Source organism: Aulonocara stuartgranti (genome assembly GCF_965226115.1).
Source record: "Aulonocara stuartgranti genome assembly, chromosome: 11".
Lineage (NCBI taxonomy): Eukaryota > Metazoa > Chordata > Actinopteri > Cichliformes > Cichlidae > Aulonocara > Aulonocara stuartgranti.
In genome coordinates this window covers 8,901,536-9,044,863 of record NC_138947.1, presented here as the reverse complement: position 1 = coordinate 9,044,863, position 143,328 = coordinate 8,901,536, and the positions used below count along the sequence as shown (strand labels likewise).

The 143,328-nt window shown below is 39.0% G+C and overlaps 8 protein-coding genes and 3 long non-coding RNA genes across 19 annotated transcripts in view; 10 read left to right on the top strand and 1 right to left on the bottom strand.

The window, feature by feature from the left end:
* Nucleotides 1-4,754, top strand: part of LOC309717063 (C-type lectin domain family 12 member B-like) — a 5,051-nt gene extending 297 nt beyond the window's left edge. The window contains exons 2-9 of one of the 4 annotated variants that reach the window (XM_082551318.1): nt 82-156; nt 1,084-1,161; nt 1,417-1,515; nt 1,898-1,984; nt 2,061-2,267; nt 2,386-2,549; nt 2,678-2,790; nt 2,907-4,754. In XM_082551318.1, the coding sequence (XP_082407444.1) occupies nt 1,116-1,161; nt 1,417-1,515; nt 1,898-1,984; nt 2,061-2,267; nt 2,386-2,549; nt 2,678-2,790; nt 2,907-3,024 (834 nt within the window). In that variant the 5' untranslated portion in view covers nt 82-156; nt 1,084-1,115 and the 3' untranslated portion in view covers nt 3,025-4,754. The remainder of the gene's footprint in view (nt 1-81; nt 157-1,083; nt 1,162-1,416; nt 1,516-1,897; nt 1,985-2,060; nt 2,268-2,385; nt 2,550-2,677; nt 2,791-2,906) is intronic. The other 3 variants (XM_082551317.1, XM_082551316.1, XM_082551315.1) reach the window with 3 other exon arrangements.
* An 8,641-nt stretch (nt 4,755-13,395) lies between these two features.
* On the top strand, nt 13,396-23,926 carry LOC309717064 (C-type lectin domain family 12 member B-like). The gene is made up of 8 exons (XM_082551319.1): nt 13,396-13,481; nt 20,892-20,969; nt 21,232-21,330; nt 21,713-21,799; nt 21,876-22,040; nt 22,172-22,335; nt 22,487-22,599; nt 22,716-23,926. The coding sequence occupies exons 1-8, from the start codon at nt 13,415-13,417 to the stop codon at nt 22,831-22,833; spliced, it is 891 nt and encodes a 296-aa protein (XP_082407445.1). The 5' UTR covers nt 13,396-13,414; the 3' UTR covers nt 22,834-23,926.
* A 5,624-nt stretch (nt 23,927-29,550) lies between these two features.
* On the top strand, nt 29,551-38,877 carry LOC309717062 (CD209 antigen-like protein C). Of its 4 annotated transcripts, none has more exons than XM_082551312.1 (8): nt 29,551-29,848; nt 33,364-33,461; nt 34,041-34,130; nt 36,653-36,766; nt 37,324-37,593; nt 37,682-37,845; nt 37,973-38,085; nt 38,198-38,877. In XM_082551312.1, exons 2-8 carry the CDS (start codon nt 33,398-33,400, stop codon nt 38,322-38,324), a joined length of 942 nt encoding a protein of 313 aa, XP_082407438.1. In that variant the 5' UTR covers nt 29,551-29,848; nt 33,364-33,397; the 3' UTR covers nt 38,325-38,877. The 4 variants fall into 4 exon arrangements, with proteins under 4 accessions (XP_082407438.1, XP_082407437.1, XP_082407439.1 ...); XM_082551311.1 differs by having other exon boundaries at nt 33,346-33,461; XM_082551313.1 differs by having other exon boundaries at nt 33,346-33,461; nt 37,441-37,593; nt 38,198-38,876.
* Nucleotides 38,878-40,311: 1,434 nt separating this feature from the next.
* On the top strand, nt 40,312-44,636 carry LOC309717067 (CD209 antigen-like protein C). 2 transcript variants are annotated; one of them, XM_082551325.1, is made up of 8 exons: nt 40,312-40,423; nt 40,512-40,615; nt 41,033-41,110; nt 42,949-43,035; nt 43,206-43,400; nt 43,489-43,652; nt 43,780-43,892; nt 44,005-44,636. In XM_082551325.1, exons 3-8 carry the CDS (start codon nt 41,065-41,067, stop codon nt 44,129-44,131), a joined length of 732 nt encoding a protein of 243 aa, XP_082407451.1. In that variant the 5' UTR covers nt 40,312-40,423; nt 40,512-40,615; nt 41,033-41,064; the 3' UTR covers nt 44,132-44,636. The 2 variants fall into 2 exon arrangements, with proteins under 2 accessions (XP_082407451.1, XP_082407450.1); XM_082551324.1 differs by lacking the exon at nt 40,312-40,423 and having other exon boundaries at nt 40,430-40,615.
* A 1,482-nt stretch (nt 44,637-46,118) lies between these two features.
* On the top strand, nt 46,119-50,507 carry LOC309718168 (CD209 antigen-like protein C). Its single transcript, XM_082553197.1, has 8 exons — nt 46,119-46,230; nt 46,319-46,422; nt 46,840-46,917; nt 48,740-48,826; nt 48,997-49,191; nt 49,278-49,441; nt 49,569-49,681; nt 49,794-50,507. Exons 3-8 carry the CDS (start codon nt 46,872-46,874, stop codon nt 49,918-49,920), a joined length of 732 nt encoding a protein of 243 aa, XP_082409323.1. The 5' UTR covers nt 46,119-46,230; nt 46,319-46,422; nt 46,840-46,871; the 3' UTR covers nt 49,921-50,507.
* Nucleotides 50,508-63,809: 13,302 nt separating this feature from the next.
* LOC309717639 lies at nt 63,810-66,548 on the top strand. The gene is made up of 5 exons (XR_014279769.1): nt 63,810-64,413; nt 64,648-64,824; nt 64,913-64,985; nt 65,110-65,222; nt 65,335-66,548. It is a non-coding gene; the product is annotated as an uncharacterized lncRNA (long non-coding RNA).
* Nucleotides 66,549-69,769: 3,221 nt separating this feature from the next.
* LOC309717839 lies at nt 69,770-71,489 on the top strand. The gene is made up of 3 exons (XR_014279824.1): nt 69,770-69,854; nt 70,622-70,722; nt 71,119-71,489. It is a non-coding gene; the product is annotated as an uncharacterized lncRNA (long non-coding RNA).
* Nucleotides 71,490-72,939: 1,450 nt separating this feature from the next.
* On the top strand, nt 72,940-75,584 carry LOC309717352. Its single transcript, XR_014279666.1, has 5 exons — nt 72,940-73,542; nt 73,777-73,953; nt 74,042-74,114; nt 74,239-74,351; nt 74,464-75,584. It is a non-coding gene; the product is annotated as an uncharacterized lncRNA (long non-coding RNA).
* A 7,034-nt stretch (nt 75,585-82,618) lies between these two features.
* capn7 (calpain 7) lies at nt 82,619-98,645 on the top strand. Of its 2 annotated transcripts, XM_082551927.1 has the most exons (22): nt 82,619-83,022; nt 83,280-83,388; nt 84,492-84,649; nt 84,788-84,855; nt 85,020-85,253; nt 85,590-85,676; nt 86,113-86,239; nt 86,660-86,745; nt 86,878-86,971; nt 87,405-87,551; nt 87,941-88,047; nt 88,161-88,281; nt 89,058-89,202; nt 90,414-90,513; nt 90,690-90,825; nt 90,936-91,011; nt 91,390-91,535; nt 92,635-92,697; nt 92,897-93,027; nt 94,088-94,180; nt 95,075-95,244; nt 96,323-98,645. In XM_082551927.1, the coding sequence occupies exons 1-21, from the start codon at nt 82,921-82,923 to the stop codon at nt 95,217-95,219; spliced, it is 2,475 nt and encodes an 824-aa protein (XP_082408053.1). In that variant the 5' UTR covers nt 82,619-82,920; the 3' UTR covers nt 95,220-95,244; nt 96,323-98,645. The 2 variants fall into 2 exon arrangements, with proteins under 2 accessions (XP_082408053.1, XP_082408052.1); XM_082551926.1 differs by having other exon boundaries at nt 95,075-98,645.
* A 3,256-nt stretch (nt 98,646-101,901) lies between these two features.
* On the bottom strand, nt 101,902-131,902 carry sh3bp5b (SH3-domain binding protein 5b (BTK-associated)). The gene is made up of 9 exons (XM_082550617.1): nt 131,498-131,902; nt 130,387-130,449; nt 125,669-125,797; nt 110,044-110,208; nt 109,605-109,735; nt 106,541-106,583; nt 105,767-105,986; nt 103,599-103,958; nt 101,902-102,770 (listed from the first exon to the last, which is right to left on the bottom strand). The coding sequence occupies exons 1-9, from the start codon at nt 131,885-131,887 to the stop codon at nt 102,547-102,549; spliced, it is 1,725 nt and encodes a 574-aa protein (XP_082406743.1). The 5' UTR covers nt 131,888-131,902; the 3' UTR covers nt 101,902-102,546.
* A 7,304-nt stretch (nt 131,903-139,206) lies between these two features.
* On the top strand, nt 139,207-140,387 carry LOC309717988 (uncharacterized protein; the record flags this gene model as incomplete). The annotated part of the gene is made up of 3 exons (XM_082552928.1): nt 139,207-139,235; nt 139,337-139,898; nt 140,376-140,387. The coding sequence occupies 3 exons, from the start codon at nt 139,207-139,209 to the stop codon at nt 140,385-140,387; spliced, it is 603 nt and encodes a 200-aa protein (XP_082409054.1).
* Nucleotides 140,388-143,328: the final 2,941 nt, after the last annotated feature.

The window sequence follows — 143,328 nt, the reverse complement described above, 5'->3', positions numbered from 1 at the left end:
TAATAAATGTAAATAAAAACTACCTAAACCAAGACAAGTAAGAGGATGAGATACTAAAAGTGCTTCGGTATTTACACTCAGTAGCACAGGAACAGAGCAGGAGGGAAAAGCAAGAGAAAGAAAGAGAGCCAGGGACAACAACATCACATTAGAAAGGTATAGTAATCATCCACAACTATTTTCAGTTGCAGATGATAAAGGATTCAGAAAGATTATTCATGCAGGCCCATACGACAGAGAATATGCATCTTCTTTTTATTTTCATATTTTAATTTATATTTAATTGTGTTGTGGTTTGCAGTGTTTTGTGTTGTTTCACTTTAAATTTGTAAAAGGAAAAAGCTGAAAATTTAAATAGTTAAAAATTGAAATGTGAATAGTTGGTTTTTGTATTACCGGTATATGATTTATTTATTACATTTTATGTGGAGTGAATAAAAATAAGTATATTTACATTGGCCCCTACAGACAAAGCACGTACAAACTCCTAAACACGTAAAAACTCAGAAGCACATAAAAACTGGTGTGGAGGGTTGTAACAATGGTGTCTTCATTTGATCTCTTACCTCTGTTTGCGAACTGAAGTGGGTGAAGTGTGGTTTGCAAGCAGGACATACTGTGGCACCGGACCATGTTCTAAAACATGTTATTATAACAGGTCGTAGAGCAAGTTAATCGGTAGTCTTTGAGGCTGCTAATGTTGGTTTGTTTAGGCAGTGGGACGAATGTGGCTGACTTCAGGCATGGAGGGATGCAGGACTGGGACAGCGAAGTGTTAAAGATCTTCGTGAAGAACCCAGCCAGCTGATCTGTGCATTCTTTTAAAAAGAGCTTAAATATATTTAAGAAGCTTAATTCTGTCAACATATTTGCTGAATTCTGTTTTGTGCATTGAAAATAATCAAAAGATACTTTGGAAAACTGTGGTTACTTAGTTAGTTTGGCATTAATTAGTTACTAACTACCCTTTAACCAACACAACAAATCAGATTAACTAACCTTTCTTAACCAGGCATTTCTTTTTTACCTGCCATTTAAACAGTCTTTGTCTTCTGTTACAACATTGTCATTCAATTCTTTCAGTTAAAACAAAGGAAAACAGCGTGTTTGAAGAAATGAACATGAAAAATAAAGAAACTAAACAAACTTCTGACACAAATGGTGAGTTATACAAAGCAAATGCAAAACCACTACTTTTACTACAAGGCATCATGCAAAGTACTAACCAGCCTGTCTTACAAACTGGAAGGGTAGAAAATTTGGTGCCTCATAATCTGCAAATGACAGTGACCTCAACAGAAAAACAATAGCAGCAGTCACTTTAACTAACAAACTAGACTTGACATCCACCAAATTATTCACATTGACTACCTTTTTTTTCTTGCCATGAAATCATTCTTTGTCTTCTGCTACAAGGTTACCCTTTAAGTCTTTCAGTACGAAGGCAGGAAGAAAATTTATATGAAGAAATGAACGTGAAAAACAAAGGAACTAAACAACCATCTGACACAAATGGTGAGTTATACAAAGACAATACAAAACTGCTACTTTTACGACAGGAACTGATATGAAACTTGCTTAGAAACTGGAAGTGTGCTGTTGGCATTTTCCTTACAAGAGCTTAATGACAACATCCTCTCAAATCACATTTTGATATGTACAGGATTCACTGTTATTGAAGTTTGATCCATAATATGGGCTTCACCTTGGTTTTGCCTCTGAACTTTTTCAAACTGATTTTTCTGTTTTTCCCTAGACAATAACAAAAAAGTTCATTAATTAGAATGGTTTTATGATTATAAAAAGCCAATTGATGATTTTAAGTTGACACAAGCAATTTAGAATCTTAAAAGTAAGAATTAGTTTGATTGCTATAATAAGTATTTATTTCTCCTAGATAAGCAGTGTGCATGTATAAAATCTTGTACATCAGTAACCATTTGCTGGGGTATTCTGTTACTGATCATGGCCCTTCGCATCTATTGTGAGTATAACTTTTAAAATTAGTTTATCTGCAATGTGTGTGTAAAGCCAAAGAAGTGTTACGTTTTGTTTTTCAGTTACCACATTGTTAATTCATAAGAACAAAGACTTATTGAGGAGTCAACTCAACTGGACAAACACCTCCACTGCCTTTGAAACACAGATCAGAGACCTCATTGCAGAAAACCAGAACCTAACAGAACAAATAAAACTCATGAAGATGGAGCTCAGTCTTGGTCCAGGTCAGTGCAGTGTTGATGCCTACTGTCCCAAAGAAAATAACAGTAGGCTCCAAATCTATCAGCTACAAAAATAGGTCATGTCAAATAAATGTGCACTGATGATCTTTATTAATTGATTTTTACTTTTTTTTTTTTTTTTTTTTACTTTTTTTACTTGCAGAAAAGGTTTGCAACACTTGTCGGGAGGGCTGGCTCCACTTTGAGTCAAACTGCTATGCAATTAATGATGCTGAACCTCATGAGCAGAAAACCTGGGAAGAAGCTCGAGAAAACTGCAAAGAAAAGATTTCCAATTTGGTTGTTGTAATTAATGCAACAGAAAAGGTAATAAGAAATGTGGCTCATTAGCAAAAATGTATTTAACAAAAATACATTTTCTTTTGATCACACTCTGTGTTGCAGTGCCTTAAGCAAAGTAGTTGAGTATTTCTGATAACTTTCTCTTTCATCAGAAATATATCAGTGACAAAAGCTGGAAGAGTTCAGGAGAAAATGGATACTGGATTGGTCTGAGAGCTGAAGGTGGGAAATGGACATGGGTGGATGGAAGTTATCTGACTGATAAGTAAGAGAAACTTTGAGTCAATAACAATTTAATAATATTTTTCCAAATCTGGGATATATCAATTTTGTTTTATACCAATAATTATCAGCTTTAATCAAACTTGTTTTTTTCCTCAGCTCCTGGATTCAGCAGCCTCCTTCTGATGGTCTCTGTGTAATTTCTGTCCAAAACGAAGGATTTAAATCAGCGAACTGTGACCAGAAGAAACAATGGATTTGTAAAAAGAGACTCTAAGTATTTGAATTACCGCAGATAGACTTCAGAAGACTTTTGTAATCTGTAAATATAATTGCATATTTGCAAATAGCTCACTTGGCAATCCGGTGGAAAGTCGACTCCCTTCGTTATTCCCTTCTGGGCCGCCCTTTCACCCTCTATTCACTAGAGGTCCAATATCTATGAGCAAATGGCTCAAGGCTGTTTTGATAACATGACGAAAGCATGCTAAGAGGGCCTTGTGACTGATCAGCAGATATCATGAGCTGACAAGGGCAGGAAATATGTCTTTTAAACCAATACTTTACATTGACTGGCATACATGCATTACAGTGATACATGCATGGTTTTACTACTGACTTCAGTCATCATGATAATTCATATTTCAGTCTGCAAACAGATTCATCTTTAGAAAAATGCTTTTTGCCATTGTGGTTTACAAAAGATTTACAATTGTTTTAAAACATCAGTTGTTTCAGAGGCTGGATCAGAGGCTATTTTTTCCCACAGAGATCATAACAACTGCTCGGCAACCAGACCTCGTCCTTTGGTCTAACTCCCAAAAACATGCGTACGTCATTGAACTGACGGTACCACGGGAGGGAGCAATTCAGGAAGCATTTGAACGTAAGAAGCTGTGGTATGCCAACTTGGCAGCTGAGGCAGAGGACAGAGGCTGGAAGATCAAGGTGCGCCTGGTGGAAGTGGGGTGCAGGGCTTTGTTGCCAGTACAACAGCAAAACTGCTTAGAGAGATTGGGTTCAGAGGACAGGCACAACGGCAGGCTATAAGAGAATTAGCTAAAACTGCTGAGAGGACCAGTCACTGGCTATGGCAAAAAGGGCTGACATCACTTGGGCAGCTAAGGCAGTCAGCTAACCGCTCTTCTCCCCTCTGCTCTTCTTCCCTTTTTCTGGGAGGCAGTGGGGAGGTAGAGCGTACAGCCCGATCCAGCAGGGAGGTGTAGGCAGCCAGATCAGGCGCCCTCCTTCTGGCTCTCCTCTCTGCTCTTTCCTGTCTTGTCCCTTTTGTCTTACTTCTCTCTATCACCTTTTCTATCCATTTAAAGAAGTGAGGCTCTGTCAGGGTTATATTTTGTGATTGTCATTTGTACTTAGAAATATATAATCATTTATGCTTAGAGGTATAAAATCGCTTGCATATTGATAAAATGTCTCATCCTTAGTAGGTCTTTAAGACTCTGTGTACCATGAGATGAGAGTACGTTCACTCCTTTTCCAGAGTTTTCTGGCATAGCACACACATCCTAAGGTCACGACAGAGGTCGTATCTTCTCTTTCTCGTATATGGTATGGCAAACACAACTGTATCTGTTTACCTATAAGAGCCTTTTGTTTAGGTGAACTGCTGGACTCCCTGGTCCAGCTATCTGGGGAGTCATTCACAGGGTCACATTTTGACACACGCACACATACACACACACACACATACATATATACACACACACACACACACACACACACACACACATACATACACACACCCATGTACACACATACACCCACATACATACACATACACACGCATACCTACAAATACACACAGACTGGTACTATTTGTTTACACACATGCCTGTTTAAGCTGTCATATGTTAATGAAACTGCATATTCATGTAACCACAATAAATAGCGGTGCTACGGAGGTGCTGACCGAGAGTGACGGGGTTCAAGCGGCAGGAACAGCGCTCGGTCTCGGTCACCTCCCTCGTGCACGAGATCACACAAAGAGCTCTGGTGTCTTGTGTGTTGTTTTTGCCACTGCAGTAGATTGTCTCAGTTCTTCCAGCAATAGGTTTGTGCCTAGATAAACCTAACAGGCTCTATAAAGGCTAAAGAGAGATAAGTATTATTTCTCAGTTGCAGTGAATCAATAGAAGAAAATAAACAGTAGAAAACTAAACAGAAGAATGAAGAAGAGAATAACAATTTAACATAAACCATTGACACACACTGGGGCCTGATCAACCCTGGCAGGGCCTCCTTGGATGAGGGTGTCTAGTGATAATGGCTGAAACACCTGATGAATCCAAGGTCCACTACTGGCGATGTGTCCCAAATTTTAATATGATAATGTAGATCAGATCTCTAATCCCTAAACCTAACAGCGTTGCACAAATTATAAGTCACGCCTCTGCTAGTTTCGCTTTCTGATAGAAATAAAGATTATCGTTAAAGGTTCAGTGTGTGGCAGGTAGGAATTGGACTCAAAAATACAGGAAAAGGGAAAAAAGGAACAAACTGAAAAAGCAGTTTTATTGATGAACACAAACCAAGTACAAAATAATGAAGGTCAAACACAGATACCAAAAACTGTCACTCTATCAAGGACCCCATCAAAGTTGGAGGAATACAGAATGCACACAGCAAAAGGGAAACATGACAAGTTACGACTGAGATAATATTTACACCGAGATGATAATGAGGCAAAAGGCAAAGGGTAGGGGGACAGCTGACACTAATCACAGATAATGAGACAGGAAGTAGAACCAAAACCAAAGACATACGAACTTGACACAGTGACAGATGATAGCAAACACCGAGATAAAAGTGGATTGACAGGTAATTCACTTATCAACTATGCAATCAGGGAACTAAAGGCACAGATCACAAAACCAATCATAAGTCCCAGGAACCAAAACATAACACCCAAACCTGAAGTCTAAATAATAGAGAATATAGAACCAAACATACAAGATCCGGGTGGTTAGCACTGTTGCCTCACAGCAAGAAGGTCCTGAGTTCGAGACAAATTTCTTTAATATCAAAGAATGCTGTCAATGTGATTTTAAAGAAATTCAATGTGTTCTGTCATTGTGCTGTTTATTATTGCTGGCACCAGAAAACCGCCGCTGAATAAATCCTGGATTTTTATACACTTCAAATTCTGCAAATAAGTGTCCTCACCAGAAAAACTATAGCATCGGTTATTTAGTATCTTTAAACCACCATAATAGATTTGATTTATTAACTTTTCATTAACCAGGCTGTTTTGTTTCTTGGCCTGAAAAAACTATGTGTCTTCTGTTGGAAGGATGTAAACATGTTTTTTATATAGTTGCACATAAAAGAAATATGTTACATTTATTTAAATATAATAATTTAATGTCATGGTCTTGGGTCATTAGACCCAGCTTTTGTGTTTCATTTTGGTATAATTTTATGTTTTGTTTTACTTCTTATTTTGTATTACTTCTTATGGTTTGGGGCTTGTGTTTTATTATTTCTACCTGTGTGTCTCTCTCTTGTGCTCTGTTCGTGTCCCTGAGTTTGTGTTGCAAAACTGTCTGTGAGTTTCCGGTTTTAATTTGAAGGTTTGTGTCTTGTTGTGTCTAATTAGGTTCAGCTGTGTTCCCCTCTGGTGTGTCATTCCCTCGTTACCTTGTGTGTATTTATAGTGTGTGCCTGCCTGTGTTCCTTGTTGGTTCATCTGTGTTATTTGGTAATCTCTGCAGCTCTCTGCTCCTCTTTCTGCGTTCCATCCCCTGTGTAACCTCCTTATGTTTTCCCCTGCATGTGATTCTGTGAGTTATGGTTTCAGGTTTTGTTTGTTTGTCATTAGTTTTTCCCAGTTCAGGGGCCTGTTCTTCGTACCGCGCTAAGTGAGTTAGCTGGATGAGATTGTTGACGATTTCGCGTGATCCTGGATCGTTCGGTTCCCCGAAGCCCATCCGGGACTTGCTGTCATAGCAACAGAGCCGTAAGCGTAAACCTGCTGGGGAGCAGGTTTACTTTATGTAAACAGGATTAGATCGCGGCCACGCAGGTATGCCCGCGTCATTCATACGAAAGCAACAGCGATATTCCACCACTGTTTCACCATAAATAAATAACATCACTGTAACCAAAGATAATGCAGCACTTGATCCTTTTATTGATGTCACACAGATACATACAGGTCAGTCCCCAAAAAAAGGGAAATGTACCAGTAATCACGCCATGTCATGTAGGTGACCACGCCAGATGCAACACACATGCCAGAGTGGGAATAGCACATTACGTCGTGTAATCACGATGACAGCCCACGGCTATAAAAGCGAAGGTGGAAGTGGGAAGTCTGTCGCAGCCATGTCCTGTCCGTTTGTACGCGAGCCACCCATTGCGGAAGGTGCAAGAGTGATAAGGAGAGTGTTCAGAATCCAACGTATATTGTGGGATAGACAGGATCCTTTAGCACAGCGCGACAGTGTGCTCATAGAGAGATACCGATTTTCCCGTGAGGGTATCATCTACCTAACCACCCTGCTGGATCCCCATGTTAAGAGTACCACTCACCGTAGTCGGGCATTAACAACTGCACAGACTGTGTGCATTGCCTTGCGTTTCTTTGCGAGTGGCACGTTCCTGTACGCGTGTGGAGACGCAGAGAACGTTGGCAAAAGTGCCGTCTGCCGGGCCATTCGCAAAGTGTACCTGGCACTCAAGCATTACCTGGGTGTGTTTGTGGTTTTTCCAAGCCACGTAAGACCACAGGTCGTCAAACAGGGCTTTTTTGCCATTGCAGGTACAATAAATTGTATAGTGTATGTGATGCAATCATGACCTATGGCGGTAACTGTAGCTCGAGCGTCCGCAGGCTTCCCGAATGTGATTGGTGCCATAGACTGCACACACATTGCGATCCAGGCCCCCCCAGGCCCCAATGAAGGGGACTTTGTCAACCGAAAGGGGGGCCACAGTATAAATGTGCAGGTGAGTAATACTGAGATTCCAGATGGCAATATATAATGGGAGACGTGTGTTCACACATAATACAATCCCCCAGATGGTGTGTGACTCCATGTGCCACATCACAAATGTGGAAGCTAAATGGCCCGGATCAGTGCATGACGCACGGATCTTCAGAGAGTCAGGGTTATGCACATCATTTGAGCGTGGTAAGTAAGGGAGGCTTATATTGATACTACATACACCTTTCGGGCCTGACATAACAGCAGTTCCCCACTACACAGGGGCCTACGATGGGATCCTCCTCGGGGACAGAGGTTATGCATGCAGGCAGTACTTTATGACACCGTTCCCTGACCCCGACCCTGGGCCACGAACCCGCTACAATGCAGCTCTGGCCAGGACAAGGGCACACATTGAAATGACCTTTGGGCAACTGAAGGAACGGTTCCAGTGTCTGAGACGCCTGAGGGTTGCACCTGACAGGGCATGTGACATCATTGTTGCATGTGCCTTACTGCACAACATTGCCACCATCAGAGGGGAGAGGACCCCCGTGGTGGAGGTGCAGCCTGAAGATGACCTCCAGCCAGTGCACTTGGACCAACCTAGTGGCAGAGCTGCACGGGACAGGATTGTGCAACACAATTTCGCATAATAAAGAAATGACATGACATATTTTCCATTGACGTTTATTTGTGCACCGTTGTCTGTCCCATCACACACAGGCCGGTCATCAGAGTTGCCTGGAAAGACAGAGCATATATGCTGTGTCACGCAAGGTCAGCAATAGTGCACCGAGTGAACGTGTGTTCCTACTCACTCTGGAGTTCCCCTTGGAGCAACTCGATTTGCAGTTGCAGTTTTTGCCTCATTAGAGCTTGTAGTTCGATCTCACCTAGGAGCTTTTGTTTCTTCAGCTCAGTGTACTCTATTTTCTGCTGGAGACTTCTCTTGTAGAGCAGACGAATGCCACCCTGTGTCGAATGTAGTGACAACATTTAACGGGGGATGCATGTCACATGGGCAGTATAATCAGTCACAACACAGCCCACCTCTGTATCAGCAGGCCTCTCTGCCGGCCTCTTGGCCTGCGAATCATACTGCAGTCAGACACACATGGCAGTACACAGGTGGATGGCAATTCAGGCCAATGCATGCATGTACTCACAGGGTCTTCCTCCAGACCACCGCCATCTGACAGGGTTGCGTCACTGTCCTGTGCAATGGTAGCACAATGGTGTTACAAGGGGATGTGGTACAGCCTATTGGTCTGTACAATTGGGTGGGGACAGATATATGTATATCTCCCAACTTACTGTGCATGCTCCAGTCACCCCTTCCATGGGAACAGGTAAGAGTGATGGGGTGTCATGTAACACTACACACAGAGGAAACCCACAGTGCCAATGTATGTCACAGTTCGAATAGCATTTTCATTACGGCAACAACCACACATTTTACATTGTGCAAATGGCATCATGGGCCCACTCACCAGTTATGTAGGTGCTGCTGCTACTGCACCCCGGCTTCTGCTGGTCTACGGAAGAGCTGCCCCCAGGGATGCCCTCAACAATGGGTCTGGTGGCATTCAACCTTAGAGCCAGCTCCTCTGCTGGGGTGTGACGAGGGGGTGCAGGACCACCGCCTGTCTTTTGTTGCTCTGCCCTCTTCTTGGTTGCTGTTATACACACACACAGGGATTAAATGAATGAGAGGTAAAACTTGAGGGGGTAGGGACAAATAAGTAAATACTTCAGCCTACTCCTTTTCAAACAAATAATGGAATGATATTTTGTAATGATTGTGAAGGCACATGTTTGAAATGTTTGAAATAAAAATGAACTGAACTGAACTGAACTGTTTCAGGGTGTCTTTTCATGGGACTGACAGCAATATACGTGTTGGATATTACCATTCTGTAGTATGTTCTTGTATTTCACTTTTACTTGTTCCCATGTTCTGGTGGGTCCGGTTGTGGCTCTAATGTGTACAGGGATATCATGTGATATGGTTTGATATGTTACATTATGATATGGTATGGTGTCATGTGATATGTTGCATTACTTACGTGTTTAATTTGTCAGCAACTTTCTGCCAGCCCTCTCTCCTTGCCTTTGCAGCCTTCGCGGTGCTCCCTTGCGTTTTGATTTCACTCTGGTGCTCCTGAAATCCCTCTATCAAGAGTTCTTGCTCTGCCGCGGTGAAATACTGGGCGCGCTCCTTCGCCATTTTCGCCAACCAATCAGCGGGTTGCCGATCACTGTTTCTGCTATCATGCGTATCCCCTTTTACGGCACCCAGTGATCGCACATTACTTCATCCAGCTGTACTAATCGTCAACAGCAGGTGTGTTCGGGGAACCGGATTAGCGCGCTCACGGTTAGCGCGATGGTTTGGTCTTGGATGTTTCATTTGATCTTGGATGTAGTAAGCGACGTACGAAGCACAGGGCCCAGGTTTACGTATAGTTTTGCCCTTGTTTTTATTATTTATCGTTCACTGTAAATAAACTCACTTGCATCACCGCCACTGTCTGTCCTCATTCACTTCCCAGCACGACTGCTGCCCCAGTCGTGACATTTAATCATTGTGTTTCATACAAAACCCACAAAAATCTTAAGAGTATGAATACATTTAACTGCCATTTATGCTAGATAAGAAGACTAGATGTGTTAAATCGTGTCCATCAGTAGTAATGTGCCGGGGAATTCTTTTACTAATCATGGTCATTCTACTATTCTTTGAATATAGTTTAAAAATTACATTCATTTGCAATCTGTGTGTAAAGTAAAAGTAAAATGTGACTTTTTGTTTGTTTTAATGTTTTGTTTGGGGGGTTTTGTGTGTTTGCCTTTTGTTTGTATTTTTTAATATAAATGAACTTTTAATGAAAACTAATCTCAACTTAGCACAAGCTTATTAGAAAAGCTGACGAGAACTAACTGTAGAAAACCAGAATCTTAGGCATAAAAATAAGCAGCTGGAGACATAACTGAAGAAATGCGAAACAGGATGACATCATGGAATAAGTTCAGTGTTAGTCGAGCTCAGTGGAGCATTGATGCCTGCTGTCCCAAAGAAAACAACACTATTTTCCAAATCAATTGGCTAAAAGACATAATTTTGGGTAATGGTAATTGCATATTGTTCAGCTGGTGTGTGTCCGTGCATGTGAGCGCGTGTACGTGTGTGTTTATGAAAGTTTACAATTAATTCACAAAGTTCATAATTATAGAAGAAGTTTTACTGTACACAGAGTAGGTCTGCTGACGGCATTTAATACAACACAGAGTAAGATCTAAATTGGCACTCTGTGGTTTTTCCATTTGTGTCACTAAAGGTTTCTGCAGTGCAGTTTGTATACTGTATTGTATTGTATCTTTATTTGTTTCAGACATATAAAACAAAAAACAATATATACACACTACATATATTTTCATTTACAGATACGAATATATATGTAGATATACACACACACACGTATGTGTTCAGATAAACAAAAAATATATAATGAAATAAAGCAAAATCGTCTGACATAATGTAACAATGTTTGGTCTGAAAAGGAGTAGGAAGAAGTATGAACATACTTATTAATTCCTACCCCTGCTCAACATCTTATTGATCCCACATAATTCACCCAATTCCCATCATACTGAGTTTCTGTTCCCTGTATTGATGCTGTTTGGCCAACGGAGGGCGATGAGTTACTTCACAACAAGAAGGCTGTTGTCTGAAATATCTGTATTCTGGTATTTTTGTGTTTTTATATATCTGTATCTGACCGTATTCTTAGCTTAAGTGCATTATATTGAATCACGTTACTGTCACAATATTGTGGAATTTTGACAAAGGTTTCTAATCAAGCCAATAACAACACTGTTCAAGCTGCACATATTTAATTAAGATGGGGAAGAAGAGCTGTCCTCTATATCTGTACTCTTCATTCACTCATACTGTTCACATCAAGCACAGAGCTGCAAGGAAGCTTATTAGTACAGTCCCACGTTGTGCATATTACACATATTGTTGGTCAAATCAAGTTCACTGTTTTTTGGTTGTTTTTTGTTTTGGTGGTTGTTTTGTTTTTTTTGTTTTTTGTGTGCATACTTAATAAACATACATAAATACATGCTAAGAAGATTTAAGGTGGTTCTGAGTGCAAAAAGGTGCCCGACATGGTACTAGCATCACTAAGTCTCTGGAGTGTGTGTGTGTGTGTGTGTGCAAAAGAATACACAGTGTAAAGTTCAAACATGCTGTAGGACAAGTTGTTTTTTTCAGCCAAAAGCAGAAGCTGGCCTATGCAACAGTGCAACATCGCTTATTGGTGGCAGTGACATCTTCTACCACACAATGACTGAATTACATTTTAAAAACAGAACAACTGCTGTGAAGTATGGTTGGGTGTGAGGGAGTTATAGATATAAGATCAACCATTTGATGGAAGAAGTGCTTCTGTAACTGTTAGAATGAAGATGTGCAGTTTCTGTCCAAAGTAATTGATGGAAATCAGTAAGCTGTGGTGAACCATGAACCAGTGGATTATGCAAACTTCAGAAATCTAATGGCTAGCCTAAGGAGATATTAAGTAAATTAAAACATGGACATTGTAAGCTGTTGCTGCTGTTTGGCCAATAGTGGGCACTGCATTGGTAATCTCTGGCTCTCTTCCATAGTTTGTTTTTTTGTTTTTTTGTCCTGTCTTTGGATGATCGTTGCCCCTCTTGATACTGTTTGAGGTTTCCTCCTCTTAAAATGGAGTTTTTCTTCCCCACTTGCCATATTGGTCCACTTGACTGACCTTTATTATAATTGTGTATTTATTTGATTAGTTTTTTCGGTTGTTACAAACGGGACAAACATGACATGGGAATAGGACAGGGAGAAAAAATAAAAGAAAGAGAGGGAGAGAAAGAAAAACAGAGGGAAGAAGAGATGTGAGAAATGGGGGGAAGAGAAAAAAAGAAAACACCTGGATCACCTGTATGGGGATAAGAAAAAACAGACAAGAAAACAAACAAAAAAAAGCAACATAATAAATACAACACCATCACAATAAACTAGCTAACAGTAGATAACAGTAGATACTAAGTATTACATGTTATTGTGCAGTACGCAAGATCGACAGCGCACAATGTGCTTTGAGGTAGCAGCCAAGAAAAGTGTAGCTTGTTTTCTGTGAAAGCCACCTGTGTGCACACCTGTCTGGATCGGCACGCTTGTATTCAAAAGGTTTCTCCATGTAATGATCTGCTAGGGAGTGTGGGGAGCCATAGCCCCGTCCCCCAGGGCATGAAGCAGGTATGGACCACATTATATTTCTGCTTTTCATGCAGTACATGCTGGACCATCACCATATCTGCTAAGATTTAAAAAAAAACACACTGACAAATTGTTGCATTGACAAGGAAAAGTGTCTGTTTGTTTTAAGGTATTACCAAGAAAGGAACAGCTGACAACCGAAGTAAATGAGAACAAGCTGCAGACACTGCCACTGAGTTAAAACTGTTGAATATATATCCTGTCACACCAACGCTGTGAAAAAAAAAAAACTTCTCTGACCTTGCCTATCATCTATATCAGTAAAAAGCAGAAGTTGGACAAAAAGAGAGAAATGAAAGGCGTGGAAACAAATTTTTTTTTATGATTCTTTTTAGTTTTAACACAGTGCTATTTTTTGGTGCACAAGTTATGAGAAGCTCAACAGAAAGACTTCAGCAATGGCAGAGCAGAAGTTTAACAACACACCAGTCAATCTAAAACCTAAAAAGCGATGCCAGTCAGAAGGTAAGCTAAGCTAATGCTATTCCTTCTTCTCCCCTGTGCATCATTCATATTCGATGATTAATTATTTTCTTTTTGATCATTTCCTTGTTCCAAGGGTCACCATGTGTAAATACCATACAATTGTAATTTCTGATCATGCACCAGTGCGGGTTGATATCTCATTTCCAATGTGTGCGCAAGGCAATGGTTCTGGAAATTTGATTCAGCATTAATGTAAGATGAGTTTTGAAAATTCATTTGCAAGTTGAATACCACATCAAGCTTTTTCTAGAAATGAATAACACTCCAGATGTTTCAAAATCTAAAATTTGGGAGTCACTAAAGGCATATTTGCAGGACCAAATTATTTCTTTTTCTACTTATAAGAATAAAAAGCAAAATGAACAGCTTCGAGAACTGACAGAGCTTATAGCAAACATTGACACACAATATGCCACCAGCCAAATGCAGAGGGTACTGCTTCAGTCTGAATTTGACACCCTCTCAATTAAAGAAACCAAGAAGCTTTTCACTTAGACAAAGACATCATGTATATGAGCATTGTGAAAAAACATCATCTTTTCACATCAGCTTCGTCAATCCACTACAGCCCAATCTATACCCCACTTACAGTTAGACACAGGTAAGATAGTAACACACCCTGACGGAATGAATGCTGCTTTCAAGCTATTTGATCAGGATCTCTATACTTCCTGCACTGATTATCCAGAGTTGGACTTGGATTCTCTTGTTTCTCAGCAGGGGCCCAAGCGGTTGGTAGGGACGGAGGTTACAGGTCGTAACTTAGTCTCTCTGAGGGAAGAGATTGTCTGTTCCCCCAGGACATTTAAGGACTCTGGTGGCCCCCCTTCACTATCACTACCACCATGTTACAACCTGTCTAGGGCCAGGCAATAACATGAGCGAGACCCCCCCCCCCCCCCCCCCCCCCCCCAAGACCCAATCAGCGACAGGAAGCAAATCCGTTCTTTATAATGTGATTTATTTACAAAGTGATAAAAAGAGGGACAACAAAGCAGGAGTGTCAACACTTCAGGGTGAGCCAAGGCCAAGATAATAAACAAAACAAATCTAAACTGATTCCCACACCACTGACCTAACCAAAACAAAAACCATAAATAAAGACTGCGTCTAACCTCCTCAACTAATTCAAAACAGGAGAAAACTGGTGATCAAAAGAAACAGCAGCTCACCCCTACCCATTCCACTTCCACAACTGTCAAGATAGCACTGCAGCCAGCGGCTGCCACAGGTATACCGCTGGGTCATGAGGAGAAATGCGAGAACCTCCCCCGCCGCGGCATTACAGCCTCATTTTAACGGGCGGGTCCTGCTGCTGGAACCAGTCACGACGGAGTTGTACATCCACGCACCAATCGAAGCAGGGCCCTGGCGCAGCTGAAAGAACAAACGGATACATTGACTGCACAAAATAAACACATAAAATGCAAATTCGTAACAACCATCACTACCACCATCACTAACACCATCACTACAACCTTTATTGCAGTCCTAGCTCAGTCAGTAGTTCTGTTAGTAGCTCAGTCATAAGCTTTGTCACCGGTTCAGGCTCCTGCATTGTCACCCGCCCAGTTACTTGTTCAGTTCTTGGCTCAGACATCAACTCTGTCTCCAGGTCACTCATTAGTTCAGTCACCAGTGTAGTCATGTACTCAGCCATCTGTGTACATGATGTCCCATCTGCTTTTCAGGCTGCAGCCCGAGCTGGGTGTCTGTCTCACGCAGCTCAAACTAACTTCACCTCAGCCAGAGGGTTTCCGTACCATCTGGCCGTTTGTCTGTTCCAGCTGGGGGTTTATGAGAACCCAGCCAGCATCATGTCAAGTTAGCTGGGGGTTCTGGAGAGCCCAGCCAGCATCAAGCCATGTCAGCTGGGAGTTCTGGAGAGCCCAGCCAGCATCAACCCAAGTCAGCTGGGGGTTCTGGAGAGCTTGGACAGCATCACGCCACGTTAGCTGGCGGTTCAGGAGAACAGTTTTATCCAGGTGCTTTGTCTCAGCCACAGGACTCCATTCTGTCTGGTCCTAGTCCTGGTCCTGCCTCATCTGGTCCAGCGGTTGCCATGGCACCACCTCGACCATGTCTAGCTCAGCGTGGGCGGCCACCTTCCTGTCTTCTGGCTGGACTTTTTCACTGGTCCAGACAGCCTTCAGACCTGTGTCACCACCGCCGCCTTCCACGCAGCCGGCCTCCGGACCTGTTTTGTTTCCACCGCCTTCGGCTCGGCCGGCTTCCAGACCTGCTCTGTCGCCGCCACTGCCTTTCATGTGGTTGACCTCTCTCCTGTGTCCAGGCTGCTTCTGCTTTCCACGCAGTCGGCCCCTGGAACGTCTGGACTTTAGAGTTCTGTGCTGCCGTCCCCCGGGTTGACCATCTGAACTACTGAATTATGGATTTTGTGCTTTTGGTCTCCAGAGGTGTTTTTGGACTCTTGTACTCCTGTCTGGAGATCCAGATTTTTATTTTTGTCATGTCTGTGTATTTATCCTCCAGTGTTCAGAGTCGTATCGTCCCTTATTGCTGTGTGTTACTCTCCCGGTGCTTCCTCCTGATCTTAGATCTCCCAGTATAGTTTTGTTTTGTATGCTTTTCCCCTGCCAGCAAATTAAGTCACTGCCTCCGTTAGTCCTGCATTTGGGTCCTTCCCTGCTTGCCTTCACACAGCACATTCACCATGACAGACGGCAGCATTGGGAGCAAAAATAAGTGAGATCACCAGGAGAAATACTATTCACAAGTGCTCTTTGTATGCAGATGACCTCCTTTTGTACATTACAGACCCAGAGGCATCAAATCCTTCAGCTCTGGACCTCATTGGATCCTTTGGCCGTCTGTCTGGTTAAAGATTAACCCTAGCTAAAAGTACACTGTTTCCTATTAATCATCTGCAAAGGAGGCTGATTACTCAACCTTTCATTTTACATTGAAACACTCCTTATTCACCTTTTTAGACAAAAATTTACCCCTATATTAGAGAAAACAAAATCAGATTTGGCACGCTGGTTAGTATCACCCATCTCTTTTGCTCAGCGGGTCAGCAATATTAAAATGTTAGTCCTGCCTCGATTCATGTATCTCTTCCAGATGATAAACCTTTTTCAACCATTTAGATGGACTCATATCATCTTTCATTTGAGACAAAAAAGTTCCAAGAATCCGTAAACCCCTTTTACAGTGTGCTAAGTCGGAAGGGGGCTTGGCCCTACCAAACGTTATGTATTATTATTGGTCTGCCAATATTGTGAACTTATCCACCTGGATGTGGGCTTTTAGGGAAGGCACTGAGCCACTTTGGTCCACCATGGAGCTACATGGAAATCTCACTACATCCCTTGTTGGAATAATGTGTTCAAGCCTACCAGTCAGTCGCAATGTTAATTTTAAAAATCCTGTGGTTAAAAACTCTCTTAATGTTTGGTTTCAGTGTCGACAACATTTCGGTCTGGGGTGATTGCTTGTCTGCTTCCCTATTGCGTCAAGTCATCTTTTTTTTTTACCAGCTTTTACCAGCTTTTTACCAGATGCAGGGTTTGAGGTTTGGTGCAGTAGGGGAATTATCTGTTTCTCTAAATTTGTTTGTTAAAGGATCATTTTTACCTTTTGAAATGTTATCTAAAGATTTTGGAATCCCAAAGACTCACTTCTTTAGATACCTAAAAGTCCATAGCTTTGCAGTTAAACATTTCACTTCTTATCCAAATCTACCTACTGATTGTCTGCTTGAGGACTGTCTGCAATTTATATATATATTTATATATCTATATATATATATCACTCAAATACATAGCATGCTGCAGGATACAAAGGTGGACTTCTTGTCCAAAGACAGACACGGTTGTCTTTGACAGATTTGTTCACATAGTAGTAATTCTTGTTTGTGTGCATATATTATACATTTTCCTGCATCCCTGCAAAGCCAATGTTTGTAATCGCAACTCCAGGTAAACTTTTCTATTTTTTTTTTTAATGGAAAATTATAAATAAAATTGTCAAAAGAAATACGGTCAATCAACAAAAGCTATTTTCAAACTCAGGTTGTAAATCATGTAGATGAATGCCTAGATCTTTATGTTTTAATCATTTCAGTACATTTCTTTTACTGTTTTTTTACTGTAATAGTAAATGCAAAAAAACCCCTGACAAAAGACAAGTAAGATGTTGAGCTTACTAAAAGTGCTTGCACAAAAGACAAAATTTCCCTTGATAATGCAAGGTGAGGGTCTAAACCTCAACAAACAATCAAAAACTTTTGTGCATTGCAAATAATCAAAATATGCTTTGGAAAATTGTGGTTACTTAGTAACTAATTAATTCCAAATACCCTTTAACCAACAAAACAAATCATACTAGAAAAAATTGCATTTCCTGCGAAAATGCTGTGTGGATGCCTTACGCTGAAGATTTCTGCTGAAAAAAGCAGAAAAAGTTGAAAAAACAAAAAACATTGCCCTGAGCGAGATTCGAACCTGGCCTTTCTGATCTATAGGCGGCGTCTCACCTTACTGGACCAAACTGATTCTTACAAAGAAGAGGTGGAGAGACTGACAATTCTGGTGAAATTAGCAGAAGCTGCTTAGTATTGTGCTAATAAGAGGTGAAAAGGCTAAACATTTAGCAGAAAAGAGGTGAATCAGAAGAAGTTCTGCTGAAAAGAGGTAAAGAAGCAAAAAGATGAGTTGAAAAGAGGTGTAGAAGTGCTTGCTGAAGATGGCTGTATGTGTAATGACACACTGGAGAGTGTCAAGAAAGCAGAGCGCATGCAAGCAGGGAACATGTGTAGCAACTGTCACAGGTAGGATTCGAAACTCTGCCCCCGGGTCTCACGGCAGCTGCCCTACCCTCTGAGCCAAATGAGTTCTGGTCTCAAGCAAATATATGATGAGAGAGAAAATGTGCACTGTGGAGCAGAAGCTCAAATTAGCAGAAAAGAGGTGAAGAGGAAGAACTTTGTTGTGAAATGAGGTAAAGAAACTGAAATTTGTGCTTAAAACAAGTGAAAAAGCTGAACTCTGAAATCCTGCTAAAACAGTAGTAGAGGCTGATATTTTTCAGCTACTCACTGAGCCAAACTGGTTCTCACGTAACTGAAAAAAGGTGGAAAAGCTTAAAATTCTAATGAAAACAGCAGAAGAGGCTAAGTGCACTGTGGAGCAGGAGCTCTAATTAGCAGAAAAGAGGTGAAGAGGAATAATTTCTGCTGAAAAGAGGTAAAGAAGCAAAAAGCCGAGTTGAAAAGAAGTGTAGAAGCAGAAGTGCTTGCTGAAGATGGCTGTATGTGTAATGACACACTGGAGAGTGTCAAGAAAGCAGAGCGCATGCAAGCAGTGAACATGTGTAGCAGCTGTCACAGGTAGGATTCGAACCTCTGCCACCGGGTCTCACGACAGATGCCCTACCCTCTGAGCCAAATGAGTTCTGGTCACAAGCAAAGATATGATGAGAGGGAAAATGTGCACTGTGGAGCAGCAGCTCAAATTAGCAGAAAAGAGGTGAAGAGGAAGAACTTTGTTGTGAAATGAGGTAAAGAAACTGAAATTTGTGCTTAAAACAAGTGAAAAAGCTGAACTCTGAAATCCTGCTAAAACAGCAGAAGAGGCTGATATTTTTCAGCTACTCATTGAGCCAAACTGGTTCTCACGTAACTGAAAAAAGGTGGAAAAGCTTAAAATTCTAATGAAAACAGCAGAAGAGGCTGAGTGCACTGTGGAACAGAAGCTCAAATTAGCAGAAAAGAGGTGAAAACAGCAGAAGAGGGTGAGATTTGTGCTGATAAGAGGTGAAACTGCGGAACCAATCAGAGGTACTGCTTCTGTCTGCTTCATCAGGCTGTGTACTTGTATGTATTTCTGCCATAGACTGTTAACCAGAATCTGAGGTCCATATTAGAAAAGCTGCTAAAATCATTAAACTTTGCAGAATTGTAATAAATTATCAATATGAATTACCGGTCTGTGATAGTGTATAAATTTGTAGTTAAAAAAAAAACATGTGGGCCAAGGTGGAATCGAACCCACGACCTCTGGTCTGAAGAGCGGTGTCATTACCAATCGCGCCACCTCTAAGGGGGCGGGCGCTTTGAAAAAAAGGGTGATGAGGAGTCAGAATTAGATCGCGGTGAGACGCGAAAAACGCCGTTTTTTGGAGTTACAAAACGTCGTGTAACTCAAAAACTAGGTGGGATAGAAGCATAATTCTTGCACTGGGTGAATCAGCGGACTTTGGTGTACTTTGACTGCGATTTACATAGCTCTTTGTATCTCCGTCGCGGAGATATGACGAGAGAAGAAACGGCTTCATTTTCGGAATTTGGAAAATGAGAGGAGGACAGATTTCCACCCCTCAAACAAGTCTAACTCATCTCAGAACGGTAATAGGTGAGAAAATAATTCTTGAATTGTGAGTGTCAGGAGTGTCTGAAGATATACAGGGACAAGCCTCATGTCTTAACTTTGCTTCGTTAAGGAGATATGACGATTTGAAAATGCCTTCAGTTTCAGTATTTCAGCTCTGAGTTTCACAACCTCCCCATAGACTTTGAATGGGGAGTTTTTAGACCATGTGTCACTTCGAGGCAAATTGTGAAAAAAACGTAACTCTCACAATAATTATAGTGACACTGTCTTAAAGCCAGCAAAAATACCTACGTTTTGATGTATAATTTGTGGAAGTTGAGTGGAAATTGAGCGAGTAGCAAGGAGTTGTTCAGACATGAAGAGAAAATTCAGAACGGACGAGTGTGCAGTGGGAGTTAATTGCATAGCAACCATAGCAACACATGTATTTTCTGAAAAATCACAAAGTTGTAACTGAAAACTTAAAGAGTCATTACATGAAAACGGTAACAGATATGAAAAAGCTGAATCACACAGGAATAGCCCAATCATCTGAGAACGTTTTAAAGTTTGAATGGAGTTTCTAGGTGAAAGTATGAGGAAGTAGTTAAGTTTCAAAGACAAGCAAGTTTTAGCAGAATTGTAGAAGTTTCCCATTCATTTCAATGGGACAAATTAAAGGAAAAAAGTGTAATATTTTAAAAAGTATAATAGTAATAAGTACCAAAAGATATAGCAGTCGAAAGCAGAAATAGCAGAACAGTTTAGAGTTTGAATGGTAAAAATCGGCTGAAAACTGAGGGAGTAGTTAAGCGGCAAAGAAACGGAGCAACTAGAATAATAAAGGATAAAGAATAAAGAGAAACAGGATCTCAATAGTGTGGATGCCTACGGCATCCACCCAATAAAGAGAAACAGGATCTCAATAGTGTGGATGCCTACGGCATCCACCCAATTACTCAGATTAACTAACCTTTCTTAACCAGGCATTTCTTTTTTACCTGCCAGTTAAACAGTCTTTGTCTTCTGTTACAACATTGTCATTCAATTTTTTCAGTTAAAACGAAGGAAGACAGCATGTTTGAAGAAATGAACATGAACAATAAAGAAACTAAACGAACTTCTGACACAAATGGTGAGTTATACAAAGCAAATGCAAAACCACTACTTTTACTACAAGGCATCATGCAAAGTACTAAACAGCCTGTCTTACAAACTGGAAGGGTAGAAAATTTGGTGCCTCATAATCTGCAAATGACAGTGACCTCAACAGAAAAACAATAGTTTTTTTGTTAGTCACTTTAACTAACAAACTAGACTTGACATCCACCAAATTATTCACATTGACTACCTTTTTTTTTCTTGCCATGAAATCATTCTTTGTCTTCTGCTACAAGGTTACCCTTTAAGTCTTTCAGTACGAAGGCAGGAAGAAAATTTATATGAAGAAATGAACGTGAAAAACAAAGGAACTAAACAACCATCTGACACAAATGGTGAGTTATACAAAGACAATACAAAACTGCTACTTTTACGACAGGAACTGATATGAAACTTGCTTAGAAACTGGAAGTGTGCTGTTGGCATTTTCCTTACAAGAGCTTAATGACAACATCCTCTCAAATCACATTTTGATATGTACAGGATTCACTGTTATTGAAGTTTGATCCATAATATGGGCTTCACCTTGGTTTTGTCTCTGAACTTTTTCAAACAGATTTTTCTGTTTTTCCCTAGACAATAACAAAAAAGTTCATTAATTAGAATGGTTTTATGATTATAAAAAGCCAATTGATGATTTTAAGTTGACACAAGCAATTTAGAATCTTAAAAGTAAGAATTAGTTTGATTGCTATAATAAGTATTTATTTCTCCTAGATAAGCAGTGTGCATGTATAAAATCTTGTACATCAGTAACCATTTGCTGGGGTATTCTGTTACTGATCATGGCCCTTCGCATCTATTGTGAGTATAACTTTTAAAATTAGTTCATCTGCAATGTGTGTGTAAAGCCAAAGAAGTGTTACGTTTTGTTTTTCAGTTACCACATTGTTAATTCATAAGAACAAAGACTTATTGAGGAGTCAACTCAACTGGACAAACACCTCCACTGCCTTTGAAACACAGATCAGAGACCTCATTGCAGAAAACCAGAACCTAACAGAACAAATAAAACTCATGAAGATGGAGCTCAGTCTTGGTCCAGGTCAGTGCAGTGTTGATGCCTACTGTCCCAAAGAAAATAACAGTAGGCTCCAAATCTATCAGCTACAAAAATAGGTCATGTCAAATAAATGTGCACTGATGATCTTTATTAAGTGATTTTTATACTTGCAGAAAAGGCATGCAAAGCTTGTCAGGAGGGCTGGCTTCCCTTTGAGTCAAACTGCTTTGCAATTAATGATGCTGAACCTCATGAGCAGAAAACCTGGAAAGAAGCTCGAGAAAACTGCAAAGGAAAGATTTCCGATTTGGCTGTTGTAATTAATGCAGCAGAAAAGGTAATAAGAACTGTGGCTCATTAGCAAAAATGTATTTAACAAAAATACATTTTCTTTTGATCTAAATACACTCTGTGTCGCAGTGTTTTAAGCAAACGATCTAAATACTCAAACTAATTTGAGTATTTCTGATAACTTTCTCTTTCATCAGAAATATATCAGTGACAAAAGCTGGAAGAGTTCAGGAGAAAATGGATACTGGATCGGTCTGAGAGCTGAAGGTGGGAAATGGAAATGGGTGGATGGAAGTTATCTGACTGATAAGTAAGAGAAACTTTGAATCAATAACAATTTAATAATATTTTTCCAAATCTGGGATGAATCAATTTTGTTTTATATTAATAATTATCAGCTTTAATCAAACTTGTTTTTTTCTTCAGCTCCTGGATTCAGCAGCCTCCTTCTGATGGTCTCTGTGTAATTTCTGTCCAAAACGAAGGATTTAAATCAGCGAACTGTGACCAGAAGAAACAATGGATTTGTAAAAAGAGACCCTAACTGTTTGAATTAGCACATTTAAACTTCAAATTACTTTTCCAATCTGTAAATATAATTGCATATAAGCAAATAGCCTGCTACACTACTGTGGAGAAGGAATGCTTGCCAATCCGGTGGTAGATCAACTCCCTTCGTTATTCCCTTCTGGGCCGCCCTCTCACCCTCTTTTCACTAGAGGTCTACTATCTATGAGCAACTGGTTCTGGGCTGTTTTGATAACATGACAAAAGCATACTAAGCGTTGCATAAATTATAAGTCATGCCTCTGCTAGTTTCTGTTTCTGATAGAAATAAAGATTATCGTTAAAGGTTCAGTGTGTGGCAGGTAGGAATTGGACTCAAAAATACAGGAAAAGGGAAAAAAGGAACAAACTGAAAAGCAGCTTCACTGATGAACACAAACCAAGTACAAAATAATGAAGGTCAAACACAGATACCAAAAACTGTCACTCTATCAAGGACCCCATCAAAGTTGGAGGAATACAGAATGCACACAGCAAAAGGGAAACATGACAAGTTACGACTGAGATAATATTTACACCGAGATGATAATGAGGCAAAAGGCAAAGGGTGGGGGGACAGCTGGCACTAATCACAGATAATGGGACAGGAAGTAGAACCAAAACCAAAGACATACGAACTTGACACAGTGACAGATGATAGCAAACACCGAGATAAAAGTGGATTGACAGGTAATTCACTTATCAACTATGCAATCAGGGAACTAAAGGCACAGATCACAAAACCAATCATAAGTCCCAGGAACCAAAACATAACACCCAAACCTGAAGTCTAAATAATAGAGAATATAGAACCAAACATACAAGATCCGGGTGGTTAGCACTGTTGCCTCACAGCAAGAAGGTCCTGAATTCGACTCAGAGAAAGCCGTTTTCTGTGTAATGCGAGACAAATTTCTTTAATATCAAAGAATGCTGTCAATGTGATTTTAAAGAAATTCAGAGTGTTCTGTCATTGTGCTGTTTATTATTGCTGGCACCAGAAAACCGCTGCTGAATAAATCCTGGATTTTTATACACTTCAAATTCTGCAAATAAGTGTCCTCACCAGAAAAACTATAGCATCGGTTATTTAGTATCTTTAAACCACCATAATAGATTTGATTTATTAACTTTTCATTAACCAGGCTGTTTTTTTTTTCATGTCCTGAAAATATTATGTGTCTTCTGTTAGAAAGATGTAAACACGTGTATTTTATATGGTTGCACATAAAAGAAATATGTAATGGTGATTTAAATACAATAATTTAATCATTGCATTTCATATAAACTCACACAGCTCTTAAGAGTATGAATACAGTTACTGAAATATGTTTTTGTTTTTTTTCTGCTAGATAAGAAGGCTGGATGCGTTAAATTGTGTCCATCAGTAGTAATGTGCCGGGGAATTCTTTTACTAATCTTGGTCCTCCTACTCTTCTTTGAGTATAGGTTTAAAAATTACTCTTTCATCTGTGTGTAAAGTGTAAAATGTGACTTTTTGTTTGTTTTAATGTTTTGTTTTGGGGTTTTGGGGGGTTTGAAGTTGTTTGTATTAGTTCATAATAATGAACTTTTAATGAAAACTAATCTCAACTTGGTACAAGCCTATTAGAAAAGCTCATGAAACCCAACTGAAGAAAACCAGAACCGTAGGAAGAAAAATAAGGAACTGGAGACAGAGAAGAAACATAACAGAAGAAATACAAAACATGATGACATAATGAGTTCAGTGTTAGTCGATCATAGTGGAGCATTGATGCCTGCTGTCCCAAAGAAATAGCATGTTTGAAATCAATTAGCTACAAAAAGACTTAATACAGTGGAGTATGTGTGAAAAATAGAGATATTATTTATGTTTAGGAAAGTTCACAATTAATGATTATAGGAGAAGTTTTACTGTACACAGAATATGACTGCTGACAGCATTTAGGACAAGACAGAAAAGGATCTAAATTGGCACTGGTTGTTTTTAATTTGTGTCACTAACGGGGTTTTCTTCAGTGCAGTGCAGTTTGTATACTGAGTTTCTGTTCCCTGTATTAATGCTGGGCGGTGCGTTACTTCACATCAAAGAATACTGTAGTCTGAAGTATCAGTATTTTGGTATTTTTGTGTTGTTATATATCTATATCTGACCATAGTCTTAGCTTTAGTGGGTTATATTAAATTAAATTATTGCCACGACATTGTGGAATTTAAATTTTTGATTAAAAAAGTTTTTAATCAAGCCAAGAACAACACTGTTCAAGCTGCCCTAACATGTTTAATCAAGATGAGGAAGAAGGAGGGCTGTCCTCTTTATCTGTCACACTGTTCACATCAACCACAGAGAAACACAGGAAGTTCAATTTATTAGTATAGTCTCATGTTGTGCATGTTATGTTGGTCAAATCAAGTTCACCGTTTTTTGTTTTGATCGTTTGTTTGTTTGTGTTTAATTTGTGTGCATGGTACTAGCATCACTAAGTCGCTTGTGTGTGTGTGTGTGTGTGTGTGTGTGTGTGTGTGTGTGTGTGTGTGTGTGTGTGTGTGTGTGTAAGCTCAGTCTGTGTTATGTTTCCTGTTTTACTTGGAAAGTCCGCGTCTCATGTAAATGCGTCTGGTTTTGCTTCCTTTGTCTCGTTAGGCCTGATTTGCCGCAGCTGTGTTTCCCTCCTGTTACCTATTCCCTGATTGTTCCCTTTGTGTATTTAAGGCCATTGTTTCTCTGTGTCCGTGTTGCGATCTACCCTTATCTAGCTGTGTGGTTGGTCTGTGTAAGTGTATTCTGGAGTCCTAGTTTTATTACCCTTTTGAGTTCAGCATTAAAGCTGTGTTTTGAGTTACTTTCTGTCTCCGGAGTCTGCCCTTTGGATCCTTCTCCTGCCTACACACAGCTGTTTCGTAACAGAAGATCGCGACCAGAACATGGACCCCGCAGACTGTTCCACCTCGGATTTTGAGGCTGAGATGAAGGGGTTGGTTGATTTGCTGGACCGCATCGCTCAGGCCGGGGGGATGGGGGTTATGGGGGGATGGAAGAGATCTGACTGATAAGTAAGAGAAACTTTGAAACAATAAAGATTTAAAATATTTTTCCAAATCTGGGATAAATCAATTTTGTTTTATGTCAATAATTATGAGCTCTAATCAAATTTGTTTTTTCCTCAGCTCCTGGATTCAGCAGCCTCCTCCCTAAATCAGTGAGCTGTGACAAGAAAAACCAATGGATTTGTAAAAAGAGACCCTAATTGTTTGAATTACTTAGACTTCAGAAGACTTTTGTGATCTGTAAATATTACCATGGAAACTTCTACTCAGGTTTTGTTTTTAAATATTACTAAATAAATAAAGTTAATTATAAGGGTTTTTTTTTTTATTGTCAAGCTGTTATTATTTATAAGTTACTAATAATTAATATAAAAACAACACCCAGCTCGCCCCTGCAGGCGGTTCATCCTTCACCTCTACCAGAGGCCTGGGAGCTTGAGGGTCCTGCGCAGTATCTTAGCTGTTTCCAGGACTGCGCTCCTCTGGACAGAATCTGGGATCTGCTGGAGCCACTCGCCTAGCTTGGGAGTCACCGCACCTAGTGCTCCGATTACCACTGGGACCACCGTTATCTTCACCCTCCACATCTGCATATCAGCATTTAGAAAAATGCAGCAAAAGGTTTAAAGTGTCACTCAGCTATTGTTCTTTGTGTCACTGAAGTCATTGTACTTTGAAAAGATACAGTTGGTATAAGTCTATGTAGCTTCTCACGTATCCAGGCCATGGTCATCAAAGGAGCTTGGAAAGAAAAAGGCGGACTTTTCTTGACGTCATTTTACTTGTCATCTGGAAGCTTCTTCAGGTCTAAGACCAAATGGTGGAGAGCCAAGAAGTTTTGGGTGAAACCATTGTGAGACCTTGACTTACCCTATAATGTTACCCATTGAGATCAACTGAGGAAAGGTCTGAGTCGGTGTTAGCGCCCACTCACATCTTGCGTCAGGCGTCATGTTAATATTCCTGTCTTATATTCGAGTTCTTTCTTTTTTAGTTCATTTTTATCAAGTCTGTTTATCTGTGAGAGAGAGAAAACACCCATCCCCTTATGGCATTATTTTTGAGCCACTATTCTGAGTGCACGTAAAAAATAAAAAAAATTGCAGGTGCAAGTGTTGCAGTTTGAGGAGAAATTTATTTTGAGCGAAGTAAATTTGCGTGAACAAAATTCATTGCTGCATGCAAAAAATGTATTTCAGTGTTTGCTATTATCCATACGCACACACAATAGCAGCCCCTCTCGCTCAGTGTTTGCATTTGTGCTCACTCGCAATGTGTTGCTTGCGTTCTCAACATTTCTGCCCGTGCGTGCTCAACGCTTTCTGTACACCATTATATTTGTGCCACAAAACCAGCCAATCACAGACTTGGATGCAAAAAAATCTGATTTACAAAACAAAGCACTTCAACATGAAACATATTATTAAATTCTCTCACCTCCCACATAAAAATAAAAACAAAAATGAAAATAAACTGGGCCATTGTCTAGATAAATAGAAAATACATTAGGAAACAAATTTATCCAGCATTAATGTGCAAATGACAGCAAAAGATGAATATAAAATAAAATAAAGTACAATAAACATTTTTCTATTTTAAAAAGAAAATAATAAAAGGTAAACCACACCATGAGTAAAATTTATGTTCACATGTCACATATGCCAATGACCACACTCTTTATCATTTTCCAAACTTCTCCTTTTTTAGAAAAGTTGGTCAAAATTTGGCTTCTTGATCCATCTGCATAGGTATCCACTGGCTCAGGCTAACATTTGACGTGAGAATTAATCAACCCATCGGATGGTTATAGATGTCTTCACTGATGATTATGAATTGATTATACCACAAACACAAACTAAAGCTTCCCTATCATTTCAGTGTAGTTTATATACTACATTTAATGTTTAACCAGTAAACACATGAAGGAGCTCGTCTAGCTACAAATGAACACAAGTGATTTTAATTCTCTCCAAACATACTGAGGCGGAGCTTGAAAATCAGGGGTGCCACACTGGCTGTGAGGCCCTGTGCATCCATTGAGCCCACACATGGCACAAAAGGCTCTAAGTGGCCTCTTCCTATGAGGCAATGAATTAAATGATACAAGAAAAACTACTAAGGAAGCTTTAAGAAACACAATAAGAGGCTCAAATGGTTTACCTGATCTCCAAACTCCCCAGATTCAAATCCAATCATGCATCTGCACGTTGTGCCAGAATAAGCCTGATTCATTAAAATGGACTGCATGCATAAAGCCTAATTTACAACATGGAATCCTGCTCTCAAAAACTGGCATAGATTTAACACTGTCTGTGAAGCTGGATTTAAGAAGTAAGCGCCTAAAGTTAAAGTTTTTAGAACATATTTAGCACCATCTTGTGTCAGGTTGGTTGGTTGCAATAAACAGACTTACATTACACACTTTTGTAATGTCTCTTTGCAGAAATGAGTTTTATGTTAATAAACCGAGGATATACTGTCCACTTTCACCCTTAAGCAATAAATGGTTTGGCTAGCTGTATTGAAATGGGAAAATCCAGTGTAATGTGGACTTTTATTTCTCCCTTCAGACATGTTGGAAGATGTCAGGATTCCCTATCATGCTTTGATTGTCCCATTTCAGTGCAGCTAACAAAACAAAGAACCACGTACTGCTTAAGAGACAGAGGGTGAAACTGACTTCAACCAACCAACCTGATGGCGTGGCGCTCTGTACTGACACAAGATGGTGCTGAACATGCTCTAAAAACTGCTTCTTAAATCCAGCTCCACAGATAGTGTTACATCAATTCAGTTTTTGAGAGCAGGGCTCCATGGTGTAAATTTGGGCTTATACATGTAGTGTTTCATGTCCAATTTAAGGTCCCATTCAGTAGCACACAGGGCTCAGTTAATCAGCTGCAAATATCCTGGATTAAAACAAACACTATCAGAGATCCAGGGTCAATCACCAAAGAGCTGTTTGGGTGGTATTAGGTTGGTAGCACCTTCTGTTTGATCAGCAGATATCTTAGTAAAGACCTAACATAGATTTACTTTTGTATTTATTTTCTTCAAGCTGATAAGGGCAGGAAAAATGTTTGTTAAACCAAATTGAGGTAATTCGTAATTCTTTCTGGAATTGGATTAAAAATTATTGTCTGAAGTGCTGTGTCTCTATTCTGATATTTTTATGTTGGGTGATAGTTATTGTTATGAATGTAGATTTTTAGTGTTGATCTCTAATATTTAATGGAATGTAACCTTATCGTTAACCTTTATCTTTTTGACAAAAGTTTTAATTAAGCAAACAACAACTTTATTTAAGCTGCTGTAAGAAATGTGAAGGCTGACAATCATCCATGACCGGGATGTCTGAGAACCTTCATAGACAATTCTGTGAATGCTAAAATAATACTTTGTAAAGAATACCGGCAACAATAGAAATTTTACTAAAAAGGTCTGAAAATCATGTTTTTTTTATTGATTTATTTTAGTATATTTTAGTTTAGATGTGCTTTTGCTTGATTTCCATCTAATCTGTCATGATCTGAGCGAGTGTTGGGTTTGTCTCCTCGCACACTGTTCCCCTGGGTCCACCCTGAGGTGTAGCTCAGGTAATCTCCTTCACCTGTGGTGCATCAGCTGCAATTAAGAGGTTGCATTTAAACCCAGTGTCGTCACCTCTCCTTTGCCAGTCCGACAGCTGCCAATGGTGGTAACAAGTTGCAGCTCTCTGTTTCCTTTCAGGTCGATGTTTTGCCTTACCTGCTTCTCCTTGTGTTCTCAGTTTTTGACTCATCAGTTACACCGGAAGCACCCAGCTCCCAGCCAGAAATCTCACCCACCACTGAACCTTGCCATCTAAACTTGGATTCTCTTCACCTCTACCGCCTGTCCTCCTGCCCGCTGCCTCGCTGGAAACACTAAACCTCAGGTTGGACAAATACTCAGCTGCTCAGTCTACAATACCCTCCCCAAGCTGGAAATCGGCTTCACTGCATGTAAGCAGTCAAGATCTGTGTTGTAAATACTGACTATGTTGTGTCTGCATCTGGGTACTTTCCTAGTGTTGGCCTCCGGGCCGTTTGTGATGTAATCTTAAGATGTTGCCTGGGCTTCTTGTTTTCAGTCATACTCTGTAGCATTGATGACATGTGCTTGATTCCCAAACAGAGACCTGTGCCATTTTGAATGTGCAGAAGATTTTTTAACATGAGCAGAAATATTTCTGAAGCATATTTAGGCTGTTAAAAGCCACAAGGATATATATTATTTTATGAATAGGTGACTCATACATGTTTAAGCAGGTAACGTCTTCTGACAAGGAAGCCAAAGTCCCCTAACAGCGTACAAACCTTATTTATTTGTTAACGCCTGGCTATTATGTGGTAACTGTGTGATGCTATCATGTGGACCAAAATCTCAGAAAAAAATGTTTGCAGTACTTTGTTGAATCTACTCCAAAAAAGGTAAAAGGTGGTTCAACCAATGTGTATCTAATACATTTTCCAGTGAGTGTATATGTAACACAAAGTGTAGCATTAACAGACAAAAATGGGGCAGCTTCCTTTTTCAGTCAAAAGCAGAAGTTGGTACAAGAAACAGAAGTCAGTTAAGAAAGATAAGAAGCAATAACTTCTATTATGATGCTCTGTGGCTTTAACACTGTGGCATCTCTGAGTAGAATTCACAAAAGGCTCAACAGAAAGACAAAATAACAATGACAGAGGATGACCCACATAGAAAACAGGTCTGGTCTGGATCTGGTGTCAAGCCGGCACTGCTGGCTGACTTCTGGCATGGTAAGTGGTATGTCAAACAGATGTGTGCCAGGTCTGGCAATGATGCCACTGTTTATTTGATGGCATGTCACATCTGGCCCGATTGTGGTTTGGTTTATGTGGCCCAGGCTCATAGAAAACAGGTCTTCCCTGGATCTGGCATCAAGCTGGCACTTCTGACTGACTGGTGTCATGGCAGGCTGTATGTCGCCCAGATGGGGGCCAGGTCTGGCAACGATGGCACTATTTATGTTCCTATTTTAGTTAGAAGACCCAAATGCCATGTTTCAATACTATACTGCTATGGTAGCAAACGTTTCAAATGCAGGTTTGACAGGTTTGTGAGTGTACACTTTATCCAAAACCTAGTGACGGTTTACTCATGTTTACCACTGTGTGGCTGTATCTCAGGAGCTAGAGCAGGTCACCTACTGATTGGAAGGTCAGTGGTTTGATCCCTGGCTCTGGATCTCTGTCAAGAGTGTGAATGTGTACAAATCTAGTTAGGAAGAGAAAGTGTGTGATTGGGTGAATGTAACATGTTGTATAGAGCACTTTAAGTAATCAGGGAGAGTAGAAAAGTGTTATACTATCAGAAAAGTGTTCACTGTCTGAACAGAGTTTCGTCATGTTATTTTGCACTATTATGTTCCGGCACATGTTGTTATTACATGGCTTGATTAAGGTACACATTAGGCTGACACCTGGGGCCAGAGCTGAAACTGTTCTGGGCCAGCACAGGACCACCAGTGTGTCTGCAACTGGCTTTGTGCTGAAACCATGTGTGCATTAATTCTGGCAAACCAGATCTGGGCCACCAAAGGGCCATCATTCTTTGTGGTATGTGGGCCATGTGCAAGCACATTTTGTGGGCCAAATCCGGGCCATACCAATTTTGCTATGTGGGGACATTAACTGCACTTCGTGGGTAGTTAAAACGAACAGTAAGTCCAAATCAAGAAATATGTATACAGGGAGACAACTTCATCAGTTTTAGAAGCCACTGAGGTCAACCTGAGACACATTCATGTGGATGCGTATTTTACACATACCACCTCAACATTGTGACCAAAAGACAGCTAGAAGATGTGACAGTGATGAAGATGCTAAGAAGAGTAGAAGAGAAGATGTCAAGTTGTCAGGATTTGCAAGATTTGAATTACATTGAATTGTTCTGAATTCCTTTATTGTCATTGTACACAGTACAAAGAGATTCAAAGGCAGTACTGACCATTTATGCTGTACTGACCAACTCAGCAACACCAAAAGAGCTGAAAGACAACAGAAGACAACTAAAGTGCATTACAGAATTGTCTATGAAGGTCATGTTAATCTAAGAAGCTTGGGAAGAAAAGAGACAAGACTTCTTTAAACATGTTTTTTTCCAAGCTCTGAACAAAGCTTGAAAATGCATTACAGAATTATTTCAATGGTCAAGAAAAACAGCTTAACATCTACACATCAAGAAATTCTTGGCAAGGCAGGTGTATTACTGTCAAAGTCTACAAACAAGATGAAGAGAAAAACTGTAATGAAATATGTAATATGTAACCATATTAATTTGACACAGCGACAAAAGACACACACAGGGGAAAGACTGGAGGAAAAGAAGGGAACACAAAAGGGAACTAGCAGACCTATCAACAAAACCAAAAAAAAGACTAAAGGCATGAAATATAAAAAAAAAAACAACTCGTAAATGGAAGGGAACATGAACTCAAACCATTAATAAAAGACTAAACCCTGATCATGATCCATTTTTTACAACAAATAATGAATACACAAAAATTAAGAAAGAGCAAACATGAAAACATAACTGACTCAGCATGACACATGGAACACATGGAACACAAGGGAGGCACAGTAACAAAACTTAAGAACTAGAAAATATAACCAGTAACTAAATCAAAGACTATTAATGATCAAAAACATAAACACTGGGTCACCAGACCTAGAACCATGACACATTATATTACATTCATTGTCACATAATTAGATACAACTCTTCAACTTCTCATTCATGCAGATGTGCAGCCAACAAGTCTCGAGTAACTGTGTAATGCCATCATGTCAATATGGACCAAGATATCAGAGAAATGTTTCAAGCACCTTGTTCAATCTACACCACGAGAAAGTGCTTTTGGTAACTACAAGCCTCATTCACCCAGTCGCACACAGGTTTATACAAGTGCTTTTTTCAATATCCAAGTGTCTTGTATGATGACACTCACACACAGTCACACTCAAGCGGACGCATTGGGGGTAATTTGGAGATCAGTATCATGCCCAACATCCAGAATGGAGAAGACGGGGGGTCAATTTAACTTTCTCCAATGAGCTACCACAGCTGCCCCAGTACACCACATAGTGTATCTAGTAGAATTTCTGGTGACTCATGTGGTCTATCCTGAGATAATCCCAGTCCCTAAAGTGATAATGTCTTTATTTGAACAGTTATTATATAACATGCTATGTTTTGACTCTAACATATTTTTGATGGTGTTGTGACTCTGCTTTGCATATATTGTTATAGAAATCACTTTCCAGTATGTACACTGCCTCCAGTATATTTTCACAACTTTGAGGTTTATACTGATCATGACATGCATGCAAATTATTTTCACACCCATAAGGAGAAGTTGGCAATAGAAACAGACATGACACGTCAGAAGATTCAACCCTGTCTCTTATTTTGGTTCCCTGTGGCTCTTATAAAGGGCTATTTCTCTGTCTAGAAGTTACACGAAGCTCAACGGAAAGTCTGCAAGGATGGCAGAGGAGGAAGTTAGCTATGCCACAGTCAAATTCAAAAAAAAGAAACATTCAACAAAAGGTAAGTTTTTCCAATGCACTGCATCAAAAATATATTCTAAGCTACTTATGATGAATAAAATTGCAAATTTACTTAATGTTGATTTGTTTTAAACAGTTTTCTGCCGTAACAATGACTAGAAAAAATATCAGTAGAAATCAGCAAATAAGATCTTGAGCTAAGTAGGATTTTTACACTGATATTTTAAGACCTTGGTGCCTGAACCACTTCAACTAGTGGCTTGGGGATCTGACTTGAATGTGTCCTAGATGCCTCTTAGGTGAGGTGTTTCTGGCATGAAACTCTGTGACAGACACAGAAAACACTGGAGAGTTTACGTCTCAGCTTGCTTGGAACATCCTGTTTTTTTCCACCAAAAGGAATGGAGGAGGTGGCTGAGAGAGAGGTCTGTCCATCACTGCTTGGACAGCTCCCAGCACAACCCCAGTTAAGACACTGAATTGTGTCAACACTGAACAAATAGCTGTCCAAAATAATTAAATAAGCATTTGCATGAAAGCAAACATCCAATATTTCAATACAATAAGGTTTAGAAAGCCTTGTTATATGATATCTTATGAATGCCAATCAACCTTTCAGTTAAAAAGGAGGAAACGGTTTATGATGAAGTGGAGGTGAAAATGAGCAAAGGAGCAAATGAAGCAAAGGAACAAACTCCGGACACAAACGGTGAGTTGAAAAAAGAAAACACAAATCCACCGTAAATAAATGTCCAATACAGTGAAAATGTCTAAAACTGTCAGTACAAGAAGGTGTGACGACGAGTACTGATGAGTTTGGGTGTCTTTCAAACTGGAGCATTTCCCTAACAGGGATTTAATGAAGAGACATGAAGTATCCTGAGTTTTACAATTAGATTCAAACAGTGGACGTTCTTCTCTTACAATCATTTTTACCAAGGTTTTTGAAGGACAAGTGGTATTTAACAGTTTAATAATAAAATGATTTTATCATTCATGCTCATAGTTAGGAGATGCTCCTTATAAGGTGTACGTTCCAAAAGATGGAGAACAGCATGAGTTACATTGTGTAAACGCGCATTTCAAAGCTGATATGTGGCTTCAGCTGTTCCAGACACTCAAATGAAGTGCTTCCTGTTTTTTAACTAACCGCTGTGTTTAAAATGCCATCATTTGAGACAGCGAGACAAAAAGGAAATGTTGGACTTATAAATAGCAACATTGAATAATCAATTAACCAATAAGCAAATAGAGAAAACAATATATTTCTGTTATTTAGATTTTTATGCCAGACAAGAAGAACGTTTACTTCAGTTTCATTGCCCTACATGAATAAAATAAGTATTTCAATGTTACAATATTTGTTTTAAAGTGGACATGAGACACCCTTCTCTCTAAATTCTATGGCTTTTAGTTTTTACATTTTTACTGTTTTTAACTTGTATTGTGTCTTTTACCTGTATTGCTATGTATCGCTTTTATTATTATTTTTTTATCTTTTTAGTTTTAAATAGTTGTACAGCACTTTGTTTGAAAGCGCTTTATAAATAAAGTTATTATTATTATTATTATTATTATTATTAATAAAGAAAAAAAAGCGATCATAGATTTAGCACTGTCTACAAATCTGGATTCAACAAATAAGTGTTTAAAGATTTTAGAGCATGTTTAGCGCCATCTTGTGCCAGCATAGAACATGATGTCACTGGGTTGGTTGCTGGAAAGTTGTGTCAGCAGGGTTCATAATTCACGGCTGTCACGTGGGTTATCAGGATGTATACTAGTTTCCAGAAGAGCTCCGCAAGCATGTGTGAATAAAAAATGACAAAACTGCATCTTTGGTCATTAGTTTTCAAAAATACATTGAGCTACAATAGTTTATATATCATAGTGAGGTATGTGTATTTCAATCTTTGTACATTCATAAGTCATATATTCAAAGGTTTGTTTTAACTGCTAGCCTCTTACATGTTTTTTTTAAGTTTCCACTTTGGATTTCCACTTTAACAGAATAAATATTTTGTCATTTAAGGCACTTTTAAAGATCTCTAGAAAGGACAGAATGAGAGTGACAGGTGACTGTCAATGATGACAGAATAATGTTTCATTGCACTAGCATGAGGGTAAACGCATCTTCTTGGTAAACACATTACACATACAGTAACAATAATAATAAACTGTCTTGTTTTTGTGTAACAGTGGCAGAAATTTCTCTTTCTCACATGTTAAGAAATCTGCTAAATTAGAAGAAATCCAAACGTTCTCTTGTTTCTTATTATAGTACAACACGTTACTGGTTAATTTCACAGTGTCAGCTAACTAGTGGCCAATAACTCAGCAGAAAACAAGGACACTAGAACTAAAACTATTTATGATGGTTGCTCCCAACCCTGTCTGCAATGAGCTTTATGTTAAAAACAAAAGAAAACAAAGCTCCATCTCTTAAGAAGTAGTTTTTAGTTGTCTGCTAGTTAGCGATTAGCACCTTATTTATGCAATAAAGTGTTCGCTCTTTCCCAAAACACATGTAGACAGTTTATGGCAGAACTGATTACCATATGCGCATCACACCATAAATGTAACTAAGTTTCTCACCGAAGTGTGATCGGGAATCCTAACATCCATCAGCATGTCCACAGGGAAAAGATTGCCTACAAGATTGATTGCCACACTTTTTGGAAACCTTAATTTCTTATTTAGATTTAGGAATCGTTAGCTCACATTATCTCACTGAGCATATTTCTTAACAATAGAAGTGAGAAAAAGCGAAGTTCGATTGTAAACACTGTTTGTTTTTTTTCATGCTGACATGCTGTCAGGACTTCCAATCATGTTCGACATAAAACATGCCAGGGGCTGCCACAAAGAGTTTTTTAAGACAATTTTTTTGTTTTAGTGTCCTTGTTTTCTACTGAGATATCACTTCTGTCACTAGTTAACTAAGATAAACTAATGTAAGTCTATTAACAACAGCCAAGCAGCGCAGTGATGTTACGTTCTGTACTGGCACAAGATCCCGCTAAACATGTTCTTAAAATCTCTAACTTCAAACAGTTATTTCTTGTCAGTTACTTCTTTGGCTTCACAGACACTGTTACATCTAGTATAGTTTTTTACATATGGGCTCCATGGTGTAAATTAGCTCCAATAAATGTGTTTCATGTCCACTTTTAAACTATTTGACATTTTTATCAAGTCTTCACTAACTCAAGACTATAAATATTTTGCCAGACAAGACATCAGACAGAACTATGAGCAGACATGGCCACTATAAACAGTTGGCTTGTTGTTTGGGAATCATTTGTGTCATGTTGGTGTTGGGCATCATAGCAGTCACTGTCTACCGTAAGTATGAAAAAGATCATTTCATGTATAAAAGATGTGTTTATTATCATTATTAGGAGTAGTAGTATTATTGTTGTTGTTGTTGTTGTTGTTGTTGTTATACAAATTCCACATTTCTTGATCAGGACAATTTCAGCTATGATTTTTGAAATGTTTTGTTACTCATATAACTGGTTTATTTTTAGAGGCAACCTCTAACAACGATATTTTGACAGACACTTAGAAAATATTCTTTAACAACAATGAATGAGGCCAATGTGGATTTGAAGACAATCTACAAGGAATCCAGAGTACAAATACAGAGACAAATCTGAAAAGCACAAAGATAGCTATTAATGCCCAAAAATTGGGAAACCTGAATTAGAACAGACAGAAGATGTTTTGAACAGTGATAAAATTACAGAAACAAAATGGAAAAAGAAATAAAACAACATAATGGAATTTCTTTAGGGGCTTTAATAATAAGTTTGCACATTATTAACTGACAATTACTGAACTCGCCTGAAGCGGTTAGAAGAAAACCAAACAGCTAACTGTTGCCAATCACAAACTGATAGATCTATACTGCAAACTCAGCTCAGACACTGAAGACTTGAGGAGGAACCAAACCAACCTCATTCTCCAGATTCACAACCTGACACGAGACTCTACTCTCTTGGAAAAACAACTTGCAGAAAACCAGGAGCTCAAAAAGAAAAATGAGGAGCTGGAGACAGAAAAGAAAAACCTAACAGAAATAATACAACAGATGACGACACCATGGATTGAGCTCAATGTTAGTCGAGCTCAGTGGAGCATTGATGCCTACTGTCCCAAAGAAAAAAACAGTATGTTCCAAATATATTTGTACAAAATTACCTAATTTAACATAGATATGCACTGATGTTGTTTATTAACCGTTCTCTATTCTTGCAGACAGAAAATGTAATGCTTGTCAGGCTGGTTGGTTATATGTTGAGTCCAGCTGCTATGCAGTTAATGATCCTGACAGTGCTGAATGGAAAACCTGGCAAGAAGCTAAAGAAAACTGCAGAGGAAAGATTTCAGATTTACCTGTTGTTATTAATGAAGAAGAAAAGGTACTGAGAAAACTGTGGGACACTTTATGACAGACTTCATGAAAATAAAAATATAATTTCTTTAGATTGAAAGCTTTCTTAGAGCAAATTGTTTAAATAACTCTGACAACTTTCTCTCTGTCCTCAGAAAACTGTCAGTAAAAAGAGTTGGAAATATGATGTAAACAAAGGATACTGGATTGGTCTGAGAGTTGAAGATGGGATATGGAAGTGGCTGGATGGAAGGAATCTGACTAATAGGTAAGACACACTTTGAATCAATAGAAATTTCAAGTATTTCCCAAATCTGTGATAAATCAATTACAGTGTACCAGTGTCCATCAGCCTTGAGCAGAATTCTTGTTTTCCTCAGCTCCTGGATCAACCAGCCTCCTTCTGATGGTCACTGTGCAATCTCTGTACAAGACGAAGGATTTAAATCAGTGAGCTGTGATGAGAAGAACCGATGGATCTGCAAAAAGAAAGCTTTGTCTGTTTGAATACTGCAGTAAAACTTCAGAGGACTTTTGGATAGTCTCAGTCTCAAAATATAATATTAATGATGATATTAATAACTGGTCAACAGAGGGCACTGCATTACTTCAGATCAAACAGTTGTTCCCTGAAGTATCTGCACTGAGATTCTTTCATGTTGCAATGATAGTTATTGTTAAGCTATGTTATATTAATGACAAATGTTTTAGTCAAGCCAAGAACAACACTGTTCAAACTGCTGTAACATGTAGAAGAAGGACAGCTGGCCTCTACATTTGGACTTTGTTAATCAGTCACAGAGCAGCAGAGAAGAACAGGAAGTTCAGCTTATAATTGAAGTCTCATGTTGTGTATTTTGCATATTGTTATCATATCAGCTTCACTTTTTTTAGTGTTGTTAGTAAAGTTTTGATTTTATTCATTTACATTGATTCAAATGAAATTATGGATCCATCCTGCTTTGTATCACCAGCTCAGCCTGGTGGTGGTGCTGTAAGGGTTTGGGGGATATTTTCTTGGCACACTTTGGGTCATTTATGCCAACTGAGCATAATTAAAAATGGCACAGTCCACCTGTGTATTATTGTTGAACATGTCCATCTCTTCATACCCACAATTCTTTTGGCTGATTCCAGCCAGATAAAACACTATGTGAGTTCATTATAGTCAAACTGCCTCCACAGTCACCAGATTTCAGTCCAGTATCAACCTTTCAAAAAGATTTTGAAAATGTTTTTTTATTTGGAATTTGAAAAAGCTTTTATAAATGAGTTAAATGTCAAATGTTTTTATTCAGAGGTTAATCTTTTTAATCAATTTTTGATTTAAGTATTTATTCATGGATGAAAAATTCATTTTGAAATATTGATTTATAAATAGTGTTTTTATTCAAAATTAAATTATTAAAAAAATAACTTACTTTATTACTGTTTAAATAAATAGAAACATTTAGAACCCATTCATAAATGAATTTACAGATGCACATTATATTACACAATATTATTGTTTTAGCACAGGAGTCTTTATTTCTCTTGTGGTCCTACATAAAAATAGCACAAAGTATGTGGAAGTAGTCAAAGGCCAAAAAATGTGTGGAGCACTATTTCGTGAATGCTGGCTTGAATTTACATTTAAATGCTGTGTAACATTCACACAATGATGTTCCTGTTTCTCTTTATTATTCTAGTTGCTTCTGCATGTTTGTGTGGCTTTTAACCGCTTCCACATACTTTGTGCTAATTTCATGAAGGACCACAAGAGTCTCGCACATCAAAATAAAGAATCCTGCGCTTCACAGCATTAACACAGCTAAATCTAAAGTTGACTAAGCTGACTAAAGTTATCATGTTTTTAATGGTGAGAGCTGCTCCACATGGTTTAAAAAGTGTCTTATTTGCCTTGACACATCTATTCTCTTCCCCACAAGCGTCAACATTTTGTGATTTTTTTTTCATGAAAAACAGGGAGCATGGGAGTTGGTTTCCTTATTTTGAGGCTTAGTTTGAACTTAAGCAGGTTGTCTTGACTCTATATACATGTCTAAATGCAATGAGTTGATGCCTTGTGGTTGGCTCATTAGTTCTGTGTGGTGTGGGGAATTCACATTATGGATTTCCAGCTGGCAAATCTGCAGCAAGTGTAAGATGCAATCATATTAATAATAATCTCAGGAATATTTCTTGGACCTTGTTGAAGAATTAATGGAGTTATAAAGGCAAAGCCAATGTCATCTCAGGACAAGCAACGTGTGCCTAATAAAGTGTCCAGTGAGTGTATATGACAAAAACAGAGGTTAGTTAGAAGAGACAGAGTTACACTGGTGAAGCAGCAGTTTATTATCATGCTCTGTGGTATTTCTCAGTGTACAAGCCACAAGAAGTGTCTAGTGACTTGTAGATAAGAACACCCCGTCTTCAGTTTGAAGCCATATATGGAATCATCTTACATTCTCAGGCAAAAGCAGAAGCTGGTATAAGACAGACTGGGCACTGAGGAAGTTTATTATGATGCTCTGTGGTATTTCTCAGTGTACAAGCCACAAGAAGTGTGTCTAGTGACTTGTAGATAAGAACACCCCGTCTTCAGTGTGGAGCCATAAAAGAATGTAAGATTCAACACATCTCACATCCTCACGCAAAAACAGAAGCTTATTGCTATTATGATAATTATTATGTTCTATTGTTTAAACACAGTGCTATTGCTCAGTGTACAAGTCCCAAAAAACTCAGCAGCGGGGCGGTAACTACGGCAGAGGAGAAGGTCATATTAAGAACTAACAAATGAACACAATCAGCAGGTAAGCTAAGCTTTTCAAATGCAGTGTATCAAAAAAAGATTTTCTAAAACTCAGGGCTATTGATGTGAATCAAAGTCTGCATCTCTATGTGATTACTGTTTCAAGTCATGTTGGTTTAGGTGATGTTTTCTTCAGTAATAGTAAACAGTAAAAAAAGACTGTAAGCAAATCCAGTGGGTCAGATACTGAGATATGTGCTGCCACATCAAAGGCAAACTTTCCCTGTACAATCTAAGGCAAAGTTCCAGAGAAAAAATACATTTTTAAAAAGAGCTATGATGTCTCCAATTAGATTTAAGATGCTGAATTCTGTCAACATTGAGCAAAAACATTTTGTTCATTCAAAATGACCTAAAGTCTACGAAAATTGTGGTTGTTTGAAAACTGCTTAACTCCAATTACCCTTTAAACTCTCAGTAAAACAGGACAAGGAAGCTGCACGTGAAGAAATGAAGGTTGAAAATAAAGCAACTCAACAAGCTCCTGATACAAATGGTGAGTTATAAAAAAACTTTTTTTTAAAAAACCGACGACAACAAAAATCCAACAAAATCACTCTGTGTTAACACAACTGGAAGGAGGGATGGGAATCGAGAACTGGTTTCCAGTAGTCCAATTCCCTGGGATTGTTAGTCTGCCTGCCCATCAATCACACTTATCAGTTCTTCTGCTCTCAATGCGATCAGCTGATGTTACTTTGTGCATCGTATGAAAAGTATGAGATCCACTATTATTGGAGTTTATTCAGATCATGGGCCTTGTTTTTCAAAGCCCACCCTGCTACAATGACACACATTCTCACTGATATTTTGATACACCTGCCATTTCCCACACCAAGTCATTATTTCATGCCAACACCTTTATTTTGTGAAAGACAGGTTAGATTTGTAAATCTAAAATTAAAGCTCTCAAGTTGACCCAAGCAATTTAAACCTCCAAAATTAATGTTAAAACATTTTATTTTGATTAAGTAAACACAGTTCTTCAAAACGAAACATGACAAAATTCTCTCTCCACGAAAGAAAGAAAGAAAGAAAGAAAGAAAGAAAGAAAGAAAGAAAGAAAGAAAGAAAGAAAGACTGAGCATTTGTCCAAAAGAACATGAAATTACAATAACAATTGAGGGCAAAGGAGAACACAAGATGAAAGGAAATCATAATATAATTAAGATACAATGAACAATCTTGTCTTGATGCATGCTCAATCAGGAAATCCAAAAAACTTGATTCTGTTCATCTGGACGTCGCGTTTTCATTGAGAAAAATGTTTCATTACTCATCCAAGTGACTTCTTCATTCTCAGCTGAATGCAGGTTTCTCCAACTTAAAAAACACTACATTTGCATAATGACTGAAACTAGCACCACTGTCTACAATATGCATATTGTAATGAACACTGACCAGTGATAATTGATGAAACCATGGTCAGACATGCAGTCAGCTGAGACAGATCGGGAGACATTGTAGCAAAGACTCCTGTAATACTTTAGTTTTCCTTCTTCAAGCTGACAACAGCAGGAAAGATCTTTGTTAAAACAGCATTTATAACTTTTAATTGACTGGCGTTCGTGCATCAAGGTGTTGCACTAATGTGTTTACTACTTTGAGGAAACTGAAGTAATATGGAATTCTGTCTATAATCAGATCTGCCTCCAACATTATGTTTAATTGAATATTATAAGTTCCTGACATAGATTTTTCATAAAACAGTTTTGAATAAATTACCAGATGTCAGTCATATTTTTGTTCATCTCTGTTCCTGGACTTTGTAAAGCAATTCTTACCAAAGGCCATTTGTGGACAGAGTATTTAAAACAGAAATGTACCCATGAAAAGGAATTAAACGTTTAAAACTGTGTAACCTTTGACTGAAAATAAATAAAAATATTATACAATGGAATACAAGTTTTGACCATGTTTATGAATTTTAGGGTTTTTCAAACAACATTTTTTAAGATGTAATATCTCCCACAAAGATACAAAGCAGAAATGGCAAAAGCTGTCATTGACCCTGAGTTTTTTGTCTGAGTTTGGAGTTTTTGTGTTTACATTTTTGCCTTTTTCTGTATATATAGTGTTCTGAGTTTTGGGGGTCTGTATTACATTTAACAAGGTTTAGCCTTAGTTTTGCCTTCAGGTTTTCTGATTTAGTTTTCTTTGTGATTATAGATTTGTTCCAAAGTTAAATCATTTTTTTCTACCTCCAATATGTAGTTTGTGGTTGTACATAACAGAACAATGCTTAAATAATAAGGGATCTTTGACACATTTCATTGTATTCTAAAGAAAACTATGAATAATTTTGGTTGTTGAAATAACTTTTTTTTTTGCCAGATAAGAAGTCGTCTTGTAATAAATCTTTTCCATCACTAGCAACATGCTGGGGAATTCTGTTACTAATTATGGTCCTTCGATTCTACTGTGAGTATAACTTTAAAACTACACTTTGGTCTGACGTGTGTAAGGACAAAAGTAGTGTGATGTTTTATATTTGATTGTGTTTTTTTAACAGTTATTGTTACACTAATTTACAAGAAACATATAAATATATTCAAACCCAAAACCAACTGCTGTTCTTTGTGACCTTATAGTCTCCACAGTTTTAGAAAAACGGATCGCAAACTTGACTGAAGAGACACAGATGCTCAAAAAGAAAAATAAGGAGCTGGAGACAGAAAAGAAAAACCTAACAGAAATAATACAACAGATGATGACACCATGGATTGAGCTCAATGTTAGTCGAGCTCAGTGGAGCATTGATGCCTACTGTCCCAAAGAAAAAAACAGTATGTTCCAAATATATTTGTACAAAATTACCTAATTTAACATAGATATGCACTGATGTTGTTTATTAACCGTTCTCTATTCTTGCAGACAGAAAATGTAATGCTTGTCAGGCTGGTTTGTTATATGTTGAGTCCAGCTGCTATGCAGTTAATGATCCTGACAGTGCTGAATGGAAAACCTGGCAAGAAGCTAAAGAAAACTGCAGAGGAAAGATTTCAGATTTAGCTGTTGTTATTAATGAAGAAGAAAAGGTACTGAGAAAACTGTGGGACACTTTATGACAGACTTCATGAAAATAAAAATATAATTTCTTTAGATTGAAAGCTTTCTTAGAGCAAATTGTTTAAATAACTCTGACAACTTTCTCTCTGTCCTCAGAAAACTGTCAGTAAAAAGAGTTGGAAATATGATGTAAACAAAGGATACTGGATTGGTCTGAGAGTTGAAGATGGGATATGGAAGTGGCTGGATGGAAGGAATCTGACTAATAGGTAAGACACACTTTGAATCAATAGAAATTTCAAGTATTTCCCAAATCTGTGATAAATCAATTACAGTGTACCAGTGTCCATCAGCCTTGAGCAGAATTCTTGTTTTCCTCAGCTCCTGGATCAACCAGCCTCCTTCTGATGGTCACTGTGCAATCTCTGTACAAGACGAAGGATTTAAATCAGTGAGATGTGATGAGAAGAACCGATGGATCTGCAAAAAGAAAGCTTTGTCTGTTTGAATACTGCAGTAAAACTTCAGAGGACTTTTGGATAGTCTCAGTCTCAAAATATAATATTAATGATGATATTAATAACTGGTCAACAGAGGGCACTGCATTACTTCAGATCAAACAGTTGTTCCCTGAAGTATCTGCACTGAGATTCTTTCATGTTGCAATGATAGTTATTGTTAAGCTATGTTATATTAATGACAAATGTTTTAGTCAAGCCAAGAACAACACTGTTCAAACTGCTGTAACATGTAGAAGAAGGACAGCTGGCCTCTACATTTGGACTTTGTTAATCAGTCACAGAGCAGCAGAGAAGAACAGGAAGTTCAGCTTATAATTGAAGTCTCATGTTGTGTATTTTGCATATTGTTATCATATCAGCTTCACTTTTTTTAGTGTTGTTAGTAAAGTTTTGATTTTATTCATTTACATTGATTCAAATGAAATTATGGATCCATCCTGCTTTGTATCACCAGCTCAGCCTGGTGGTGGTGCTGTAAGGGTTTGGGGGATATTTTCTTGGCACACTTTGGGTCATTTATGCCAACTGAGCATAATTAAAAATGGCACAGTCCACCTGTGTATTATTGTTGAACATGTCCATCTCTTCATACCCACAATTCTTTTGGCTGATTCCAGCCAGATAAAACACTATGTGAGTTCATTATAGTCAAACTGCCTCCACAGTCACCAGATTTCAGTCCAGTATCAACCTTTCAAAAAGATTTTGAAAATGTTTTTTTATTTGGAATTTGAAAAAGCTTTTATAAATGAGTTAAATGTCAAATGTTTTTATTCAGAGGTTAATCTTTTTAATCAATTTTTGATTTAAGTATTTATTCATGGATGAAAAATTCATTTTGAAATATTGATTTATAAATAGTGTTTTTATTCAAAATTAAATTATTAAAAAAATAACTTACTTTATTACTGTTTAAATAAATAGAAACATTTAGAACCCATTCATAAATGAATTTACAGATGCACATTATATTACACAATATTATTGTTTTAGCACAGGAGTCTTTATTTCTCTTGTGGTCCTACATAAAAATAGCACAAAGTATGTGGAAGTAGTCAAAGGCCAAAAAATGTGCGGAGCACTATTTCGTGAATGCTGGCTTGAATTTACATTTAAATGCTGTGTAACATTCACACAATGATGTTCCTGTTTCTCTTTATTATTCTAGTTGCTTCTGCATGTTTGTGTGGCTTTTAACCGCTTCCACATACTTTGTGCTAATTTCATGAAGGACCACAAGAGTCTCGCACATCAAAATAAAGAATCCTGCGCTTCACAGCATTAACACAGCTAAATCTAAAGTTGACTAAGCTGACTAAAGTTATCATGTTTTTAATGGTGAGAGCTGCTCCACATGGTTTAAAAAGTGTCTTATTTGCCTTGACACATCTATTCTCTTCCCCACAAGCGTCAACATTTTGTGATTTTTTTTTCATGAAAAACAGGGAGCATGGGAGTTGGTTTCCTTATTTTGAGGCTTAGTTTGAACTTAAGCAGGTTGTCTTGACTCTATATACATGTCTAAATGCAATGAGTTGATGCCTTGTGGTTGGCTCATTAGTTCTGTGTGGTGTGGGGAATTCACATTATGGATTTCCAGCTGGCAAATCTGCAGCAAGTGTAAGATGCAATCATATTAATAATAATCTCAGGAATATTTCTTGGACCTTGTTGAAGAATTAATGGAGTTATAAAGGCAAAGCCAATGTCATCTCAGGACAAGCAACGTGTGCCTAATAAAGTGTCCAGTGAGTGTATATGACAAAAACAGAGGTTAGTTAGAAGAGACAGAGTTACACTGGTGAAGCAGCAGTTTATTATGATGCTCTGTGGTATTTCTCAGTGTACAAGCCACAAGAAGTGTCTAGTGACTTGTAGATAAGAACACCCCGTCTTCAGTTTGAAGCCATATATGGAATCATCTTACATTCTCAGGCAAAAGCAGAAGCTGGTATAAGACAGACTGGGCACTGAGGAAGTTTATTATGATGCTCTGTGGTATTTCTCAGTGTACAAGCCACAAGAAGTGTGTCTAGTGACTTGTAGATAAGAACACCCCGTCTTCAGTGTGGAGCCATAAAAGAATGTAAGATTCAACACATCTCACATCCTCACGCAAAAACAGAAGCTTATTGCTATTATGATAATTATTATGTTCTATTGTTTAAACACAGTGCTATTGCTCAGTGTACAAGTCCCAAAAAACTCAGCAGCGGGGCGGTAACTACGGCAGAGGAGAAGGTCATATTAAGAACTAACAAATGAACACAATCAGCAGGTAAGCTAAGCTTTTCAAATGCAGTGTATCAAAAAAAGATTTTCTAAAACTCAGGGCTATTGATGTGAATCAAAGTCTGCATCTCTATGTGATTACTGTTTCAAGTCATGTTGGTTTAGGTGATGTTTTCTTCAGTAATAGTAAACAGTAAAAAAAGACTGTAAGCAAATCCAGTGGGTCAGATACTGAGATATGTGCTGCCACATCAAAGGCAAACTTTCCCTGTACAATCTAAGGCAAAGTTCCAGAGAAAAAATACATTTTTAAAAAGAGCTATGATGTCTCCAATTAGATTTAAGATGCTGAATTCTGTCAACATTGAGCAAAAACATTTTGTTCATTCAAAATGACCTAAAGTCTACGAAAATTGTGGTTGTTTGAAAACTGCTTAACTCCAATTACCCTTTAAACTCTCAGTAAAACAGGACAAGGAAGCTGCACGTGAAGAAATGAAGGTTGAAAATAAAGCAACTCAACAAGCTCCTGATACAAATGGTGAGTTATAAAAAAACTTTTTTTTAAAAAACCGACGACAACAAAAATCCAACAAAATCACTCTGTGTTAACACAACTGGAAGGAGGGATGGGAATCGAGAACTGGTTTCCAGTAGTCCAATTCCCTGGGATTGTTAGTCTGCCTGCCCATCAATCACACTTATCAGTTCTTCTGCTCTCAATGCGATCAGCTGATGTTACTTTGTGCATCGTATGAAAAGTATGAGATCCACTATTATTGGAGTTTATTCAGATCGTGGGCCTTGTATTTCAAAGCCCACCGTGCTACAATGACACACATTCTCACTGATATTTTGATACACCTGCCATTTCCCACACCAAGTCATTATTTCATGCCAACACCTTTATTTTGTGAAAGACAGGTTAGATTTGTAAATCTAAAATTAAAGCTCTCAAGTTGACCCAAGCAATTTAAACCTCCAAAATTAATGTTAAAACATTTTATTTTGATTAAGTAAACACAGTTCTTCAAAACGAAACATGACAAAATTCTCTCTCCACGAAAGAAAGAAAGAAAGAAAGAAAGAAAGAAAGAAAGAAAGAAAGACTGAGCATTTGTCCAAAAGAACATGAAATTACAATAACAATTGAGGGCAAAGGAGAACACAAGATGAAAGGAAATCATAATATAATTAAGATACAATGAACAATCTTGTCTTGATGCATGCTCAATCAGGAAATCCAAAAAACTTGATTCTGTTCATCTGGACGTCGCGTTTTCATTGAGAAAAATGTTTCATTACTCATCCAAGTGACTTCTTCATTCTCAGCTGAATGCAGGTTTCTCCAACTTAAAAAACACTACATTTGCATAATGACTGAAACTAGCACCACTGTCTACAATATGCATATTGTAATGAACACTGACCAGTGATAATTGATGAAACCATGGTCAGACATGCAGTCAGCTGAGACAGATCGGGAGACATTGTAGCAAAGACTCCTGTAATACTTTAGTTTTCCTTCTTCAAGCTGACAACAGCAGGAAAGATCTTTGTTAAAACAGCATTTATAACTTTTAATTGACTGGCGTTCGTGCATCAAGGTGTTGCACTAATGTGTTTACTACTTTGAGGAAACTGAAGTAATATGGAATTCTGTCTATAATCAGATCTGCCTCCAACATTATGTTTAATTGAATATTATAAGTTCCTGACATAGATTTTTCATAAAACAGTTTTGAATAAATTACCAGATGTCAGTCATATTTTTGTTCATCTCTGTTCCTGGACTTTGTAAAGCAATTCTTACCAAAGGCCATTTGTGGACAGAGTATTTAAAACAGAAATGTACCCATGAAAAGGAATTAAACGTTTAAAACTGTGTAACCTTTGACTGAAAATAAATAAAAATATTATACAATGGAATACAAGTTTTGACCATGTTTATGAATTTTAGGGTTTTTCAAACAACATTTTTTAAGATGTAATATCTCCCACAAAGATACAAAGCAGAAATGGCAAAAGCTGTCATTGACCCTGAGTTTTTTGTCTGAGTTTGGAGTTTTTGTGTTTACATTTTTGCCTTTTTCTGTATATATAGTGTTCTGAGTTTTGGGGGTCTGTATTACATTTAACAAGGTTTAGCCTTAGTTTTGCCTTCAGGTTTTCTGATTTAGTTTTCTTTGTGATTATAGATTTGTTCCAAAGTTAAATCATTTTTTTCTACCTCCAATATGTAGTTTGTGGTTGTACATAACAGAACAATGCTTAAATAATAAGGGATCTTTGACACATTTCATTGTATTCTAAAGAAAACTATGAATAATTTTGGTTGTTGAAATAACTTTTTTTTTTGCCAGATAAGAAGTCGTCTTGTAATAAATCTTTTCCATCACTAGCAACATGCTGGGGAATTCTGTTACTAATTATGGTCCTTCGATTCTACTGTGAGTATAACTTTAAAACTACACTTTGGTCTGACGTGTGTAAGGACAAAAGTAGTGTGATGTTTTATATTTGATTGTGTTTTTTTAACAGTTATTGTTACACTAATTTACAAGAAACATATAAATATATTCAAACCCAAAACCAACTGCTGTTCTTTGTGACCTTATAGTCTCCACAGTTTTAGAAAAACGGATCGCAAACTTGACTGAAGAGACACAGATGCTCAAAAAGAAAAATAAGGAGCTGGAGACAGAAAAGAAAAACCTAACAGAAATAATACAACAGATGATGACACCATGGATTGAGCTCAATGTTAGTCGAGCTCAGTGGAGCATTGATGTCTACTGTCCCAAAGAAAATAGCAGTATGTTCCAAATATATCATGTACAAAAATACCAAATTTAACAGAAATATGCACTGATGTTTATTAACTGAGCTCTATCCTTGCAGAACGAACATGTAAGCCTTGTCAGAAGGGATGGGATCATGTTGAGTCCAGCTGCTATGCAGTTAATAATCCTGACAGTGCTGGATGGAAAACCTGGCAAGAAGCTAAAGAAAACTGCAGAGGAAAGATTTCAGATTTACCTGTTGTTATTAATGAAGAAGAAAAGGTACTGAGAAAACTGTGGGACACTTTATGACAGACTTCATGAAAATAAAAATATAATTTCTTTAGATTGAAAGCTTTCTTAGAGCAAATTGTTTAAATAACTCTGACAACTTTCTCTCTGTCCTCAGAAAACTGTCAGTGAAAGGAGTTGGAAATATGATGAAAACAAAGGATACTGGATTGGTCTGAGAGTTGAAGATGGGATATGGAAGTGGCTGGATGGAAGGAATCTGACTAATAGGTAAGACACACTTTGAATCAATATAAATTTCAAGTATTTCCCAAATCTGTGATAAATCAATTACAGTGTACCAGTGTCCATCAGCCTTGAGCAGAATTCTTGTTTTCCTCAGCTCCTGGATGAATCAGCCTCCTTCTGATGGTCACTGTGCAATCTCTGTCCAAAACGAAGGATTTAAATCAGTGAGATGTGATGAGAAGAACAGATGGATCTGCAAAAAGAAAGCTTTGTCTGTTTGAATACTGCAGTAAAACTTCAGAGGACTTTTGGATAGTCTCAGTCTCAAAATATAATATTAATGATGATATTATTAACTGGTCAACAGAGGGCACTGCATTACTTCAGATCAAACAGTTGTTCCCTGAAGTATCTGCACTGAGATTTTTTCATGATTGCAATGATAGTTATTGTTAAGCTATGTTATATTAATGACAAATGTTTTAGTCAAGCCAAGAACAACACTGTTCAAACTGCTGTAACATGTAGAAGAAGGACAGCTGGCCTCTACATTTGGACTTTGTTAATCAGTCACAGAGCAGCAGAGAAGAACAGGAAGTTCAGCTTATAATTGAAGTCTCATGTTGTGTATTTTGCATATTGTTATCATATCAGCTTGACTTTTTTTAGTGTTGTTAGTAAAGTTTTGATTTTATTCATTTACATTGATTGAAATGAAATTATGGATCCATCCTGCTTTGTATCACCAGCTCAGCCTGGTGGTGGTGCTGTAAGGGTTTGGGGGGTATTTTCTTGGCACACTTTGGGTCATTTATGTCAACTGAGCATAAATAAAAATGGCACAGTCCACCTGTGTATTATTGTTGAACATGTCCATCTCTTCATACCCACAATTCTTTTGGCTGATTCCAGCCAGATAAAACACTATGTGAGTTCACTATAGTCAAACTGCCTCCACAGTCACCAGATTTCAGTCCAGTATCAACCTTTCAAAAAGATTTTGAAAATATGTTTTTTTTATTTGGAATTTGAAAAAGCTTTTTTAAATGAGTTAAATGTTAAATGTTTTTATTCAGAGGTTAATTTTTTTAGTAAATAGTTGATTTAAGTATTTATTCATCGATGAATAATTCATTTTGAAATATTGATTTATAAATAGTGTTTTTATTCAAAATTAAATTATTAAAAAAATAACTTACTTTATTACTGTTTAAATAAATAGAAACATCTAAAACCCATTCATAAATAAATTTACAGATGCACATTATATTACACAATATTATTATTTAGCACAGGAGTCTTTATTTCTCTTGTGGTCCTACATAAAAATAGCACAAAGTATGTGGAAGTAGTCAAAGGCCAAAAAATGTGTGGAGCACTATTTCGTGAGTGCTAGCTTGAATTTACATTTAAATGCTGTGTAACATTCACACAATAATGTTCCTGTTTCTCTTTATTATTCTAGTTGCTTCTGCATGTTTGTGTGGCTTTTAACCGCTTCCACATACTTTGTGCTAATTTCATGAAGGACCACAAGAGTCTCGCACATCGGAATAAAGAATCCTGCGCTTCACAGCATTAACACAACTAAATCTAAAGTTGACTAAGCTGACTAAAGTTATCATGTTTTTAATGGTGAGAGCTGCTCCACATGGTTTAAAAAGTGTCTTATTTGCCTTGACACATGTATTCTCTTCCCCACAAGCATCAACATTTTGTTATTTTTTTCATGAAAAACAGGGAGCATGGGAGTTGGTTTCCTTATTTTGAGGCTTAGTTTGAACTTAAGCAGGTTGTCTTGACTCTATATACATGTCTAAATGCAATGAGTTGATGCCTTGTGGTTGGCTCATTAGTTCTGTGTGGTGTGGGGAATTCACATCATGGATTTCCAGCTGGCAAATCTGCAGCAAGTGTAAGATGGTTCAGTTCAGTTCAGTTCAGTTCATTTTTATTTCAAACATTTCAAACATGTGCCTTCACAATCATTACAAAATATCATTCCATTATTTGTTTGAAAAGGAGTAGGCTGAAGTATTTACTTATTTGTCCCTACCCCCTCAAGTTTTACCTCTCATTCATTTAATTTTTTTTTGTCTTAAATTAAACAAACAACATATGAAACATATAAACATATGAAGTAAAACAAAACATAACATACATAAATCAAAAACAAGAAATTAGCAAGCCCCACCACAGTATAGTTTCTTTCATATGAAAAATACAGAATGTGTATATTTGCAGATACACAAGTTATGGAAAAACAACAAACCAAAACAAAACAAAAAAACAAAAAAACAACCAAAAAAGAACCGCAACACCATTACCAGCAACATTACCATCCTGGGTTAACCCCGTTTTCTTCATTCTTATACTTATTTAAAATTAGGTTTTTATATTTTACTTTAAACTGTTTTATGTTTTGACTGTCTTTTATTTCTTCTGTTAGACTGTTCCATAATTTAACTCCTGCAATTGAGATTGACATAGTTCTTAAAGTTGTTCTAGCACTTTGTATTTTTAAATTCCATTTCCCTCTTAAGTTATACCCACCTTCTCTTTCTATGAACAATTTACAGATTTCTTTGGGAAGCAATTTATTTCTGACTTTATACATTATTTGCGCTGTTTTAAGCTTCACCAAGTCTTGGAATTTAATAGCTTGCATTTTGACAAAGAGTGCATTTGTATGGTCCCTGTACCCTACATTATTTATTAATCTAATGGCCCTTTTCTGTATTATAGTTATTGTTTGTGTGTTACTTTTGTATGTGTTTCCCCAGACCTCTACACAGTAGCTCATATATGGCAGTAGTAAAGCACAGTATAAAATGTGCAGTGCTTTCTGATCCAACATATGCTTTGCTTTTCCCAGGACGGCAATGCCCCGTGCCAATTTCCCCCGAACATAAGTAATGTGTGGCTTCCAACAGAGCTTGTGGTCAATGATCACCCCAAGAAATTTTATTTCATTTACTCTTTCTAAATATACATTGTCAACACATATTTCTACTTCGATGTTTTTCTTTTGGTTTCCAAACAACATAAATTTGGTTTTATCGAGATTCAATGATATTTTATTTATATCAAACCACTTCTTTAATATCGTTAATTCCTGTGTGATCATTTCCAAAACCTGTGGCAATTCCCCACCTGCACACAGTATATTTGTGTCATCTGCAAATATTACAAACTTTAAAATCTCCGATACTCTGCAGATATCATTTAAGTACATAATAAACATTTTTGGACCCAGTACTGAACCTTGAGGTACTCCACAAGCTATATCCATCAAATTAGATTTATATTCATTTATTTGTACATATTGTTGCCTATTCCCTACATAGCTTTTTAACCATTCCAAAACCACTCCCCTAAACCCGTACTTTTCCAGTTTTTTTAATAGAATTTCATGATTAACAGGTATCATAATAATAGTAATCTCAGGAATATTTCTTGGACCTTGTTGAAGAATTAATGGAGTTATAAAGGCAAAGCCAATGTCATCTCAGGACAAGCATCGCGTGCCTAATAAAGTGTCCAGTGAGTGTATATGTCAAAAGCAGAGGTTAGTTAGAAGAGACAGAGTTACACTGGTGAAGCAGCAGTTTATTATGATGCTCTGTGGTATTTCTCAGTGTACAAGCCACAAGAAGTGTCTAGTGACTTGTAGATAAGAACACCCCGTCTTCAGTGTGAAGCCATAAAAGAATGTAAGATTCAACACATCTTACATTCTCACGCAAAAACAGAAGCTTATTGCTATTATGATAATTATTATGTTCTATTGTTTAAACACAGTGCTATTGCTCAGTGTACAAGTCCCAAAAAACTTAGCAAAGTCTGCATCTCTATGTGATTACTGTTTCAAGTCATGTTGGTTTAGGTGATGTTTTCTTCAGTAATAGTAAAGAGTAAAAAAAGACTGTAAGCAAATCCAGTGGGTCAGATACTGAGATATGTGCTGCCACATCAAAGGCAAACTTTCCCTGTACAATCTAAGGCAAAGTTCCAGAGAAAAAATACATTTCTAAAAAGAGCTATGATGTCTCCAATTAGATTTAAGATGCTGAATTCTGTCAACATTGAGCAAAAATATTTTGTTCATTCAAAATGACCCAAAGTCTACAAAAATTGTGGTTGTTTGAAAACTGTTTAACTCCAATTACCCTTTAAACTCTCAGTAAAACAGGACAAGGAAGCTGCACGTGAAGAAATGAAGGTTGAAAATAAAGCAACTCAACAAACTCCTGATACAAATGGTGAGTTGTATAATAAAAAAAAAAACCCAAAAAAACTACAACAACAAAAAGTGTTAACACAACTGGAAGGAGGGATGGGAATCAAGAACTGGTTCCCAGTAGTCCAATTCCCTGGGATTGTTAGTCTGCCTGCCCATCAATCACACTTATCGGTTCTTCTGCTCTCAATGCGATCAGCTGATGTTACTTTGTGCATCATATGAAAAGCATGAGATCCACTATTATTGGAGTTTATTCAGATCGTGGGCTTTGTATTTCAAATTTACACTCTTTCACATATGTAATTTCCCAAGCATGTCTATTTGATAAGCTCTTAAACCTTAATTATTTCTTGAGAGTTGTAATGATCTAATAAAAAACTGACAATGTGTATAACTACACTCAACAAAAATATAAACGCAACACCTTTGTTACTGCTCCCATTCCCCATGGGATGGATGTAGAGACCTAAAATTCATTCCAGATACACAATATAACCATCCCTCCCAAACAGTGGTCACAAATCAGTCCAAATGTGTGGTAGTGGGCACATCTGCTATATTGAGATAATCCATCCCACCTCACAGGTGTGCCACATCAGGATGCTGATCTGACATCATGAGTAGTGCACAGGTGTACCTCAGACTGCCCACAACAAAAGGCCACCCTGGAATGTGCAGTTTTTTGCGCTATTGGGGGTCTGGGGACCCAGAACCGGTCAGTATCTGGTGTGACCACCATTTGCCTCATGCAGTGCAACACATCGTCGCATGGAGTCTATCAGATTGTCAATTGTGGCCTGTGGAATGTTGGTCCACTCCACTTCAATGGCTGTGCGAGGTTGTTGGATATTCGTGGGAACTGGTACACGCTGTCGTATACGCCGGTCAAGCACATCCCGAACATGCTCAATGGGTGACATGTCCGGTGAGTATGCTGGCCATGCAAGAACTGGGACATTCTCAGCTGCCATCTGCCCTGAACAATGTGAACCATGATTCATCCGTGAAGCGCACACCTCTCCAACGTGCCAGACGCCATCGAATGTGAGCATTTGCCCACACAAGTCTGTTACGGCGACGAGCTGGAGTCAGGTCAAGACCCCGATGAGGACGACGGGCATGCAGTTGAGCGTCCCTGAGACGGTTTCTGACAGTTTGTGCAGAAATTGTTTGGTTGTGCAAACCAATTGTTCCAGCAGCTGTCTGGGTGGCTGGTCTCAGACGATCTTGGAGGTGAACCTGCTGGATGTGGAGGTCCTGGGCTGGTGTGGTTACACGAGGTCTGCGGTTGTGAGGCCGATTGGATGTGCTGCCATATTCTCTGAAACGCCTGTGGAGACGGCTTATGGTTGAGAAATGAACATTCAGTGCACAGGCGACAGATCTGGTTGACATTCCTGCTGTCAGCATGCCAATTGCACGCTCCCTCATTGCTTGTGGCATCTGTGGCATTTTGCTGTGAGACAAAACTGCACATTCCAGGGTGGCCTTTTGTTGTGGGCAGTCTGAGGTACACCTGTGCACTACTAATGATGTCAGATCAGCATCCTGATGTGGCACACCTGTGAGGTGGGATGGATTATCTCAATATAGCAGATGTGCCCACTACCACACATTTGGACTGATTTGTGACCACTGTTTGGGAGGGATGGTTATATTGTGTATCTGGAATGAATTTTAGGTCTCTACGTCCATCCCATGGGGAATGGGAGCAGTAACAAAGGTGTTGCGTTTATATTTTTGTTGAGTGTACATAAAATTAGAGTTTAGGCCAGAAACATAGAACTAAACCAACAGGAAATGTGGTTGTAGGGAGGAGGGTGACATTCTAGTCTGTCTTTAGTAAGCCCCAGTCAACATGAGTGTAACACTTGTTACCAGAACCCTGGCATGACACACACTCAGAGACCGTTGGATGAGTTTGAGTGCACTTTTATTAACAGTGTTGAGAGCTGGAGGCTCTGTGGAATCTGTAGCTTCAGCTCAGCTCTTGTATGCTTCTGCTCCACCAGCCCTCGGCAGCTACTAGAAATATGGAAGTCTTGGTTAGCATGATGAAAATCAGCTGTGCCAGCCGGCCTTGCTTGGCACTGTCCCGTGAACCCACATCTCCACCCTCCCTGCAGGATAGCCTCAAACCACCCCCTCCTACAACAAGGCATTATTTCATACCAAGACCTTTATTTTGTGAAAGACAGATAAGATTTGTAAATCTAAACTTAAAGCTCTCAGTTGACCCAAGCAATTTAAACCTAAAAGAAAAATGTTAAAACATTTTATTTTAATTGAGATAAAATGTTAAAACAATACATGTATTTCGTATGACAATACGAAATACATGTTTCGTATTGTCATGTTTCAATACGAAACATGACAAAATTCTCTCCCCTCCCGATTAAAGAAAGAAAGAAAGAAAGAAAGATTTTTTTGATTTTTAAAAACACATTTATTACCAATAAATAAACATCAAGACATCACAAGTTTTGTCACAAAGGGAAAAAAAACAAAACTGTCACATGAACATAGGGCTGAATTACAAATGGCCATCTATAACAGAACACACCACATTCTTAAAACACCACTGAGAAGAAAAATATGTTAAATTATCCATCGATGAGTAAAACTGAAACTCTGCTTTAACTCTATATTTAACCAGCAAAATGAAAATAGTTTCAACCCTCTTCTTTGAAATATTATCAATTAGAGCAGGGCGATATGGCCAAAAATATATATCACGATATATATTTGAAAATTTGCGATAACGATATAACTGACAATATAATTTCTGCGAGACAAAATACAACTCCACAACTTTACTAGCGCAGAAAACCCCCATCCATTTATTTTCACTTAAACAAGCAGCTGTTTTTATGTGCATTAAACCTATATAAAAATGTAACAGTGCAAATGCAAATTCTTTGCTGAAAGTTTAACTTCTTAAGCCCCAACGCCCCCTGATACGGGGGCAAAAGGCAGGAGATCAGGTAGGCTTGGGGCTTAAGAGGTTAACCAAAAGGCATTTCCAGTAGAAATGGGCTGATATATCCTGAGCATAACCATGTATAATATCCACTGAAGTTAAAAAGAGGTGCTTTGCAATATTACACTGCAGTGTGCCAAATAAAAAAGTCAAATGTGTATTTTTCAGACCATAAATTGCACATAAGGCACATTAAGCGAAACAAAGCAGTCAGATAAATCAAACTTTGTTCAACTCATTCTTCTTGCTTCCTCCACTTCCGTACTATTGATTCATTAATGCTGTTTTCTATCACAGCTGCTCTATTCCCATGTTGTTGCAGTATAGTATAGTTTAATGCTCTCATATCTTCAGCATCTTAAGTAGATTATACTGCACAGTTTTCTCATCAATAAAAGAATATTTACTGCATCAGTTTGTCTTCATTTCATCTGAAACACAAAGGGATCAAATCTTTGACTTTATGTTTGGGATATTTTCCTTAAATATAACTAAAGCTTTCATACAGGGTCATAAATGATATGAAATAGTAATAAATACCTTGAATTTTGACTGAAATGTCATATTTGATTCCACCACTGAGCTTTCTTTTTCCAAAAAATGGTGTGTATATAGTAAAATATCAATAATGTCACTCCTGTTACATTTGTACCATCAACCTGAAATGAGACTAGTGTCAGCAGCTACACTAGCAAACTGTTTTACAAGCTAAACTTAGCATCATTGTTGTCTAAGGGGACTCAGCGCATGGCTGTAATGTTCTCCCATCACACGGAGCTGAAACGACAGTTTTCACATAGAAAACAGTTTAACTAAGAACTGGGTACTTTTCTGTTGAATCGTTTTCATGATGTTCGTTTGTCGGCTGCGCTCAGACAGGATGGAAATAAAGGTTTAAAAAGAGCTCAAGTCCTTTTTCATGTACTCGTGGTGGCTGCAATTACACAAACCTTCAAAACACAAACCTAAAATGTTGCCAACTGATTTGGTAAAGAGAATTATCCAAAGCAGACTTCAGGTTTACCATCATTTATGATATTCTCTTAATCTTACACATAATCAGATATGAGTCCGAGTGCTCTGTCATGTGGATAGTAAAGTTTTCCAAGTCCTAACAAGAAGAAAATCTAAAAGTTTCCATCGAGTGAAACTAAAAACTGAAAATAAATAGAGGAGCGCTCTCTCCTTCCTATGCACCGCCGGCGTCGAGCATACCTGTCCCGTGTGATCACTGGAACAGGTATGTCTCGTATCAACATCATCACCTGCAGCACATCTAATTATAATATTTAAAAGGTTTATCTTTTCTTTTAAATTCCTTGGTATTTATTTGTGAAGCACTTTGTGATCTTCACATTGTGAGGCGCTACATAAACAACATTTACTTACTTTCAGTGAAATTTAGTGGTGACTTTAAAATCATTTTATTTGTCTTGAGCCTCCATCTTTGGAAGTGGTGCTGTGTGAGACTCTGAAAGCAAGTTTTGCACTTTTAGAGGAGATGCACTAAAACTGTAATATCATTTAAAAAAAAAAACACGCTGAAGCTAAACAAACAAAGAATAAAATAAAAACTATTTGTTCTCTATGATTGGAACTGACATGTGAAATGTGTCAGGTTGCGTCTTCATCATCACTGATTTGTTTGGAGGAGTCAAGCTTGAACCCTCTTTTGTTTGAATTATAATAATTACAACATTATTCAAATAACACTGAAATGGTCGGGCAGAGAATCAGTGCTGTATCCATGCAAACACATGCACAGCAAGCAAACTCACGAACCTCAGCTTTGGATTCAAATGAAGACACAAACATTTCCAAGTGCGTCCATCTTTGCTGATGATGCAGCAGACACGCTGAACTCCAGTCAGGAGGAGAAGCATGTTCTTCCACTCACAGACTGAAGCCTGAAACCAAACGGCCCGTTTCCTGTGTTTAACCTCAGTCCTAGTCTCATGATTCGACCCCTGTGACATTGTTTAGGTCCAATTCACAGCCCGTTCTGCCAGACGTTAGTCTGTTTGCATCTGTAATAACTTTGAATAAGTCATCTTCAGTTAAATGACTCTGAGCATCTTTAAACAAATGCACTTTAATGAACACTGGGCTGCTTTCTAAAACCACTTTTACAAAGTCTCTGATAGATGTGGGAGGAGGAGCGAGGATGACATATATATCAGATGAAGAGTTCTGACTGTGTCACAGCTTAACAGACGTCTCATCGAGTCAGGTATGTTATGCATATGTTTGTTTTGGTTTATTTGATAATCTCACACATTCATTATCTGGTATTCTAATAAACAAAATGATGATAATTGAATAAAGACAACACTTTTTAAAGTTGAACGTTTCAAATGTTAAATATGTTTGATAGTTTTGTTTGAATCATTAGATTAGGATAGAAATGGAGTGAATGACAGAGACATCTGCCTCTTTGTTGATGCTGGTTTAAGTGTTATGATTAATAATGATAGAGCAGCTGCAGATGAGATTCATGAGGACATTCTTCACAATTTTTCAGCTCTCAGCCATGAAGGGGTGTGGACTGATCCTCCTGCTGCTCTCAGGTCTGTAAACTCATCTCAGTTGCCTCATTTATAGTTTGAATAAAACTTTTGATATCAGAAAATCAAAGAAAGCACAAACTGAACTGCTCCATAGTGATTATTTTAAAGGTGTCTGTAAACAAGCTTCAAGCAGTCACAGAAACACTCGTACAATCTCCAAAGATCTTTGTCATGTCAACTAAACTTCTAAAGGTTTCTTTGGGTCCAGTTAAGTTTGATTGACAGTTTAATAGTCGGTAGTTTGTAACAGTTTGTATGAAGTGAAGTAAAAGAGTAAAAAAAGAAAGACAGCAGCTTTTTAACCTGATGTGTGAGTTTTGCCCTGGAGCAGGAAACCAGTGTGTAGGTGTCCACAGGCATTGTAAAACACATTTTAACCAGTATACGAGTTACAGATCCTTTGAAGGACACATATATTAACAGACCACAACACTGTTCAAATCTCTGTAAATTCTCCTGACGAGTAAAATCGAGCTGAGATGAGTCTGTGACCGCGCTGACTTACTCGTGTCCTCTCTCAGGTTACGTGATGGTCTGCCATTTTCAGTCTGATCAGTTAGTCAGACAGCTCCACCTCGTTGACCTGCAGAAGTCCTGGAACGACTCTCAGCAATACTGCAGAGATGAGTACATTGACCTCGCCATCGTTAACAGCTCAGCTCTCATCCAAGAAGCCCAGAAATGGGCGGGGAGCACAGAGGTGTGGATTGGACTCTCCAAGAGCGGCTGGAAATGGTCTCGCCGCGGTCCAGTTCAGTCATCCTGGTTTCATTCCTGGTCCCCGGGACAGCCAGGGACTGGGGAGTGTGTTACAATATCTAGTGATGGATCATGGTCCACAAGACAGTGCTCAGAACAACATAGCTTTTTCTGCTATATTGGTGAGTGTTTTGGACTTTGGAACCAGGGTTTGACAAACTGAACATTTGAGCTGCAGGTCTGAATCCGTCTGATCTTTTGTCTTTCAGAGACGGGTAGCAAGTTCATCCCGGTGTCGACCTTGATGACCTGGCCTGATGCTCAGTCTTACTGCAGACAGACACACATAGACCTGAGCACCATGATTAATTCAAATTTCAACACCGAGGTCGCTAACACTTTGACACCTTCTAATCAGGCCTGGATTGGACTGTATAGAAATTACTGGACGTGGTCAAACTCGAGCACAGCCTCAAACCTGCCGTGGGCGCCCGGGCAGCCTGATGACACTCAAAACTGTGCCACAATAGATGCATCAACAGGCTCCTTCTACAGTCATAATTGTAGTGAACAACGCCCCTTCCTCTGCTCCAGAGGTGAGTCTGTCCTCTGTGTTTCTGCACGGTCTTGTCGTCCTGGGCTCATCTGGACACTCTTGGCACAACACTGTCGATCCTTTGGGTGGCGCTGTCATTTGATGTTCGCTCTCTTTGTGGTAGAGTATCACTTCCTGTTCCTGTTCCAACACAGGAACAGGAAGTAGTAGTTGAGTAGCTTATCTGCATACCAATTTAATTAAAAACCTTTAGATAACTTCTGTTTTCATAGTATAATCTTCATGTGCAGCATGGCCTCTTCACCTGTCCCTCGTGCACTTTCCTGCTCGTTGTGTCAGATGTTTAGTTACTCCTCGGCCTCCTTTAGCAGTAGTGATACTTGTAACATATGTAGCATATTTGCAGCTCTGGAGGCCAGGATTACTGAATTGGAGACTCGGCTTCGCACCCTTGAGTCACCCGTAGCTAGCCAGGCCCCTGTAGTTGGTGCAGCTGAAGATAGTGTAGGCCCCGCTGGCTGTTCCCCGGCAGACCCTAAGCAGCTCGGGAAAGAGAGCGGCTGGGTGACAGTGAGGAGGAAGCATAGTCTTAAACAGAAGTTCCAGGTACACCACCAACCTGTTTTTCCTTCCCACTGTTGCCAAAGTGCTTGCTCATACAGGGTCATTTGATTTCTTGTTTTTTTCTCTATATGTATTATTGTAGGGTCTACCTTACCGTTTAAAACGCCTTGCGGCGGCTGTTGTTGTGATTTGGCGCTGTATATATAAAATTGAATTGAAATTCGGCCTTTTCTTTCTCTGCAGATGTCAAATCTTCCCGAGCCTTGAGGTCAGTGAAGGTTCAGCTGAGAGCAGGATCTGCAGACCTGAACGACCCCACAGTGCAAGAATCCATCCTGCAGCAGGTCAGAGGACACACAGGCCCCGATACAAGGAACAGACTGCTATGACTACTGTGAAATGATAGAGAGCAGTTAGTCTGTGCAGTCCAGGTTCAGGGAAACGTGACAGCACACAGCTGCAGACATACGGGGCTCATTTAATGGAATCCCATCGGTTTTTGTTATTTAACCTTTTTTCATTCTTAACTTGAAGAAGTCATTTAATTTCAGATTACTGTGAGGAGACGAAGTGACCCAATGACAGGCAATGAGGCCTAATAACAAACTTCAGTTTCATCCCCAGCCAGTTCATTTAGTACATTTCCCCCAGAAACAGCACGAACAATGTTTTCTGCTCACTACGGAAACAACAGCTGATTAATGAGGAGCTTCTTTTAATGTGTGAAAACTGTGTTTCAGGTGAGGGAGAAGCTGCTGGAGCAAGGGATCAGAGAAGAGGTGAAGCTGAGGTGGAAGGTGCAGCCTGATGGGAAGATTTTCCACAGAGAGGAGGAGACAGCCGGTTACTGTGAGAAGGAAGAGTGTGGGTCGGTTTAGTCTGAACGTTATTGGCTGATGTTCCTCAGATGATCTGCTGTGTAATTCAACTAATTTCCATCTCTATACTCTGACTGCTGGACTATAATAGCGTAGCTTTGCATGACTGATAGTTGGAAATAATCCTTATTTATCCTAAGCTCAGATCAAAGAGTGTCTGATGAGCTGTTTTATGCCTCTTTGTTTCTTCTGATTGGTGAAGCTAAAGTTTGCAGGTGAGCAGGTCATATTTTTGTTCATCTCTGTTCCTGGACTTTGTAAAGCAATTCTTACCAAAGGCCATTTGTGGACAGAGCATTTAAAATATAAATGTACCCAAGGAAAGTAACTAAATGTTTAAAACTGTGTAACCTTTGACTGAAAATAAATAAAAATATTATACAATGGAATACAAGTTTTTGACCATGTTTCGGAATTTTAGGGTTTTTCAAACAACATTTTTAAGATGTAATATCTCCCACAAAGATACAAAACACAGAAATGACAAAAGTTGTCATTGACCCTGAGTTTTTTGCCTGAGTTTGGAGTTTTTGTGTTTACATTTTTGCCTTTTTCTGTACATATAATGTTCTGAGTTTTGGGGGACTATATTACATTTAACAAGGTTTAGCCTTAGTTTTGCCTTTAAATTTTCTGATTTAGTTTTCTTTGTGATTATTTGATTTTGATTTTGATATACCTTTATTAGTCCCACAAGGGGAAATTTCATAAGGCTGCCGACCTAATGCACGCAATGGGGGCGCCATCTTACCCTCCGACCATACATACATTACACAAAACATCACATGGGGAAGACAGGTCAGAGAGGTATAACAATGGAAAATGCACCACATGAGGAAAGATAAGGAGAAAAAAATAACTCCCCCCAGACTGAGCTCCAACAGGGAGATCAGTTTGAGAACAGAAAAAAAACCACCTCTGCACATAGCACATGAAATAACTCTTAATACACCAAAGAAACACATGACAAGCAACAGGGGTGGGTAAAGGGTGCAGCATCGGAAGGGAATAAGCGTCAAAGGCGTTTGGAAAGGGAGGGGGGATGAGTGTGTGCATATCAGTGTATATGTATGTGTGTGCCTGTCCAGAGTTCAGCTGAGACAGTGTCCTTCGCCCTGCTAGGCTAGGTAAACAGTCTTCCAGCCAACCCAGGTGGCCTTGCATGGAATGGACTAAACAGACTAACAGACTAAACACAGTCGTTATCAGGGTGTTGTTGTTCAGCTCCAGCCTTGAGACTGCAGCTGGCACCAAAGGGGTATCCGCATGAAGTGATGGTGGTTTTTACTTTAGTGCAAACAGCTCATATGAATTTCAAAGCAGTTCTACAGTCCAACACTGGTCTCTCAATCTCCCGTTGGAGAGCCGCGAGCTTCGCCTTCGTTCTGTGATGTTGTCATTTCTTGTGCTCAAGTAGCCGATTCTGATAACTCACGGCAGTGTGCCTCCCTGAGATGTCATCCAATTTGCACCCAGAGATGTTATTCCAAGCTAGCCCTTCCGAGATGTATCCAGTCTGCAGTCAGAGGTCTTATTCTGAGTATTCACAGCAGCCGTAGCCTTTCCAAGATCTTATCTGTGCTGCACTCAATGAGCCCATTTTGAGAAACTCATGCCTCTCCCATCGTTCCAATCCCAGCGGGCAGCCTTGTGGGGGTTTGAACAGCCGGTTCCGCTTTCTTAATTCTTTGATAAGCCATGGCCAAGCCAGCTCCGATCAGCCAGAACCCTGTTACCATGGTTCCGAATAGGTAGATATCTTCAGCACTCAGGCTCACCCAAGCCCAAACTTCTCGTTAAGAAAGGGGTGTCAATTGCATTTAGGGACCAGTTGATCCAATCCATAATTCCTCTTTTAGGTTTTAGAGAACAGACTGTGAGAGAATGTTCCAGGGAAAAGTAATACAAAAAACACGAGACTAGACAAGGATATAAGAGGCTAAGCAGGGAAGCTAAGGGAGAGGAGGAGGAGGAGAGGAGAAAAGTGCGACCGCCTTCGTCAAGAGCAAGAGCATGGAAAAAAAAAATTATAGATCTGTTCTGAAGTTAAATCATTTTTTTCTGCCTCCAATATGTATTTTGTGCTTGTACATAACAGAAGAATGCTTAAATAATAAGGGATCTTTGACACATTTCATTTTATTCTCAAGAAAAATATGAATAATTTTAGTTGTTGAAATAACTTTTTTTTTTTTGCTAGATAAGAAGTCGTCTTGTAATAAATCTTTTCTATCACTAGCAACATGCTGGGGAATTCTAATACTAATTATGGTCCTTCGCATCTACTGTGAGTATAACTTTAAAACTTACACGCAAAGTAGTGTGATGTTTTATATTTGATTGTGTTTTTTTAACAGTTATTGTTGCATTAATTTACATTAATTCCTTAGGGTCCTTAGGGACTAGAAAAAGCGCTATACAAATGCAGGCCATTTACCATTTACCATTTAATTTATAAGAAATATGTAAATATATTCAAACCACTTAAAAATACTAACTGCTGTCCTTTGTAACCTTATAGTGTCCACAGTTTTAGAAAAACAGATCACAAACTTGACTGCAGAGACACAGATGCTCAAAATGAAAAATGGAGACAGAGAAGAAAAACCTAACAGAAATAATACAACATCATGGAGTGACTTCAATGTTAGTCGAGCTCAATGGAGCATTGATGCCTACTGTCCCAAAGAAAATAACAGTATGTTCCAAATATATTTGTACAAAATTACCTAAGTTAACATAGATATGCACTGAAGTTGTTTATTGACAGTTCTCTATTCTTGCAGACAGAAAATGTGAGCCTTGTCAGGCTGGCTGGGAATTGTCAGGCTGGTTGTTGTGATTAATGAAGAAGAAAAGGTACTGAGAAAATTCTGGGACACGTTATTACAGACTTCATGAAATAAAAATAATTTCTTTAGATTGAAAGCTTTCTTAGAGCAAATTGTTTAAATATCTCTGACAACTTTCTCTCTGTCCTCAGAAAACTGTCAATGGAAACAGTTGGAAATATGATGAAAACAAAGGATATTGGATTGGTCTGAGAGTTGAAGATGGGATATGGAAGTGGCTGGATGGAAGGGATATGACTAATAGGTAAGAGACACTTTGACTCAATATAAATTCCAAGTATTTCCCAAATCTGGAATAAATCAATTACGGTGTACCAGTGTCCATCAGCCTTGAGCAGATTTCTTGTTTTCCTCAGCTCCTGGATCGACCTGCTGTCTCCTTCTGACGGTCACTGTGCAATCTCTGTCCAAGACGAAGGATTTAAATCATTGAGCTGTAATGAGAAGAACCGATGGATCTGCAATAAGAAAGCTTTGTCTGTTTGAATACTGCAGTAAAACTTCAGAGGGCTAGTCTCAGTTTCAAATTATAATATTAATGATGATATTAATAACTGGTCAACAGAGGGCACTGCATTACTTCAAATCAAAGAGTCGTTGTGGGAAGTATTGGCATTGAGATTTTTTTAATACTATGTTTAGGACTAAAGTTTTAATCAAGCCGAGAACAACACTGTTCAAACTGCTGTAACATGTTTAATCCAGATGTGGAAGAAGGACAGCTGGCCTCTACTTTTGGACTTTGTTAATCAGTCAGTGTCAACATCAGCTACAGAGCAGGAACAACAGGACAGGGAAAGAAGGAAAAATAAGGGAACCACAGACAACTTTGATAATGCTTTGATTTATGCAGAATATATTTAGTTCAAATATTGTTTTCATCACAGTGGGATTTTCCTGGTTTCAGTGGGAAAGGTATGCAGCTCATTTAAATGCAAAGAGCTGTGAAAAGTTGTCCCATTCATAAAGTGTGTCAGTATTTTATAAGGATGTCATGTTTCTGTATCATCTCTCTCCTGTTAGAGCCTCTTACCCAAAAACCAGCCTGTTTAATGCTCTCATATCTTCAGCATCTTAAGTAAATTATACTGCACAGTTTTCTCATCAATAAAAGAATATTTACTGCATCAGTTTGTCTTCATTTCATCTGAAACACACAGGGATCAAATCTTTGACTTTATGTTTGGGATATTTTACTTAAATATAACTAAAGCTTTCACACAGGGGTCATAAATACCTTGAATTTTGACTGAAATGTCATATTTGATTCCAACACTGATCTTCCTTTTTCCAAAAATGGTGTGTATATAGTAAAATATCAATAATGTCACTCCTGTTACATTTGTACCATCAAGCTGAAATGAGACTAGTGTCAGCAGCTACACTAGCAAACTGTTTCACAAGCTAAACTTAGCATCATTGTTGTCTAAGGGGACTCAGCGCATGGCTGTAATGTTCTCCCGTCATACGGAGCTGAAACGACAGTTTTCACATAGAAAACAGTTTAACTAAGAACTGGGTACTTTTCTGTTGAATCGTTTTCATGATGTTTGTTTGTCGGCTGCGCTCAGACAGGATGGAAATAAAGGTTTAAAAAGAGCTCGAGTCCTTTTTCATGTACTCGTGGTGGCTGCAATTACACAAACCTTCAAAACACAAACCTAAAATGTTGCCAACTGATTTGGTAAAGAGAATTATCCAAAGCAGACTTCAGGTTTACCATCATTTATGATATTCTCTTAATCTTACACATAATCAGATATGAGTCCGAGTGCTCTGTCATGTGGATAGTAAACTTTTCCAAGTCCTAACAAGAAGAAAATCTAAAAGTTTCCATCGAGTGAAACTAAAAACTGAAAATAAATAGAGGAGCACTCTCTCCTTCCTATGCACCGCCGGCATCGAGCAGAACAGACCCACGCTGACACCTGGCAAAGGTGGACTTCTAAGTCAACACGGGCAACGAGCTCGCATCCGGCTGCCGTGGCAACACCGTTCACCGTGTGATCACTGGGACAGCTTTGTCTTGTATCAACATCCAATTATAATATTTAAAAGGTTTATCTTTTCTTTTAAATTCCTTGGTATTTATTTGTGAAGCACTTTGTGATCTTCACATTGTGAGGCGCTACATAAACAACATTTACTTACTTTCAGTGAAATTTAGTGGTAACTTAAAAATCATTTTATTTGTCTTGAGCCTCCATCTTTGGAAGTGGTGCTGTGTGAGACTGAAAGTTTTAGAGGAGATGCACTAAAACTGTAATATCATTTTTTTTAAAAACACGCTGAAGCTAAACAAACAAAGAATAAAATAAAAACTATTTGTTCTCGAGCTTCCTCCGAAGGGTGGCTGGCCTCTCCCTTAGAGATAGGGTGAGAAGTTCGGCCATCCGGGAGGGGCTCAGAGTAGAGCCGCTGCTGCTCCACATCGAAAGGAGCCAGCTGAGGTGGTTCGGGCATCTGACAAGGATGCCCCCTGGGCGCCTCCTGGGTGAGGTGTTCCAGGCATGTCCCACCGGGAGGAGGCCCCGGGGCAGACCCAGGACACGCTGGAGAGATTATATCTCTCGGCTGGCCTGGGAACGCCTTGGTGTTCCCCCGGATAAGCTGGAGGAGGTGGCTGGGGAGAGGGAGGTCTGGGCCTCTTTGCTTAGGCTGCTGCCCCCGCGACCCGGCCTCGGATAAAGCGGATGAAGATGGATGGATGGATGGACTATTTGTTCTCTATGATTGGAACTGACATGTGAAATGTGTCAGGTTGCGTCTTCATCATCACTGATTTGTTTGGAGGAGTCAAGCTTGAACCCTCTTTTGTTTGAATTATAATAATTACAACATTATTCAAATAACACTGAAGTGGTCAGGCAGAGAATCAGTGCTGTATCCATGCGAACACATGCACAGCAAGCAAACTCGCAAACCTCGGCTTTGGATTCAAATGAAGACACAAACATTTCCAAGTGCGTCCATCTTTGCTGATGATGCAGCAGACACGCTGAACTCCAGTCAGGAGGAGAAGCATGTTCTTCCACTCACAGAGACTGAAACCAAACGGCCCGTTTCCTGTGTTTAACCTCAGTCCTAGTTTCATGATTCGATCCCTGAGTTGTTTAGCTCCAATTCACAGCCCGTTCTGCCAGACGTTAGTCTGTTTGCATCTGTAATAACTTTGAATAAGTCATCTTCAGTTAAATGACTCTGAGCATCTTTAATCAAATGCACTTTAATGAACACTGGGCTGCTTTCTCTTCGAGTCAGGTATGTTATGCATATGTTTGTTTTGGTTTATTTGATAATCTCACACATTCATTATCTGGTATTCTAATAAACAAAATGATGATAATTGAATAAAGACAACACTTTTTAAAGTTGAACGTTTCAAATGTTAAATATGTTTGATAGTTTTGTTTGAATCATTAGATTAGGATAGAAATGGAGTGAATGACAGAGACATCTGCCTCTTTGTTGATGCTGGTTTAAGTGTTATGCTTAATAATGATAGAGCAGCTGCAGATGAGATACATGAGGACGTTCTTCACAATTTTTCAGCTCTCAGCCATGAAGGGGTGTGGACTGATCCTCCTGCTGCTCTCAGGTCTGTAAACTCATCTCAGTCGCCTCATTTATAGTTTGAATAAAACTTTTGATATCAGAAAATCAAAGAAAGCACAAACTGAACTGCTCCATAGTGATTATTTTAAAGGTGTCTGTAAACAAGCTTCAAGCAGTCACAGAAACACTCGTACAATCTCCAAAGATCTTTGTCATGTCAACTAAACTTCTAAAGGTTTCTTTGGGTCCAGTTAAGTTTGATTGACAGTTTAATAGTCGGTAGTTTGTAACAGTTTGTATGAAGTGAAGTAAAAGAGTAAAAAAAGAAAGACAGCAGCTTTTTAACCTGATGTGTGAGTTTTGCCCTGGAGCAGGAAACCAGTGTGTAGGTGTCCACAGGCATTGTAAAACACATTTTAACCAGTATACGAGTTACAGATCCTTTGAAGGACACATATATTAACAGACCACAACACTGTTCAAATCTCTGTAAATTCTCCTGACGAGTAAAATCGAGCTGAGATGAGTCTGTGACCGCGCTGACTTACTCGTGTCCTCTCTCAGGTTACGTGATGGTCTGCCATTTTCAGTCTGATCAGTTAGTCAGACAGCTCCACCTCGTTGACCTGCAGAAGTCCTGGAACGACTCTCAGCAATACTGCAGAGATGAGTACATTGACCTCGCCATCGTTAACAGCTCAGCTCTCATCCAAGAAGCCCAGAAATGGGCGGGGAGCACAGAGGTGTGGATTGGACTCTCCAAGAGCGGCTGGAAATGGTCTCGCCTCGGTCCAGTTCAGTCATCCTGGTTTCATTCCTGGTCCCCGGGACAGCCAGGGACTGGGGAGTGTGTTACAATATCTAGTGATGGATCATGGTCCACAAGACAATGCTCAGAACAACATAGCTTTTTCTGCTATACTGGTGAGTGTTTTGGACTTTGGAACCAGGGTTTGACAAACTGAACATTTGAGCTGCAGGTCTGAATCCGTCTGATCTTTTGTCTTTCAGAGACGGGTGCCGACCTTGATGACCTGGCCTGATGCTCAGTCTTACTGCAGACAGACACACATAGACCTGAGCACCATGATTGATTCAGATTTCAACACCAAGGTCGCTAACATGTTGACATCTTCTAATCAGGCCTGGATTGGACTGTATAGAAATTACTGGACGTGGTCAAACTCGAGCACAGCCTCAAACCTGCCGTGGGCACCCGGGCAGCCTGATGACACTCAAAACTGTGCCACAATAGATGCATCAACAGGCTCCTTCTACAGTCATAATTGTAATGAACAACGCCCCTTCCTCTGCTCCAGAGGTGAGTCTGTCCTCTGTGTTTCTGCACGGTCTGGTCGTCCTGGGCTCATCTGGACACTCTTGGCACAACACTGTCGATCCTTTGGGTGGCGCTGTCATTTGATGTTCGCTCTCTCTGTGGTAGAGTATCACTTCCTGTTCCTGTTCCAACACAGGAACAGGAAGTAGTAGTTGAGTAGCTTATCTGCATACCAATTTAATTAAAAACCTTTAGATAACTTCTGTTTTCATAGTATAATCTTCATGTGCAGCATGGCCTCTTCACCTGTCCCTCGTGCACTTTCCTGCTCGTTGTGTCAGATGTTTAGTTACTCCTCGGCCTCCTTTAGCAGTAGTGATACTTGTAACATATGTAGCATATTTGCAGCTCTGGAGGCCAGGATTACTGAATTGGAGACTCGGCTTCGCACCCTTGAGTCACCCGTAGCTAGCCAGGCCCCTGTAGTTGGTGCAGCTGAAGATAGTGTAGGCCCCGCTGGCTGTTCCCCGGCAGACCCTAAGCAGCTCGGGAAAGAGAGCGGCTAGGTGACAGTGAGGAGGAAGCATAGTCTTAAACAGAAGTTCCAGGTACACCACCAACCTGTTTTTCCTTCCCACTGTTGCCAAAGTGCTTGCTCATACAGGGTCATTTGATTTCTTGTTTTTTTCTCTATATGTATTATTGTAGGGTCTACCTTACCGTTTAAAACGCCTTGCGGCGGCTGTTGTTGTGATTTGGCGCTGTATATATAAAATTGAATTGAAATTCGGCCTTTTCTTTCTCTGCAGATGTCAAATCTTCCCGAGCCTTGAGGTCAGTGAAGGTTCAGCTGAGAGCAGGATCTGCAGACCTGAACGACCCCACAGTGCAAGAATCCATCCTGCAGCAGGTCAGAGGACACACAGGCCCCGATACAAGGAACAGACTGCTATGACTACTGTGAAATGATAGAGAGCAGTTAGTCTGTGCAGTCCAGGTTCAGGGAAACGTGACAGCACACAGCTGCAGACATACGGGGCTCATTTAATGGAATCCCATCGGTTTTTGTTATTTAACCTTTTTTCATTCTTAACTTGAAGAAGTCATTTAATTTCAGATTACTGTGAGGAGACGAAGTGACCCAATGACAGGCAATGAGGCCTAATAACAAACTTCAGTTTCATCCCCAGCCAGTTCATTTAGTACATTTCCCCCAGAAACAGCACGAACAATGTTTTCTGCTCACTACGGAAACAACAGCTGATTAATGAGGAGCTTCTTTTAATGTGTGAAAACTGTGTTTCAGGTGAGGGAGAAGCTGCTGGAGCAAGGGATCAGAGAAGAGGTGAAGCTGAGGTGGAAGGTGCAGCCTGATGGGAAGATTTTCCACAGAGAGGAGGAGACAGCCGGTTACTGTGAGAAGGAAGAGTGTGGGTCGGTTTAGTCTGAACGTTATTGGCTGATGTTCCTCAGATGATCTGCTGTGTAATTCAACTAATTTCCATCTCTATACTCTGACTGCTGGACTATAATAGCGTAGCTTTGCATGACTGATAGTTGGAAATAATCCTTATTTATCCTAAGCTCAGATCAAAGAGTGTCTGATGAGCTGTTTTATGCCTCTTTGTTTCTTCTGATTGGTGAAGCTAAAGTTTGCAGGTGAGCAGGTCATATTTTTGTTCATCTCTGTTCCTGGACTTTGTAAAGCAATTCTTACCAAAGGCCATTTGTGGACAGAGCATTTAAAATATAAATGTACCCAAGGAAAGTAACTAAATGTTTAAAACTGTGTAACCTTTGACTGAAAATAAATAAAAATATTATACAATGGAATACAAGTTTTTGACCATGTTTCGGAATTTTAGGGTTTTTCAAACAACATTTTTAAGATGTAATATCTCCCACAAAGATACAAAACACAGAAATGACAAAAGTTGTCATTGACCCTGAGTTTTTTGCCTGAGTTTGGAGTTTTTGTGTTTACATTTTTGCCTTTTTCTGTACATATAATGTTCTGAGTTTTGGGGGACTATATTACATTTAACAAGGTTTAGCCTTAGTTTTGCCTTTAAATTTTCTGATTTAGTTTTCTTTGTGATTATTTGATTTTGATTTTGATATACCTTTATTAGTCCCACAAGGGGAAATTTCATAAGGCTGCCGACCTAATGCACGCAATGGGGGCGCCATCTTACCCTCCGACCATACATACATTACACAAAACATCACATGGGGAAGACAGGTCAGAGAGGTATAACAATGGAAAATGCACCACATGAGGAAAGATAAGGAGAAAAAAATAACTCCCCCCAGACTGAGCTCCAACAGGGAGATCAGTTTGAGAACAGAAAAAAAACCACCTCTGCACATAGCACATGAAATAACTCTTAATACACCAAAGAAACACATGACAAGCAACAGGGGTGGGTAAAGGGTGCAGCATCGGAAGGGAATAAGCGTCAAAGGCGTTTGGAAAGGGAGGGGGGATGAGTGTGTGCATATCAGTGTATATGTATGTGTGTGCCTGTCCAGAGTTCAGCTGAGACAGTGTCCTTCGCCCTGCTAGGCTAGGTAAACAGTCTTCCAGCCAACCCAGGTGGCCTTGCATGGAATGGACTAAACAGACTAACAGACTAAACACAGTCGTTATCAGGGTGTTGTTGTTCAGCTCCAGCCTTGAGACTGCAGCTGGCACCAAAGGGGTATCCGCATGAAGTGATGGTGGTTTTTACTTTAGTGCAAACAGCTCATATGAATTTCAAAGCAGTTCTACAGTCCAACACTGGTCTCTCAATCTCCCGTTGGAGAGCCGCGAGCTTCGCCTTCGTTCTGTGATGTTGTCATTTCTTGTGCTCAAGTAGCCGATTCTGATAACTCACGGCAGTGTGCCTCCCTGAGATGTCATCCAATTTGCACCCAGAGATGTTATTCCAAGCTAGCCCTTCCGAGATGTATCCAGTCTGCAGTCAGAGGTCTTATTCTGAGTATTCACAGCAGCCGTAGCCTTTCCAAGATCTTATCTGTGCTGCACTCAATGAGCCCATTTTGAGAAACTCATGCCTCTCCCATCGTTCCAATCCCAGCGGGCAGCCTTGTGGGGGTTTGAACAGCCGGTTCCGCTTTCTTAATTCTTTGATAAGCCATGGCCAAGCCAGCTCCGATCAGCCAGAACCCTGTTACCATGGTTCCGAATAGGTAGATATCTTCAGCACTCAGGCTCACCCAAGCCCAAACTTCTCGTTAAGAAAGGGGTGTCAATTGCATTTAGGGACCAGTTGATCCAATCCATAATTCCTCTTTTAGGTTTTAGAGAACAGACTGTGAGAGAATGTTCCAGGGAAAAGTAATACAAAAAACACGAGACTAGACAAGGATATAAGAGGCTAAGCAGGGAAGCTAAGGGAGAGGAGGAGGAGGAGAGGAGAAAAGTGCGACCGCCTTCGTCAAGAGCAAGAGCATGGAAAAAAAAAATTATAGATCTGTTCTGAAGTTAAATCATTTTTTTCTGTCTCCAATATGTATTTTGTGCTTGTACATAACAGAAGAATGCTTAAATAATAAGGGATCTTTGACACATTTCATTTTATTCTCAAGAAAAATATGAATAATTTTAGTTGTTGAAATAACTTTTTTTTTTTGCTAGATAAGAAGTCGTCTTGTAATAAATCTTTTCTATCACTAGCAACATGCTGGGGAATTCTAATACTAATTATGGTCCTTCGCATCTACTGTGAGTATAACTTTAAAACTTACACGCAAAGTAGTGTGATGTTTTATATTTGATTGTGTTTTTTTAACAGTTATTGTTGCATTAATTTACATTAATTCCTTAGGGTCCTTAGGGACTAGAAAAAGCGCTATACAAATGCAGGCCATTTACCATTTACCATTTAATTTATAAGAAATATGTAAATATATTCAAACCACTTAAAAATACTAACTGCTGTCCTTTGTAACCTTATAGTGTCCACAGTTTTAGAAAAACAGATCACAAACTTGACTGCAGAGACACAGATGCTCAAAATGAAAAATGGAGACAGAGAAGAAAAACCTAACAGAAATAATACAACATCATGGAGTGACTTCAATGTTAGTCGAGCTCAATGGAGCATTGATGCCTACTGTCCCAAAGAAAATAACAGTATGTTCCAAATATATTTGTACAAAATTACCTAAGTTAACATAGATATGCACTGAAGTTGTTTATTGACAGTTCTCTATTCTTGCAGACAGAAAATGTGAGCCTTGTCAGGCTGGCTGGGAATTGTCAGGCTGGTTGTTGTGATTAATGAAGAAGAAAAGGTACTGAGAAAATTCTGGGACACGTTATTACAGACTTCATGAAATAAAAATAATTTCTTTAGATTGAAAGCTTTCTTAGAGCAAATTGTTTAAATATCTCTGACAACTTTCTCTCTGTCCTCAGAAAACTGTCAATGGAAACAGTTGGAAATATGATGAAAACAAAGGATATTGGATTGGTCTGAGAGTTGAAGATGGGATATGGAAGTGGCTGGATGGAAGGGATATGACTAATAGGTAAGAGACACTTTGACTCAATATAAATTCCAAGTATTTCCCAAATCTGGAATAAATCAATTACGGTGTACCAGTGTCCATCAGCCTTGAGCAGATTTCTTGTTTTCCTCAGCTCCTGGATCGACCTGCTGTCTCCTTCTGACGGTCACTGTGCAATCTCTGTCCAAGACGAAGGATTTAAATCATTGAGCTGTAATGAGAAGAACCGATGGATCTGCAATAAGAAAGCTTTGTCTGTTTGAATACTGCAGTAAAACTTCAGAGGGCTAGTCTCAGTTTCAAATTATAATATTAATGATGATATTAATAACTGGTCAACAGAGGGCACTGCATTACTTCAAATCAAAGAGTCGTTGTGGGAAGTATTGGCATTGAGATTTTTTTAATACTATGTTTAGGACTAAAGTTTTAATCAAGCCGAGAACAACACTGTTCAAACTGCTGTAACATGTTTAATCCAGATGTGGAAGAAGGACAGCTGGCCTCTACTTTTGGACTTTGTTAATCAGTCAGTGTCAACATCAGCTACAGAGCAGGAACAACAGGACAGGGAAAGAAGGAAAAATAAGGGAACCACAGACAACTTTGATAATGCTTTGATTTATGCAGAATATATTTAGTTCAAATATTGTTTTCATCACAGTGGGATTTTCCTGGTTTCAGTGGGAAAGGTATGCAGCTCATTTAAATGCAAAGAGCTGTGAAAAGTTGTCCCATTCATAAAGTGTGTCAGTATTTTATAAGGATGTCATGTTTCTGTATCATCTCTCTCCTGTTAGAGCCTCTTACCCAAAAACCAGCCTGTTTAATGCTCTCATATCTTCAGCATCTTAAGTAAATTATACTGCACAGTTTTCTCATCGATAAAATAATATTTACTGCATCAGTTTGTCTTCATTTCATCTGAAACACACAAGGATCAAATCTTTGACTTTATGTTTGGGATATTTTACTTAAATATAACTAAAGCTTTCACACAGGGGTCATAAATACCTTGAATTTTGACTGAAATGTCATATTTGATTCCAACACTGATCTTCCTTTTTCCAAAAATGGTGTGTATATAGTAAAATATCAATAATGTCACTCCTGTTACATTTGTACCATCAAGCTGAAATGAGACTAGTGTCAGCAGCTACACTAGCAAACTGTTTCACAAGCTAAACTTAGCATCATTGTTGTCTAAGGGGACTCAGCGCATGGCTGTAATGTTCTCCCGTCATACGGAGCTGAAACGACAGTTTTCACATAGAAAACAGTTTAACTAAGAACTGGGTACTTTTCTGTTGAATCGTTTTCATGATGTTTGTTTGTCGGCTGCGCTCAGACAGGATGGAAATAAAGGTTTAAAAAGAGCTCGAGTCCTTTTTCATGTACTCGTGGTGGCTGCAATTACACAAACCTTCAAAACACAAACCTAAAATGTTGCCAACTGATTTGGTAAAGAGAATTATCCAAAGCAGACTTCAGGTTTACCATCATTTATGATATTCTCTTAATCTTACACATAATCAGATATGAGTCCGAGTGCTCTGTCATGTGGATAGTAAAGTTTTCCAAGTCCTAACAAGAAGAAAATCTAAAAGTTTCCATCGAGTGAAACTAAAAACTGAAAATAAATAGAGGAGAGCTCTCTCCTTCCTATGCACCGCCGGCATCGAGCAGAACAGACCCACGCTGACACCTGGCAAAGGTGGACTTCTAAGTCAACACGGGCAACGAGCTCGCATCCGGCTGCCGTGGCAACACCGCTCACCGTGTGATCACTGGGACAGCTTTGTCTTGTATCAACATCCAATTATAATATTTAAAAGGTTTATCTTTTCTTTTAAATTCCTTGGTATTTATTTGTGAAGCAATTTGTGATCTTCACATTGTGAGGCGCTACATAAACAACATTTACTTACTTTCAGTGAAATTTAGTGGTAACTTAAAAATCATTTTATTTGTCTTGAGCCTCCATCTTTGGAAGTGGTGCTGTGTGAGACTGAAAGTTTTAGAGGAGATGCACTAAAACTGTAATATCATTTTTTTTAAAAACACGCTGAAGCTAAACAAACAAAGAATAAAATAAAAACTATTTGTTCTCGAGCTTCCTCCGAAGGGTGGCTGGCCTCTCCCTTAGAGATAGGGTGAGAAGTTCGGCCATCCGGGAGGGGCTCAGAGTAGAGCCGCTGCTGCTCCACATCGAAAGGAGCCAGCTGAGGTGGTTCGGGCATCTGACAAGGATGCCCCCTGGGCGCCTCCTGGGTGAGGTGTTCCAGGCATGTCCCACCGGGAGGAGGCCCCGGGGCAGACCCAGGACACGCTGGAGAGATTATATCTCTCGGCTGGCCTGGGAACGCCTTGGTGTTCCCCCGGATAAGCTGGAGGAGGTGGCTGGGGAGAGGGAGGTCTGGGCCTCTTTGCTTAGGCTGCTGCCCCCGCGACCCGGCCTCGGATAAAGCGGATGAAGATGGATGGATGGATGGACTATTTGTTCTCTATGATTGGAACTGACATGTGAAATGTGTCAGGTTGCGTCTTCATCATCACTGATTTGTTTGGAGGAGTCAAGCTTGAACCCTCTTTTGTTTGAATTATAATAATTACAACATTATTCAAATAACACTGAAGTGGTCAGGCAGAGAATCAGTGCTGTATCCATGCGAACACATGCACAGCAAGCAAACTCGCAAACCTCGGCTTTGGATTCAAATGAAGACACAAACATTTCCAAGTGCGTCCATCTTTGCTGATGATGCAGCAGACACGCTGAACTCCAGTCAGGAGGAGAAGCATGTTCTTCCACTCACAGAGACTGAAACCAAACGGCCCGTTTCCTGTGTTTAACCTCAGTCCTAGTTTCATGATTCGACCCCTGAGTTGTTTAGCTCCAGTTCACAGCCCGTTCTGCCAGACATTAGTCTGTTTGCATCTGTAATAACTTTGAATAAGTCATCTTCAGTTAAATGACTCTGAGCATCTTTAATCAAATGCACTTTAATGAACACTGGGCTGCTTTCTCTTCGTGTCAGGTATGTTATGCATATGTTTGTTTTGGTTTATTTGATAATCTCACACATTCATTATCTGGTATTCTAATAAACAAAATGATGATAATTGAATAAAGACAACACTTTTTAAAGTTGAACGTTTCAAATGTTAAATATGTTTGATAGTTTTGTTTGAATCATTAGATTAGGATAGAAATGGAGTGAATGACAGAGACATCTGCCTCTTTGTTGATGCTGGTTTAAGTGTTATGCTTAATAATGATAGAGCAGCTGCAGATGAGATACATGAGGACGTTCTTCACAATTTTTCAGCTCTCAGCCATGAAGGGGTGTGGACTGATCCTCCTGCTGCTCTCAGGTCTGTAAACTCATCTCAGTCGCCTCATTTATAGTTTGAATAAAACTTTTGATATCAGAAAATCAAAGAAAGCACAAACTGAACTGCTCCATAGTGATTATTTTAAAGGTGTCTGTAAACAAGCTTCAAGCAGTCACAGAAACACTCGTACAATCTCGAAAGATCTTTGTCATGTCAACTAAACCCAGAAATGGGCGGGGAGCACAGAGGTGTGGTTCCAAGAGCAGCTGGAAATGGTCTCGCCTCGGTCCACTTCAGTCATCCTGGTTTCATCCCTGCTCCCCGGGACAGCCAGGGACTGGGGAGTGTGTTACAATATCTAGTGATGGATCATGGTCCACAAGACAGTGCTCAGAACAACATAGCTTTTTCTGCTATATTGGTGAGTGTTTTGGACTTTGGAACCAGGGTTTGACAAACTGAACATTTGAGCTGCAGGTCTGAATCCGTCTGATCTTTTGTCTTTCAGGCAAGAGTAGCATTATCATCCCGGTGCCGACCTTGATGACCTGGCCTGATGCTCAGTCTCACTGCAGACAGACATACATAGACCTGAGCAGCATGATTAATTCAAGTGTAAACACCAAGGTCGCTAACATGTTGACATCTTCTAATCAGGCCTGGATTGGACTGTATAGAAATTACTGGATGTGGTCAAACTCGAGCACAGCCTCAAACCTGCCGTGGGGGTCCGGGCACCCCGATGACACTCAAAACTGTGCCACAATAGATGCATCAACGGGCTCCTTCTACAGTCATAATTGTAATGAACAACGCCCCTTCCTCTGCTCCAGAGGTGAGTCTGTCCTCTGTGTTTCTGCACGGTCTGGTCCTCCTGGGCTCATCTGGACACTCTTGGCACAACACTGTCGATCCTTTGAGTGGCGCTGTCATTTGATGTTCGCTCTCTCTGTGGTAGAGTATCACTTCCTGTTCCTGTTCCAACACAGGAACAGGAAGTAGTAGTTGAGTAGCTTATCTGCATACCAATTTAATTAAAGACCTTTAGATAACATCTGTTTTCATAGTATAATCTTCATGTGCAGCATGGCCTCTTCACCTGTCCCTCGTGCACTTTCCTGCTCATTGTGTCAGATGTTTAGTTACTCCTCAGCCTCCTTTAGCAGTAGTGATACTTGTAACATATGTAGCATATTTGCAGCTCTGGAGGCCAGGATTACTGAATTGGAGACTCGGCTTCGCACCCCTGAGTCACCCGTAGCTAGCCAGGCCCCTGTAGCCGGTGCAGCCGAAGATAGTGTAGGCCCTAAGCAGCTGGGGAAAGAGCGTGGCTGGGTGACAGTGAGGAGGAAGCATAGTCTTAAACAGAAGTCCCAGATACACCACCAACCTGTTCATGTGTCTAACCATTTTTCCCCACTCGGCGACACACCCGCCGGGGGTCCAACTCTGGTAATTGGTGATTCTGTTTTCAGATATGTGAAGCTAGGGACACCGGCAACCATAGTCAATTGTCTTCCATCGGCCAGAGCAGGCGACATTGAGGGAAATTTAAAGCTGCTGGCAAAGGGTAAATGTAAATTCAGTAAAATCATAATTCACGTCGGCAGTAATGACACCCGGTTACTGCAGAGACACAGATGCTCAAAATGAAAAATGAGGTGCTGGAGACACAGAAGAAAAACCTAACAGAAATAATACAACAGATGTCGACATCATGGAGTGACTTCAATGTTAGTCGGGCTCAATGGAGCAACATCAGCTACAGAGCAGGAACAACAGAAAGCTCAGCTTTAGAGGACTCTCATGTTGTGTATTTAGGTTTTATGCAGATCACTGTTATTTTAGTGTTGTTATCAAAGTTTTGATTTTATTCATTTACTTCTATCTTCTTGTAATTTTATTTTTCCCCACATTAGTTTAGTTAATTTTCAAAGTAAATTTATGCTTTTTGTCTCAGTAGTTATTTCAGTATAATTAACCAAATTATTAAAAACTTTTGCCTGAAAGTCTGCTGGAATATTTATATGGTAGGCTCAGAATTTGGCATAAACAGCACGAAAATATGGATCCAACCTGCCCTGTATCAGCAGTTCAGACTGGTGGTGTCAAAATAATGGTTTGAGAGGTATATTTTCATGGCACACTTGGTGTCCTTTAATGCCAAATGAGTATTGATAAAATTAGTATTGTTGCTGACCATGCCCATCTCCTCATGGCAACAGTGCACCCATTTTTCTGATGGCTGATTCCAGCAACATAGTACATCATGTGAGTTCACTGTAGTCAAATAGCCCCCATAGTCAACAGGTCTCTATTTCAATAGAGCACTTTTGATAGAGTCTTACAAATCTGCAGTAACTGTTTGAAGGCATCATGCTAATATGGACTCAGGTGTCTCTAGATATTTATATATATAAACTATTTCAAGTATCCTCCACATAGAATTAAGGGAGGTCTGACCATAAAAATGGCTCCAACCAGGTATTACTGTGGTGCACTTGATAAAGTGTTTTCTGAGTGTATATAAGAGCATACAAGGGGCAGAGTGAGAACTATGCCTCAGACATGTTCAAACAAATAAATAATTCCCATCAACAAATAGATATGTGTGAAAAAAAAAGACTGACAATCTGGTCCCTATTGACATGAGATACGTTGTTACCACATCCTCACATCTAACAGACAATTGCATCATAACTGTCACGGCTGCCGAGGCGAGCCGTGTGGTATTGAAGGGGGAAAGGACCCAAAACGCAGGCAGTAGATGATAATGCTGGTGATGTTTTATTTACACAGTGGTGAGATGGCAAAACAGGCAAGAGGAAAGACAAAACTAAAGACCTAAACTGGGAAAGCTAAATGACAAACCTGAGAGGGTACCAGAATGGGGTGAGAGGCAGAGAGACACAGACGAGGGACAGGACACCGTGGACCACAGACTGACACGGCGTGACCACAGACTGACACGGCAACAGGCAGGTGAACACACAGGGCTTAAATACACACACACACACACACACACACACACACACCAGTAATCAGGGGATGAGAGACAGGAGGGCAACACAGCTGGGAGGAATCAGAGCTGACGGGACAGGGGAAATGCAAACCGAACACACTCACATCAGACAGAGACCTTCACAATAAAACAGGAAACTCAGACACGGGGAACCAAACAAGACACAGAACTAAACAGACAGCTTCACAAACAGACGGGGTGACACCATAGACAGACAGAGACACAGACGCAGACTCAGAGGCAGACCGAATATAACACATAGAACTCAAACAATAATAATCATCATCATCATAAACTAGAAAATGATAATAAACTAAAAGCGCTGGGTCACCGACCCAGGACCATGACAATACCTTTATGTGTATGATGCACATTAAGATAGTTGTATTTATGTGAAAGGTTAAAATCAGAAGCACTGAGAATAAACAGTTTAAAAGATTTTCTTATTGAAAATGTATATCCTGTTTTAGTTTTGGATATACTAAAATCATAAAGAAGATTGTTTATTGGGAGGCAAAATAATTTTATTCTGAGTATTTTTATATGTATTGAAAACTATGAGTCACCTCAAATGGTTCCATGGCTTCATGGAGCTATTGGTATTTTATGTACAGAATATATCTGATCTGCAGCAAGCAGATAAAAACAAAATTCTAATTTCCCCATTTGCTGTTTTGAGGAGGCAGACATTCTCTCTAGATTACATTTTTATATTGAGTAATGCACAAATAATTTTTCGATTTCCAGTTCCCAAGGATAGTTTTCTTCAAGAGGTATATAAGGCATTCAGAACTATGTTTGCTGTATGCACATCCATAGATAATTCACTTACCTGACCTAAGACTCACAGCGAGGTAAGGTTGGAAAACAGCAACTAAACCATGTGCATAGGTATTCATATATACTCTGCCAGAAACTCTAAACAGTCGTACAAGACCTTAGAGCTTGCATATAGTTCCCAGATTAAGGAATTTAAACACATTTGTGTTGAGAAGTTTTTATCTTGGATTGATCTTGCTCCCATTTTGCAGTTGGGAAGGAATTTTAAAAATAACTTCAGTTCAGTTGATTGGTATTAAATCTTGCCTGTGTCACAGGCTTCATTTACTGATATTCAAGAAATTTACTGTTGCTGATCTCATAATTTGATACAAGTTATTGGAATTAAGTAAAGTTTCTGTCTTGAATAACATGTTCTAGATTTTTTACATTTGTAATTCTTTTCTCGTGCCACGAGGGAAAATGTTGTATTTTCTTTTTCTGATATCTAGACTCCAAATGGGTGTTAGTTTACAGAGGATAAGTGAAGATTTAAAACAGTTTTAAAGCAGATTTTTACTCTTTAACTGAGTGCTTGTTCTAGCCCCAACCATGAGCTCTCTAAAAATCTTTGTTTTGACCTATTTTTAAAACATACTGCAATCTATTTTTTCCATAAAGATTTTGAGATGTTTGGGTGTAGTGACTTAAACCAAGAAATAGAGGGTTTATTAGGTATCAGCAAGAAAAAAATATTTTTAAGACGGGTAAAGTTTCCCAACAGGTAAGATCATCATCTACCATTTTTAGTAAACAAATGTGATTCTGGAAAAACAATCCTCATAAAAACGATTGCTCTTCCCCCTTTTCTCTTGATTGGCAGCTCCATAATCAAAATCCTGTGTCCAATGTATCCACTATCCCTCTCATAACCATGTAAGCCTGGTCAGACATAACTTAACTCATTCTGACCCTTTGTATACTTCTGCATCATCCTCTTTCCCATATTTTCATGGTATGGCTCATAAAGAAAAAAGAAAGACTAGACTTATACTACAATATTTTACCAATTGCCAATAAATAACGTTAGCTGTATTAAAAAAATGTTATTTTTCCCTGCTCGTGAACGCACCGTCGTACCCCCGGTATCTGCGCTCTTCAACAGCGCTAGCGTTTCTACTGCGACTGCGCGAATTGTCTCCCGGAAACAGTATGGTTGTTTTGGTGTCTGCTAATGTTGTAGTCATTTGATAAAAGGCAGAGGAAAACTTTTACCGTGGCAGTTTTGGCTGTGGGATCAACACCACGTATCAGCATTATCTTCTCTATGTTTTTTCCGAGTTGACAGAATGAACAGTGCCAACAGAGAAAAGCAGATATTTTGTTTATAGACATTTTATAGGTAGCTAACTGTTAGCTAGCCTGTTCTGGCTAACTGAGAGATTGTCACTCTGTCAACAAGTTTTGTTCGACATGGACTCCGCGGCGCTGGAACTTGATGCTGTCACTTTTGCCAAAACAGCTGTAACATATGACCAGAATGGCAAATATAACGAGGCTGTATTTTATTATAAGGTAAGTGCCAATAAGTTTTACCTGTAAACGTATGCCATTTTTCAGGGTTAGCATTTTGCTAATCTTAGAAGTTCAAACTCACTTTCATTTCTGTAATAGCAGCAGGATTAGATTTAAGAAGTCTACTACTTTACGAATTAACAGTTTACAGATATATTTGGTCAAAGTTGGGTTGCTAGTGTCCCTGGATGCCAGTACTTAGTGACCGGATGTAATACTTTTCTAACCGCTGCCTCTTTTATGTTTGTTTTCCATAGGAGGCAGCTCAGGCCCTCATTTATGCTGGCATGGCAGGGTCCAAACTGGACGGGATCCAGGAGAAAGTGAATGAATACTTGGATCGGGTTCAAGCCCTCCACAATGCAGGTAAGCTCACCTCACAATAGGCGCAAAGGGTTTTGCTTCTGATGGCTTTTCAGATGACTTACAAATGAAGGCTTAATGTGAAATATAAATCACATAAAAGCTACTCTAGTAATATTGCATGAAAATATAGACCTGGGACTGAATATACTCCCATTTTAATTAATGTATGGATAGCTGGAAACTATTATAATAAACACACTCCACATGTTGTTCATTAAACTTGTTGTCTAAAAGACACTCATTATCCTGTTTTACTGAGTTGTTGATTTATCTTGAGCAACACCTTTAAAGAGGTGAAGTGTTTAATGGGTAAGAAAATGTTTCTCTTTTTTACTGAAAAGGACAGTTTCTCAGTTTCTGTCTGACCAGTTTTTTCCATGACTCTCCTCATGCTCTTGATTTGTGTGTTCACATGGGTGTGGCCACAGAATGTACAAGAGTCCTGTTACCACTAGATGATGTGTAATGCTGGGTATTGCTGTTTAGTGATTTCGATGATATGAAATGTAGAAATTGATTGCTCTTTTTTTCTATCATCTTTCTATCATTTATCCAGAAAGCTACCAAAAAAATCACAACTAAGTAACTTAGCACCTGTCTGAGCCAGCATTAACAAAGAATAATAATTACTTTATGACATTTTTAAAGGTGGAGTTTATGTGTATGCTGTTGTATTAAGCTGCACCAGTAAACTTACTAAACTGATATTTAAGCACTATTTCAGCACTGTTCAAGAGATTAAAGGTGGCTCAAGAAAAGTTGTTGGAAGGTTAAATTCTGTTTTACTTACTGAATACAATGAGAGACAAATATGGGCAGACAGTACTTAAGATGAGTCTTTGGGTCAGATAGGAGAGACTAGGGAGCATTAATCTCCTTATCTAGTGTCTGGTCTTAATCTGTTTTGTAATGAAGATATTCATATTTCCAACTTTCATCTTGAGTTTTCATTTACTCAAGTATAATGTGCTAAAAACAGGTTTGGATAACTTGGTGTCCATTAAAAATCCTCTATGACAACAACATTAATACTCCATGGGAAAATGAATTAGGTCAAATTACCTGTTGTCTTAACCATTCCTTCCTTTGACCTTTGACATTAGTTCAAGCACAGAAAAGTGACCCACTGAAGTCCCGGCACCAGGTGGACCTGGAACGTGCCCACTTCCTGGTTACCCAAGCCTTTGAGGAAGATGAAAAGGGAAATGATGATGAAGCTATTGAACTGTACACTCAGGCTGTGGAGCTGTGCATTAAAACGGTTAGTCTCTCACTAGGCCCCTTTCTGTTTTTCATTATGTCACTCACTGACTGACACTTAGACTTCCCTCATATTATCCCTACTCATGCTCACATTAATTCCTCTTCCTGATTTCTTTTGTTTGTTTTTTTTCACCAGTCCAATGAAACATCTGAGCAAGTGCTGCAGAACAAACTGAAACAGCTGGCACGTCAAGCTTTAGACAGGTACATATAAAATGGTCCTGGTTTTGTGTTGTAAACTAGAATGTTCATCATTCCTTTTAATGCTCTAGAGCTTTTTGTCTTAATGTTGTTGTTGTTGTTGTTTTCACTTTTTGCATGTTAAAAAAATGAACAACAAAAAAACTTCTTCCACTATATTTTGCCAGAGCCGAAGGTCTTAAAGAATCCCAGTCCAAATCGGCTTCAGCTCAGGACAGGACAGGGGCTCCTGGAACCAAGCCCAGCACTGGTGCCAGTTCAGGAGGACCTGTCCGCCAGTTCCTCCCTCTTGGGCCAGACTTCAGCCTCAATGACCGACAGCAATCCCAACCTGTCCGGGCTGTGCAGTCCAGTGAGCCCCAAGGTCAGCGCTACACATCTGAGGAGATCGAGGTACTCAGGTGAGAAGGCTCACTGAATATGTCATAAAGGCCAATGTTTCTGGGTATCCCTTTAGTATACACTTCTAGTTGCTGAAAAATTTTAGAAAGTATAACATTTACATTTTTTTTTTAATGTAGTTTTGTGCTAAATCACTACACCAGGTGGCAAATGACATTACTGCCTCAGCCTTTGATAAGATTATTTTGAAATCTTTGGATGCAAAAGATGCCTGGAAAACTTATATAGGGCCTTTTAATGCCCTAATGGTTTTATCCTTTTTAAATATGTAAATACTACTGCAAAATTATGTGTCAAAGCTTTTCTATTTCATTAAACTTGTGCTTTATTTTCAGGAGTACATCTACAATCAATGGCATAGCCTACGTGCCCTTCATGAGCGTGGACCTTAAAGAGCGATTTGCCTTTCCTGTACCTTTCTCGTGAGTTTGCTTTATTGTTTGCAGTCAGTTTTTATAATAGTAACATTATTTCAAAGCTAATACAAGCCTCACTTAGACATTCAGGAGAGAAAAGTTATGTGCGGATGTATGTATTTTGGAGACAGTCTTAAGATTTGTAGAAACTGCAGTATCTGTTTCTTGACACATTGAAGGGAAGGATACCTGAAACACTCAACACTAAAACACTTTTGCTTTGAGATGTGGTTGTAAGACGTTTTTCCAGGTTAAATTCGTATAACAAATGCAGGCTTATCAGTAGAAAACATTACATATATAAAGCTTTGGTCCAATGCATGTGGGAATTACTGACAGAAACTTACTGTAGCTGAAAATTGGTGACATAGAAAAATAAAATGTGTGACTGAATTGGCTAAACACAGTTTTTGTTTTTATTTTATTTTTTTCTTCTCACCAGGGACAAATCAGGGAAACTGGCTTTGTCACCCAAACAGAAAGCCATCTTCTCCCGCTGGGTTCGGCCAGATGAGATCTGCAATAACCCCACCATGATCATGTCTGTGTCCAGCTTCAGCATCAAACAGGTTAGACTGGTTTCGTTTTATTTCCACAATCCTCAATTGATCTCTACGTGTATTTTCTAAAATGCTTATATTTGAATATTAAATAAAAATCTTGTTCAAACTTTGACCTTTACCACAATTATTTTTCTAATGTTAGTTATTGAAGAATCATGCATTTAAAATTTGTTTCTTTACCATGGGTATGGTAAAGAAATGTTGTTGTTTTTTTTGTTCACTGCTTAAATTCATCCAGTAGATGGCACAGTAACACCACAGATAAGCGTTTTTATGAGAGACTATTTAAAAAACCTTTTGATATGCAACTGAACATTCAGTGTAAAAAGTCCAAACTCAGACTTAAAGTAATGGTGATTTTATGCAATGTATGTAATTATATATTAACCCGTTCACATTGATTTCCTCATTTCATCTTCTGTCCAGACGGTGGTATCTGACTGTTCGTTTGTGGCCTCTTTAGCCATCAGTGCAGCCTACGAGAGACGCTACAACAAAAAACTCATCACCAGGTGCTGTGTAGCTTCTGTTCTTTACTGATATTGTTTTCATGGCACATCAGCATGCAGTGCATTTTAATTTAAACTGTCTTTCATACTAAAAAGCAAAATAGCCATTGAACCTTGCATGTGTGTGTATTGCAGCATAATCTACCCTCAGAACAGACGAGGAGAGCCAGAATACAACCCCTGTGGAAAGTACATGGTCAAACTCCATATCAACGGAGTTCCCAGGAAGGTAAACAACGAATTACAACAGTCAGTTACCTGTTGGTTATTTGCATTGCAAATATTTTGTCTTTACAATGTGAGTTGAAATGAGCATAAAAAAAGTACTTTGTGAAATGTTTACGCTCATGTCACCTGTTCATGATGCAAAACAAAATATCTTGTTTTGTATTTTTTGTTTTGGGTTTTGTGTTGTTGTGGGGTTTTTTTTTGTAGATTTAATAATGCATTCTGATATTAATTTAAATATAACAATAGTTATTTTTTTAAGTATACAAATTCATCCTCTTTTTTTTCTTTTTTACTTCAAAAAATGGAAAGTGGGGAAAAAGTCTTACTTCTATCTGATAACTGCTGTGCATGAGAAAAAGTTATAGTTATGTTCTTTGTTATATTACTCCTGCTTTCCTTAAACTGAGAAACTGACTCTTTGCCTGTTCCAGGTTATTATAGATGACTTCCTCCCAGTGGATCGCAATGGAGAGTTATTGTGCTCCTACTCCAGCAACAGGAACGAGCTCTGGGTGTCCCTGATTGAGAAGGCCTACATGAAGGTGATGGGCGGCTACGACTTCCCTGGTTCCAACTCGGTGAGTAAACCGGGACATTTGTTAATTAGTGATTTCTCCTGGTGTAACCTGGTAACATCTAAAAACAGCTCCCCAATAAAAAGTAATTAAGTAAAATATTTTGTGCAGGGATTTGCTGGAACTGAGGAGAAGGGGATGTACAGTTGCAATAAGTTTAAATATATTTAAAAATAAATATGCATTTTTTTTTTTAGCTTGATAAATTTGTGTCTTTGTAATTAGTTCACTTCCAGGTTTAGTAACTCCAAAAAGCTTCTTTTTTTCTAAATTTTGCAGCCATGCTGTTGAACAACTTTCTGCATATATTCTGAATTCGAAAAAAGTCTGATGTCAAAGTCAAGAAATTAGTTTTCTTAAGAACTGTTTTCATAATAGCCTAATTTTTACAGAACATTGATCTGCATGCTCTCACTGGCTGGATCCCTGAACGCATCGCTATGCACTCTGACAATCAGTCGTTCAACAGGGACGACACCTTCCGCATGCTCTTCCAGAGGTAGGTGCACAGACTTGCACAGGCATAATTATTTTATAGGCCATAATAAATTCCTCAACTAAACATCTGTGCTTATTCTCACTCTGTATCTGCTTCTCTCTCTCCTGTTTAAGGTTTCACAGGGGTGACGTTCTCATCACCACAGCAACGGGTGTAATGACAGAGGAGGAAGGGGAAAGATGGGGTTTAGTGCCAACACACGCCTACGCTGTTCTTGACATCAGGGAATACAAGGTTAGCATTGGTTGTTTACATTATACTGTCAGTTTATACACATCAAGCCATTAGTGGCCCCTCATACACAATGGATAGTGGACTTTCTAATTTCCAGCAGGGGGAACTGATTTTGTTGCAAAAAAAAAAAGTCAGATTGATGTTTGTGAGAAAATGTTTCTACTTTTCACCTGGTTTGTTTCTTTAAGCACTTATCAAGTTAAATTTGTATACAAAGATGATCATAAAGGAACGATGGGATTGTCGTACTATTGCGGTTGCACATTCAGTGTTTCCTTCAATTTTTCATCTGCCTTATATTGACTCAGAGATGGAGTATGGGGGGAAATCAGACTTATGACATTTATATTATACTGACCCTGCTGCAGCGCCGATATCTGTAACACTGGTGAACTCAATATTTCAATATGAATTGAATTCAGCCCTGCTAACCGGCTGTGCAGGTATCTCTGAAGCTTCTAAAAGGTCTCTGTGCATGGTTTTGCTAGTGATTGTCAATTATGACTTCCTTAACAAGCTGCTCATGTCAGTAGGTTCAAAAAATGATGAAAACAAAAAAGTTTTTAAAAAAAGAAAAAAAAAACATTTTTAAACTTCCCAAAATACAAAAAATTCCTCATGACGCTAAACTGAAGAATGAGCATTTCATTCTTATAATCTTGCTTAGTAAATGTTTAGTAAACCCACTAGTTTGTAGTATATTTAGATAATTCTGTCATTTTTTTTTTTCTGGTCGTGTGATTAACCTCATACCTGCGGGTTTGTTTCTCTTGTAGAAAATGCGATTCCTGCAGCTAAAGAATCCGTGGAGTCATCTGCGGTGGAAGGGGCGCTACAGTGAGCGCGATGAGAAGAACTGGACACCTGAGCTCCTGAAATACCTCAACTTTGACCCCAAGACAGCTCAGAAGTTTGATAACGGTATCTGAGTTTATTGAGTTTTACATTCAGTACTTTGACATTGGTCACACACATTGGTCTTTATATTCTGTCTTTAAGTAATTCCAGGGTATGGAGCATATTCAGTCGCAGTCTAGCTGTTATTGTCGGTTTGTTTTTCTGTTCCTGGTAACTAATGTACTATTTTTATTTATTTTTTGTTTACGTTTTTTTGAAGTTACACATTATATGTACACTTACTGTGTGTATTTAAGAACCTTGTGAAAATGTTAGTCACATTCTTAAATAATCAAAGGGTATTTTAAATGTTATAGAAATATGTGGCACCTTGCGTCATGCATAAAATTACTCACACAGTGTTAGATTAAATAGAGGGTATGCCTCACTCTGGTTGCCTCTGTCAGGTGGTTTTAGTGTTTACACTTTCCCATCACAGAAAGAGACAGAGGTGCTGAAATCTTCAACATTTGCCATAATATCTCAGAAGACAGTTTACCGGTGTTGCAGTTTAATAAAATATGAATTTGATAAAAAGAAGAAAATAAATGGACCCATAGATTAGCAAACTGATTCCTTCTCACTGTCACCAGATCCACCATCTTTTTGTATGTAGTTTGCATGTTCTTCCCGGTGTCCATGTACACTGGTTTTCTGCCACAGTCCAAAGACATTCAGTTAGTCAGGTTAGATTAATTAGTGATTCCAAATTGGCCATAGGTAAAAAGGTTTGGTGTGAATGGTTATCTGTCTCTCTGTGTCCACCCTGTGACTCACTGGCAACATGACCAGGGTGTACCTAAAGGCAGCTGGGATCGGCTTCCACCAACCCTAAACTGGATAAACAGAAGAAAGTGGATGGAAAGATAACTGCTGTTGTGAATGGGTGCCATATAAATAAAAAATTAATTCAAAATGAAATAGTATCCACAAAAGAGCTTAAAAAGGTAGAATAAAAATATTATGCTTTACAAATAATAAACATTGGAGAGTGTTTAAAAATTAAAATCACTTGCTAAGAAAGCAAAAGTTACAAAAGTTACTCACCATGATGTGCAGCGCTGACTTTATTCATAAGCTTATGACATAGTCGATATGTTGCTAATGAAATCCAGTATATACCCGAAGTCACTGTGAGGGTATAAATCCAAACAATTTTTATCTCTCTTGGCAAACTTAAAATGATTAAAAAATGATAAATTAGTGTTAACGATCAACTTGTGTTTGCTTTCCAGGTGTGTTCTGGATCGCATGGGAGGACCTTTGTCAATACTATGATGTCATCTACCTGAGCTGGAATCCGGCACTCTTTAAAAACTCCTCCTGTATTCACAGGTGTCTGTTAATTTATATTACTCATGTTTTATGGATGCAGAGTTTGTCACTCACATTTTAAGGACTATTCAAGGGAACAAAAAACATTACATAGTATCTTACTCCTAAATATTCTGGTACATTTTGTGACATTCTACACTGACATGTCTATGTTCTGGTTTCTTTTCCATCTGCAGTACCTGGGATGGAAAGCAGGGTCCAGTGAAGGATGTGTACAGTCTTGCCAACAATCCCCAGTACAGGCTGGAGGTTCAGTGTCCAGCTGGTGGTGCTGCTGTGTGGGTGCTTCTCACCAGACACATCACTGATAAGGTAAAGGCACAGATCTGATATGTTTTTATTTCATCCAGATTTCATTTCCATTAATGTGGTGGTCTGATACTGTAATGCTACACTTTTGTGCTATGACCGTGTCTGTCCAGGATGATTTTGCACAAAACAGAGAGTTCATCACGCTGGTCGTTTACAAGACTGATGGCAAGAAGGTTTACTATCCAGGTGAGGTTTGATAGATACCTTAGAGGACATTTTCTTTCTTTCTTTCTCTGCACCACCGAGCAAGGACAGTTCCACTATAGATGAATGGTAGCAGGAGATTGATGGCAGCCTTTATTTCTGCCCTTCCGCCACATACAGCAAGGTCAGATGCCTGGAAGAAAGAGATTAGTCTATTGCAGAGCCCTGGCTTTAGTGATGCATCGCCCTTTTTACAACGACACAAAGAAAAACTTCACTTCACTAACATTTACTACCCTATAAATTTGATACTGGAGGTTAAGAAAAAATTCAGTTAGAAGTTGAGTTTGAAGAAAGTTTTACGTTATCTGTAAGCTACAGTGTGGTTATTTATTTTGAACACCTCCTCTTCCTCCCCAGCGGATCCCCCTCCTTTCATAGATGGCATCCGTATCAACAGTCCTCACTATCTGACCAAGATGAAGCTGACCAGTGCAGGAACACACACCTTTACCCTGGTGGTTTCCCAGTACGAGAAACAGAACACCATCAACTACACACTGCGGGTGAGAGATGTTAACTCTGTTTATGCTCATACACAGAAGTACAATCTGAAAAGTAATTTAAAAAGTCTAGTCTTAATTCTTTTTTTACTACTGAAATCATTTCTAACTCTAACTAGAATTTGATGTGGCAGCTGGTAACAACAGTTTCAAAGCTACCTATTGGGCATTTGTTAGAAGAACTCAAGTACACAGGAGCCAAGTTGATCTATAGGTTTCAGTTGGGTTTCCTACAAACTCATAAGGATCAAAACCTGGTTATGCTAGAATAAGCACGATGTCTGTTTTTGTTTCTGTCAGACTTACTGTACATACTACATGCAGTTAGGAACAGTGACTGCTCTTCTCTGATCTCCTCTCCCTATAAATTAAAATTCACCTCTCACATTATTCTGCTACACCCACTTCAGCTTGTCTGAAAAAGCAGGTCCTTGAGTGTAGATTCTCAGGGACTTTTTAAGTGCACGCATGTGCTGCGTGACCCAAATATATTTTTTAGTTATTTATAATTCATGGACTCCTCTTGCAAACCGCAGTGAGGACTTGGGAAAACAGTTTATACTGAAATCCCTCATTAAAAAAACAACATGCACTCGTGTGCACGTGTCAGCTGGAAGCTTTGTGTTTTATGTGTGTGTGAATTCTGTAACAGCAACACGACTGCTGTAAACACTGCAGGCTTTCTCTCAGTTTCTCTCTCTCCCTCTGTCTCCAGCAAGCCAGCCGTGAAGAAAAAATCCCCTCCTATCAGCTCACATCAGTGTTTCTCTATGAATATCATCTTTGGAATAACTGATTGAACTCTCTCGTGTTCACTGTGTTTTCACCAGAGATCAAAGCCGGAGCAGAAAATCAGATTTCTTTCCTAATGTTTCTTTTGCCAGAATGGCACTGATATAAAAGATTTATTTTATGAGCAGATGGTTAAGAATTCACAGTTTTCTACAGTGTTTTGAGCTACAATATGTACAGTTTGACAAAGTTATAGATGATGAAGGAGTATTATTAGGTAGGGTATGAATTGAAATTTGAATATTTTACTGAGCAGTTTGCCCACTAACAATGTGAACCCTAAAATAATGGAGGTTGTTTCTTTATGCAGGTCTACACTGGATGCAAATTCACCTTCTCCAAGATCCCAAATCCCTTCACTAACACAAAAAGGGTATGCTATCTATAAATCAACAACTACATTCTGTGCATTATGTATTTTATCATGTAATTTAGGACTGGTACATTTTTGGGCAATTTGGTTAGCTAAATTAGACAACATTATATTAACTGTATTCTGTGAATATATTTACCTTGTCCAAACAGTTGGATATTGTGGATATTATGTTTACTGACTTGATTTCTGTCTTCAGATCAATGGTCAGTGGAAGGGGCTCAGTGCCGGTGGCTGTGGAAACTACAAAGACTCGTACAAAAACAACCCAATCTATCAGATTAACCTGGAACGGTCCGGACCGCTGCTCATCGAACTCCGAGGATCCAGGTGAACCCCCTATACCCTAGTTGGTATACTGAGGCGCAATATACCAAATGTGGTATAGAGTAAATTGGGTCTCCATATGACAATAATATCCTAATAGGAGCACAGTTTTCAATTTTCATTGAAATCATTCATGTAGTTTTAGGTCCAATAGATTTAAAAGCTTGTTTTACTTTTACTTCATCTGTGCTCGTAGTTGTATAATCTGCATATAGCAGAAAATGATGACATAAAACAAACACTGAAACCATCAGCATCATCAACCTCTTAGTCTGGGTATCTATGTGCTACTTAGAAAATGCCAGCAAAAAGATTCTGGGAAAATTAGATTTTATAACACAAAATTGGGTTAAATTAGTCCTCCGGGGTCGTAGTCACGGCACTTATTTTGGCGCACTTCAGATCTCTAACCAACTGATGGAATTTATGTCAGCACAGCCAAAACTACTTGAAAGTCTTTGTCACTCTGTGCTACATTATCATATAAAGACTTCAGAAGTGAAATGAAATTTGAATTTGTTAAATGTTCGCCTGAAACAAGATTTGCAGTCCAACAGATAAACCAAGTTATGCTTTTCTAGTTGTTCACACTGTAGGGAGGGTTAACAGTGACGCAGATGGCACAAAAACTAAGGCGTTTGTTCACCATGCCAATGACAGATGTTTTTGTAGTGGTTTTGTTTTTCTGGCATTAAATCTCCTCGTTAATGGCAATAATTTTAGGGCGTTGCCACTTATATTTTACTTCATTTCAAGCATATTTGTTTGACTAGCTTTAAGTGACTTATTAGCACAACGGCTAAATGACTTTTCTCATGTAGCATTAGCACATAAAAATCCTCTGGCTCAATCTCTTACCTTCTTTCTACCTTACATACTGAGACACACAGGCTTGTTGCACTAAAGTCCAACTCTGCACTGCAGGAAACCAAATAAAGGCAAAACAAAAAGCTGTTATTTTTCCTCAACAATGGATAACCCTATGACTTTAGCTTGAGCATCTTTGATCTGTGTAGAAGTCAGTTGCTATTCTCTGCATTTTATTTCTGTTCTGTGTCTGCAGGCAGTACAGCGTTGGGTTTGAGATGGTGACAGTGTCGACAGTGGGTGATCCAGGCTCAGCTGCCTTCCACAAGAAGACCAGTGGCGATTACAGGTACAGTAATGAGCAGGCATCATCGTGAAAGGTACACAAGCTGCAGAGCAACAAGTCCACCCTGACCATAAGCTGAGTTTGATGTCTGGTCATTTATCAACACTGCAGAAGATTTGTTTGAGTTCACTTAGAGCATCAGGAGCATTGTTACATCTGAGCAGTACATTGATCTGATGCGATATCTTTGTGACTTTCTGAGGGCAAAATTAATTTTAATTTGATTGAAAGTATTTATTTATTACTGCTGTAAGGGATCACAAAAATGTTTCTTTCTACAATTTGCATATTTCGAAATTATTGATCAATTAATTTTGTTCCTCAAAAACGTGTCTCCATCTGCGATTGTAGATCTTTACCATCATTAAATTTTTAACAGGTCAATACTAAAACGGTCAGCAGGAATATGTATTAAGCTGTGGATTTTATTGTTTACAAGCATGTGGGCATAGCTGAGTGAGTTCAGTGTTTGACATGCAGTAATTTTAGATTTTACCACCAGGGGGCAGCATTTTATCAGTCGGTGTGTTACGATGTTTTCAGATTTTTGCTGCTGTTTAAGATGTTTAAGATGTTTAAGTCTTTTTAGCAAACCCAGTTTCCTTAAGAGAATTTGAAAGTGTTCCTGATTACTTGCCAGGTTTAAAAAAATTAAATTAAAATAACATCAACAAATTATTCTGTTTATAGATTTGGTTAGGTTTGGAAGATTAAAAACTCTTTTTTTTGATAAAAGCATTTACAGGAAGTACCGTTAAGTCAAAGTCGTTCGAATGAAGAAGAGTTAGTCTGCTTATCTTTTAAAATGAAAATGTGATGTTTAGTTTCCCACACTTCTGAAATGACATCAACCTCTGCCATAAATGAACGTCACAGCCTCTTCCTTGCTTCTTGCAGATGTGGTTTCTGCTACATGGAGGTAGATCATGTCCCAGCAGGCATCTATAACGTCACCCCCACCACTTTCCTGCCTAAACAGGAAGGACCCTTCTTTTTGGACTTCAGCAGTACTTCAACCCTGAAGGTCTCCCAGCTCCAATGAAGATGGAGCTGGGATTGGGAGGAAGGTACTTGGTGGCATTGTGGAATATATTTCTGAAACTGCATTTTGGAAGTGCCAAGGCCTCCACAAAGCCCAGAATGTGACTGCTGCTAGCATTTTCTCTTCTTTCACTGAGACTTTTGCTGATGTGGACTTGAATTTCAAAACTGACTCAAGGATACCACAAAGCTGTTCTGGAGATATAATCAAAGAGGCACTTTGATATGGACTAAAACGCATAACCATCAAGGCATCTTGGGACAAAAACAAAAAAACATCTCTGCCAAATTAGAAAACAGCCCATTACAAGCCTCACAAAGTAATGGTGTTAAGAGCAGTAACTCCTTTTGCCCTAATAAGGCACACAGTTCCTCAAATAGAATAATTAGTATCAACATTTTTGTTCTTATTGTAGGCAAATCTGAGTGATTTCATGGAACAATAATGATTATACAGACACATCTGGCATTCATCGGGATGTGGAGCAGTAACGGGGTTGAAGCTGCAGAATTAGTGACATCGCTACTTAAACACAGCAGATTTTTCTACTTCTTCACAGGATCTGTTTTGCTGCGGTGAACACCTCAGCTCTAAAGAGCTACAGCCTTGTGGTTTCAAATCACAGGTTTAATTTTAAGACAAGGATGATGTATTTAAGATATGACGGTACTTTTGGATTGTAGCTGAGTGCATTCAGTCTAAAATGTGACCAGCAGCAAGCCAACCAGTGTTGAACTATACACATAAGTAAATGAAATGATGAAGCTGAAATTCAAAATGAATTAAAAGACCAGGGGAAAGAAAACACACAACTCTCATATAAATGAGAAAAGTAGTCCAAGGGTTTCATGTTTGAGGTGCTCATTACTTCAAAGCTTCAAAGACACTGACAACCACAATTAAAAAAACACAACATGCTGTTTCTGGGAAGTAATTAAATCACTTTCCGAGTATATCGAAATCATATCTGTTGTGACATTCACTTCTTCTAGCAATTAAATAAGCTGCCAAAAAAGCTGTTTTAAAAAAACAGTTAACATGTCAGGTGGAAGGGGCAGTTAGTTTCTTTGAACCACCAACAAAATATTATTTTTAATTCTCAGGAGCAGTGCAGCAGAGCAGCATCACAGGGAGTCCAGTATGGCAGCAGTCGAATGATGTCTCTACATGTTGTCTGTGGATGTGATGGCTGAGTGAGAAACAGCCTGATTTCACTGACAGGATTCACGCTGAGTTTGTTATACCTGAGCGTGCGTATGTGGGTGCGTGTAGATGTCTGATTGTTACAAACTTAAATGTCTTGCCAAGTACCCATAATATGTTTACCTTTTGTTTTGTTGATGCACTGCACTTTAAACTCTTTTTCATCATGTTTACTCTTTGGTTCATCGGTGCGAACAGCAGCTCAACCTAAGTCACCGTGTTTCCTCAGTTTATCGTGTAGAAAGTTTCTTTTGGGTGATGTCAGCTATCAGCACTCTGTCATGTACAGATGCTGCTGCTATATTCATTGCTGCTCATCTCTGCCAAGCTTTACAGTTGCATCACAAATCCCTGGGCAACAATATGTGTTGCAATCATAGAGGTACGTGATTGTATTAGATTTGGATTTGGGCTAGAGACCCTGAAATACCAATGCTGAAATTAACATGAGGAATATGTTGCATCATGTGGAAGCAGCCGGCCAATATTACGCTCATTAAATGTACTGTATGCTTAGAGACATTTGAATGGAAAACCATTGAGTCAACTCACCGAAGGACTTTTGATCTCACAAAAGAAAGGTTCAGTGCTTTTCTCATTGCATTGCAACTTGCAGACTCAAAATCTACAGGCCATTTATTTCTGGAGTTTTCAGCATCAAAGTTTATGCTTCACCTTGGGAACATTGTTTGAAAAATGATATGGTCAGCTTACTATATGGTTTTTGTTTGTTTGTTTTTTTTTTAGCTTTTAATTGCATCAGAGTTCAACTAAAAGTGAAGGAGTTCAGTCAGTTGTCACAGAGCTGATTGTAGTTGTTTGCGGACCTAAGAACCATCTCTGTGATATTCAAGCACTTACTGTAAAGAAAAGCTCAAGTAATGAAAACTTTGTTCAGTCCATCCATCCATTTTTTTTATTTTTCTGTTTTGTTTTTATGCTGGAGCCTATCCCAGCTGCTACAGGGTAAAATTCAGGGTACACCACGGACAGGTCGGCAGGTTGTTGCAGGGCTAGTGCAACTAGATAGACAACCATTCATACTCAATTCACACCTGCAGCCAATTTACATTCAGTTAACCTAAACCTATTTTGCAAACTCAGAAGTTAAGTAACAGAGAGCAAACACTTGGGAAATAATTATTAAACTTAATTTAAATTTTAACTTTAATATGATTCACTTTACAAATGTGTGTTGTGGGCCATTATATTTGTCATTTTCGCCCTTGTGAATGGATATGAGGACACTGATGTCAGATCCACTGGCACAAGCCATGCTAGTGTCATTTTGCATGGTCATGCACCATCCAGTTTCTGTAACCTCACAAGTGTTTCTGTTCCCTCAAAAATGCCACAAAGCAAATATAAATGTCACCATCAGTGCACGAAGCAACCATTGCTGGGTGTATAATGGGCCCTGTAGTGCCATGGCTGCATGCTGAAGAAGTCTGTGTTCAATGGGAACAATGCACAGCTGTAAACCCCTGCGTGAGCTACCCTCAGTCTGCGCACAGCTGTTTCTTGTGTGATTAATGATTTCACCAATTTAATTTGAATTGTTCATAAAATGAAGGGGAGAAATCCAAAACATGCAGTTTACAGTGGTGTAAAACACTGAAAAAGAGTTAATCATCACTTAAATAAACATATGTAGAAGCATTTTTGCACAAATGATTAAGTGATTTTCAAAATAGTTGCTGATGGATTTTCTGTTGCTTAACACGCCACGCGATGCTGTGCACTTCTTGTTCACAACATTACAGAAGCCTCTTCGCAATAAATCAGATAAAACTGCTTATCTTATTTTTGGCTTGGCTTTTTGATCAATTTATTTTTGAATATTTTAATTTCTCATGTGAATCGTGTACATCTTGTCTGTGTACCATTATTCTTTTGCAATGGAAAAAGCACGTGTGCAGTGGAGGCGGACTGTAAATGAATTAGTAATGTTGGTGTGTAAAAAGATTGACGTAAACTGTTCAGCTTTAAATATCCATTGCGAGGGACTTCTTTTCACCTGTGATGATAATTTATTGTTGTAATGAATATCCATCTCTCACAATACTGACGTGTCTTTTTATTACTGACTAGCCGACTCATTTAAAGACGAAACAAGACAATCTTGCAGCAACCTGTTGTGTGAATGATGATATTTGCAGAACTTGCACTAAGCGTCGAGTAGACTGGCATGTTCAGAATTTGAATACAGAGAATTATACCTGTTTCTGTCTGTGCTCTTTTTCAGTTATTTGTGCAGATAATCACAAGTACATCACATTATCTACCTCTGAAGCCAGTGTGCCATATTCAGATAACAGTATTTCTAGCCACAGCAATCCTGTACTGAAGCAAAACAGAAGTAATCATGTCAGCTATAGAGGTGTGCTAATGACATGTTCAGCTATCAGCCTTATGATAACCTAACCCCGACAGAGACACTTCAAGCCCTCCCACACATCTGACTGATGATTGCATGTAGCTGACATAAACACTGGATCCAGTGCTAGAGGGATAAGTCAGACATCTAGTGTTAAATTAAAAGGTAAGCCAGCCATATCCGTCTTGATCATCTGTGTGGCAATCTGACCGTAAAATCCTTTGATCCTTTTTATTTAAAAAAAAAATCCAACTGTGAAAATCATCACGAAAGGTTGTGATAACAGGATGTTTCAGGTGAGCGGTCGGATGAAGCAGAGCCAGTTCAGCTTCTGAAGAATTTGCTGACATGAAAGCTGTGAGGTGAGCCAGTTATCTTACTTTTATCATACCAGTCGTTAGGTTTGTTTGTTCTATTTGTATTCAAATTTCATTGAAATGTGCAGTTGTTTAGACATTACTGACCCCGTGCTGTGATTGGACAAGAAAAAAGGTAAGTTCTCATAATCTTTTTTTAGTGATTTCTGTTAAAAATCTGTGTTATTTTTTTTTTTAAACAAGGTATATGAAGTAGAGGAGAGATGAAAAATGATGAATTATGTTAGTGTGCAATAATCAGGCTTCGGTGTAATTTTCTTTGTGTGGCAATAATTCATTTTAGTCTTTTTCATTGACAGTTTGGTGCTCAGTTTTTGTAGTTTTGTGTTTGTTCACCACCAGTGTGTTTCAAATCACAGAATCAACATGTGAGTAAAGTGCAGACTTTAATTCAAAGTGTTTAATACAAGTATTTCATTAACTTGGAATTACAGCTGTAATCCATTTTCAGAAGCTTAAAAGTAATTGGACAGTTAATAAAATTCTAGCTTCATGCTCAGGTGAGGCCTGTTGTGCTTCTAACAGCACATCTCTCACAGTGTCTTTACACATCCTTAGAATTAGAGGATGTGATGATGGCAACACCATGACAAGACAAAAAGGTTAATGTGATGCTGTTGTGTGTGTGACTACACTAACAGGGAAAAAAAGGCAAAAGGTCAGCGTTAAAGTGCAAACATGAAGACAGGCATGGGAAAACCCTGAAAAGAAATTAGAGGGCTGACTGGGCTGCTCAAAGCTCATGTCACATGTGACCCTGATAAATGCCAACATGTCAGCGTGGAAATTTTAAACTTCACAAGTTGCCTCCAAAGAAGTCTATCTGCACATTTAGTTACACGTGCTTTAAGATTTGGAAAATGTGTACTTTTAAGATCCTTACAAAATAGTTTAAAGTCGAACGTATGTTAAAACCCTACATGTTCTCATTTTAAACATTTAATACGGTCTCTTTGTTCTGTTAACAGGAGCTAAAATATTCTATTGTTCATCTTGCTAAACCTTCAGGCAAAGAAACAATAACCTAAACAATAAGTGGTGGTAGTGTCCTCACCAAACTCCGTTCTTTTTCTCTGAATCCTGATCACTTTACAGCTATCCCTCACTGCCTGTTCAGAAGACACCACTGGCAAGTGTAATATATCTAAGCGCACGTAATAGTCAGATCATTCCTTAAAATAACTGACACATCAGGAACAAGCAAAGGGGCATGTCATACAAATCTCCCTCTACACCAAATCAGAGCTCAACATCAGACTCAACAGGTTTACCCCTGTTTCTGTAACAGTACATTGAGGAAAAGTGGAAGAACAGACTGATTAATGTTGGGCTCTAAGTCACCTGTGTCTCTAAAGACTGTAACAGGAACTTTCTGACCCCGATCAGCTAGTGGCTCATTGGCTTCTGTTATGTAAGGACCATGTCCTCAAGAAGATCCCTCTGAAGTTAAGATGGGCAGAGACTGGGACACCAAAAAAAAATTAGAAGTTGAGTCTGCACTGGTGTGACGTAAAAGACTACTTTCCCACCCACAAACTGCCTATCACCAACTAGCTCTTAGTCTTAACCCTAGGCTTCATGCGTTGTATTAGGTGCGTGTTAAACGTACTTGCCCTGGTTAAACTCCAGCCCTTGCGTCTCAGTTACACTTCCGTGTACGTAATACACAAAGGCGTAATCTTGTGATGAACAAAAAAAGACTAAAAACAATCCAGCAGCACCTGGGTGGACTGTGTCACTAATGCCTACAGGGTGGGTAATCCAAAAAAGCAGGTTAAATAGCTTTACAACAGCCTAACCATGTAGTGTCATCACTAAACCTTTGTCTGTCTCAACAATTCCACCAAGCATGGAAACGCTGATACTCAGCGAACAGGCCCGAGGACAAGTAACAGTTATTCTTAAAAAAAACAAACAAACTACCAACTGGTGTTGAGGGCCCTCCTGTAACGTAATGCTAAGAAACTAAGGAGAAGGCCTCATTTTGTTACATGTGACTCCACCTTCAACAAAAGAGTAAGAGCCTGCAAGTATAATAAGCATTAACTGTTTTATTTAGATAAGATGAACAGAAAAGTCAGTAAATCAGTGCTGCGATGGATGCATGGATGAGAAGAAAGTCAATGTCCATCAGTTCAGGAGCCTGCCTGCCACATGGAGGGGAGCAAAGAGGGAGGTCAGGTCAGTCTTTTATATCCTTGAGGCCACAATCAGCCCTTTGTGGCAACGAGCTGGGTTGTCTCAGCTCGACCCCACAAACCAAACCTGTATTAATGACAACCGATTATACACATTTCCAACACCATATTTCTATTCTTGGACTCCACTACAGTAGATTTTCTGATTCACAGTTCAAAATAATCCATATTTATCTTATACTAGACCTTTGATTCATCCACTCACCCTTCTCCCCCACATTTATGCATTCTTCTGATTGGCTGCCCCTCGTAAAGAAAAGATTTAAACTGCAAGTGGGTGGAGCCTTTGTTCACACACAGCCATCTGCCTGAGACGACCTTACAATCTTTCGATGATATCCCACTGACACAAGTAGAAAAAAATTATCTGAAAGGGAGTGTTTAGAGTAGCTCAAGCCTGAGCTTTTGGTTCACAGGGAATACTTCTGCTTATGGTGAACTCAATCATCATTCACCTCATTTTCAGCTCAGGGGAAAGTATGGGGAGCGTTTCTGTGCATATAATTGAGACACTTTGGTTTCGTCACCATGCTTCGATTTCAAATTTAATTATATTTGCAGTTTATGTGGAAAATAAACAATTTTAAAACAGTCGAATCTAAACTCAGACACGTCACATACACAATCTCAAAATTACAACATAGTTCTAAACAAATACAGGAGCACATGTCAGACTATTTATTTAGCTTTAGCATTTCCACACTTGTTTTCACTGTTGCGCCACGCAGAACTTCTTCCTGCATAGTATACAGAACGTCATTAACAGTAACAAGTTCACTTTTACGAGTTGTTTAATAGAGCAGGTTTCAGATGCACGCAGTTAGTGTACGCAATTTGCTTTTGTGACAGACGCATTTTCAGCTTTTAGTGAAAAAAAGAACATAATTTTATACCTTTCACCACCCTTAACAAAAACATTGCCAACATAACAGTGCTCTTTATATGTAATACATGAGTTCAAAAGGTGCCGTGTCCTTCAGAAAGGGAAAACACAGATGTATATTTACAAAGCTAATATACACTAACTATGACATTCAAAGTCTCTCTTTGACCACAAACACTGGCAATGGAGTGCAGCAGTGGCAGCTAGCTTACAAACAGCTCACACCAATTTGGTTCAAAATGAGTCAAGGGCGAGTCAAACTCCTTTCAACACATTCTCTTTTTGTTCTTCACACTCCTTTGACCAGGACCACAGTTTGCCCGGGTTCAGGCTTCTGGGAAAGGCTGTCTGTGTTTTTGGTGTTGTCGGCTCGTGGGCGTCGCAGGTTCAGAAAGCTGAAGCGTGCTTCCAGGCTGAAGCTCTTCTTGGTGCTGGATGTCAAGCTGATGTTGTTGTTGCCATTGCTGGTTGGAGCATTGTCTAGATTTCCCTCTGAACCTTCAGCCCGGTCACCTGAGGCAAAGGAGGAGGTGGTCAGTGAACATGAAATGTTTTGTTCTTTAACATAATTTTTAAAAGAAGGCAATTTTTTTTTAAACCAACAAAGTGCTGATTAAATGTGTCCTTTTATAGAAAATATTGCTCTCTGTTGCAAAGCGTGTTAAAGTAAGTTTGTTCATTTTAAAACCTTTTCTCTAAGACAAATAACAGGAAAAATTTGACCGAAAGCTGGACAGATACATTAACAAATCTCCAAAATTTTTATTAAGGGTCACTAAAGTTATGTGAATCATTTCCTCTCTGCAGGACGATATGCAGATGAATATTTTTTCTGCAGGTGAGGCACTCGCCTCGCTGTCACTTTGACTAATAGTCATGTTGGCTTGAGCAGGTGTGAGCCACGCAGGGAGGAGGAGACTGTGTGTTACCAACAATAGATTCTTAAATATCATCCATCACACTTCCATTTAACTTTCACTGCCTTCTGTGTGCAAATACACACAAATGGAGTCATCCATGAAACAAACCTTTTGTTGCCGTCTGAGTTTTTCCTTATCTGAATGATGTTTGTTTTTTTTGTTTTTTTAAATATATCTACAGTGGAGTTAGGTTATCGACACTGGGTCAAATTAGCATTTTCTCCATTAACAGGCTCAGTTATCGCATATTACCATATCAATGACCACTTTTGAATTTTAAACGGGGAAATTGAAAGCTGGAGGGACCTTCTGATATCAGCAGGAGCTGCTTTGTGATGGTGCATCAGTGCATTATGGGTTTGCATCTTCAGTTTCTGCAAGCTTCATGGGGTTAAACCGGATTTTCTCTCTCATCACTCACCTCTCTCTATATCACATTCAGGTGATGAAGCGCCGCTGCACTCGCTGCGAGGCCCGAGCACCGGCGAGATTAGGCCGAAGTCAGACAGCGACACGGTGCTGGGAAGGTCAAGACTGCAGGGCCTGGACAGAGGAGCCGGGGAGGACGCGGAGGAGGAGGTGGATGGAGTGGGGGACGGGGAGGCAGAGGAGGAGGACATGTAGGAGGAAGACGAGGAGGAGCTGGCGAAGGGGCAGGGTGACAGCTCCTCTTGCGGGCTGCTGGGAGACGAACCCAGGCTGCAGGTGGAATGAGTCTCAGAGTCTTCAGACATGATGCCGCCTCCTCCGCACAGGTCTTCATCAAAACACACTGATGCCACTGTAGCAGAGGGAGGGGAATAGAAGAGTGGGAGGGAGGCAGAGGCACAAGAAGGCAATTAGCAAAAAAAAAAAAAAAAAAAAAAAAAAAAAGAGAAAAAGGAATGAAGAAGAGATGCCGGTGAAAGGACAGATGAAAGAAGGGCGAGATGAGAATAGGGAGGTTTTTATAAGATGGAAGGAAGAAAATGACAAGGGTAAAGGAGAAAGAGTTGTGGAACAGAGGGTGGAAAAATGGAAGGAGAATGATAAAGTCAGAAAAAGGTATGGAGGAATTATGACAAGGAAGGAAGAAGGGAAAGGTGGATGTGTGTGTGTGTGTGTGTGTGTGTGTGTGTGTGTGTGTGTGTGTGTGTGTGTGTACAGATATAAATAGAAGTGAGAGGACTCATCTGTCACATCATATTCACACAAAGTGTTACATCTTCCTAACATAAATCAAATTACATGAATGCAAAATTAGTAAACTTTCATTTCAGCCACGCATCAGTGTCTCTCTGGACTGAACTGCTGTTACTATGGTAACACCATTAAAAGTACTGAAGAGTTAAAATTTATATTTCCTATGCCGCCTCCTAATATCTTGTTTTGTCCCATCATCGGACTCAAACCCCCCCAAACTGCTTTTTGTCAAACAATTTATGTAATTTATTACTGCAGCAGAACAGAGTGTGAGTTTGGCATCAAAGCTGCGAGCTTATCACCTTCTCAAAATATGTAACACATGAAATCAATGAGTCTATACATCTCCCTAGAGCGTACGGATAAAACTAGGGTGGTGGCAGGGTTATAATACCAGGCTGCGGCACTGACATTATCACACAGAGAGACGGGTGAGATTTCACAGCTCGAATAAACCTCCACATTGAGAGGCTGTGTTTAGTATATGACTCAGTGAAGCATTAGCTGCCTGCCCGACCTAGCTCCAGGTTTTACTTAATTCAGATTATAGCTGCCTAAGATTGAACAACCTAGCAAATAATAACATGCAACAATTAATTTGCTGTTGATTGACAACCTGTGAGGCCTATTTTAAGGGTTGGAATAACTTTCCATCCTTGCTCACATATGAAATTTGCTATTGTGCATTGCTTAGAGCTAACAGTTGGTCTCTAATGGCCAGTCTCCTGGCAATAGGAGGTTTACTGACTGCATAGGTAACTACACACAACTGGTAACCTTCTAATTCAGTTGTATAGACAACCCTCTGATATATTTACCAGCCCCTAATATGGCAATCAGCATCATTCTTCCCTCTAGTAGCTCATCTAAAAATTAAAGGTTTAACTGAAGACCTACAAATCACTAAATTTATTGACCTTCTGTGGTCTCACTGCATCACTGCTGGTCTCCTCTGTGTGGATGGATCTTTAGAGTAAGAGTTAGATTTTGCTAAATAGACAGTTATTGCATCCCACAGATACCCTCTGATAGAGCATGCTTATTAACACATAAGAGGTGTGATTTCCTTGTCTGCCATGTTTTCAAAGTTTCTCAGTTGTCTTTAACACTAAGTGCTGCTAAATGGCAACAAGACTGCAACGAAATCTCATTACAGCAATCGCTGACATTTAGAGAGGCACCAAAGTGAGCAGCTGATGCTGCACGGATCGACAGAGCAAAAACATGGAAACGTTTAACCTTTACTAATTAGCCTTTGAATCATCTGAAGTGTCCAGAGAATCATTTGAGTCGTGCTGAAGTGTGCAGAGACATGCAGTTCAACATTTGCAGTGAGTCCACATAACCAGCATCTTTGACAGACTCATGAGATGAAGTGAAGGACAAGAAGACTGTTTTTGTACTCACTGGACACTCCGTCAGAGTCCATCTTAAAGTTGGAGATGTCGTCCCCAGAAATGCTGCTCCCCTCTGCGCCAACGCCGCGTCCCCGGGGGCCCATGGCAGAGGTACGCCGTCGCTCATGGATCTCATCGGAAATCATCTCCAGGTTCTTGAGAGCTGTCTTGTATTCGCCTTTTGCCTGAAACAGCTTGACCTGCCTCTCATCCACAGTCTTCTTCAGGTTCTGGGGGAAAAATAAACAGGCGATTTTGGGTCAGTTTGGAGTGTTTCTCTGTGCTAAGGAAGGTCTGACAATTCAGATCTTTGATGCTCAGAGGTGGAAGCTTTGTATTCTGCTGTCGACTAGAATTAGAGCTGACTACAGCTGCTGTCCTCTCCAAAGGAGAAACACACAAACATTTTAGAACCACCTCATGAAAGTTTAATATATTTAAATGCAAAAATGTAGTTTCCTCCATGTCCTGCAGAAGACAAAAATCAACATTACTGATGCAGTGTCTCATGCTAATTAGATGGCATAAAACAAAGCATGATGCACTTTCTCTCTAACAATGCTAACAGCTGTGGTTTCTAATCAAGTTTGGGAATAAACAGCTTTAATCTGATTAAACCCTCAAGCACAGGTTGATCTACATTCAATTAAAAAGAAGAAAAAGTCACTGCAGTTTCTGGTCAAGCTGTTTAACCCTGTATTAGGATCTGACAGTGTCTAAAGAAACAATAAAACAGAACAGAGGTGGTAAGTGGTTTGTAAAAGCACAACAGTGGGTCACATACCTCTAGCTGCAGATAGTACTTCGCCTTCATCTCAAAGTAGGGCCTGTGAAGGAGGAGGAGGAGCAGAGGTCAGGACAGACAGAACGTGGGGGGAAAAACAGACTAACCTAGAAAAGACCGGTACCCACATCATCACCATGGCAACCCAGCAAAGGAAAGGGAGATAAAGGGGGCTGTGATGTTGGATGAGCGAACGATGCAAAATGGATTAACACCCTGCTGAGGCAACACACGGCAAGGCTGCAGCTGATAATTCAGTTAGAAGATTCCAGCTTTAATAATCGGAGCTGGGACTTCACTGATCGAGCAACAACGACTAGATCGTGTGACAAGAAAGACATTGTTTTAAACTCTACCAAAAAAGATTGCAGCAGCTCTTTTTGGTGCCGTTTAGGGTAAACATCAACAACAGAGCAAATATCAACCTTTATTTTTTATGCGTATGCTCATTTTGATAGGTACTCAGATTCTTGATTTTATGTAAAATGATTACATAAAATATTGTCAGCATGTATTAGAGAAAAATAACTTATACTGAGTGAAAGTGCAAATGGTGGAGAACTAAATGCACAAGCCTGCCTTTGTGTTAGTAATGAGTTAAGTGGAGTATCTGTATTTGAGTTCCTCTGTAATTCTGCACCGTTCCTGCTGCGAGTTACAGTATGCACATCGTGATAAACGGGGAAACGTTGTAGACTATTGTCTTTAATTCTGGGAATTAGCCACTGATAAAGCCCCATGCTATCTTTTGATAAACTGTGGAATGTAAAGCACCAAACACAGATCATGGATTTCATAGCCAGTATGCCCAAGAGAAACAATTACAGCAAGCAAAGTTTCAGTGTTCACGTGGGAACCAGATAATTGTTTTGGGAAACTCGACTGAATGTAAATCTGATGGTTCTGTCTTGTAAGCAAACTCTGGATCTAAAATTCAACAAGTACTTGTGTCTGTCAAGCAAAATGGATGAGAGATGGTGAGAGTTTACTCTTTTCTTCCTTCTTTGGTGGTTTTTGAGTAGTTGTTGCTGCCTATTCAGTCATAAATAGGGAGGGTGAATGGGACAAAAGGTTTATAACGGTTACAAAAAACCCCAATAAAACAGTTGTGAAACTTTTGGAATTACCAGAAATTCATCTAAACCTAAATTACAGACAAACAGAGACTAGAAAAAGTTAAGTGAAACTATGTGCTAGTGATTTCTCTAACAAATACTTCAAATCAATGTTTGAATTGCAGTGATGAGAAAGGAAGTGTGGCTTACAAAAGGTACACTTCCCTACAAAAAGTACAAAAACTGCTCTTGGTAGTAGATGGTCCTTCCTCTTCTAGATCTTTGTGCAGAAGAAGATGCCTCAAATGCAAATTCACATATTGCAGAATTGAATGAAATACAGTGAGAGAGAGAGTGGGAGTTGGAGGCTGACACAGACAAAAACAGCCTCTCTGAATGATAAGATATGAGACTTAAGGGGGAGCTTATGCAACTTTGCAATTCTTCAACTAAAGTTTTGAGGTTGAAGCCTCGAAGCTCAAATGTACTTTTTCCTACACAGCAAACTAAACTCCAAAGGTGTTTGCAGCATGTTAGTATAAGCAGCAGCTCTCATCTGTGTGGTTTTAATGGCAGAGAATTTAAGTTTGTAAGGCTCATATGTATCATTGGATGAAATTAAGTAATTTTTTGAAGGTAAATAAAAACTTGTGTTTAAAAGGTTTTTTTCATTTGCAAAAACCTGAAAAGGCCTTTTTACAGTTTTCTTGGATACCCTTAAGTTATGAGGTATATGTGTTATGAGGCAGTTCTAGTATATTAAGGGCAAATTACTTCTATCGATTGCATTTTTCAGTAATAGATATTTTGAATGTAACATTCACATTAAAATGTGTGGAGCTTAACTCTGTTGGATCATTTGTAATTTTTTTCCCCTTCATATTTTGAACTGAAGCTAAACAGCCATCTGCCAAACTGCAGCACTGGTTTAAAAAATAAATAAATAAATAAATCTTTCCCCTTGAGAAATTATTTCGTTTTAGGGTAAAATAAGGGGGATTTCTGGCCATTCTGAGCAACATTTCAATCATTCCATATTGCCAGCTGCAACCTTTATCATGTGATACCATAGAACCCATGACTGTGCTACATTTAGCCAGACTTCCCCTTTAACACCTGACTTTTGTATTAATATTAAAAGAAACACGTTCAGTGCGGCTGGAAATGAAAGTTTCTCTACGTCACAGAGTTTCTGCATGGAAAGAAGTGTAACCTGCCAGTGATGCTTTTACAGAAAACTGAAGCAAAACAAAGCAGGTTTGAACAGCTGCGTTTGGAGGAGCAGATCTGTTGTTATTACATAATTTCCATTGTTTAATTTGAGGTTCTATATGCAAGATATTTCAACTCATCAAACACTAAAATAGCAGCTACAGTCTCGTGTTGTGGTTCTGTTTTCCACATGGCATACATGACAACTGACTGCAGAAAATCTGCCCAATATCTTGAAAGTTTTAGTTCTCTAGTGTGACCATAAATGAGACTCTATGGTCATGACTAAAAAAAACAAAAACAGGATGCTGAACATTTGGCTCACACAGTCTGCTTTAGAATTTGTTTGTTATATGGTTTTCATATGTACTCATTTTCAGTCATATCAACTATAATAACAGGAAATTAACCAGGCATATCATTATTTTCTGCCATATTTTTCAAGTAGCCTATATTTGACAACAGCATATTAAAACTGGAAGTATGGCCACCCCTACGAAAAAATTCTGGACGCGTCCCTGCATCTAATTTTTGCTCACGAATCTGTTAGGTTCATGCACAATGGGCAAAACGATAAAATGCGATAATTTTTCTTTCAACTGAAGTTAATTTGTTTGATTTGTAAATGTGTTAAAAAGCTTTGAGATCACTTATTTGACAAATAACAATTTCAGAAGCAAAAAAAAAAATGAATGTAGCAATATATTATTGCCTTTTTCACCCCAAACAGTGGCTCTAAAACTCCCCAAACAGAAGTAGATAAGTTAAGGTGCCATTAAATTCTGCTCAGCTCTTACTTTGACTTGTTGATGGTGCGTTTGAGTTTTTTCTCCAGCTGCTTCATGCGTCCAGTCGCTGCTGTGTATTTTGCTGCTGTCTCTTTATGGACCAGCTCACTTTTCGTCTTTGTGTGCTCTGCCTCCATAACCTGCAACAGCCAATCAGAATTCAGTGTCATCCAATATTTCGGTTCAGTACCTTAGAAATGGTCCACGAACCCTGTTTTTTTTCCTTCCACATTTTATGAAATATTTGCATAAATGAAAAATACAAAAAAAGATTTTGCAGGTTGCAGCGCTCCATAATCAGTGGGCATCATAACTGGTGTAGATGGACCATTAACAATAAGTTAATTTAGTTTAAGTGTTATTTTTCCTGTTGACAGAAAACTAGCAAATAAACCCAAAATAATATTCAGTTTTTGAAGAAGAGATTCCCACTTTTCCCCCTCCTCACCCGCTGGGTGGCATGGTTCAGCATCTCCTGCCAGGCGGAGTCAAACTGCCGGCTGTCCTCCTCCAGGAGCCTCTGCTCGGCCAGGGAGATGGTTTCCTTTGCTGCCTGCAGAACCTCAGTGGCTCTCTGAAAGTCCTGGGTGGCCTTCTGGGCCTCCAGCTGGGCCTGGGAGATGGAAAGATTGGATACAGTTTTTAAATTCTTGTTTTTTGGTTTCAACTGACTTTAGCAGATTTTAAGGTTTTATTGACACAGTTTTCATGTTCTCTGAGCAACTCTTACAATTACCCATGTCCTATAAATGTTTTCTTGGTGCCATAATAAACTTGTGCTTGTTGCTTCCTGAGGAAAACAATCAACATACATTGCCTCTATGGCTACAGAGCTTTACAACTGCCCCGTTGCCAGTAAGAGCTAGAAGCACCCAGGCCAGTCAAGTCAGGGGTCAAACAAGTTGATCACCTGGTGGCAATATTAACTTCATTTACAAAACACACTACATTTCTATGTGTGTTTGTTAGCAGCTTTAATTTAATAATAAACATAATATTGATTTAGAAAAATTGAGTTACGAAACTTCAGCTGTAACACAAGCACTCGTCTGTTTCAAAAAAAGTTACCAATTTGTTTTCTTCTCTTCAGCAACAGCTGTAACTACCAGGCCCTTTAGATTTTTAAGATGTGTTTTTGTTGAGTTAAAATCAGGAGAACCTAATTTTAAAATAAAATAAACCTTTAGTTCTTCTGAATTTCTAAAGTATTGTAATTTCATATAAACACCAATCTATTTACACTGTTTAAAAAAAAAAAAAAAAAAAAAAAAAAATCTCAGACACCAATTTTTTTTTTTAAGAGAAAATGTGTTTGTTATCTTTTAGTTAGTTTTGCAGGGTTTGTATAAAAGTACCTTAAGGCAACTGCTGATGTAATTTGACGCTATAGAAGTAAAATTCAATTGAATGTGAGAAGTGGCAAGATGACCACTAAGCACTAAGCCCCTCCCCAGTCCCAAAAAAACCAACTTAAATACAGTCAAATGTGTCCAAGAAAGAAAAACAATGTAGAAAAAGAAGAACCCCAAAGAATACCTTCAGCCTACACCTAGCAGCAATTATTAAAAACAAGCTTTGAGGCATATCTGATGTTTTGTGCATTGCTTCATATTTTATGTGTAAAAAAATAAATAAAAAAATAATAGTAACTAACTCCAACAACAACACAGCTCTCTGTTGCGTCGGAAACATCCAGGCAAAGTTGTACAGCTGAGACTACAAACTGCTGTTACAAACAAGATAAGACTGTTACCATGTTCACAGTGTGCATGAGTGTGAATCCACAATCGGTGCAACATGTGCTTCTTGTGGATAAACGCTGCAGTGGTTTGACAAGGTCTGTGTGTCACATTAAATCAGTTCATGTGACTGGTGAAGGCACACAGGAGCCGAGCTGGACACTAGACAGCACATCAGTTATCACTGTCAGCAGTAAATGTTTAGTTTTATGTTAGAAACTCAGAGCAGTGAACATCTTTACCAGTGTCCTTCAATCTGTTTCGCATCCTGCTGAGAGAATTTTTGGAAATTCTTCTGAAAATTATTCCCGATAATATAAATTTATTATCATATTTTATTATTTAAAAGGATTTCTCATCTAAAATGCAGTGAAGTGAGCACATACAAATCAGTTAGCTGACCAAACAACCAACAGATATTCAGTTTACTGTTATAGAAGACTGAGCAAAAGATAGTATCGATACATTTTAAAAATTGGAAGAAAAACGGTAAAATCAGCCGGATCATAAAAATAATACTGAGTTCATGTATTCAGAAATATCAGTCTCTACCTGTGAATAAAACTGATGTATGAACAGTCTACATAATTTTCTGTGTCAATGGACAGAAGTTTGAGACATTTTGACTCTAATCTGGTGAGGCTGAAAGCCCGTCTGTGTCCTCTGCTTTCTGCCGGTCTTATCAGCTGCTGTCAGCTCTGCCTGAACACATCAGCAGCAGCAGCATTTAACTCAGTGCTATGCAGGCCAATAAAAGCTATACAGAGAGACAATAAAGGCTCAGAGCTGCTGCAGCCTTGACACTGCAACACTCCATTTCTCTCCAGCTAGTTTATCTACACAACAGCTACATGAGGGATGCCACTGTTTGAGCAAGAGATACAGAAACATGACACACACAAGATGAATCCTTTTTAAGGGAACGCCTGAAAAGTCCACATTTCATGGATGAAATGTTGAAAGCAGACTTTCAGACACTTTTGAAGGACATACTCTTTTATCCTTGAGCCATTTGGGTACATAAAAACACTAACATAAAATACAAAATGCAGACCCCTTGGCTACAAATCTGACTATGGACGATTTTTTAATGGTAACTTTACAATGGCCTCGTTACCTTTAAAGGATTTGTCTACTGCTCGTTGTTATTAGGGAAAGTCAAGGAGACGCCTCAAAATGATCTGTAGGGTACCAAATCCACCTTAAACCAAATAATTTCAAATCAGTGCTGCACTGATATTTAAGATATATTAATAAAATAGAAAAAATAAAAAAAATACTGTGTCTGCTACTTTAGAACGCTCCAAATAAATGTCCCACCCATCTGTCCTGAAACAAAGTCTTCGAAAATGACTAGAACACCCAGATTAGTGTTACTTTGTTAGGCTCAGAGTGTTTGACTGAACGAAGTATTAATAACGTCGTATTTAAAACTCTTTGGTTGCATTAAAACCACACCAGAAAAAGGAAGTGACAAAACCAAAGAGTACAAGTTTGCCAAAGAAGATGCACACCCATCGAGTTAGAGTGTGCACTCAGCTAATCTTCTCATATGAAAGTTCAAGCCGACAGCACTCTAATCCAGAATAAGAAGTTTCTGAATAACTGTAAGAGTGCATGGTGTGCATATGAAGTACAGTATGTAATGTGAATGTTATGAGTCACCACTGATGTGCTGCAGTACTCCCTTCATCGCTCTGAGACAGAAATAAGAAGCACTGCTTACCTTGTCATTTTTTCTTAAGTTTTGAAAGAAATGCTCAGATTAATAAGAAGAGCTCAGCAAGAAGACGCAAATGTAAAACGCTGCAGAACGACAGATCCCTCAGAAAGAAAACATTCAGCTGAAAACGCTTTGCTGAATATAAGATCAGCTGTTGTTTCCACTGACCCAGTTTATATCAACTTAGTTGCTGTACAAACTTTGTTGCAAGTCTATATTTCACCCATAGGCTGTATATAAAAGACAGCTGCTGTGAAGTCACACTTTATCTTCACTTTAACAGGAACCACAATGTACAACATAAACAAAATGCTGTACTCGTAATGACTGGAAACTCGCAGCTGAGCCGTTCTTCCAACACAAGACAACTGTATCCAGAGGACACGCCCACTGCAAGCAAAAAGACACTGCAGATCAGAAAGATACGACAATCTTTTAAGTGAAAGTCTTTGGTTGCACTCAAAGAGACTGCACGTAAAATAAGCTAAATGAGCCAAGTGTTGAAGTTAAAAAGCTGTGGACAGAAATTTGTGTTTCTGTGAAACACAGTAAATATAGGTCAGTCTGAAAGTCAGTAAAGCCAGTCGCGTATACCCAAGACAATCTTTTCTTAAGACAACAATGCCTTACCGTGCTGACTGTCTTTAAACACCTGATTGTTTGCCTAGGATTATTCCACAGCCACACTTATATTTAATAATATATATGAACATTTGTTTATTGTTTCCTTTAAATTGTCTTAATGATGAAGTTCACTGAAAAATTCCAGGAATGTGTTAGCTTTCAGAGTTTAACTCACAAACACAGCATCTGTCTTGCCTCAGCTTTCTCAGTCAAACTCTAGTCTGCAAACACTCTGACATCACCACATGCTCACTGTAATTTCATTATCGACGGTCATCAACATGCCACGACAGCAGAGTCCAAACAGCTTCTGCCTTGTTGCTGTCATGAGGTCAGCTTTGTGTTCGAGACTGTCTGAAGACTACAGAGAGCATGAGTTACAGTTATGCCTCTTACGTTGTCGTCTCTTGTGACATCAGTATTTAAATATTCAGATGATTTATCAGTTTGTTTTTGCTCATCCAGCAGAAAGGTCCTACTTTTGCAGCCACTCTGCTTGTCATCATAAGTTGATCCTGTTGTGTGTCTAAGGATCTTTATGAAACTCAATTTGCTAATGTATGCAAATTACATCTGCATTCAAGTCTTGCATAAGGTAAAAAGAAGCAGATATCTATAAACAGATATCTTTATGTAACAGATCTCTACAATCCAAAAGCAAACGACACTATTTTGTGGAGCTTTCTGATTTTCTTTTTTCATCAGGGACAAATGAAACCTGCAGCTTTGGCTGCTGCTGGTAACAATCCAAGTAGGGAGCAAATAATGCTTGGATTTACTTCTTTAAATTGATCTGCATTTGAACAGGAAGTCAGGAACCATACACTCTTGGTAAATTGCCAGGTAGACCAGTCGATGGGTTCCCATACTAGGAAGCATCTCAGTGGAGGATCAACTGATGACGAGAAGTTTAACACTAATAAAACACCACAAACAAACAAACAAACAAACAAACAAACGTAAAAAGCCTGTATTTTTCTTGGCTGAGGATGGTTCTTTGAAGGGATTATGCAGTCTTGGTAATTATTCTAGGGAGAAGCCAAGACGTCTTTGGCTTTCCTCTTTGTAGGCAGGACAAAGGAAGATGCTCACTGTGGTAAAATGATTAAAAAAGGAAAATATTTACACAGAGACGATATTAGTATGCCAACATCAGCTGTCCGTCCATCTCTACCAAACAATCTCGATCTGTAGCTCATAGAAAAGACTGTTAGTAAAAAGCATCACTGTAAATATAGAATACGTCAACATTTGATTCCAGAAACATCACTGATGTTTTGTCCAGTTGCATCAACACATGTATTTCCACCATATGACACAATTAATGAGCAAATTTATGAAATCATACAGACTGTTTATTGGACCAGACTGCATCTTTCAAGCTGATGTTTGCATGCTCACTACTGCGAAACAGACAGCAGAACTGGGTTTCTGTAAATTTCACGGTCACAGTTTTTAGTTCTGAGTCAAACTTCACATTTGAGAAAAAGAATGCTAAAGTCGTCTCTCCATCTGTCACCTCCTCACCGATTATCACCTTTCAGCACCACTTTTTTTTCCTTTTCTCACGTTCCCTCACTACCACCTCCTCTGTTCTCACGTTGCCCACAAGAAACCCTTCAGGCACGTGCTCACTCCATCTCCATCTACCTCCTGCGCTCACCTCCCCATTCTGTCAGCACTACTCTCTGCTTGGTCTGCTTTAGTAAGAATTAAATCAGAAGGTCATTTTTGAAGCTGAAAAGGAACTAAAGATGCCATCTCAGTACACACCAAACTTAAAATCCAAAACTTCTCCTCATTCAGCTTCAACAGGGGATCGATAGACTCCTCTTCTCTGCAAATTGTTGTCAAAGCAAGAAATGTGTTCATGTTTTTAAATGGTTGAGTTTTCAAGAACATCTCAGACAGTCAAATCCCAACAAACAACAAAACATGTGACAACACAGAAATAAAGGCCTGTTTTTCTCCCTTTATCCAAGTTTTTCTTCCCTTTGCGGTGTCAACATGTCAACTACAAGCAAGTAAAACGCCAGTGCTGTCATCACCAAGCCAGAGTTCAAAGGCAACACTCATAAGCAACCAAGAGAGAGAAGGATGAAAGAGAGAGAGGGGAGTGCTTGGAAGAAAGGCAAAAGGTGAAGCAGAAAGCGGAGAAGAGATAAAACAAAGCAAAAACAAAACACCCTCATTAATATGCATGCTCTCACTGCTGAATGCTACAAAGCCAAAAGCATGTGTGCACCTGAACCAGCAAGTTACGCCCACATGAGTACAGTTAAACATTAAAAAAAAAAAAAAAAAGAACATTAGAGTGTTGCTCTCACTTCTATAAAATGCATGCATTTTATAACTGACTACTCTCTGATTACTGAGATAAGAGGTTGCCTTCAACCTTTATGCAGTCTATGACAACGCTTTGACAACTGCATGACAATAATAAATAACCTGAAGTGTCTCATTCCTCTAATTCTGGTCCGGTAGTTTTGGCGCCTTTGGCTATCCTTCCAGCATTTCTACCCATTTCTCTTTCTGCATCAGCCTCTTCCCCCCCCCCCCCCATTGTTCTACCATTACTCCTTCCTGTCATTGCTATCCATTTGTCTCCTTCCATCTACATCCACTGAGCTCTCTCCCACCATCAGACCCTTTACCAAATCTTCAGCAATGGCTATCCTTCCTTTCTCTTCCAATCTGTCACTTCCTATAGTCAACTTAATCTCTCTTGCTAGCCACATTTAGGACTTTGTCTGCCTCTTTTTACGTCTTTCCCAACACACCATGCTTAATCCCCATCTCTCCTCACCCTGCACCTCTGCAAAAATCATCACTTATCTCTTCCTCTTTCTTCCAACCATTTGCTCTTCTACTTCATATTTTAATCACTCTTTAATCACTCCCTATGAAATGTTCAGAGATTGAAGCCTCCAGAGGGAATCCAACATGTAAGTAATGCAAGACTTCTGACAGATCTGTGATGTCATGTATGCCCCTCTGTTTGAGACAAGTGCAATTTGTTTTAACAGCTGCTTCAATTATCCAAGTCCCTTTTAAAATAAGAAAACTTGATTTACTTGTGATTACAAGGAAAATAATGAAAAAAAAAGGATGAATGCAGGATCATGAGAAATGTAATCTTACCAAGACGACCCAAGTAAAATAGATGTTAAAAAAAAGAAATGGATGGAGCCCATTTGTGTGTGAGAATCTGTAAATCAGTCAAACTCCAACAGGTGAAGAACATAGAAGGATGAGAGGACATAGAGAAAGAACAAATGTGATCATCAGTCACAGTTGTCAAAGGACAAAGTTGTATAAAATGAGCCTTTATGATAAAGACTTTACACTGACCTTCACAGCAACCCACAGAAATTGAAAGTAAGACATGCCCAGATTTCACAGTCTGTTGAAATAACACATTTGCTCATGTTTAATGTGGGTGTTTGTTTCTTTACTTGAGCAGGAATATGCCTTTTAAAAACACATTCATGAGAAACATTGTAAGAGCAACACTTGTGTACCCAGACTAATGTAGGAGAAGATCCACACAAACCACAAATCAGTTTGTTTTCCATCCAAGAAAAAAGGTTTGGGAATGCACGAGACAGAATCTGTTTTCAAAGTGACCTGATTCAGCCAGCTTTCCAGGAAATCTGATTATTTTATCTGTGCCGCTCCATCAAGCCTGGCAATTAATTTTCTCTAAAGGAGAAGCACAATCTGGGACAATGGCATCTATTAAAGATGCCGACTGAAGAGTGCAAGAATGCTGTAAACATGATATCCTTTATGTCTCTGTACGCCTGACTAACCTCAGCCATCTATCTGATGTTGCTGTTTATACCAGGAGAGGGGGAACGAACTGTGACTGGCCTAGATAAATGTGAGAGCTTTGGGGCTAAACGGATGACTTCAGCAGCAGGGAGGAAACCTAAGCCTCTGATGTCCACTTCACGGTCTGACACGTGCAATTTAACCCAGATATGAACAGGGGTAGATAGATGGCTGCTGTCATGTGTTCAAAGGGACAAGTTTTAACCGGGGTTTGCTTTTTAGACAGATTTGTACCACCTGACAGGGCTAACAGTTAAGAGCTTTTTTTTTTTTTTTAATACAGTTAAATAAATTTAATAAGTTTCTGCAACAAAGAATGATCCGCAAAAGTTGCTATGTTGATGAAAGCATCACTTCCTGCACTTCACACGGTGACAGGATGAAAGCAAGAATAGCTTAAAATCTCTCTCTATAAAAGTGTTGTTGTTTTTTTAAACAGTGGATTTCTTTGAAATTTGAACATAATTCAGAATATAATTATATATTTGGAATCTAGTATAAAACTCCACCCTGCCTGCACTCGCTTCTACTTACCTCTCTTGTGTACTCCCTTTTGCTTTGCATGGTTGACCCCAGGTATTTAAACTCACCTAATTTCACTACCTCTACTTTCATTTTTACTGGGTTACAGGCAGAGCCCATCCTGTGCAAGAAGAGAGCCTGATGGGTAATGCATTTGTGACAAGAGTCCAATGTTGTAGGGAAGAGAGGGACTGCTCCATGTCTATTTATGTGAGCGAAGGTAATGTTAGCAGTGCATAGTGTCATCCCTCTGTGAAAGCGTGCCCACAGAAGTAACTACAGCAGCCTAAAATGTGACTAAGGGGCTCAGTCATGAGTGAACTGTACACAGTGTTTGCTGCTTCCTCAAGTAATAACATCTCGTTAGTGTGCATTTTAGATGCCTCTCTGCATCTCTTCACTCTTCCAAATTGGCTCAGATAACAAAGCTAGTTATCAGCTACAAACAAGGCTTGAATAAGGACACTTGAGGAGTCATGTGCTGATGCTGTTAAGGTATATGTAGTCATTTATGTTGGTATTGCTATTGGCATTGCTGATGCGCCAGATGCTACTTGATGGTCAAGTCATTTATGCTAAAGGGAAGGTATTTGGGGGGGGCGGAGATATGTCAGATTTGGTATACCTACCTCTTTTACAAAAGTAGTTCATGTTCAGTTTCTCTAGTCACATTTTCCAAGTCAGTTAAAGCACTTGTAATGATTTCCTATACTTCTTCATACAATAACAGTTACAAATTACAGTCCAACGTGTACGGTAACATAAATATTAAAATAAAAGTCCGCTTCTCTTGTTTGTAATTTCTGTTCTGCATTTCTGTAGAAAGGTTAGCGAAAAGCACAGACACAAACACACCTGTTTGCTCCTATTGAGTCATTGCCAAAAGTACAAAAGGAAATCCTCCCATCTACAAAAAACTCTGTCAGAGCTGCTCAGTGACATGCTTGCAATAGTTGTTATGCAATAACATACACATGCACATACACACGCACACAGAGTCCCAGGTGGTCAAAACAAGACCAGATGGCTTTGACCTTGCAGCAGCTTCCTCTGCTGCCCCAACCCCTCTCCCAGAAAACCCAAATCCCTCTCTTTCAATCCACCCATCCATAAATTTGACTTCATCTCTCATCACCATCCCGTGTGCGCCTGCATTGCTTGCCAAAAGCAATTCACACCAGTGAGGCAGAGAGGGAGGATGATAAAAAGAGAAAAAGGGAAGGAAAGAAGATAAGTTGACAAGAAATGTGGGGACATCTATGAGTCACTACCCTAAACTTTTTTTCTCTTGTTTCAAATTACATAACATTATAACCACTGCTATCAGAGATTATGTTTGTCAAGAGATTTCCATGAAGCTTCCTGAAGCCAGTTATATGGTATTACATAGTGTCATATTAAACATGACAACTTAACTACTATCCTTAAGAAAAAACTATAACAGGAGCAGCTCTCCTAATCCTAACGCCTCTAGACACAGACTCTAGCAAGTAATAATCCAAAGAAAATAAATGTCAGAAAGCTATGCAGCACGAATGAAACGACATCCTCTTAAGTTCCCATCAACACATTTCTAGTATGCCCTGTTTCACAAAGACTGCCTTGTTGTGTCCCTCTGATGTGACTTGACGTTTAATCAATGAGGTGAGGAAATAATTAGCATATCAATGCATCTGTGTACATCACACATAACATTTTAATTTCAGCAAAATACATTCTGCAGGATCCCCTACTGCCTCACCTCAACCTTGAAGCATTTGATAAGCGGCTGCAAACCCTTCAGTATCAACCCTCCACAGTCTTTCACAGAGCCCCATCCAGCTAATGGGACTGGAAGACATGTTGGACAGGTTTTGTTGCTCACCACTGAGACAGTCAAAACAAATCACATCCATTAAGCAAAGCGTGAACTTTCTTGCTGACTACCTCTCCTTCTTTGTGCTCGCCTTCCTCCAAACAATCTCAGTACTTCTCTTTCAACTGGGTTAGATTTTCCACTCCAAGTCTAGCACAGCATCCTCTCAACAGCCAGCAATGTGCTTGTTAAGTCCTGACATCTGTTCAAACCGAGACGATCTGTATGAGATTCCCACAGCACCAGTAAACACCCTAATACATTACAATATTAGAATAACGCCCAAGACAATCTAGACGATCCCCTGTGGGCAAAAACTTGACGACATGGTCGTGGTTTATATAATCATAGTAATGCATCACAACGTGTGCTTCATATTGCCCAGTTATTAGGGAATAAATCCAGACCTGTGAGATTTTGTCAGATTTTCACCTCTGGATTTGCTCCCATTATTCACCTGCCAACTGGATGCAGACTTGTCTTGAATCAGTGCATCAGTCACATCACAAGAAAGCATCCTTTTATCTGCAAATTTACTCCTCTCTTCCTTCATCCCTTATCTAAATCCTGTACATTCCCATCTTATTCTCAAACTGCCTTCCTGTCTTTCAGATTTACAGTCAAAGTACTGCTCCTTTCTCTACAACCAAGATCAGCAGACCTGCAAACACACAGTGTGGTGCAGCAGGCTGAGTGGGCTGCTGGTTTCAATCAGAATCTGCAGTTGCCACACTGATGAGGAGAAACTGAGTCATCCACTTTAACGCTCCGTCATAACACAGAGAGAGCCATTGCTGCTCTTCACCCCCATTAATAGACAAAATAACCAGCAAGGACAAGTGGTTTGGCTTCAAAATGAAATATCCACAATTGAAAAGGGGATTGTCAAAGAATAATGAAAAAAAGCACTTTAAGCCTTCAAATGCCTGTGTTCAAGAAACACCAAAGACATCCCGTTCACATGCTGTATTAGCAGTATGATGTGAGATATTTGCATATGCTCACTTCAATCTCCTGCTGAGTCTTGAGAGGTGACGTGGAATATATAGCAGGCCCAATGCATATTTCATTATGTTTAAAACACACACAAGTCCAACTTCATACGTCAGCCTTACTCCATCCCACCAGTCAGCACTTAAAAACCTGCGTCTTTGAACGGATGTGAGCTTGACCCATCACTTTGCAAACTTTTTAGCCTTGTCGCCATGACCCACTTCTCAGATTAGCATTGAAGTCACGAGTACGGACATCTACTTTTCTTCCCCCCCGCCCCTTTCTTTCTGGACCACCTGACAAACCTTTCCCAGTGAGATCAAGAGGAAAACAAGGACCTAAATGTTATTTAAGTTAACATCTGGATACACTGTTCTCTAACAGGAAAGTCAGAAGTATGATTCATACAATATTTACCTTCTCTGCCACAAGTTTTCTTGAAGGAAAGAGTTCTGCTTGATTCAAATTGGATCGATTGTAAAAGTACATATAACAGCAACATTGCAGCCTGCAATCAGAATAACTAAAGTAAAGTAATAAGATGCTGTCTTAGTGCACACGCATTCTTAACATTAAGAGTTGATCAAATTTGCTGATGTGTGTGTGTGCGCGCGCGCGCGTGCGTGCGGTTTGATGGAGAGAGAGACAAGTATTTTGTGAACAGCAAAACAAAGCAGTAAGTCAGGACAAATGTTGTGTACACACTGATGACGGAGAAAGGGCAAACCTGAAATAACATGAAGAAATCGTATAACAGAAGACAGCCGAAAGCAGAGAGAGTGTGAGATGGAAAATGAGAAGGGCCAAGGAAAACGATCAGGTGTACAAAGGAAATATTAAGTAGAAATACAACATGACAATAAAAGGAAAGGAAATGTGCCCAGAGGGGTGAAGACTAGAAAAGTAAAAAAAAAAAAAAAAGAAAAAAAGAAAGAAAAAAATCCCCTGAAAGGACAAATTCAAAAAATGCGGAAAGGACAGCAATACAGGAAGTAAAAGTGATGCATTTGTTATGCAATAAACAAGAAAAGGTGTAATGAAGGAAGAAGAAAAGAAAGAATTACAAAAGAAAGAAAGCAATGAAACAACTAAAGAAACAAGGCTGTGTATCGAAGCTCCCTCCCAAACTGATAAGCAGGATGTGTTGAAAACACCAATTACATCATTAAAGTAAATGACATCAAGGGAATGGTGCAAGAGTTTTGCCCAACTGTGTCAGAACCCATTTGCATGATTCGACAGCTTCATTAGAGAGGTTAGATACCCTCAAAACAAAAAAAGAGAAAAAAAAAAAAAAAAAAAGTGTTCTCAGCTTCGAATAAGCAGCTGCTTTTAAAAAGGTTCAGCAGCTTTTTTCCCCTCACCATCTATTCAGAAAATAAATCTATGATCACAGTCTATACTGGAAAGTACTTATAATGTCGACATTTAGACCACAGGAAGCTGACGGATTGTACAGTCTTGTAAAGGCCTCAATGATTTCAAGGGTGAGTGGCACTTTATGAGAGACTTACTATGAACAGAAAGCCAAGATGAACAGACTTGTTGGGAAATTTAAGGGTTTTTGTTTATTACCCCCAGTCACAGTCAGCTCAACAGGATGTTCTGTTCATTAAATCAGATAAAACAACCCGCTATTTAGTGGAAGTATGAAATGCATTCACAGTCTTACCTGAATAAAATGGGCAATTGCATGTGCACACACACACACACACACACACACACACACACACACACGTAACAATTAAAGATTTATCATAAGCCTGACAAACACCCAAAGTTATGTGCCAAAAATCTTATCAAAAGCTTTCCTTCACAGAATCACTGCAGGCAAAGCTTTACCTTTATATGCTCAGGTGCAGACAAGTGCAATTAATTATTGCAAGTAAGAAACTCTACTGCAGTCACGAGACAGAGCACAACAAACAAAGAGAAAGGCAGGGTACAAGGGTGGAACAGAATGTGACATGTGATGAAAAGGCCTAAGAGCAAAACCAGAACTGGCTTACTGAAAGAGCAAAATGTTTATCCTCTACTGTTGATACGAAACATAACAACAACTAAGCATGTCCTGGGAGGCACTTGCAGAGCAAGCACACTTTGCTACAACAGACAGAAAACGTTTATGGCAGTGGATTCAGCTACACTGGGCTTAGACAAGCTGGCTGGGATTTCAAAGTCACCGTTTTCTAACATCAGAACTACTGAGAAAACCTGGATTGTTGAGATAAATTAGCATTTCAAGCCCCCCTTGAATAACATGTTCCAAACACAAACACATTTAGAGAAGCGTGAGCACAGTGAGTAAATAAAAAATGCAAACAATCAAATAACAGCAACTTTACACTGCTTTGCTGTCACCCACGTCACATGTAGGCTGCTGTGACATAGTCACACTGTTCAATTAAATTAAGTTGGCAAGCGAAAATCAGATAATTAAAGCCATTTAGAAGAAGGACATTAATGTCATGACTTAATAGAGAGAAAATTGGAAAACAGTAAAATGCAAATTGCTTTAACCTAAGTAGGAAGCATTTATGGCCAATCTCTTTCTTCTACATGTGCATGCTACATGGGGGAAGAAACAAAACAACAAAACAAAAAACAACAACAAAAACGCACTCCAGTTATACAGCCTTGTGCCACCACTAAATAAAATTTGGGTGACCCACTACCTTAATGAGGACAGCAGTCCAGATCAGTCACTTTGAAACATGTTTTCCTCAGAACAGAAGGGAAGATGCTTCACAAAGTAAAGGCTACTTTTCTTTCTTTAAGTTAGAGGACAGTTTCTCTCACCAAGCATACCACAACTGGGTCATCTTTAGCAAGTCACGAGCCAAACTAAAAGCCCCTCACAAACTTGAACCGATTATTTTTGTCAGGCCAGTATCGAGTTATCATCGGCTGGCTGACCAAGCAGAAAGAGTGGTGTGATCTCGCTGAGTGTATTTGTACACAACTTCTCCGATAGTCTCTCTTACAGCGTAATAAAGGAGGAAGAGTGGATAAAAATTGAAATATTTTTTTCCCTCTAGAGGAAAGCACAAACCTCGCCTCACTCATGATCTTCTGCATTTCAAATTGTCTTCCCTGTCACTTTTCATTCTTGAATAACCATCTAACCGGCCTCAGCTTTTTAAAATTCTACTCTCAACACATGACCTTTCTAGGGACACAAGAAAAGCAGTCATTGTGAATATAGCCTTTTGATAACCGTTCTTTTGCTCATGCACAGTTAAAAAGTGAAAGTAAACAAGCAGAGAAGACCAAAGTAAAACTGTGCTAGCAGGTGAGTGGACAGGTAAAAGGGAACTAGAACGATCACGTGCGGGGGAAGTCTCATCTCAGTTCCCCCAAGGACCAAAATTGGCAAGACTGCCAGAGGTGCCACTTCTGTACAAATACCTGACATATTTATTTCACACTTTACTTTTGTGTTTGTGCATTTATTCTTAATAGCAACATGCAGTTTGTTTGTTTTTTTAAAAATAGCAACATGCAGTTTTTCCTTGCAAAAAAGGTTTGAAATGAGTAACTGACAGAGGAACCTTGGTACCCTAGATTGCATTAATGTTAACAAGAAACTGCAAGCCATTTCTACGGAATATTTCACATCATTGACCTAATCCGCAGTATATTTGACTCTTTGCAGCACATCTGGATGTTACTAAATTCTAGGAATTGATATTTTTTGCTACAAACTTTTCCATATGACCTTTGTCACAATAGTAGCAGAAATGCTCTCAGAGAACCTAGTTTAAGGTCATAATGCTAAAAAAATGGGAAGTCCAGCTACAGTGTCACTTTACAGAAGCTCTTTCAAAATTGCCAAAATTTCACCACACTGTGAAAAGTTAACCTTCAAACACATATCTACAGATATGTGAACAGATAAATACTGACAGCATGACAGTAAGACCTGTGTCTTAAGTAGAATCCTATAAAACTGCACAATAAAGTCTTTTGAGTCTCACTGCTGCCTAAATGTGCACTTACAGCTGTATGGGCTCTTATCAAGATGTGTAGGTGGCTTCTTCCCCTTTATTTACACATACACACATTTTACAGAGGCTCAGCTAAAAGGGGAACTGAAAATGTAGTCTGAAATGAGTCTGCATGTCACACTCGCCTCCCTTTTTATCTCTTTAAACACATTAAAACAAAGACCAGAAAGCTACACAAAGGAATGCAATTACCAGGTGTCACTTTAAGAGTACTGAAGATGAAACCATTAAAGAAGGTAGGAGAGGATAGGGGAAAAAAAGATAAATACTGGTGCACACAATCAGGCTTGAACACCAGTAGACAATGGAACAATGTTTTTCACTCTGACTTACTCGGTGCTTATTTCAAATCCAAACTAATTAAAAACTTTCTGAGGCCTGACCAGGTCTTTCTATTTTATACATCAATGGTTGCTGATAGGAAACTTGCTGAGATTGAACCTGCTTTTCAAAGCAAATGTATAGCAAGAGACATGCCCCCCAAAAGAAAAAGCAACCAGCAGGTCATGCATAACTAAACATTCTGTATATGTGTACGTCTGTATAGACTAGCTGTGTAAAAGCCAGGAAGGGAAGAAATCACAGGATGCAATCCTGTTTTATTGGCCACTGCTAAAACCTAATAGCCTTGCAATTGGCTTTGAACCAAGTCGATACCCAAGGCTTGCTTTAACCACACCTAAGGCTTGACTTGAACTCAACTGATTAGTTTGAGTTGCCCAACTGTGCTTAAAGACAGTTTTGAATGTTTACTCCATCTTCCATTGCTCACTGACCTGTCGGGCCAGTCTGCGAGCCTCCCAATAAGGTTTGGACTCCTCTATTGCCTTGCCGATCTTCTTCATCAGTTCATCCAGCTTCACTGTGGCCTCCACCAGAACTGAGCGGAACTTTTGTCTTGCATCCTGATCAAAAGAAAAAAAAAAAAATCTTTAGCAATTTAAGTCAAAACAAACTAGGAACAGGAGGTTGCAAAAAAATGACAAATACAACTCTAGTGCTTCTTTAGAAGCAAAAAATAAATCAATCAATCTTGTGCTTACTCACTGTCAAAAAAGGATAAAATCGTATACCATTTGAAGACTCCCCTACTTACCTAAATATTCCTCTTGTCAAGTAAATCAGTCATCTTAAAAACGTCAAAATGCGTGCGTTTGTTTTTTAATATTGTATTTTAAAAGGAAAAAAAAAAAACGTTCAAAACGGGCCTTTGGTGAACAACCCCATGTTCTAGTGATTGATCATCCTTCAAGCAAGGCAATTAGTCTATGTTATAGATGTTTATGCATATTCCTGTTATTTCTGGCAATTTAATTTGTGGCGAATTTCCTTTGGGGAGAAAGTAGAAGCCTCAGCATTAGTAATTACACATGCTGCTATCCATCTTTATTTGTCATATCCTTCTAAAGGATGGTGTAGCTCTTAACTCCTGACCTTTATTAACCTCACAGTTTATGAAGTTGCTGTTTAAGGAAATTAAACTTGCCCTGTTGTTACCTCTCTTGTAACTCACTGCCAAGCCATTAAAGCACCTTGAAAACCCAAGAATTTCAAGAGAACAACAAACAAAAAAGGGCATTTGAAAAATGCAAAGCAAACACTGACTATCAAGCATTAAACATAATTTAATCTGGATAACGTGTTCAGACCATGTCCCAGATAGAGCTGACATATTTTTCTTGAAACTGAAAAACAAACTAAAGCCAGTCTGATGAACACAGTCCATGAAAATCTAGTCTGATACACTTTTCTAACTGAAAAGAAGTGACCTTTCTGTTTAGTGTTAGAGAGCCTTGTTTGTCCACTATACAAACAAGGGGAACTTCTCAGACATTTATCTCTATAGTTTCATCACAGTCATCTAATTTGCATGAGAGACAAACCTTCAAAGCACAACAGCAAATAAAAAAAATCAATAAAAAAAATCCAGGAAGTAAAAACAAAAACATTCAGTAAACAAACTACAGCAAAGCAACTGTTCAAATCCTCATAACTTTAAATACTTCCTTGTTTTCAAACCAAACAGAATCACATCCATGATAAATTCTTTTATATGACACTTGTGTTAAATTCAGGCTCTGGTGTCATTGTGCATGGGTAATAACTGTTTATTTAAAGTAGACATACTGAAAATAAACAAGATGTTATTGTTCGCTTATATACTGTGCATAACAGAAAAGTGGTAAGTAATTTAATATATATATACACATTTAAGGTTGAAGAACAAAAAGCTAGTCAGCATTCAGAGTGCACAATGCTTGTTTAGCACTCCACACTTTTTAGAAAATTCCATGGAAATTGGATGTGGCTGAAAGACAGATGCTCTCACCAAATATCATTTTGGTGCGACAGTTCTTGTTTTGTTGTGCGCTGAACTTTTATGTGGTCAATAACAGTACATAAGATTTACTAAAAGTTATGATCAACTTTAGATTTCTTTTAACACCTACGAGTTTATATTTTCTGGTATTAGAGGTCCCTAGAAGGTAATTCTCAATATGCTTTTCAGTATTGAGGAAAGTGTATTGAGTGTACTGGTTCGACAAGGATGCAATCTCTCATGTTAGATTACTCACAAGCCAAGGTTGTGAGGGTCTATTTTGAAGCAGGCTGAGGTGTCAGATCTGCACAGGAAGCAGAAAACCAACACTAAGTGCAGTTTGCTTTCACTCATGTCCGAACCTAAAGTTGACTTTGACTGTATTCTGCTTTCCAGGCTTACTGACAGTCAGTCCTCACTTTTCCCCTGTAGTTTGAATCTTAGCCCATGGCTGTTGTGTCAAACTAGTTTTTACTCCTTGTCCAGTCTTCTCTTCCACACCACCACTTTTAAAAATGCCCTTCTACTCCACCTGCCACTGATCTTCTAATCACTCAACACTGCCCACTTCTTCCACATCAACTGACAGCGACTGGTGCATTGATAGTGTATTGAGAAAACTCTTGTTGCTCAATCGATGGGGTCACTTTGGCTTAAACTAAAATGCCTGAACATCAATAAACTGTCAAGAAATTATTCAGACATAAGCATTCCCCAGAAGATGAATCATCGTGACTTTCATAACCCCTCTGCCCTTTCACTTAATTACTTCACAGGATTAACATTTTTAAAGATTTTCCAGAAGAGTTGAAAAAGTTTTCTCTAACCAACAACATTCAAAAACTTACTGAAAGCTTTTTAACTGAGATAGAAGAATCAGTGATTCTTTATCCTTAAAGAAATAAATTTAACTTAAGACAAATTCAGGATTATCTGAATTATTTTTAAATTCTGTTAATCAAGTTGTCAGCAATTAAACTATGCCAGAAATATTAAAGAGTGATACAGCATATGGTATATATATGTTTTAACTCTGACCCCCAGAACATGAGAGGATAAAGTACTGACTTTTAAGTTTGAGGTAAAAAAAATAAAAAAAATCAACAGTCTCTTTTTGTCCTTGTGTCAGATTTTGTCAGATGTGGCTTACAAAACCCTCAGCAGTCATTGTTTCATTTCCAACTAATGTGTTACTTAGTCAACATGAGATCATTTCTGTGGAAACAGCTCCCAGTTTGGATTCAGAAGACAGAAACCCTTTTTACTTTTAAAGTTAGACTTTCCTTTCTAATAATGATTAGAAAGTCAGGTGACCCTGATCCAGCTGCTCAGACTGCTGGGGGATTTTCTGTGACACACTAAACTTTTCTTCTCCATTCATCTCTTTTCCCTCCTCTGATGTTCCCTGATGTTTACATGAGGCATGTCATTAAATTGTGTCTTTCTCCCATAAGCTGTGTTTTGCTGTCTCCCTATGCTCTCTGTTTTCTCTTCTTTCCCCTAACAACCAACTGGTCAGGACATATGGCTGCCCATGTCTGAGTCTTGTTCTGTTAAAGGTTTCTTCCTATTAAAGGGAGTTTTCCCTTACCACTGTCACCTAGAGCTTGCTCATAGGAGATCATCTGATGTTGGGGTTTTCTCTAATACTGTAGGGTCTTTACCTTACAGTATAAAGCACCCTGAAGTGACTATTAATGTGATTTAGAGCCATCTAAATAAAACAGAATTGTCTTGAATTCAAAATGTCCAAGAAGTACTTATTTTCAGCTTTTATTGGAAGGAACTTTTTTTTTTACTGATGCTGATGCAGACTGAGGTGCAGAGTGTCTGTCCTCTCTCTCAGGGGTCGGATGCTGACACTGTGACGCACTTCAGCTTCAATACATTCATGCTTAAGGCGGTGTGTCAGCAACTTGTGGTTATCTGCTAAATTAAATATCATTTGCGTCACTGCTGTGAAGATACATTTTCTGTTTCACAACACTGGGATCGGTACTACTCCAACCTCTTTATTTTACTCATCAGCAGCATCAACGTTTCAAATCAAAAGCCTCTTTAGGCAAAACAAAAGCAGTATGATACCACACTGCTTAGTGTAGCAATAACAGAAACCTTTATTCAAATAAGAAGACAGTGTCCCCGCTGCTGACATAAACAAAAGGATGGATTTCTTTGGGAAGTTCTGAAGCTGAGTGTGCACAGCTGGGGTGAATGGATAATTTAAGTTTTGCATTATTGTTGCTTATATTTACCAGTGGAGCATCATAGGCTGCATTGATGTGCAAAAGATGTTCTTGTCTTATTTGAGCACCTATATTCTGTGCTGCAAAATAAATAAATAAATAAATAAATAAATAAATAAATAAATAAAAATAAAAAAAATACAGACCTTGTGTTTAAAAGAAACCCTGAGAAGATGCAAAGTCACAGACTCCTGTTCAGCTTAACCTCTGAGTGCCCCAATTAACCCCATGTAGAACTGTCAACTTGTGCAGTGCAACACAGATTTGGACTTTCAGCCCCATAAAAATGCACACAATGTTGCTGAACTATATAAATGCAAGCCATCAGCTGCTTCTGTGCTTTAATGGGATCAAAGATCAGTTCACCAAGTTTAATGGTTTTTGACGGCCCAAGTGAGAGTCGTGTCTCTGCAGCACATTCTTTCTGTTTTGGTCATCACGGGCTTATAGCTCCACAACAGTCAAACTGTTTTATATAGAGGTGGTTTGCCAAGACTTTGAAGCTCACATGCTTGATCTTGGTAAATTGATTTGGATACAGCTGTCAGCAAAATGTTTTTAAGGCTTAAATGAGTTTATTGTAATATAACACACCAAGTCAGTGTCTCACACAAAAAAGTAACAAGTTAGTTTGTAGGCAGAAACCTGCTGACATGGAATAAAATCTGAACTTTATATGAAATTTGGCCTTCAAAAAGGAAAGGTCCAACTGTATCTATATTCTGAAGCCTTCAAAACAACACTTGATCTCTTTGAGCGATGACTTTAAGAGCAGATGAAGTAGATGTTAAGTATTAATTACTGACGGGGGTCATATAAGCATGATTATTTGCTTGATCAGTCAAAAGCTAACATAACTCCACTACGCTGAAAGGAAAAACACAAACACATTCAATGCACATAACACTGTGTGTACCAAATAACTGACCTCAAGCTCCGTCTCACATCTGTTGATGTCGACAGTGGACTGGTTGAGTTTCTCCAGCTCCCCCTGGAAGAGAGATGAGGACAAAGTGATGAAGCAAAAAGGAGGAGGAGATAATAATGTAACACAACACCTAAAACTATGGGAGAGAAAAACTAGCAACATCTGGAAAGAATTATGTGAACATGGGGAAGAAGGGAATGTAAACTATGGCTTTTAAAATGTTAATGTGCTTTAAAAAATAATAATAATAAAACCACTGGAACTGTGAATTGTACATTACACTAAATATATTTTCCCTCATAAAAGGTGCAGAAAAGAGTGCAGTATGTTAAACTGTCAATGGTCCACTGATATCAAATATCTTCCTCAAATTCAAATTCTGATTCCAGAAATTTGAGTATTTGGAGATACAAATTAAGAAATCTGTATTCCTCGCAGGACCCAAAGAAAAACCACTGTAAAGAAAATGCTAACTATAGCCCCTACAGGAGGCAACATGAATAACTTTTTCGTGCTGGTGTTTGCATGTTATCCTGTGAAATGATCTTCGACAAATAAACCCAAATACTACTATTCATCGATTCAAACAGGAGTGTCATGTAGTTATTACCAGACATCTCTGGGTTCTTTGGTAAATTGCATTTTTTAGAAAGCTTGGACTGACCAAGCAAACATTTATTTAATCATTATTCATTACATTTTTTTAGGTTTACTTTTTCCTAGACTAGGAAAACAACTTATTAAATGACTTTTAAAGCCTGATATTAAAATACCAAAGTACATTTTTACTCATATTACTGGCTTCTACCATTTAAATTTTGACTTGCCAGTAAATTAACTGGACTAGCTTTTTGAACATAATACTTTCATCCAGTATTAGTGGAGCTACAACAATCTGCACACAACCAACACAGAAGACAATACTAACAGTGTTACCTTGTATTTACAAAAAAAATTAAATTACTAAGAAAATCCAGGGGCTGAATCATGCTAGGACTTCGCTGTTAGCTGCTACAGCGGTTTGGAGACAGACATACTGCTGTCTGGAAAACAACGAACCCTAACCGATTAATAAAACACGCTTAATGCTTTAAAAGTAAAGGTTAATCACCTGGATTCTGGGGTCCACCTCCTCGTCTTCATAATCAGCCTCGTCGTCGGACCTGTGCTCCTTCTCTAAATGGTCCATATCGGAGCTGAAGAAGAGACACCACAGCCAAACAAAGACAGAGCTCACTACAAGCGGAGACACCGCAGACTCATCTGTCTCTCGCAGCCGGTCACCAAGAGCTGGACTCGCCGCCCTTACTTCAAACCGCTGACTTAAAAAAATCGGTTTTAAAAGCTCGGCTTTTCGAGGAGGAACATCTCGGGTGGTATCAGCCCGGCCGAGCAGTAGCGTCTTTCCCCGTTCAGCAGTGCCTGCACACGGAGACCGCTGCTGACTGACCCGAGAGCTGACACAAACGGGAACGCCCCCTCCGAGTATGGGAGGGGCCATACAGCGGTGAAACGTGATGGCTTTTAAACGCTCAGAACGCTTATGAATATATATTTATTTAAAACAAAAAGCAAATCTCAGTTAAATTAAATGCTCTTTCTATATTCCCATATACAAACATGTTAGAAAATAAGAAAATGCGAAGAAACACTTGCTATGACTTCAAAACATGTGCTGTGTTAAGGAGATAACAACTGAAGCTTAATATGGGCCTAGCCGTACGTTCATGTAACTAGTTTGTACCACCAAGTGGTTCAGTTAGTTAGTGTGGCCATTATTTATCCAGGTAAAGGTAAAATAGTAACAACAACAATAATAATAATATCTTTATTGTCATTACACATCAAAATCATCATTAAATCAAAATTGGATGCAAAGTGAAAAGGCCTGATAAAGGCTTAAATGTCTTAAACAGTGTACATGCATGTATGTATACCACACATTAGAGACATTTAACATTCTATGGGCATACTAGCACAGTTCATTCTTTTAACAAAAAAAAGCATCTTTTGGATGAAAGATATTTTTAAAACCTGAAAACCTGAAACGTGTGCCTAAGGGCAACAGTTCAAACAGAGAGTGTCCAGGGTATGATGGATCTTTTAGAATCCATCCTACCCTGGACTTGGAAGGCTTTTTTTTAAGGCAGCAGGAAATGTAAAGATCTTCCAGGGAGAGGAGAGGCCATTCAGTTACGTTATGGACAGTGGTGATGACCCTCTGGAGAGCTTTTCTCTCTGCTATTGTGCGGCTGGCAAACCACACACGGACACAGTAGCTTAGCCCTTGCCATAGAAAAACAATGAAGTCAGAAAAACCAAAAATGCTTGGTGGTGAAAGTATACAGTGTTAAATATAATGAAAACTGTCCACTGAATCCCTCGTCCGTGCTTCTTTCTAATAGTTGTGAGCTCTGCTATCACTCCCTTTCCATCAAAGCATTCTACCTATGTGCCGGCTATGCAGTGCTGGCTTTTTGGAGGACTTTAGCCAATCATATTAGCATAGGTTGCATACCTACAATCCTTGCACTAAATTACTAAGACTGCATTCTTATTTACCATGTTTGCCTGGCAAAAGGAGAAGCCCATTAAGAAAATGGGTGTAAAAGTGTGGAACTTATAGAGTAGTACATAAAAATACAGTACCTGTATACCTTTAGGATATTGCCCTATATTTGTTGGGATTGGCTCTAGCCCCTTGCAACTTTGAACTGGATAACAGTTGAGAAAATGATGTACTGTTGGACTTTGTTGGATCCTTAAAATCATCATGTTAGTGGAGGATGAATCAGTAGTTCACTTGGACCCTGACTTTTCCATAGGCAAATAAGCACATATATAAAACATGCAGTATGCATGAATTTAAAACCACAGTCCTTGTGCGTAGGTCTGCCTTGGTTTACACATTTGTGTTGTCCTGTGGTGCCTGGTATCTCAATGTTGTGGCAGTATGGCAGGTCTTTGGCTTGTTCCAGAGGATCCCACAGATGCTTGATATCCTGCTGGAGGAGGCTGCTGCCACTGGGGAGTGCCTTTGTCATAGAGTGATGTACCTGGATTTCAGTATTGTTTAGATCAGCAGTGGATGATTAATTTTCCCAAGGAGCAGCATGAGAAACTGGAACTATTGTGGCAACAATAAGCTGTGCCCACTTGGGAAAGTTAATGGTCCACACCTGCTTTAGATGGAAAAGTCAAACCAGCATAATGCCAGGATTCAAGGTTATTCAGCAAAGCATTCCATAATCTAATGCAATGAAATAAACAGTGTCATTCATCTGAACCTGTCAGTGGTTTTAATGTTTGTTTTTTTTGCTGAGTGATTGCTATACCTGCTCCAAGTATAGCCAGCCTTTTACAGCACTAGTTAATGTTACAGCCATTAGCCAACACAATAGCTATAGCGGGAGCCACAGCTTGGATCACAGGATCAATAATGTTCTTATTAAGGTCAGTTGTGTTATTATCTATTTTTCTTACTGATATATTTTAACATTAGTTTAAGAGAACCTCATGTGGAAAAAGGATTGAAAGCTATTGCTATAAAAATGTTACTGCTTTATTCACAGAGGTCACAGAGTTTTTTCATTCAGTTATATAGTACGATATTGTTATGTGATTGTGTTTTTATCTAAATTCCAAAATGTGCTACCTTAATATATAATGCTATCTCACTGTAAAACAGCATGATCCACATTGCCTTCCCTGTGTGACAGGCGCTGCCCTTTGCACTGAAAGGGAATCTTTTGTGTCTCTTGTTTGTGTATGACACACATTTCCGGGTTATTGGCATAAAGATGAATCCCTCAATATTTTCTATTCTTGGAAATTTGTTATTATTAACCTCACTAACTGACATTTCTTCATGATACAAGCAATTCTGTTGTAACTCTCCTTAATCCACACCACTGGCCACAAAAAGTTCCATATAAAAGTCATTTCATTTAGTTAAAAAATAAAATACTAAGAAACAACATGTAATATGATTATAGACATAGACTTAATTATAAGTCTGGGTTTAAAAACGTAAAATATAGTTCTGTGGAAAAATATCAAAGACTTTAATGTCATAACTGATATGCCAAACAGACTAAATATTGAATTGAATAATGTGTAGTGACATTGAAAAACTTTGTCCCTACTGTGTACACAAACAGCATTTTGTCCCAATTAGATTAAAAGCAGAAACTTTACTGTCCAGCTGACGCATGAAAGCTGTTTCCCAATTTGTAAACATCCCCTCTTTGGCTGTCTTGTTGAGTGGCCTTGACCTTTTCATGTAATATCTTCATACTGTAGATGCACAGAAAAATTTTCAGTTTGACAGAAACATGTCTGTTGGCTTGTGGATGTGAAAGCTTACTGTCTCTCTGGCTTGTCAACCCCATGCTCAGACTTGTTCCTGTTGCACAACTGTGAGTTCATCGGTTACAGTTTTTGTGAGGAAAAAAAAGCCTAATTTCCCAGTAAAATGATGTCTGAAAGAAAACTAGAGTAGGTCCAATGGACTCACACTGGCAACTACATCAATATCATCAGACTTGGCCTTCATTTAATTTGCCAATACAATAAGGTTTCATAACTATATCTTGCACAGGTATGATGTAATCATGTTGACTAAATTGGTCTACAGACATGCACAGCTGATGTTAGAAATTGTAGGATTTGCTGGAGTAGGACAGGGAGACCGATCTGGGGTTAAAAAAAGGTTGCGAGCACTGGGGATAGAACAGAAGAGCAATGACAAAGAAGGCAACACTTAGGTGGCCCGGTGGATAAGGTGGAACAATTCTGACGGCCACAGAAAAGCCCAGTGAAGGTGAAATCTCTCTGGAGGCTTAGTAGGAGGATGGCTGTGAAGGCGGAGCTTCTCAAATGGCCAAGGTGCTGAGGTGGTGGCTAATGATGGAGAGGCAGAACAGGTGGCCAGCTATGGCAGTGAAATGGTGGCTGAAATTGGGGCTTGGTAGGGCTTAATGAAGGGCATGTAACCCCACTGGAGGCTTTTCCAGCACCTGGTGGTGGAAGAGCATGGCAAGTGGCCAGTTCTCTGAAGACTTAGCAGAAGCACGGTGGCAGTTGGGCTGGCATCGTCATGGACTCATTATGGGACACTGGTGTGGTGGCAGATAGGAGGCTTGGCATCTGCTGACCAAGGTGGCAAAGCTGGGTGATACATTTATAAAGAAAATTATTGTACAATAACTTTTACTCAATAGAAATTTGAGGTATGATATAAAAAAAGCCAGTAGAACTCATTCCATCCATTTTTTGACAGATAACACAAGAAGAGTGCTGCACTAAACAACTCATGTGGATGGAATAAAATCAGAGCCACATCACATTAAGTAGATGTCCACAAAGCACAGAGCATAGAATGAAAAGCGTAGCAGCAGCATATGTGCTAATGTTTGGGGTACTGCAGTCGTGCACACAAGTACTGTATTAGTATGACTGAGATAAAAAAGAAAGCGACAACAGAAAACGTTGACAAAATACTCAAGTGTCAGAATGACTGGAGTGGACACAACCCAAGGTTCAAAACACGAGGACGCTGAAAAGAAAGATCCAAGGAATTTGGTAGTGTATAAATGTATAAACTCAAATGACATAAATTAATAAATACTACTTTTTCAGCATTAAGCTAACTCCATTTAGCTGAGCATAGTGGCATAATTAAATGCTAATTTGACAGCCTTGGTGAACACTGCAAGTTAAACCTCAAACTAAAAACACCAAGAAACACGACAACCTTCTGCATACAAGTGACCACAAAAGTCATATCAAAGAATTTCAGAGCTGTAAAAGTAAACAAGGTTTGTTACAGAGACAGACATTCTTTTCATGTGCTGGCATCACACTTCACATCTTTGTTGTCATTCCTAGTATTTGACAGAGAAGAATTCACTGAAAGATTTAAAAGACAGTGGCCTGAGGTGGTATTATACAGGTTTCATTATACTCAATGTGTTTACTTGCCTCAAGGGTTAAGGCTGATGAAGAAGCTCAGAAGGACAAAATCAACTGATCAGAAAAAGGAAAGAAAGAAGAAAAAGAACTCAAATCACTTTCCCAAGAACCTTCTCATTGAGTTTATGTGATGGAGACGCATATATCGAGACTGAAATAATACATCTGTTTATCATGAAGGCTTTAATAAGCTGATGACCTTCCACTCATGATACATTTTATATCACATAACCTTCACTCATAATAAATGAGATGTATTCATGATGGTAAAAGGCACTTTAGATAAAAGCATCCCTCTGTCCTCTTGTATGTTTGAGTCATTCTGAAGGACTTTCAAAGTCAAACATGTATGTTTGTATTCAAAGGAAAGATGGCTCCAGCTTAGTATAGAAAATCAACCGATTCACTGTACAAACCAATAAAAGAACCATACTTGAAAATATGGATTTAAAAAGTGTTTTTCACTCAATATGTTTACATTTTCAACCCTTATTTTACAGTCCAACATTTAGATTTGGAACACACATACATACATAGTTAAATAGATAATGTCTGCAGTCTCAAGTGAGCCTGTGAATATGCCATTTTGACACTGGACAAACATTTCAAATATTAAAAATAAAATAATAAGGTAGGAAAGGTAGAAGTGCTTAAACATTTCTTCAAAAGTATAAGATTTTCATTCCTCAGTTATTGTAGTCAGAGTAGTTTTTGATAACAATACTCTTGTAATAACTATAGAAAATCAAAATCTAAAAATAGATTTTAAAAATCAGCACTGCTAATAATACTAGCAATCATGTATGTCCATGTTTAGTATGTATTGTCATTTTGAGCACATTAATTGACTTAAAAACACAAGTGAATGGAGCTGTCAAGTGGTTATATAACCATAACTGTACAAAAGCATACAAAGGGACAGATACACAGTTATTTGGGTATTATCACATATACATTACTGGCACAACATCATTATTTTATTATTAAGCAAAAACATTTCCAGTCAAACCATTACATGGTTTTATCAATATTAAACAATGCCAACCAAGCATGTCTCAAACTCTGATATTGATAAATAAGTCAAAGCGTTAATTTTACTCTGACTATAAATTTAGAGTGAATCTAGCCAATCAAAGCTGTTGACGGTTCTGTCATAGCTCCCAAATAGTGGACCGGATGTCCTCATGTACTTTATCAGTAACACTGAAGGTCAAGGTGCAGGTTTTGTACAGTGACACACATCTTTATTCAGACGTACTCTCACCACTCCCTTCAGGACCGCAGTCCAACTTTCCTGGCTGAAAGACATCCCTTTGTCCTGTGGGCGCTGAAGGATATCCAGTCGTATCAGCATGTTTTGTCTCTCTTTGGGAGCTGGTGATTTGTCTGAATAACAGGATATGTCAAACCCTTATAAAGAGGAAGAAGCAGACTACAGTGTCCTCTCACTGTAACCTAGGTCACAACCTAGGCTTACTGACCTCCGTGTGATTGTATGGCTATTAGCTTACTGTCACTATGATATATGACTTGTGCCAGACAGAAAAATCCGCCTTCAGTAGGGAAATTTGTAAAGAAATGTGGAATTTGTATCCAGAGGCATCATTATCCATGTAAAACGTCTCTTTATCGAATTGTTGTAGAATTTGCCTATCTACCCAAAACCTTTATCAGTAAGTTACAATCTAGTTTAACATCATCCAAACAGAGACGCATGTGGGCCAAGGGCATTTGATGTTTTCCGAAGTGATATAAATGACAGAATATGTGTGGATATTCTTAAGGTGTGATTATACATTATTATATAACAATAACAACAACATTATCACTGCTTCATTCACTGGGTCATTGTGCTTGTTAATCTGGTAAGTCATATAAGAAAAGAAGAAAAAAGTAACAAGGAGCTTTCTGTTTATGGTGCTGTTGTGTAATTTTCCAGATATGTAGAATATTCCAGGCCTTATGCGGACTTGTCAAGACAGGTCGAGGTTGATCGAGAACACATAATCCTCGTCTGAGAAAACATTCTTTGCTTTGTTTACTTCTGACGTTTTATCTGGATTTCTTTCTGATTTTTACTTTCAGGTTTGTGGCTTGGAATTCTAGTAATCTAAGAAATAAAATTCCACCCAGTCCTTCCTCTCACTGCAACTAACATTGGTTAAGAGTGTCAGCTAAATGGCTTAACTGGAGGTCAAGCTAACAATGGGCTTTTTGCTGTGTCAGTGAGACAGTTGTTGCATTCACAGCAGAAGAGAAACAGATTGTATCTGTTTAACTTTATTTAAGTGGACTGTCATGAAGCGCTTGTTTAAGTAGCTCAGATTAGAGTGTCGGCTCCTGAAGAAAAATGCTGTAGAAACCTGACTTTATTTCGTTCTAAAATATCCTCCTGCTCAGTTATTTTCTTTCACTTCTTAATTATTTAAAACAAATGGTGAAGAAATGATTGTGTTGTGACAAATAGACTACTGAATATTTTCCTTACAAAACTGGTATAAAAACTATCTGACAATTTGTGAAAATAAAAAGCTGAATGACAGCTGAATTCTGAAATTCACATCTGTATACCTAGCACTGGTTACTAGAGAAGAATTTTCACACTGATCAGAACCCTATGATCATCCATCCATCCATCCATCCATCCATCCATCCATCCATCCATCCATCCATCACTTATCCAATTCAGGGCTGGGGGATGCTCAGGTCTTTCCTGGCTGTCACAGAACAATAGGCAGGGTACACTCTGCCAGCCTGCCAGCCTTACACAGTGAGACAGACAGAATGTCCATGCTCACCTTCAACACCTACTGAAAATTTATGATTGTTAATTAACCTAGCACATGCATGTCTGTGGACTCTGTAAGGAAGTCAGAGTACCTGTGCACCTGTGAACACTGTTCCATTTTACTCCCGTGACTGGTTAAACTGAACCCTCTGCTAGGCATTCTATAGAATAATTCTGTTGTATTTTTAGAAGGTTGCAGAGCAAGTCAAACAGTCAGTTAGGAAGACAGTTGCTGTACACCAACTGCTGCACCTCCACCCACCAGTCTGTCAAGCTAATCAAGTTTGCAGATGACACCACCGTTATTGGACTCATCTCGGACGGGGATGAGTCTGCCTACAGGAGGGAGGTTGAACGTCTGGTGTCCTGGTGCAGCCACAACAACCTGGTGCTGAATGCCCAGAAGACAGTGGAGATTATTGTGGACTTCAGGAAGCACACAGCTCCACTCCCCCCCATCATCCTGACTGACACCCCCATCACCTCTGTGGACTCATTCCGCTTCCTGGGTACCACCATCACCCAGGACCTGAAGTGGGAGCCCACCATCACCTCCGTCATTAAGAAAGCCCAGCAGAGGATGTACTTCCTGAGGCAGCTGAAGAAATTCAACCTGCCAACACGGACGATGATGCAATTCTACACTGCAATCATCGAGTCCATCCTCACCTCCTCCATCACCGTGTGGTACGCTGGAGCCACTATCAGGGACAAACAGAGACTGCAGCGTGTTGTGCGCTCTGCTGAGAAGGTGATTGGCTGCAGACTCCCATCTGTACACTTCCAGGACACTGGGGCGTGCAGCTCGGATCTCAGCTGACCCTTCTCACCCTGGACACAGTCTGTTTGACCTGCTCCCCTCAGGCAGGAGGCTCCGGTCCATTCGCACCAGAACCTCTCGCCATAAGAACAGTTTCTTCCCCTCTTGCACACATGAACAATAAACGTATGACTGTTCCCACCACTAACACATGACCCTACGCTGTGTTCACTGCATCATTCCATGTTTGGCACTGATCACCACCTGCACTCATGTATATATCATGTATATATCTATCTACTTAGCACTTTTAATTCTTATTCTTATTTTTATTTTCATGTCTATTTAAGCGTAATTTATGACAGTATGTTTGCACTGAAGCACCGCAGCAATTTCCTAATGTTGTAAACCTGCCCAACATTTGGCAATAAAACCCTTTCTGATTCTGATTCTGATTCTGATTATCAGGAATGGGCATGACTTTGTTGTTCATCTTGGTAGAGGTGCAGTTGACGTTTAGGGTGATACAGAACAAGAAGTGAATGACCTTTTATATTTCAAAACTTTCAAAGCATTTATTTATTTGCATCCATTTATTTAGCTGATATGTTTTAAGTGGAAATCAAAAGAAAAAAAAAAGACTAGCAGGTTATTTATATTACATCTTGACTATAAGTAAAAACACTGTAGTACAGTAAATGTCTATATGGAGATTCCTGCTGCCCAAACTTATAGAAAAGGTCAGGATATGCAGGCTAGTATCTGTACCTCCAACTTTACACTACTTTACTTGCACCAGATCACCTGTTATTAAAATATAACGCCCTGCTATTTTTAGAAGGTTGCAGAGCAAGTTACATTCAGTTAAGAGGTCAGTTTCTATTACCAAACTAGGTGTAGCTATTTATTTTCATAGAAATGCAGTTGAGGTTTGATGTAATAGAGGCAAAGAGATGAGAGAAGAATAAGAGAGACAAAGACACCTGTTTGTAACAACTCAATGGCACTAGAGGTCTCTGTTTGGGATTTTGTGTTGTGTTGTACTTTGTTCTGCTTGCGCTACCCTGGGGCCCAGTGAACTTTGCTATAAAAGCTTCCTCTCCTCAGTCTCCCCCCTCCATTGCTCCATGTCCTGACATTGCTACCAGCTTTTTGACTTAGACCACCTTAGCTATGGCATGATTTCTGGAGATATTTTTGTTTCTACAAATATATATATATATATATGCTTTACTGTACACTACTGACCTGTTGACAAACAAGTTGTCTTTAATTATGGTTTGTAATTTTAAGTTGTCACCTTGTCTGATTCCTCTCTTTTGTTTCAGTCTACAAGCTGAGCTGTGACAAATGACAGATCATCCTTTGCAGCTTAGATTTCTGGCTGGTGTTATATTCTGTAATTAGCTTCATATTCATGTATCTTTGATTTGAAACAGCTAATCAATGGTGGCAGTGTCTTTGTGGTTTGGGACTCTGTTGGCCTTTTAGCTGTGCTGAAAATGGCACAGGTTATGTATTTGTCTTTTATTCCCACCTGTCAATGTGACTAATAAAGAAGGTTAGGCATTACATACTGGCACAATGAGTGTGTTTACTGCTCAGCATATTACATAACAGCATAGGGGGCATACATGGATGCTGACCTTGATAAGAGGATAACCTCTTTGGCCGCATCTATTTGACTTCCTATCAGGATGAGGAAGTGGGATGTGCTCCGCTTTTCAAGGACAGCTCACAAATTGTCACTCATGCAGTATGCTCTGAAAATTTGCATTTAGTATTTCAAGCCTTTGTTGGTTCAAAACTATAAACAGCAGTTCTTTATTCAACCAGTTTTAGACATCAGTTTCAGTTTTATCTTCATTCCACAGTCTACAACTACAGACACTAGAAAATGCCATGTATTTCTGGGACAAATAGATTCTCTCTGCCTCTGAATAAATTTCAATCATTTGCACCAGCTCATGAAAGTAAAACAGATAGCACCAAAACTACAAGACAGTAATTTTGTGTGACATAGGAGACAGCATTTTAAATAGAACAGATTCTTAGGGTAAATGGTAAATGGCCTGTATTTATATAGCGCTTTTCTAGTCCCTAAGGACCCCAAAGCGCTTTACATATCCAGTCATCCACCCATTCACACACTGGTGATGGTAAGCTACATTGTAGCCACAGCCACCCTGGGGCGCACTGACAGAGGCGAGGCTGCCAGACACTGGCGCCACCAGGCCCTCTGACCACCACCATAGGCAACAGGTGAGGTGTCTTGCCCAAGGACACAACGACTGAGACTGTCCAAGCTGGGGCTCGAACCGGCAACCTTCCGATTACAAGGCGAACTCCCAACTCTTGAGCCACGATCGCGTTACAGATATTTTGGAATTATGTGTTTTATCCAAAATTACAGTACAATTTGAGGTGAAACAAACTTATTTTGCCATGTTTAGGGCATTTTAAAAGATTAAATGATTTATAGTGAATGATTTTTTGATGATTTGATGCACAGCAATAACATGTTAACAAAGTTTTAGTTCCAGCTTTGTCATCAAAATGTATTTTATTGACATGCAGCCAAAACAAGGCTTCAGTAAATATAAAAAACAAACAAACACTCTCATCTAGTGGTCACATGCAGTCAGTACAACTCTTTACTTATAAAATCCAATATTATACAAATACTTGAAAAGCACACATAAATTATTTTGTGGTTAAAGATAAGAAAAAGTGTTGATAATTACATTGCATCAATAGGAATGTTTTGCAATGTATTACACCACCTGTCATAAAAATATGACAACATATTTTAGAAATTTGTCAAAAAACTTTTTAAGCTGAAAATATATTTTAAAATAAGGAATAATTACAAATGGAATTCACATTTTCATACCCAAATTTGAGTCGTCACACTGGACTTCTCTGAGAAGTCAGAAATTACAATTTCTCCTGATTGTTTTGGCGCAATTTCACATCTAAAAAGACTCACTTATAACTGGGTGTGTTTCCATACACCCATGTCCAAATCCAGAAGAAGCAAAGTTTTTTCTGACCTGTTAAGCCAATCCAAACTTTTACAGCACATCTGACTTCACTCACCAGTTTCTGTTTTGGAACAACTGTAGTTAGGATGCTTCATTCACTTAGATTTGAGAACAGCCATAAAACATCAGATGGAGTGTTGGACAGCTGATTTAAGACATTTCAGGAGATAACAGTGAATAGCACACCAGAGACTACATAAGAATAAAGTTACATTGAAACCAAGCACACCATTGTTTTTCTTGTGACATTACCTATAAGTTTGATGTGTCACATGGCCCTCTTCCTATTGAAAAAACAAAAGTTGTATCCAAGATGGCCGACTTCTAAATGGCCACCATGGTCACCACCCATCTTGAGGAGTTTGCCCCCTCACATA

Coding starts and splice junctions, on each gene's coding strand:
- sh3bp5b (XM_082550617.1), bottom strand. CDS start 131,887: ATGGCCCCTCCCATACTCGGAGGGGGCGTTCCCGTTTGTGTCAGCTCT. Junction 130,450..131,497: donor AGGTGGACCCCAGAATCCAG/GTGATTAACCTT, acceptor TCTCTCTTCCAG/GGGGAGCTGGAGAAACTCAA. Junction 102,771..103,598: donor TGAATGTGATATAGAGAGAG/GTGAGTGATGAG, acceptor CCTTTGCCTCAG/GTGACCGGGCTGAAGGTTCA.
- LOC309718168 (XM_082553197.1), top strand. CDS start 46,872: ATGAAGGTTGAAAATAAAGCAACTCAACAAGCTCCTGATACAAATG. Junction 48,827..48,996: donor TATGGTCCTTCGATTCTACT/GTGAGTATAACT, acceptor GTGACCTTATAG/TCTCCACAGTTTTAGAAAAA. Junction 49,192..49,277: donor CTGTCCCAAAGAAAATAGCA/GTATGTTCCAAA, acceptor CTATCCTTGCAG/AACGAACATGTAAGCCTTGT.
- LOC309717067 (XM_082551325.1), top strand. CDS start 41,065: ATGAAGGTTGAAAATAAAGCAACTCAACAAGCTCCTGATACAAATG. Junction 43,653..43,779: donor TTATTAATGAAGAAGAAAAG/GTACTGAGAAAA, acceptor CTCTGTCCTCAG/AAAACTGTCAGTAAAAAGAG. Junction 43,893..44,004: donor GGAAGGAATCTGACTAATAG/GTAAGACACACT, acceptor TGTTTTCCTCAG/CTCCTGGATCAACCAGCCTC.
- capn7 (XM_082551927.1), top strand. CDS start 82,921: ATGGACTCCGCGGCGCTGGAACTTGATGCTGTCACTTTTGCCAAAACA. Junction 90,826..90,935: donor CCAGACACATCACTGATAAG/GTAAAGGCACAG, acceptor GTGTCTGTCCAG/GATGATTTTGCACAAAACAG. Junction 91,536..92,634: donor CCATCAACTACACACTGCGG/GTGAGAGATGTT, acceptor TTCTTTATGCAG/GTCTACACTGGATGCAAATT.
- LOC309717064 (XM_082551319.1), top strand. CDS start 13,415: ATGGCAGAGCAGAAGTTTAACAACACACCAGTCAATCTAAAACCTAAA. Junction 21,331..21,712: donor ACAACCATCTGACACAAATG/GTGAGTTATACA, acceptor TATTTCTCCTAG/ATAAGCAGTGTGCATGTATA. Junction 22,336..22,486: donor TAATTAATGCAGCAGAAAAG/GTAATAAGAACT, acceptor CTCTTTCATCAG/AAATATATCAGTGACAAAAG.
- LOC309717062 (XM_082551311.1), top strand. Junction 36,767..37,323: donor CATAGCAGTCACTGTCTACC/GTAAGTATGAAA, acceptor ACAAACTGATAG/ATCTATACTGCAAACTCAGC. Junction 37,846..37,972: donor TTATTAATGAAGAAGAAAAG/GTACTGAGAAAA, acceptor CTCTGTCCTCAG/AAAACTGTCAGTAAAAAGAG.